This window comes from Gymnoscopelus microlampas (genome assembly GCF_963454915.1).
Source record: "Gymnoscopelus microlampas genome assembly, chromosome: 3".
In the NCBI taxonomy this organism is placed as follows: Eukaryota; Metazoa; Chordata; class Actinopteri; order Myctophiformes; family Myctophidae; genus Gymnoscopelus; species Gymnoscopelus microlampas.
This window is the reverse complement of record NC_139940.1, coordinates 34,380,741-34,500,662: the sequence shown is the minus strand read 5'-3', so window position 1 is coordinate 34,500,662 and position 119,922 is coordinate 34,380,741. Positions and strand designations below refer to the sequence as shown.

General features: G+C 41.8%; 2 protein-coding genes and 1 long non-coding RNA gene across 3 annotated transcripts; 2 read left to right on the top strand and 1 right to left on the bottom strand.

Annotated features, from left to right (window-relative positions):
* The first annotated feature begins 6,994 nt into the window (after window positions 1–6,994).
* LOC311039981 (double-strand-break repair protein rad21 homolog A-like) lies at window positions 6,995–18,748 on the top strand. Its single transcript, XM_084050026.1, has 14 exons — window positions 6,995–7,101; window positions 8,553–8,738; window positions 9,157–9,286; window positions 9,935–10,034; window positions 10,292–10,398; window positions 10,886–11,083; window positions 11,538–11,663; window positions 13,026–13,151; window positions 13,975–14,198; window positions 14,672–14,825; window positions 15,640–15,785; window positions 17,047–17,238; window positions 17,349–17,429; window positions 17,698–18,748. The coding sequence occupies exons 2-14, from the start codon at window positions 8,595–8,597 to the stop codon at window positions 17,887–17,889; spliced, it is 1,920 nt and encodes a 639-aa protein (XP_083906152.1). The 5' UTR covers window positions 6,995–7,101; window positions 8,553–8,594; the 3' UTR covers window positions 17,890–18,748.
* Window positions 18,749–19,425: 677 nt separating this feature from the next.
* Window positions 19,426–78,894, top strand: LOC311042768 (eukaryotic translation initiation factor 3 subunit H). Its single transcript, XM_084053757.1, has 8 exons — window positions 19,426–19,574; window positions 27,447–27,603; window positions 55,751–55,918; window positions 60,458–60,557; window positions 62,797–62,946; window positions 74,577–74,697; window positions 77,984–78,116; window positions 78,632–78,894. Exons 1-8 carry the CDS (start codon window positions 19,470–19,472, stop codon window positions 78,727–78,729), a joined length of 1,032 nt encoding a protein of 343 aa, XP_083909883.1. The 5' UTR covers window positions 19,426–19,469; the 3' UTR covers window positions 78,730–78,894.
* On the bottom strand, window positions 35,802–37,190 carry LOC311041683. The gene is made up of 2 exons (XR_014600438.1): window positions 36,861–37,190; window positions 35,802–35,900 (listed from the first exon to the last, which is right to left on the bottom strand). It is a non-coding gene; the product is annotated as an uncharacterized lncRNA (long non-coding RNA).
* Window positions 78,895–119,922: the final 41,028 nt, after the last annotated feature.

Below are 119,922 nucleotides of genomic sequence, written 5' to 3'. Positions count from 1 at the left end.
AGGAAAAATCTCCATTTAAGAAACAAACAAAACAAAATTTTATAAAAAGAGAAATAAAAGATTTGTTATAAATTGGCTGTCTTTTTGTGTTTTTGTTCTTATGGGTTGGAGAATTTTGTATACATTTTTTTAGAACCTTGAGTTAAAGGTATTTTTTGTGCAACAAATTAGTAAGTTGAATCAGAATCCATAAGCAACATTCTTGTAATAACTGTCCTTACATATGATTTGAACTTGACTGAAAATAATTTAAATTATATGCAGCAAAAGGCATACTAATTTCCATAGATTTCAACAAAGCAGCACCTTCATTTCCTCTCTCGTGGTATCATTCAGTCGTGTCTTCTGGGGGTCCCTGGCACAAAACATTTTCAGATGGGTGGTCCGCGGCCAAATACATATCTTCTCGGGGGTCCTTGGCACGAAAACGTTTGAGAACTACTGATTTAGAAGGCATTTGTAGAATCGGCCTCAGGTCGTAATGGGTTAAACTAAATAAGTAATATGATGGTGGTGACACATTGTGAGCTTGTACTGTAGATTGGCTATTTTTTGGCGAATGTCATAAATTAAGCATTTGACTTCTCAAACCTACTTAACGTGTAAAGTCAGATTTATACTTATTTGCACGTTGTATGCCGTAAATGGCAGATATACAAGCTCACAACACGTCAAATTCGTGGACGCGTTGTGAGCTTGTAGATCTGCTATTTACTGAGCACGACGGCTTAAGGGTTCAGTACTGCACACTACAGTGGGAGAGCCAAACTAGATGATACCTTTAGCATCCACTTTGTGTGTCAACTGTGTCCCTGTCAAATAGCTGCTGTGTTGACATAAATCTGTGTCAGACTCAGAGTGATTGGTTTAGACACGCTTCATAAATAACAGCATCCATCAGGGATGATCCCATGGAGGCTGAGAGCTGTCATCTCAGCATGAGTGGTACAGTACTACTGTAGAAACCCCCTACGCAAAGGTCACACTCAATGGGCAACAAATATGCTGTCACTCTCATGAAGTAAAAGATGGTTATGTCCTTTGAACGTGAAGCATTTTTTTTTATTTGAAAATCACTTTGTTTTGATGTGCCAATCTTGTTTTTAGCAAATGGGCTATGTATTGGGAAGGATTCAAAATTGTGAACATTTATTATATATACTTATATTAATTTGATTGTTATTAGCTACGTAGGTTCCAATCTGGGAATGCATCATGCAAATTGCTTTTTTTTTTTTTTTAAGCAAATTGAAATGGACATTAAGAAGAGAGATACTGTAGCTACAGGTACGGTAGGTGTAGCTGGTGTAGTGGTAATGTGTCTCTGCTGAGAGTGTACAAAATTTCCATTTTATTTAATGTGTACACTCTAGAGTATCAAATGGATAAATTAACACTGCGGACAACAATTAAGATAAGCAGATAAGGTAACATATTGCATAGAGAGAAGCTAAAGATGACGACTTTAAACAAACTCTGCAATGTGTTAGAGCACAAAGCATGACGCATGGGTTTACCCACATACAGTGATTTGAGTTAATCAGTTGAAAAATAAATGTTCCCTTGAGGTCCATATTCAAGTAAGAAAAGAAAAATCAGGGCCTGGGCCGCAGCGTGGCGGTCCAGGCACCCTAGGCTGCAATGCCAGCCTGACGGCGTGTCGCGGGTTCGACTCCCGATTCCGACGACCTTTGCTGCGTGTCACCCCCCCATCTCTCTCCCCATTTCCTGTCAGTCTACTGTCATCTATCAATAAAGGCAAAAAGCTCAAAAAATATCTTTAAAAAAATCAGTAATTTGTGTTAATAAAATATGTGTTTTCATAATCATAAACTTATTTGCATGATTTATTTGTGGATGAATCTGAGCGTCTCTATTCTGCAGGGCTCTACAAGCAGGGTGCCAATGCTCTTCTGTACTGTTGTGTTGGATTAAGCACTCTGGCTGTGGGCCAAATGTCCTTCTCTCCTTATCAACCTTCACATCAGACATGATCTTATCATAGCATGCTAACTGAGTCGTGATGAAAGACCCAGTCAGCCAGAAGACCGGCAAAGAGAAATGGGGTTTTCCAGGACTTGGCAGAGTCAGACTCAACTGATTTCTTAAAATGATTCATGTTCTGAATTTATTACACAAGCTAGATATATGCAGTAAATGGCTTTTGATCTCCACCCTGCTGTGTTTGTTATGTTTGCATGAATTCTCAAGTAAGTCTTGTTTGTGTGAACTGAGTGATGGGATGGCAAGATCAGAATGAATTCATAAATGATTTATCATAACACGTCAGTGATTAGAGAAACGTATACCGCAGGCCACTTAACATTTGTGGGGTTTTATGCATACTACTTGAGCAAATACTGTGTATCACTGATGACACGTCCACTGAGGCACATACCCAGTGGGCTTGTGCCTCTGTGAAATTGCAACTGTAATAGATTTTGCTGACTGTGCCTTTAATAAGGATACTGTTGATGTTTTGGAGAGAAATCCAGGAAAGCTTGTATTTTATAGGAGAGAGAGATAAACCCTGTGGTATCATAATTGAATACATTAAGATTAAAAACATTATAGTGATATTAGCCAGAGACCAAATTAATTTCACAGGATTAGGGGAAGCTATAATTCATCTCACTTTATTTGCATAGATAAAAATCTCTCCTCTCCTGTGTGTCTGCCTGTGTGTGCATATGTTTATGAGTGTGTCTTTGCTAAACCCTAAAGACCAGAATACTCAGTGTAGTTGATTAATTTCACCCATCTGTTGCGAAATATGAATATACATCCAATTTGGCACAGAGATGATCAGATGCTAATTTTCGGAGACTGAAACCTCATTTATATTTAGTTGGGAGCCATGTGTCTCACACAGAAAAGAGTAGGCTAGATCTACAAGCTCACAACATGTCACAGCACAACGCGTTGTGAGCTTGTAGATCTGTTATTTCCAGTACGAGACATGCAACCAAGTTTAAATCAGGCTCTACCTTATGTACATTTAAAAAATAGCTAATAATATCTTTTATATATAATATTTTTATTTACTTTTTACAACAATTCATTTACATACAGTTACAAAATTCGGCACAAGAATATATAAACGAGTTTACAAAGTTCATTATCTTCATTTCATGTCAAAACCCCAACCCCACCCAGTACAAAGACTAACAATGCATGATTCTCTTCTCACAACTATCAGCATTTGCATAACAAGCATGAACAAAATAATAATAATAATAATAATAATTTAGAAATAATAATAATAATAATAATCCACAACACTCCAATACATTCTATTTTTATATGAGAGTGCAAGTACTGATATCAATTAGTCCATTGCCTGACCCCAAATCTTTTGGAAATATAATGGTTTTCATTTCACATAATACATATTGTTTTTCTGGGGTGCAATAAGATAGGAGCTCTGCCCACATTATTTAGTCAGGGGAGAAGTTTCAGATTTCCAATGACGACACAGTATACACTTTTTTGCAGCAGACAATAGAATACATTTATTTTCAAAGGCATCAAAATTACTTAGCATTGTGACATCTCCCAAGATAGCTATGCAGGCATCAGTGTTTTTCAAGAACTTTGGATAGTTGGTCAAACATAACTTTCCAGTCGTAATTTAGCTCCTGGCAATTCCAAAACGTGTGGATTAGGTCCCCCTTTCCATGCTGGCATCTAAGACACAAATTAGCCTATCTAAACCTAAACCTATGCTGGAAAGTGTAACATTCTGGCATGGAATGGGTTTGTATTAGGGAAAATTCTCTGAGGGCATAAACGTCTTCCTGTTATATAGCAGCAGACAGCAATCAGCAATCTGGACCAAATTATCTTTCAAACAGATGGATGCCTGAAACTTCAGCACTGTATTGGTTGGTTTAGACTCTAAACCAACTGTGCAGAACTGTATCAAAATGTGCCATGCGCATACATCAGTAGCTCTGTTTGCTGCAGAAAATCTATCAATGCATTATGCTGCATACCGTATACAATATAGAATCTTAACACAACTAAGTATGCAAATAACACAAGTATTTGCATGCTTGCATGTGTATGGGAATACATGTGATGAGAGGGAAAATTAAGGTTATAGCCTACTGTTGAAATCTGTGGAAATGTGTGTCCTTTAAGCTGTAATACACTTTTTTGTTACACACTTGATTTACAGTATTCATTCTAAATCTCCTTACCCTAACCTTAACCAATCTAACCCAAAACCAGGCCTTACTTACTCTATCCTGAACCCTAACAGATGAAAGTAAAATCTAATTGGCACACCAATCTTGTCCCAAATTTGCCATGCCCAATCAACTCGTTTAATGTCCAACATTTGTCCCCAAATGTCAGGCACCGATGCACATGCACACACACACACACACACACACACACACACACACACACACACACACACACACACACACACACACACACACACACACACACACACACACACACACACACACACCCCCACACCCCCACACACACACACACACACACACACACACACACACACACACACACACACACACACACACTGTTGCACATTTTTCACTGGCTCCACAGAGTGAATCCCCTGATAGACCATATTTCACTGGCTACAGTTCTACTGCAACAGATGTTGTTGCCTGTGAGACAAATCCAGTTTAGTGCGTGCCAATTTGCAATTTGCTTCCAGATGATTCAGTCTTTATCATGTTCCTCCTCATCTCTGTTTCTAATTTGTTGTTGGGGGTTGGCTCTTGGTGCATACGTGTACGAATTTCTGCAGATTTCCCTCCTCTTCAGATTCATGTTCTATAATGATGTGCCCGTGTTCAGCAAGCATCTGGATTAATGTACAGTATACTATTATATAGGTACTATATATTTGCTTCCATATTCCTCACATTGAATGATTTACATAGGACGTTTTTGTTGGCCTTTTCTGTTTGGTAGCCTGGATGAGACGGGTTTGGTTTGAATAGAGAGACATGAAGACAAGAGTACAGACTGACAAAGAAAGATAGATAGATAGATAGATAGATAGATAGATAGATAGATAGATAGATACTATAGTTAGATAGAAAGGAGGTGTCATTCACTGACGTCATTTTCCCTTTTCTCCTTTGTACATGTAGTGTTTTGTATTTGTTGATGATATGTATTATTGTGTTATTTCTTATGCTATGTTGATGAATTGAATACATGGGACCACAATGTAAACAAGTCCCCATGGGACTTTTTGGTGTTATCCTTTTAGCCTTAATGTCTGGCTGTACCTCGTGCTGTTTACATTTCTGACTAATAAAGTATTCAATCATCAATCAATAGACAGACAGACAGACAGACAGACAGACAGACAGACAGACAGACAGACAGACAAGCCTAGATCAGGGGTCAGCAACCTTTTTGACATGAAGTGCCATGTTTTTATTATCTTGATAGTCCTGCCATATCAACATTAAGTTTAATTATGACACCACATTTTCCCCCAACAGATAGATAGATAGATAGATAGATAGATAGATAGATAGATAGATAGATAGATAGATAGATAGATAGATAGATAGATAGATAGATGATTGATAGTTGATTAATTCATGTTGTATCATTGTTATTGTTGATGTTATCATTTAGGAAGGCCTGCTGCTGAGCACGCACGCTTTGAAAATCACATTCACAGATAGACTTACACAGTGGGGTAAAGTAACTACATGTACTCAAGTACTTTACTTAAGTAAACCTTTTAGGTATTTACAATTTTCGATACTTTCACTTCTACCCCACTACATCTCAGAGGAAAATATTGTACTTTATACTCCACTACAATTATATGAAAACTTTAGTCACTATAGTTACTTTGAAGATTTAGATTATTATTACAAAAGACATTAACCACTTCAGCCGTATATTTCGGCCATTTGAAAATAGCCGATCTACAAGCTCACAATGCATGGTGATGCCATGCATTGTGAGCTTATAGATCGGCTATTTTCAAAAGATTGTATAAGCATTTTGAACTTGTGAAATGGGGACATTCTGCACAATGACTACTTTTACTTTTGGTACTTTAAGCCCGATACGATACTTTTGTACTTTTACTCAAGTGGATTTTGAATACGGGACTTCCACTTGTTGTAACAGAGTATAATCGAAATCCACACTGCAGTATTGATACTTTTAAGTAAAACATGTGAGTACTTCTTCCATCAGTCACTGGACTTACATAAGAGACTAAAAGAGAGTAATGATTTATTTATTAACGATGAAGATCTGTGCGATGTCGCCCCCTATCTATCTCCGCCTGTAATCCTACACCGGCCCGAGCGTGTGTACACTTCGTTTACACGACGGTGTCGCACGCGTCCGAAAATGGCCGATCTACAAGATCGCAGCTTGTAGATCGGCAGGTTGTAGATGAGCTTGTAGATCGGCCATTTTCGGACGCGCGACACCGCCACCTACGGACGGAGCATAAACCAAGCAGATATGGCTCCTCCTTCCAGCGTTGCCATGTCCGCTTATTATAAGCGACTTTGGGCTTGTTTTTATGTAAAGTTGCTTGTAAATAAATATTGGTAGTTGCGTTTTATGGGGCTTGTTCCTAAAGTGTACTTGCTTATTTAGGCTGGCTTCCAATGTTTATTTAAACCAGTGGTTTTCAAATATTTTCATGAAAATGTTTTGTGCCACAGGGAGCATTTAAATATTGCAAATATGCCACATTTTATTGCATGAGTTTTTGAAAATGGAAATTTTCAAATAGCTTAAGTTTAAATAGGGCTGAAGAGTGGTTAATGTATGTTTTGAAATAATAATTCAAATAGTATTAGGTTTAAAGTTCTCATAGTTGCTTATTTTGGGCTTGTTTTCCTTAACCTCGCATCTTTCCACCTCGGAGGAAAATGTTTTCCTAGACCCCGGTTGCTCGTTTCTCTCGCAAAACCTGGCAACGCGCGTTTTTTGACTGTAAACATCCTGCTGATTTAAAAGGCCTCCAGTGAGCGGGAGGAAGACGACTGGCGCCATCTTGGCAGTTTTAATGAGTACAACAACTGGGGAGAAATAACACAAACCATTCACATTTCACTGGAACGGGGGGTCAAATCAGTGAGTTTATCTGCAGCGATATTATTTTGCGCGCCGTCGTGGCATGGATTTTTTTAAAACGAGGCATAAAATAAAAGCAACGCATGGTTTGGGATTTGTTATTTTTTTCCCTACTCTTCGAGGCCTTCTAACTGCTAGCGGCCATTAGCCACCAATGCTAACGATACAGTAAAGTAGTAGCACAGGTTCTGACGCGCGCCTTGTTCCTGTTAGCGTCGTTTTATGTATTGTTTTATATATAATTATATATTTATTTTAAATGTATAGATTTTCGTGCTCCTTGAAATCCCTTGGGGGGAAAAGTCTTAAAATTTGTCCCGCTTATTATTATTATTATGTGCTAATATCACCCGTCTTCCGCATTTTTTATTATTTAGGAGTTGAGTTTCACACTTGTAGCAACGGGTCCAAGCATCGGATGGCGCCGACTATTTTCTGGGTTTAACCCACAAACGTTCAATACAGGGGTGCCTTTTTCATATTTAAATTAACAAACAAAACGAATATGTGATTATTTAAAAACAGCTTGTGTTGGTGTAATACGCCAGCTGTACTATACGTTTTGTGTGATTTATAGGTTTGGAATGTTTACTTTCACAACTTGGCAGTGTGTGTGTGACTGACTGGCGCTTGTTTTGAAATGATGGCCATTCAATAAGTGTGTGTGTGTGTTGCAGAACAATGCATGTTGGCACACAATGCATGTATAACTTATTATGCATTGCATCATGTGCAATAGAACAGTGGTTCTTTTAAATGTCAAGGTCTCCCCTTAACTATGACCGTATACTAATGGAACCAAAATACCAAATGGACCCGTTAGGGTCCAACGGGTCCATTTGGTTCCATTTGTATACTGTCAGAGTTACAGGAACCATGAGAGTCCCTGGAATCCACTTTGAGAACCACTGCAATAGAAGATGCCGATTGTGCACTTAATATGTTAATATTACTTATTTATGTATTTATAATTATAAATATGGGATTACATTACTAGCTCAAGGTGCTCATACTGCATTTACTCTACTTTGTGAATGCACAGGACCACAATGAAAACTAGCCATTAAGGCTTTTTGTTTTATCCTTTTAGCACCATGGTGTAATCGTACCACTGTACTATTTTCAAACTGTTCAATCAATCAATGTTTTTTTTAGGGAAACATGTGACATGGAGAAGAAGCCTAGTTCAATCTTTCCCCAAAACAATGACGTTTCAGTCACACTTTTCAGCTGATCTCTACCTAAAAACAAACTAAACTCTGCGTTAAATCGGATTCTTCTTGATTTAGAAGGGAGGTAGGAGGGGTGTTTTCCCCATTTGACAAGCGTTATTTATAAGCTAATACACAGTGGTCTTTGAAGGGTGCTCATGGGCAAGAGAATATTTTCCTAATCATAATTGGTTCCGAAGGGTCACCTCGTTGTACTGATAACCTTATTCTATCTTCTAGGTGGGCTTTCCCTATTGTGAGTGAGACAGAGGAGCCGGGGCAATGTTCTACGCCCACTTTGTCCTGAGTAAACGTGGGCCGCTAGCCAAAATTTGGCTGGCGGCCCACTGGGACAAGAAGCTGACCAAGGCCCATGTATTCGAGTGTAACCTGGAGAGCAGTGTGGAGAGCATCATCTGTCCTAAGGTAACTAATGTAGCTCCAGGCTGGAGCTCTCAGGCTTGAGGCATGTGCTGTGTGGGAGCAGTTTGGGTCATTGCCTGGCTCATGACTTGTCATTATGTCACTAACGTAACTCTCGCATCTTTACGATCACTCCTCAATGCATATCTTATACATGACCTAGCCTGTAAGCTAGGGATGGGCGATAAATCAACATCATATCGATATCGTGATATGAGGCTAGATTTGGGGATTTTGGATATCATAATATGATATGGCATAAGTCTTTTCCTGTTTTTCATAAACTCAAATAATTGATATCGTCCCAATAAAATATTACCTTCACAATATCAATATTGAGGTATTTGGTCAAATACATGTTTCCATATCACCCAGCTCTACTAAGCAGTAATTCAATGTTTCTGTTTTCTCCACTCTTCAGGTGAAGATGGCACTGCGAACTTCAGGCCACTTGCTACTGGGAGTGGTGAGGATTTACCACAGGAAGGCCAAGTACCTCCTGGCTGACTGTAATGAGGCCTTCATCAAGATAAAAATGGCCTTCAGACCAGGTAGGGGAATTAACTATTTCACAAGAGTAGAATCAAGCTGAGTCTGTATGCATTCAGCCATAGCAGGCTCATGAATAATCATGCAACAGCAAATAATCATTGCATAATGCATATTGCTCTCACCATCATTGTTGTGAAAGTGGATGAAGATGGTTATACTGGCTTGGAAAATAATTTGTATTTTACTACCACATTCGCATTGTGTTTTTATATGCATCGTTTTATGCCTTTGTGTGAGGAATGTGAACTTTTGCCTTTCGGTGACATGCTGTCCCTTTGTTACAAGCTACATACAAGGAGCTTACTGACCACACACAGTACTAATGAAGCAGACTAAATACCACCAGTCTGCTTTGTTTACATTTTTTCTTGTAAAAGTTAAATGATCGACAGTAAGACATGGCTCATATTCACACAGTGGGCATTTTGCCCTTCCGTTGTATGCAAAAGCAAAATTGCTGCTGTGTGAAGGAGACGCATGCAAGAAGGCATTGGTGAATGTAGCTTTCAGGGTTAACCATGGGTTTGTAAGTGATCCTTGTACAGTGTGGTTCTAATGGATTTCTGGATTCTACAACCTGGTTGCATCATAATCTGTTTCCTGGTTGAGCGTAAGATTGCAGTATCAAAACAATGATTAATTTCCAGGTGTGGTGGATCTACCCGAGGAGAACAGAGAAGCAGCTTACAATGCCATCACCTTACCTGAGGAGTTCCATGACTTTGACCAACCTCTACCTGACCTGGAGTAAGTCTACTAGATCCTCTGTTTTGCAGTTTAGTCTCCTATTTCTGGTTCTCCCCTTAAAAGAAGCATGATTCTCTCATTTCTCTGCATGATTTTGTGACAGTGCTGAAGCACCATTAGAGATGAACATGGTTCTCTGGTGGAAGTTGAATGATTTCCAAAGCTAACAAGCTGGTACAATTCCACTGCTAGTTCACTTAGGTTAACTCATTGCTACTGTCATACAATGTAATACTCCATGTCTGTGCTCCCTGCAGTGACATAGATGTGGCCCAGCAGTTCACTCTGAACCAGAGCAGAGTGGAGGAGATCACCATGCGGGAGGATGTAGGCAACCTCAGTCTCATGCAGGACAATGACTTTGGTAGGACACTAACCCATTAAGACCTGAGGCCTATTCTACAAATGCCTTCTAAATCAGTAGTTCTCACACTTTAAAGGTTTTTCAAAAGTAGCAGATGTACAGCGTGGGACGAAGTGTCACGCTGTGAGCTTGTATATCTAAAAATGAAAAATATCTACAAATCTAAAATGACACGGATGCTTTCCCAGTTTTAATGGGTTAAAGGCAATGCTGACCTCATGCATGAGACAGGCTGAACGGTACAATGATGTGCAGATCATTGTATTTGCACATGTGTAACTTTATGCTTTTACATGAGTAATGTCAAACGAGAAACCTTTGCCACAACACAATCGCCATCCTCAAACAAAGCAGTTAAAAGCTTTTTTTTAACTGCTTTTATTATTGAGTAATGATTATTACTCAATAATAATCATTTCGATTTCATAGTATTGCAGTTAAAAAAAACTCTCCATTTTTAATAATTACAACCTGTTGTATCTTCCAGCTGACTTTGGCATGGATGACCGTGAAATGATGCGTGATGCCACTGCGTTTGAGGAGGACCTCATGCACGGTGCCACAGCCTCTAACCTGCTGCTGGAGGCTGAGCCCGGCCCAGCCCATCTCCCCGACAAGTCCAATCACATGGAGTATGATGATTTTGGGGACAATACCATGGGCAACAGTGACGGTGGAATGCTAGGTGAGTGATTGTGGGGTATAAGCAGAATGCTAAAAATGTCACGGGACTGTAATTGTATTATGAAACCCAGAGTTTGTTTAGTTGCTGAATGCTTTTTCTAAATTGTTTTACTTAAGACCTAGATCTTTCCGTCTGGTACTGTTAAACTGATCAGGTTCATCCTTGATGTATGTGGGAGATGTGCTTTGATTCACTCCCCTCAGGTCATGGAAGTGTGGGAGTCACATTTCTAGTGTAAGTGTGATTGATCTTTGTGGTGGGTGGAATGATGGCTTTCATCGTACCTCAGGGGTCTTTACATGATGGTCCCTTCTTTTTAGCTGAAAATGGCAGATCTATATGCTCACAGCGTGTTGTGCCGAGTATTCGCCTATTATGAGATGAATAGAATGGGTTGTTAAAGTGAAGTTGAAAGGTGCTTGTCTGAATATTTCCTCCCACTATTCTCTCTCAGTGGACAAGCTGCTGAGTAATGAGGACGGAGGTGGTATCTTTGATGACCCTCCAGCCATCACAGAGAGTGTCATGATGCCTCCAGACCACGGAGATGATGAAGACGACTTTGACAACCTCCAGTCCCGTAAGTAAAGCATTTTTCATTTGGACATTTCCCCCCCTCTGGTTATCATACACACTTGTCAACGTGTGCGAACGTGTGCTAGGTTGCTTTATGTTTGACGAACGTGTGCTATGTGAACGTGTGCTATGTTGCTTTATATTTGACTTCACACAACAAAGGCAAATCTGTCAGATGTGTGACTGTAGGACAATTTTGGTGTTTATTCTGTGCATAATATCTTGCAGCAATAATAAAAAGGTAGAGCTAAACTGTGATATATTGGCACCGGGGTGCTGCTGTTCAAAAACAGCACACCTAATAGCATGACCTCAAGTGTATTATTATATTTTCATTGTTAATATTTATGATCATGAAACGAGAAAACAGCCAGCACTCAGTATTAATGTCCTGACATTTCATTAATTTATTAGCCTCAGCCAGGACACACGTTTCGACCTGGTCGGTCTTTCCCAGTGTTGTGTGAAAACAGCAGGAAGTGATGTTAACGTACAACAGTAACAAAATTTGGAAAACCATCTGTTTATATGAAATAGATATTTCTCAACAATTATCTTAGTTATACAACATTGTTCTTGTGAAGCAGTTTGTTAATTAATGCTATTTATTAAGATTATAAAAATCGCTAGTGTCCTTTTGCTGCTGTTCTGGCCAGGCAAAGAGCTCTAAAGAGCGGACAGACAGCCCTGGACTAGCACACACCGCTGGGTGTGGGCTAGTCTCACACGACATTATTTGAAATGGACGGAAACAAACTGCAGTGTGGACATGGCAAATATTTAAGTTTTAAACTAGCAGTTGTAAATACACAGACAATTAAAAACATACGTAAACAATCTATTCCCAGTCTTGTGGGAGCAGCCACTGACTTGCGGTACTCCTTCGTCACGCAGCTGGCTGCTCTGCCGACAGGAGAGCTGACACAGGTGGCGGAGGAGAAATGGAGAATCCGTTGAGGGTCTCTTGCAGCTTGTTTGCGAACATCCTTTTCATTTGATCTGATAAATGGGTCATGTAGTTGCTCACTTATGATTAATTTATTGCAGCTACAGCTGCTAGTTTAAATCCTTGTTTTAAAAATGTGCTACTTCATACAGTCTGTTACTTCACCTCGATAGAATTCGAAACGTTGACACCAGTTGACAGGCTGTCACGCATAACCTGTAACCTCGTCCCGTTGGCTACTGTGTACACCAATCAATATCCAGGACTAGATTAGTTTTCGCAGGCATCACGTAATCGTATAAAGTCTTGACTACAAAGAGCTCCGGGAGACCCTGTAAAATTCCCAACATACCAGAAAGTTGAGAAGAAGATGGATACTTTGCATCTAATAATGTAACTTCTCTTGTTGCATGTGTCCAGCCGGTCCAGAGAGCCCGGACTCGGGTCCAGCTGAGCCCCTGCCTGCTATGGCTGACCAGACCGAACAGACCACCCTGGTTCATAATGAGGAGGAGGCTTTCGCCCTGGAACCCATAGATATCACTGGTGAGACCTGCGTCTGATGTTTGAAGAGGTGGTAATGGGTTGCTTTTATGGACAGAATACTGCTATTAACTTCAATTGGCCATTTCCCATTAGTAATTACTAGGGCTGTGAATCTTCTGCTATCTCATGATTCCGATTCTTGTGGTCACGATTCGATTAAAGATCTCATTTAAAAATGATTCCCAATCAGTTTTAACTAAATCATTTAAATTCACAACAGTCAAATTGTTTTTATCTGTTGTATTGTTCAAACAAAAATGATATAATACCGAGAGGGTTGTTTGTAAAAATGATTGGCTTTGATGGAATCTAGATTAGGTGTAGTTCTATATGATGCAGAAACACAATAATCATAAAAACAGATAATTTCCTTGATGCAAGTAAGTTAGTAACATTAACGAGTGTCAGCTGGACAGTGACATACACGTGCACTGCACACACACACACACCTCAGCTGAGCTGAAGTGACTGGAGTTGGTTTAATTTTGACATGATAATGTTTACTGTGATGTGACTATTCACCAACAAAAAAAAAAGAAATTAGAAATTGTGGTCGTTGATAATAAGAATCGTGTTTTTTTTTTTAATATTTTTTTTTACATGAATCGATTATTTTTCCCAACACCCCTAGTAATTACCAGTATTTTTGGGGTGGCCTGATTTCTGCAAAAGTAGACCGCAGTGCAAAGAACACTATTTGGTTCTAGTCAGTTAATTAATGGTGTTTTGACATGTAGTCACACCTTCCCTCTTCTATCACCCGAGGGAAAAAGGCAAATGGCGCAACTGAATTTATCAATGCTCATGTGTGTAACTCTTCCAGTGAAAGAGACCAAGGCGAAGCGCAAGAGGAAGCTGATTGTGGACAGTGTGAAGGAGCTGGACAGTAAGACCATCAGAGCCCAGCTGTCTGACTACTCTGACATCGTCACCACCCTAGACTTGGCTCCTCCTACCAAGAAGCTGATGATGTGGAAGGAGACTGGAGGAGTCGAGAAGCTTTTCTCTCTCCCTGCACAGCCACTCTGGAACCCTAGGCTGCTCAAAGTGAGAAGAGAGTGTGTGTGTGTGAGAGACGGAGAGAGATATTAGACCACCATACAACCATGTGGGCTTTCATGAGCTTGCAAGCTGGCAGTCAGTCACTTGTCGCCTGAAAATCTATTGCGAATGTGTAATAGAGAAAATGACATCAAAGATCTGTTAGTGCATGCAGGGCGTGAACTGGTTCAGCACAGGAGAAGGGGGAATTACAATTCTCATATTTTTTTTTTTACTGAAGTTCTGTTCTGTCTGGGGGGTTTAAAACGACAGATTTCTTTTAAAAAGAAGTTGAAACTACACAATAGCTTGTTCAGTCTTTCTTGTCATGCCCACGCCCAGCTGTCAAGAATTAAAAAAAACGATTTATTGATGCATAATTCAGCAGGCCGCTCTTCCCCTAAGGGGAATTCATCGCTGAAGTTTTGAGGGTTTCCATTATTAATTTCTTTCAATTCTAATTTCTTAACGTCTGTCAGATGTTCACCCGCTGCCTGACACCTCTGGTGCCAGACGAGATGAGGAAGAGGAGGAAGGGAGGTGAAGCTGACAGTCTGGATGAGTTCCTCAAAGAGCTGGAGAACCCCGACGTGCCCCGCGACGACGTCATGGGTCAGCACAGAGATGTTATCGGTAAGAGTGTGCATGTGGTTGGGGGTGTATGTGTGTGTGTGTGTGTGTGTGTGTGACATTGAGAAAAAGGAAAGAAAATAGAAAGTTACATCTGACTCGGTGTGCATGCAAGAAAGAAAGAAAGAAAGAGACAAACGGATAGGCCCATAGAGGGAAACTACACCCAAACAGCACAGGAAAGCTGTGTCAAGGGAGAGAGACTAGATTAATTGATGCCTCAGCAGTCCCTAGAGAAGGGACTGAGGCATCACCATTAGTAAGAGGTGTGAACACAGTGGCTCCCATTGAGAATGCCTTCCATATCTCCGTTTGAAGATGTTTTTTTTGTCATTCATTGTCATTCTTAATTTGGACTCTTTGCTTGATCCTCGTTCATCTATGTGGCTGCTTGTTAATCCACCTGTTCTTTCATATTTAGAGGTTGATTCTTGTAACAGGACAGATGACAGCCAAGGTTTTGGGTCAAAAGTACGGTTTATTCCCATGCGACCACACACTGCTTGCCATGCCTTGGTGTGATAAAATGGTAAATAGACAAATGGAAACAAATAATACTAGATAAAAGGCAGATATCCACCTTTTCATGACAGTCTGTGTCCCGAAATGTTGATGTGGATGACATTTATCTATAAAGGTATGTAGTCACACCTTGCTCAGAGTCCAGATACTGTAGTTTGACTCAGGCCAGAAGTGACTTCTTAAATCAGCCATCCCTCCCTGTGTTCAGTTAACTCTTCTTCCTATCATTAACAAAATTATCACGGAGAATTTATCAATGTCCTTTCTTTTTCTCCTCTGTTCTTTCTCCACTCAGACCAGACTATCATGGAGGAGCCCAGTATGCTGGGGGCCTCTGCAATGGAGGGTAGTAGGACGACCCTGGATGAGACCGCCATGCCCCCTCCCGCAACCCCCCGTGGCACTAAACGCAAGGCCCTAGAAAAAGAAGCTGCCCTGCCTGTGAGTACAGTATCTCCTGCTTTCATATTATGCTAGGAATCTATGAAGGCATCTTGTAATGAGCTTGTTGGTATAACACAAAAAAACATCCAGCAGTCTTAATCTTCAGCTGAAAAGCCATAATTTGTAATGTATCATTAAGCAGATTTTTATGACGATACAGTTGATGTATTGAATTTAATTTCTGTGTAGCAAAATTATTGTGGCTGTGGGGATTTGAAAGTACACTTAAGATAAATGTTTGTTTTGTTGTTTTTTCTTTTGTTCTCTAATGTGCAATTAGGATATGTCCTTTTTTTTATTCTCCAGCAATGGCAGTCCACTGCTTAGACACTAGTGTATTATGAATCACTTAACACATCGGATGCCAGCGTTTTATTAAAGCAGATTACTTTGAGTGCCAGAGATCTCACCGTTTGTAATGCTGTGCTGTTTATAGCTGTGGAGTGGACTCCACGGCGAGCACCCACAAGTAAACAATGGATGTGTGCACAACGATCGATGGTCCTGGCTAACGCCTGGAACAAAAACATCTCTCACGCGAGTCGCCATTACGGAGTAATCGCCCATCGAAAATGACTCGTTTTCCCCAATGTAAAAAGTTTCGGAGCTGCAGAGGTTTTCATCAAGGAGATGAGACATGTTTTTTGGCACGGTGATCCATCTGTCCCTTCCTTCTCAGAATCACCGTGGGTGATTCCAGAGCTGCGCTAGCCCCCCCCTTGTGGAAAAAAACAAAAAGACTGAAAACACGGTTTTAACCTATGCGCTACTCTCTGATAACACATTTTTTACCGTGTTTGGCACCCGATGTGTTAAGTAATGTAATTTCCCATCTCCTTTGTACATTTAGGGCCCTATTTTCGCCAGTGCCTTACCCATTATCCCTAAACTACTTTGCCATTTTTTACTATTTTTAAAAACATTTTCAAATAGTTCAAATAGCCAATCTACAAGCTCACAATGTGTCGATGTAGATCGGCTAGTTGAACTGTTTGAAAGAAGTTTAGGGATAATGTGTAAGTCACCGGCGAAAATATGGCCCATAGTGTTCGTATTTGTTGATGACATATATCATTGTGTTATGTTGATGAATTGAATACATAGGACCACAATGGAAACAAGTCTCCAGGACTTTTTCGTGCTATCCTTTTAGCCTTAATGTCTACATTTTGGAATAATAAAGTACCAAATCAATCAAAAGTGTAAGAAAAGGAGCAACTGCTTGTCCTAACTGAAATGTCCTCTGCCTCGGTTTCAGATGACTCCCTTGGAGCCGCAGCTGCCAGCTGACAGCTCTGTTCTCTCCCAGAGGATAGACATGCCTCAGGTGGACATGCCTCCAGAGGAGACCACCCTCAACCTCACCCAGCTCGTCCCCGAACTCGACCTGCTGACCGAACCCGAGAAAGGCAAAGACGGAAAGAAGGATGGTGACAGCGACGAGGAGGATGTAAGGAAACATGACTTAAAATGTTAAAGAATATATCTGGGTGTGCTGATCATCTCACAACTTTGTATCTGCCGTCTTGTGCTGAAGAGTGGGTTCTTTGTTGTTCTCAGGACGAGGAGCAGACAGGAGACCAGGACCAGGAGGAGAAGAGATGGAACAAGAGAACCCAACAGATGCTCCATGGTCTCCAGGTACACACACAGCTGTTTTATTTTGCACATTCACTGCTTGAGAGTGAAAGGGATAGCTTATCAGACTATGAATGTCAAATTAGATTTTCATTTTCATAGTGTCATGATGGATTCAAGTCCCATGTATTTCTAGTAAAGAAAAATGCCTGCCTTCAATTGCCCTTACTTTAGATTATATTGCTATGACAACCGACACCCAACCTGCTCCTTTTGAACAAGGTATAGTAGCAGTATTCTAATTTTGCTCCCTGTGCTTGTCTCTCAACAGCGTGTCATGGCTAAGACCGGACAAGACTCAGTCAGCCTACTGGAATTGTGCCGGAACAACAACAGGAAGCAGGCAGCTGCCAAGTTCTACAGTTTCCTGGTCCTCAAGAAGCAGCAAGCCATCGAGGTGGCCCAGACGGAGCCCTACAGTGACATCATCGCCAGAGCCGGACCAAGATTCCACCTTGTTTAGATGCCCGAAGAACAGACAAACATTTGGCTTGCTACAGAAATACTTTTTTTATTACTGAACTTTTTTGGTCTTTATTTTATGTTCTCTTGTCAACCCAATTTTACTTTTGGAGTTAGGGGTGGGAATGATGGAGGGAGGGTTTCAGAAACTGTAAAAAAAAAAAGAAAAGAAGAAAAAAAGGATTTTTGCTGTACTACAACTACTACGACAAATTGTATCATGCAGTATTCATTTGGTTTCTTAAAGATGAAGAAGAATGTCTATCAAGAATATTTATAACTCAACCGGAAGATTATTTTTCTTTTTAAGGTTTCTTTTCCCTCCAGACATCCATTTTATAAGCTTTGCATCCATGCATAGGTTTTGTTTCATCTGTTCTTTTGTAAATTAAAGTTCCACTTTCTGCTTGTTCCAGACATTTACCTAACTTGTGTACCAACCCCACCTTCAAAATAGCCCACATTTTAACCCCTTATTTTCAGAACACTTAGATTCACAGTGTACATCCTGCAGAAAGGTACTGTTGTATGGTCAAAACAACCATGTAAGCTCTCCAACCTGTTCTTGTTGCACTTGTTCATTAGGTTTTCATGATAATCCATAAAGATAAAGGTTCGTCTGTTAAGGTTTGCCTGAAGTTTATCTGGCACTATATAAGTTTCACATGATTCTGGCCACTTATCACAGCGTATCATGTAATTTTTGTACCTCTACCTTATGCTTATTCACCTTTTGCGTTATCTAACTTGGTAATGTACTTGTTACAGTTGATTGAGTTCGTTATCCAACATTTTTAGTCTCCGGGTAACTTGTAGTTGTGATACTTCTGTAAAGATTTGAAATAAAAGTGTTTTAAGTATTTGGTATTTTGGATTTATTCACTGGTCTGGTCCTCAATGGTCTGTCAAGACTGACAAATATTTTATTTTTGAGGTCGAAGTTACTTTTATTTAATTGCACATCTGATTTAGCCTAGTAAACCATCCCGGTCGTGGAACATTTCCATGTGGCTAAAGAAATGAATGTTGTGGGAAATTCAGCAACATGAACATCATGGGAAAATAAGTGCAGAGTTATGTTTTTGTTAATGTAAAGCGTCCTTGGGTTTTTGAAAGGCGCTATATAAATTCAAGTTATATTAAGTTATTATTAGAGTGCAAACTGGCCGACTCCAAAAACGTAATCATCTACCTATATGTGTTTGTATTTAACCACTTGAACCCCAGCATCGGTATTGTGGGGAAAACCTTCGCTGAAAATAGCCGATGACAAGCTCACAATTGTTGAACTGCTATTTTCAGCTAAAGCTTTTCCCACAATAACAAACAGAAAACACGCTAGTAGTGAGCCCTGAGGGACTCCGGTTAGCCATATGGGGTTTAAATGGTTAATGTAATTATTTTAGAACTGCAATAAAAACGAATCACTTGTTCCCATGCTTGTTCCGTCCACTGGGGATGGAACTAGTAGTTCGTGGCTCACGTTCCCACACGGAGCGGAAGCTATAATCGCCGGAAACGTCCGTCGCAGTCTTTCTTCCCTCTTCTCTTCTCGTGTGTGGCGGCATCTAGAACAACAGAATGGCGACCAGAAAAGAGTCTACATCAGGATCAACCCCGAGCCCTGGGGTCTCTGCTGGGGGAACCCTGGACTCTCCGGTCAAGCAGATCCAAATCGAAGGACTGGTTAGTGTGACATTTATCACATTTAATAGTATTAACAGAGATGAGGGAGACAGAGGCTAGGATGCTAATGGTAGCATCATCCATCATGGCGGCGGACACGAAACAACGAGGACCCAGTCTTCAGTGTTTCCAGTAGAGCAGTGTGGTTCAGAAACCTTTTGTGCCAAGGACCCCCAAGATTATATGTATTTGGCCCAGGATCCCCCCATCCAAAAATGTTTTGTGGCAGGGATTTTTCAAAATGAGCAGATCTGTAAGCTCCGAGCTTGTAGATCTGCTATTTTTGAATAGCCTAAGGATAACATATGGTTAAAATGATTGTGACGCTATATTTACACATTTTGCTGGGGACCCCCTGGAACCCCCTCAAGGACCCTTAGGGGTCCCCGGACCCCCACTGAGAACCACTGCATTAGATTAGCCTAGACCATACTGTCTTTATTCTTCATGCTTTATGTTTCACCATCATCTATTTAAAACGTCTTTGTAAGATGACGGTCATACTGACATATGACATACAGACAGTGACTTTCATAATAACTATCTGATAGGCTAGGAATGATTGACTTCCAGCTGTTGCCGAGCAGTGGTGTAAAAAGTACTCTATTTTTTTACAAGTAAAAGTGCAGAAGTATTGGTATCAAAATGTACTTAAAGTACCAAAAGTAGAAAGTGCTCATTATGCAGATTGTCCCATTTCACAAGTTTTCAAATATATAAAAATCTTCTGAAAATAGCCGATCTACAAGCTCACAATGCCATTGTGAGCGTGTAGATTGGTTATTTTCAAATGGCAGAAATGTATGTACTATATAGTGTTTACTGTAATAATAATCAAAATCTACAAAGTAACTAAAAATGTTCAAATAATTACAGTGGAGTAAAAGTACAATATTTGCCTTTGAGATGTACAGAACCGTAACGGGTCTTTACCTGAAATTGACCTCTAAGGGAGGGTCCATTTGTTTCCAATTGTTGTAGACTTTGAGTTTATATGGGGGTCCTTGAACTAAAACGTTTAGAGAACCACTGATGCATACGTTAGGCACTTGGACTCAGGTAGCCAGTTGGGTAAAAAAAATAAAATTTTCAAGCTTGCAGCATGTTGTGATATTATAGATTGGCTAGGCTATTGTTATTTTTTTGTATAGGGCTTAATTGGTTAAGTGACACCTTATTATTTGGAATTACCTGCTTTGTTATCAGTAGATGATATCTAGTTGTTTAATTTCAGGAGTTTGTCACACGTTTCATGCTTAACATCCTGTACTATTTCTCCTTTGAGTCTCATGATTCTCAGGGTTTAATTCATGCTGTAGTGAATCATACTGTGTCCATCCAGGTGGACTTGCTCTTATTTTCTTTCAAGCCAACATTGTGTACATAGTCCAGTGTTTTGACCAAGAGATCTTTGCTCACAGGACGGTGGATAATTTAGGTTGGGTTCTCATACTTTAACATTGAAAATGTGAGAACACAACTGATATTTTGTGTTAAAATAAGTGTTAAATAGCTCATATTCTGATAATCATTCTGGTAATCATTTGATATAGAGAGTGTTTGTTCAGTAACATGGATCTCCCCGTCTCTCCAACTTAAGTAATCAGAAAATATATTTCAGGTGGGAATACCAATTTCATCCAATCAGGAGAGATAACTGATACGGGATAAAACAAAGTGGAAGTGATGAAATATAAAAGAAGCTGACAAAATTGGAATTCGAACACTGTTAAATTGAAGCTGATAAATGGAATCTCTCATGATCTGACTGGATGAAATTGGAGACTCACCTGAAAATGAATTTTCTGTTCTGTTCTAAAGAGATGGAGATACAGGGTGACCACAGTTACTGAACAAACACTGACTATCAGAATATAAATGAAGTAAGTAAAGCCCATAGGTCAGGAGCCCATCTCCTGTGTCTGTAGCGTGAGGCGGTTTGATTTATGTCGCCGGGACGACCCCCAATCTAAACCTTGATGCTGTGAGTGTCAAGCTGTGAGTGTCAAGAAGGGAGGCATTGGGTCCTCATTTTTATAGTCTATTGTTTGACTCGGCCGGGAATTGAACCCTTTAATGTGTGTCCAATCTCAGGGTGGACACTCTAACCTCAGCTCAAGGCCACTGAGCTGGTATTAGAATATAGAGCTGTAACAAAAATCTTTTCGTTTTATCCCAAAAAAGCACCGTCCTATAAAGTTCAAGCTGTTGTGATATTCTGTACTATACTACTGTACATTTATTTTATGATGGCAATTAATCATTTCTTAGATTTAGAAAGGGTGTGCCAAAGCAATGTAAACTAGGCATTGCAAAATGCAAATACCTTGACTTTATATCTGTGGGGCTGACAATCACATTTTATGCCAGTACAGATGTGACAGGTCCTGGCGCCATGGGACTGTCCCACCCCTCAGTCACGATGAATGTGAATGTTTATTTTATTTGAATTAAATTAATAATTATAGCCTTTATAAATATTACACATCTAAAGATGCTTCACCTTCATTCACTTTTGGTGAATGTAGCATTGGCCATAAGGATCTGGTGGCGGTATCCATCGATAATCGGGTGAACCGAAACACCCTCCCGTGGCCAAATCACTGCCCATCTCCTCCTCCTGGTTTCCAGCTTAGCTCCCCTCTCCTGCTCCATAACCAGCACGAGGCTCTTTCTGCTCCTGCAAGCTGCTGTCTTTCTCTCCCTCCCTGTCATCCCGACATCAAAGTGTGTCAGATTGGTTTTCTAGTGATCATAATAATACAGCTGGATATTATTACATATATAATACAGCCGTAAAACACTCAATGCAATTTTGTGGAGGGCTTCATCTCGGCAGCATTCTAATTTCAACTTGTAGCGTGTGATCTCGTGCAACGCCCTACACTCCTGTTATACCAATGAACTGTATTCAATTACTTGTAGTACAGATCCAAACTGAATGCTACACTGGCACCAGCGCAGGAGTTTCATGGGGGCCATGCAGGCCGTGGTCACCGCGTTGCCCCTCAGCCTCCCACAACTAACTTTGTCACACAGGGGGACTGGGCTTTTTCGGCCCGGGCACCGTCGCTCTGGAATGCCCTACCCTTGGATCTTACTTTAGCAGAGTCAGTGTCCTCTTTTAAATCGCCTTTGAAAACACATCTGTATATAAAGTGTTTTTCCTAAGGATTGTTTTATGGACTGACTTTAAATGCTGTTTTTATGTTTTCTTATTTTATTCTTTCTCTTGCTGATGTTTGAGGTTTTTAACATGTATGTAAAGCACTTTGTAACTTAGTTTGGAAAAGCGCTATACACATTTCATTCATTCATTCATTATGCCCTTCAAAACATTATCTACCCCGTCCAATGCCCCGACCGCAACACCAGTGTCTTGTTGAGATTCTGAAATAAAAAGCTATACAGCTGCTCTGTCATTTAGCCTTTGTACCCTCAAAAATGGAATACACCAAAGGCCAAGTGGTCTTGTCCCTCAAACAACAGGCCTGACTGGCACAATAGTCATATTTTCAGTTGTAGAACCTATGCATGACCAACAGAGGGCAAACCTGCGTCACTGTCAGATTGTGACAATCCCTCATTCCAAACACCACAGTTGGACACACAGCAGCTGATTTGCAGCCCAGTGTGTTCCAACACAGTAGCAGGACCTTGCCCTGAGCTGCTGCCTTCCTTTTATCTTGCTCATTAAGGCTGGTCTACAGAGCCTCAGCTCCTAATCTCTAGTTTAAATATTTTGCCTGAATGTTTATTATATTCACAAGATATTTTATTCATTTTCTCAACCTTATCAAACAACATTTTAATAACAATTTAAATTATGCACATTTAAAAGACCCAATTTCTTGTGCCTGTCCTTGTTATGGATTTTAATCTACAAAGTACAAGTTTCTTATCCAGGTATGTAATATGTATGCACTGGAGCACAGTAGTTGCTGTTGTGTTGCGTCATGACAGCTGTTTGAGATGTGGCTGGAGGTTTGCCAGCAAACATCTTGCCACCACCGCTGTGCTCCCGAGTCAGGGTCTCTACGATGGGTCATGGGTGCTGCACAGCGGTGGGGCATGCAGCACTCACTGAAGGTTACACAACTGCCTAAAGGGTTGGAAATGAGGCATTTGTAATCCACACTGAAGCCAAGTCATACACATAACTGGCACTCATCCACATGTGCTAATATTAGGGGGAAAAACATCAATTCTATTTTCATTTTCATTTCACTGACTTTATTTTAAGGTAAAGACTCAGGGAGTGGTTCCCGCTTTGTCTTACTTTCCATGTTTCAGTAATGGAGGGTTAATGCCTTTCTATGTGGTGCCCTGTCCATTAAAATGAAATGCAGGTTAAATGCAGCATCTTCCACACTACAGGGGAATAATTCAGATGGTGCTCCAGAATCCAACCTGACAGAAGTAATTCTGGACTGAAATGCAAAAGAAGGCCACAAAATAATTCCACATTTGTGGCGCACCAGTAGCTGACCGGTTAATGCGTCAGCCACATAAATGGAACAATACCTGGGCGGCGGGGACCATCACCCCCCCCCCACTGTCAGTGTCCACTCCCTTTCCGGTCTCTCTTTCTTTTGTATTTCAGCTTTATTTAGTATAAAATAGCCTAATTTAAAGTAAATTAATAAAAAAATTGCATTTTGGGCTTAAGATTTGTAAACTCAGGGGAACGCGTGGCGAGGTTGTGATGTTATATTCAGAAGCTTACGTTGATTTCAATGTTTATTTTAGTTGTTATTCTTTAGTTGTGTTATTCTCTTTCCAGTCCACTGTCACTTTCCACAGGGACATAACACATCCTAGCAGGTGCTCTAGTCCCCACAGAGTTGTCGCCTACTCTCCTCTCCTCTGTCTTTCAACACCCCCTCCCCTACCTCACCAAAAATGAGGCAGGTTGCCACCTCTTTGACATCTGCATATGAAACAGGAATGCAACCTAGCAAGGTTTACTGTGCCTGCAGATAAAGCGAACACTCTAGCTAGTTTTATCTGTTTGTCCCTTCTTCCTGTCCCTTCAATCCTTCCTTGCGCCGATCCTCATGGATTTACTCCAGTAAAGGAATCGTTCCACTACAATGTCTTTCTCAGTGGAGTAGATTACTGCCAACATGGAGTATAGATTTTTGTCTACACTTTGACGGTGTAAACGAAAACTCATTTTGGCATCGTCGGTCTTGCTGTACTTTCTCATAACTTGTGCCCTTGCCGCCCTGTTGTGGTGGGCATACAAGCCTCCTTGTGGGCGAGAGAAGATTTATGATTAGAATTAAATGCAGCCAGTGGGGGATTTGGTGCTGCAATTGATTTTGCGCAATTCAATTTTAAGCCCGTTGATTTACAATTTGCTGTCCACATATCAATCTCAGGGTTCTCCACATGAGGTGAGCTCTCTAGGCTAGCTGCCTGCTGTTGAGCAAGATCAATAACGGGGTGTGTGTGAAAATGTGTAGAGAAAGTGTGTGTGTGTGTGTGTGTGTGTGTGTGTGTGCGCGTGCGTGTGTGCATGCATGCATGCCTGGATGTACGAACCCGTGGCTCTCACAGGGGCTTTGCTTCCAATTCCTGATGGTATTTACTCGGCATAGGACATCAAGCCCAACAAATCCACTGAAACCTCTCCGCGAATTTTCATTTGCTCCTCCAACTATCCTCCACAAAAGGAGGTTTCAAAGACCAGCAGCCATAAGCAGAGCCCTATATTTATTTCACCTGTTTGTGTGACCTTCCAGCAGTCCGTTTCCTCTTCTTTTTCCCCCCATTTAGCCATCTTTCGTCTTGGTCTCATACAGACCATCAGTATTTAAGTGCAAGATGAACAGATTGCCAGGATCTAGATTGCTAAGAGCATTGTGTACCCTAGCTATCTGACCTCACTGATGGAGGGAGAATGGAAAAGCCATTTGCTGGCAGTGAAGGCAGCCGAGGCGCGAGGGCTTTGAAAAGTGCCCGGCACACCGCTGATCCTGATGACTTTCATCCCGACCCTCCCCCTTCCCTCCGTGTCTGAGCACATCTATCCATCTCTCGCTCGCTCACCTTGCCATCCTTCTCAACCGTCCCACTGTCTTGCACCATTTTATGTCCCCTTTCTCTGCCACTCTGTCCTTTCCATTCTGTCCTTCTCGACATTACATTTCTGGCTCTCACTGTCCTCTCTCCCTCTCGTCCATTTAAATGTTTTACTCATTCCTACATTCTTCCATTAACACAAGACTCTCCGTCCAATTGGAATGCACTCTTGCATCTCTTTTTTTTCCTCCTTTCTCCTCCGTGCTCCATCCATCCTTCCCACTGACCCGTCATTCAGACCTCCACCGCTCCGAGTCAGAGGAGGTGAAGCAGGCAGGGAATGAGATTTGTTTTGCCCCACAGTTCTTCCCATACCATCTCTCTCTCTCCCCCTAGCTTTACTTGTTGCATGACAGGGCCAGCACTCTATTGAAATAAATCATCTACTCCCTGGACAGCTTTCTACACATGCACTGTGTGTGTGTGTGTGTGTGTGTGTGTGTGTGTGTGTGTGTGTGTGTGTGTGTGTGTGTCACACACACACAGCTTATGTTGATGAACAGAGGCATCATGCACGCGTGTGCGCATGCAGGGCTACGGAGATGATGGGTGTTTTGTTGTTGTGCATGGCTCCAGGAGCGCCACCCTGGTGCCATCAGCGCGCGTGTGTGTGTGTGTGTGCGCACGCATTTGCGCGTATATATGTGTGTGTGTGTACCTCTGTGTTATTATTAATGCCTGTGGCTGTGACCTGCCCACACTCTTATCAGGTTGATTTATGCGCTCTCCCTCCACACTCCGCTTTCAGCTCCATTCCTATTCTTGTTCTTTCGGATGCTTGGCTTTTTTCTTCCCTGCATGGCTTACCTATTTTATCCACAGCGTGCTGGTCAGACATGTGTTTTTGTCACTAAGTATATCTGTGTGTTTTATTTGTGATAGGCCGAGCCAAGCTGTCTGTAGTGTCAGTGATGCAGCATTAGTACCTAAACTAGCTCTTCCATCATGTGGTGGCTCGTTCTACAGGTCAATTTACACCGGGCATTGCAATCTCAACAACAGCACAAAAGATCTGACTATTGTGTCTGTTTGAAACCCTGAGATATGGCGTGTGAGAGCAGACATCTGGATTCACCTCATTAAGGCCTCACTGAGGAGTCTGTTTGACTTAACTGCCGTGATTGGTGGTCTAGGAAGCTCCCGCTGTGTGTATTTGTGTTTCACACTGTTCTTAACCCATTTAGGGCGGGAAACCCTATTTGTAACTAGATCTTTCAAGACGGGAACCCCTTTTGGGGTTGTTGTTGCTATGTACAGTATATAGCAACATATTATTTTTGTAATTTTTGAATAAATATTTGAATTTTTTCAGAAAACTTAGGTCAGGATTTAGAAGCCGTTTTTAGAACCGGCCTCAGGTCTAAATGGGTTAAATGTTGCTTTGTGTCTTATCGAGGCACACACTTTCTGAGTTCATCTTCTTAACTGGACGCCATGCTGCAAAGCCTCTAGCCTATTCATACACCGTTGAGTTTCAGACATGCTGTGAAAAGATTTAGTAAATTACAGATTGGTGACCAGAGAGGGTTGAATGGTTCTACTCTGCTGCTAACGTTTTGTGGTAATCAATTACGGGAACTGTAGAATTTAAGAGAGAAATAAAATTAACATAAACCCGAGGCAGAAAATGAAATAATCGTTTGAAGATTACAGGTCCATGACCCTAAATTGGATCAGGTGGGCACAGGATATGGATGAATGAGTTTAAAGATTGCTGAAGACGGCACATATTCTTTTGTGTTAAAACAATGGAACAGTTTGCCATGATGCTGTCTGTTTCCCCAGGTGGTGCTGAAGATCATCAAACACTACCAGGAGGAGGGCCAGGGCAGTGAGGTGGTCCAGGGTGTCCTGCTGGGGCTGGTGGTGGAGGACCGCCTGGAGATCACCAACTGTTTCCCTTTCCCTCAACACACGGAGGATGATGCAGACTTCGATGAAGGTAGCCTTAACCACTTAAAACCCTCTAGTCCATTGGTTCTCAAAGTGGGGTCCGGGGACCCCCAGGGGTCCTTTGGGGGGGGTGGGGGTTCCAGTGGGTCCCCAGCAAAATGTGTTAATAGAGCTTCACAATCATTTTAACCACTTTAACCTTTTATACTTTGGCTATTTTCGAAAAATCGTGACAATTTGTGCAAATCTTTGAATATATATATATATATATATTTAAAGCGAACATTTGTAACTCAAATCTTTGCTTCTGGGGGTCCCTGGAACAAAATATTTTGAGATGGGGGTCCGTGGACAAATATCATTTTGGGGGTCCTTGACATAAAAAAGTCTTTGTGAAACTGACTTGAGTTACAACTGCACTTGGACCGCCTTTTTCCATCTAACCAAATCTCTATTTTGTGTGAATGTTCCCCTCAGAATAGGGATGCTGGGGTTCAAGTGGCTAACTCAGCTATAATGTGTGCTCGCCTCGAGTACATTTTTCTCCTTGAACGTCTAAAAGCCCAATTAGCGGGTCCGCTTACCCTTTGGTCAATCGCTAGCGTTTTCTGTTAAATAAGTTGATGAATTGCCTTAACTGTCCAATGAGGAAAAGGGGTGGGGCAAAGCTACACTAATAGATTTTAGCACCCACTGCTCCTAATAATTAGGATGGGTAAATTCATAGGACAAATTTCATGTATGTGCTAATGTACAGTGACAAACACCTTAAATATTAATACGGGATTAATAATCCCTTGTTTGAACAGCCAATGCAAAAATCTATTCCCTTATTAATCTAATCATTAGATTAATAAGGGAATAGATTTTTGCGTTGGCTGTTAAAAAATAGCAGATATACAAGCTCGCAGCGCATCACTTCATGCCACGCTGCGAGCTTGTACATCTGCTATTTTTTAACATTTAGCGTTAGTGTGGGAGCACTACTGATTTAGAAGGCATTTGTAGAATCGGCCTCAGGTCTTACTGGGTTAATAATATTAAATGCCCCACATAAGGGATCAGACTAAGGGACACCAATGGATGCCCACCTAAGCTGGCTCTTTTCCAAGTGAAGGAGCAGCGGTTCTACTCAGTCTCTACGGATGACTGAACTTCTCACCTCTAAGGGAGAGGCCGGCCACCCGTCTGAGAGAACTCATTTTGTCCGCTTGTATCCGCCATCTTATTCTTAACCAGTCTCTGCAATATACAGTATGCATTATCTCCAATCCCTGCAATGTTACTGTATATTGTAAATAAAATATTTTAAGGGGGCTGTTAGGCATTATGATGATGTTGTTGGATGGAAGACATTTTGCATGTATAGTTCCAGTGGTAAACCAATACACTCCCTATAAACATGCATGTGTCTGTATAATATGCAGCTGTTGAAGGAGGTAAAGGACAAACTATGTGAAGAATGAGACCAGTTTTGAGATAATTTAAATCTTTAATCCGGGTGTGTAACCTTACCTGGGAGGCACACGACAGGTGTAGTGTAAGTACAGACAATTACAGTATATTTCCCACTGCATAATAGACCTCGAAGTAGGTTAAGGTCAGGGCTTTAGCTTGTTATTCCATGGCCATTCCATGGTGTAAAGAATAACAACTGTTCTCCGAAGTATAGCTGTGTGTGTGTGTGATTCTGATGTCCCCTGCACACAGAGGAGCAACTTAACTGCTAACTAGGTACTAGGTACCACATTACTGATATATTGCACTTTTACCTTAGCGCTAGGTATACTCTTGGTTGCTTGTTTTTACAGGAAATGCACTTAAGACCTCTGGTGATTAGTAGTTTCGTTCCCTACCTACTGTATGTTGAATGCACTTATTGTAAGTCGCTTTGGATAAAAGCGTCTGCTAAATGACTGTAATGTAATGTAAAATTACCTACACCGTCAGCGCTGAGGTTGAGGATTGGTCAAATTGCTCTAGTATGCGTGGGCGGTAGGTGTGTGACACACACACACACACACACACACACACACACACACACACACACACACACACACACACACACACACACACACACACACACATGCATTTGTGCATCTCCACTTTGACCTCACTTTCACTATATTTTTTTACTGCACCTTGTTAGTGCTCAGACAAATGACAAATCCTCTAGCGAGATAGATTGAAGGATCTGAGTAAAGGGGAGGGCATTTTCTACCAGCAGACCACCACTGCTAACAAGCAACTGTCTGAAAATGTGCAGGATGTGCAGGCTTCAAAGGTGGCTATTTTGGCTAAAGGTCATTACTGTTGGGAAATGCACCTATGTGTAGGTGACTCTTGTTGCGTTTGATTTGGCTTGCCACCTGTCACTCCCTTTAAGTTAATAAGGGCTCCCCCATGAAGCCCCTTTCCTTACCCCTCGGAAACCCTGTGTGTAATGGAAAAATTCTCTTCTTGGCCTTGGATCCAGCTGTGATGAAAGGCAATATCTAGCTGTCAAAGCCATCTATCTAGATGGGACTAACTTACGGCAACCTGCATTGTAGAATGTGAAGGAAAAAATGCTGGTGGTGCTCCTGCTGCGTGTGCATGGTTGGTTTGTCGAAATCAATTTTAAATCAGATATAAAATGGTGGAAATGGAATTGATGATGATTCATCAAAATTAACTGAGCTCAGTCAGGTACAGAATGTCTTGTTATTGTGCCCATAAGGTACATATTCTGGTGATTGCTCTGGCAAAGATTATCACTTGAAGAGAGGCACAGTTTATATGGCCTAAATAAATTAATTAAAGCATCTATAAAAAGGGATTATTTTAAAGTGCACCTGTACACTTGTTGGATATTTGTTCTGCAGGGCTTTCATACTGCCCAGTGCCCACACAAACAGCAAACCAATTAGACTAGTTTGTCCTCCCTTTAAAAATCCTCTAGCAATTACCGTACTGTTGTGCATGGGTCGTTGACAACAGTCCCTGCACATGTTGGAAAGTGTGTACACTGACACTGCACAGCGAACTGCAGCGTTTCAAGTGAAGCACAGGAAGAGTTCAGATGTAAAAAAAATCCTGTGGGGTTTAGCCTACTGTCACAGATACTGCAGGCTGCAGTTCACATAGGGCCTCGCTCCAACCACTCATTGGCAATGAGAGTGTGTATTCAGCGACAGCACTGCACTGCCTCTGCATAATCTGCAGATTGATATTCCTCAAAAGTTCCAGAGGCGAACGGTGAGATGAATGAGATGAGGTTTCAGATTGGGTCCTGGGAGAAGGACCCCGCGGATCGGCACGTAGCGACTGCATGACCAATAAGTCCTCCCTGCATGACCAATAAGTCCTCCCTGGCCTGAAACGGTGCAGCATTCAAGCTGGAGCTGTGTGTATGTGTGTGAGAGACCGCATGCGTGCCTGTGTATATGATTATTATGTTTGAGTGGGTGTGAGAATGCATGCGTGCCTGTGTATGTGAGTATATGTTTGGTGATGTGTGTGTACGCATCTTGGTGTTGTGTGTTTATCTGTGTCTGTCGATGTGCACAAGCCTCGTGCGGGTCTGCCTGTGTGTATCTGAAATGTCAGACTTTGACTTGTTGCTACCCCGTGGCCCTACTTCTCAGAATTACTCCTCCGGTCCATCTTGGGACAGGTGAGATTTGGATACGTTTGAGAATCCCCCTGTGTGTGCGGCGTGTGTGCTATGCTGCTTTTCCATCAACAGGTGCCAGTGTGGAGCTATCATTGCCGAACAGGAGGCCATTGCAATTGCAATAGCTGTCCAACTAGAGGGAGAGAAAGATGGAGAGAGAGCAGCAGAAGCAGCCCTTGACAAACAACCTTGGCTGAACCCCAATCCCCCCTCCCTATCCTTGCAAACTTTGTCCTTGTATATTTAGCAAAAATATACAGAGATTAGAACAATGTATAGGCATGCGGGCCTCTATTCTCTGGGGCTCATTTGACGCTAGACGCGTGTGAGTGGCATGTTAATTACGTCTGCTATTGCCCTCCATCTGTCCTGATGTAAGGGATAATTGGGGACTGATACACATAAAAAATGGGCCAGTTAGGGATGGCTAGTTCTAGTCCCTGTATATTGGTAAAAAATACAGTAGAGATCGACCAATGGTGGATTTTAAAGACTGATATAATAATGATAGTTTGGAGCAGGAAAGAGCTGATAGTCGACAAAATCTGTTGTCGGAAATTATTGTTTTTTTACTTTATTAGAAACTGGATAGCTGTTGAACTGAAATGGTGCATTTATTTATACAATTCTGTATTCAAGATTTGAACATTTTAATTTAAAGTGTGTTTAAAGTCTGTCGCATATTTATAGCCAGGAAAAAAGAGCCAACATTATCCGGACTTAATCACATGCACACAGAGTTATTCAGCAAAAGTGGGCATCAAATGATCAGATATGGCCATTGGCCCATAGTTGTGCTAGGCTTGCACATACGGCGAGGCAAATTCCAAGGACCATCATGTTTGCTGGTAAAACAGAAATGGCATGCTTTCGGCAGAGCTGCAGTCATGTTCATTCTAATGCATGAATAATGCCGAATAATAAATTGGGAATAAAGCTGTCTTAACTTTCATTTGAATATAAATGATCTTCGGTACCCAATGACATTACCTTGACTTTGTGTATACAGCCTCCATGCAAAGCGGTGATGTATGTCCCTGTGTGACTTTTTCATTGCCCACTATCGGAGCCAAGTTCCACGATAATGATAGTTTATAAAATAACCAAAATTATTATTCTGTCAACTATTTCAATACACGGAACCCCGTTTGATTTCACAGATACAAGAGGCACGTCGAGTTGTTTTATGGACTCAATTGTTTATGTAATTGCTCTATATTTTTGACATATGAGGACACCATGGGCGCTTGATGTGCTTATATTTTGAGTGTTGCTCTAAACGGCCATAACGCCACAGATGGTTCACTACCAACGTGATGCAGTTTCTTCTGCAAAGTACCTATAATCACAACATATGATTGCGATGATGCACATTTTATATCATAGGATTAAAAAGCAAGAGAAAGACTGAGCCCTCATAAGTCATCACCAGTTAAACAGCTGATAATATCATAATGTGCACTTTGATTAGCTCCACATGCTTACAAAGCCCAGTGTTATTGTCCACTCCTGTGGTTTTCTGTTGTGTAATGCCACTCACCAGGATGTTCAGGCTTTAGTCACCCCCTTGTCATTGAAATTCAAAAGGACATGTCATGTAAATAGTACAAAATTGGCTTCCTTCTATCTCTCTCCCCAACTTGGTAGCAAGTATTAGAGAAATATTTCCAGCTTTCCTATCTCTCCTTTGCATCCAACTTTCTTTTTTTCAGTCTCCCTCATCCCTCTCTCTTTCTGTACCACAATCTCCTCCCCTTCTGTTCTCCCTCCCGTGTCCTCAGTTTCTTTGGTCCTCTAACAACTATAGGAAGATTAATTGAGCCATATACACAGATACACATATTTGTGAAACTTAAGCCCTAAAAGTGCTTTAAATAGTTTTTTTTCTCCAGTGGATGCGGAGTGGGAGGGGAATGATCCTACTGCAGCGATGTCATGCCAAGAAAAATAGGATATTTGAGGTGTAATTATTACTGTGTCGCCTGGTGAGGGGAATGTCTGTGCTGCTGGAGGGAAGCTAGCCACACTGACAAAAAGGTAGCTCCGTTCCAAAACCAGAAAGTCGTTTTGGAACGAAGCTACGTTTCCAGCTAAACTGGAATCGCCAGTGGCGGGCTCATCTGAGGACGACGTAGAGAGAGTGAGTTTACAAACACATCTTATGAAGAATACAAATCGGACTGGGGGGTTCACTTTTTTTATCTTGTTGTCTTGCCTTTGGCGTGGACTGGCACGCGGTGCCAATCAGCCGACTCTTTGGCCAACACAGGTGGTACCCAGTGCCAGCTCCTTGGGCACATGCTTGAGATTGGCCTGAAGAAGGAAATGGTTGATGTGTCCTAATCCAGTAATTGGAAGTGTGTTTTTTCACAGGCAGGCGTTGTATAAACACGAGGGCCATTAACAGATAGGCTCGTCCTGGCCAAGAAATGTGCATTTTGGACACGTGTCAACATACCAGAGCATAAGCACCATTTAATTGATAGCCTGAGATCTTTTTAGATTTAGCTGACTAAGTTGATTTTGTTCAATGGAGCACTATCCTGCTGGTACAGCTTTTTCCCCCTCTTTTACTCATTGAGTGGATAAGACCTCAAGTGCCTCTGTCTGGATTCAAATGACAGTACAACCAATAAGTACACAGGCCTCAAAAAATCCTTCTAATATTGTCATAACTTTCCCCAGGGTTTTATTGGCTCACCACTCTATAACTAATCACTGACCTTTGAGTGCCTCGAGAACGTTCCAACATAAATAGCTTTTCTTTTTCTTTCTCTAATTTACCAGTTGGCACCATGTGGAAGACCGGTGTGTTCTGATCACTGTTGAGTGTATATATCTAGCATTTCTTTCTATACATTCTTCATAATAGGAAAGACCATTCTGTGGGGACAAAATCCCAGTGGAACAAGGACCATTGCCAAATCCCTATTGTTACAGATGTAGTTGTCATACATACCCACTTTTGACATACTTTCTGTGCTTTCTGCAGCTGAAGTATTGCACCGCACTACTAGGGTTTGTTTGAAAAGTCGAATGGGGGGTCAATTGCGACAGCAAATGTATATCTGGGTCTTGGAAACAAGTCATATCTAGAACTTCTACATGGGAGAAAAGGTAACATGGGGCTAGTAATTAAAGGAGCACTTCACCCCTGGAAGAACTTTTGTAGTATAATATTTGTAGTAGATAACAGTAGCAAATTTTGACATTTGCACCCTATGGCCAGAACAATATAGAAGTATGTGTTTTTGACTGGGGTTTGACTGGACTGCAGTATTACTACAATGACCATAATGCTTTGGGGCACTGCCCTTCCTTGATGGGAGGGGAGAATGCGTGGGGGTGTGGTCTACATTGTAACTTTCCCCTCCCAGTTCTCACTACAACATCAACACATGTTGATGTTGTCATCAACCAGTGTTGCCATGTCTGCTTATTATAAGCGACTCTGGGACTTTGTAAATATTGGTAGTTGAGGGTTACTTTTTTTGGGCTTGTTTTTAAATACATAGATAAAATAATTGTGTACTTGTCCACGGACCCTCATCTGAAATTATAATTTCTGCCAAGGACCCCTGTACCAGATTTGTGTTGTTAAAATGTTTCAAAAATATTCCATACATTTAGTGCTTTTTTTACTCAAGATTTCTTAGAAAATAGCAGATCTACAACCTCACAATGCGTCACATCGCTACGCGTTGTGAGCTTGTAGATCGGCAATTTTCAAATAGCCTATGTCTAGGTTTCAAGTGCTCTTGGCCTATAGGTATTTTCTTTTGGGCTTGTTTTCATAGATCTGGTTGCTTATTTCTCTCACAAGATCTGGCAACACTCAATCTTCGCTGCTGTTGTATTGTATTCTGTATCGATTGCATCTTTTAGCAAACTAAATATCATGTGTAAATTAGCAGAGTAGCACAAAGTGTGTGTGTGTGTGTGTGTGTGTGTGTGTGTGTGTGTTCAACATTCCTTCCCAGTTCCCACCATGAAGACAGTCCGGTGCTGGTGATGTCCATCTAGTCGGGACATCGTTGAGGCATAGTCAACAATATAATAAAACAAAACGTTTCATACTCATGTCATGCATTTTTCCTTATTTCTGAGAACATAATGTTTCACTGTCATTTACAGTTATATTCTTTGGACTAAACTTGGCCATTACTTTAGAATAGATGACATGCTAATGTTCAAATACTCTTGTCATACACAGCCGAATCGTTTTCTTTTTATTTTCAACTGAGACAGTTTCATGCTTTCAATTGGTGTATATGGATAATGTTAGGTTTTACTATAGCCTATTGTATCTAAGACCAGTAAAGTTGAATCCAACGTGCTGGGGTCCCCAGAAAAATAATGATTGCATGTCGAAGTAAATACTAAGAGAATGAACAAGAGTTTTTCACTATTATATCTGTAATGCTTACAAGTCATGTAATTATGTACCATATTCTTCCAAATGAAAGACCATCTCCTATCCTATATCATGAAACAGTTCAAAAGAACCCTTATAGATTTGGGTGTTCATACATTTTGTCATTATAAATGCTTACACAATGTAGAATATACCAATGAGTAGAGCAAGCAGTGTGTAAATGTAACCGTTTTATTTAGAAAAATAATATATATGGCTGTAGTCCCAGGTCTTCAACAGCAGTTCCATTTTTGCAGGCTGATGACGACTTTCTGTCCTGTCATTGGAAAGAACACATTAGATTAGACTTGTAGTTTACATGGATATCATCCGACGTGATACATAATTTGTTCTTAGTTGCATGCGCACCGAAAATAGCAGACCTACAAGCTCACAAAGTGTTGAGTCCGCGACGCGTTGTGAGCTTGTAGATCTGCTATAAGGCGGGGACAAACGACGCACCCTTTTCTTTTTCCCTCCCTGCACAGAGATTAATTAATTTCATGTAACCATACTTTTTTTGTGAACAAGAGACACTTGTCTTCTCCCATTACCCGCAGTCCGTTTTAATTTTAGTGAAACGAGTCGAACGCAATCAGTAAGTAAAGTGACGTTGTGCTACTCTACGCACACGGCCGTCAGTCGGGACGAAACATGTCAGTCATGGCGGAGCTTCAACCTGGTGTTTGCACTTTCTACATGTACAGACCGTACATCTACATAAACGTTCAAATTTCAAATATAAAGTGCTGACCTCATGCCACGGATGTTACAATTTGAATCGGGTGGGTCTAAGTACCAGTATCTTCCGTATTGTTTAATAAAAAGCATTTTAATCCAATCGGTGGCCATTTTCTCCTTATGCTTTCAATTACGCGACCCTATCGGTTGGGATGTGTATTGCACTCTGATACATTAAACATCTATGAGAAAATGGCCACCGTTCGGATTTAAATGTTTTTTTATTGAACAATATGGAAGATACATGTACTTAGACCCATCCGATTCCAATTGTAACATCTGTGGCCACGGGGTAAGAATTTTATATTTGAAATATGAACGTTTATGTAGATGAAAGGGCTGTGAATGGAAAAAGTGCCAACACCGAGGCTACATCAAAGTCAACAATGACAAACGTTCCGTTCACGCCAGGCTCCACAAGCTAGTTTAGTCTACCCAAGGGATATACAACATGAGATTATAGTGATAGTGGCAACTTTACAGCATGTTTACTTACTCGAGAGACAAGCGTCCACCGTCCACGGTCCGTGTACATTGTCAGTTCCACTAAGAAACATCCCCGACGGGTTGTTGCTCCTCACTGCCCGCCTTAGCTGCGTGTGGGTCCGGGTACTAAAGTATAACTCTGATATGTTTACACACGCCATGACAGTACATGTGTGAGGTAGCTAATGGGAGTTGCCGAGTGGGGAAATGTTTGGGAGACACCCTCAGGGGCCGGTCCTTTGAACCATGGGCGTTGGTTTGGGTTTGAACTACACCTGTAGTCACCTGCAGTATGTAGTTCGGACATAAGGTGAGACACGGCTGAAAACGTCATTTTCCGCGTCATTTGACGCTTTCAGCCGTGTCTCACGGATCAAACGGATCAAAAATCTAAAAACACAGATACAACACAAAAAAAACACCAGGATCATGTTTATGGGGTCCTAGACTTCATGAAAAAAGGTTTTGGGTGAAGTGTCCCTTTAAGTGGCACACACTAAGGGAAATGGATAGGCTAATTGCAATATGCTCCCCTGACTGAGAGGCATTTTTCTGTCCTAGACCTGACTTTAAAATCATCGGGGAAGCAATGCAGGCCTGAATGTTAATTCATGGTGGCACACCTGGACTAGAGACACTTGAGGTGCCTGAACCTCAGCTTGATCTAATTACTCTGGCCCCAGTTGGCACATCAGACAGGCTAAATCAAGAACACCTGGGTGTGAATTTCATCTCCCCTCAGCCTGTAGGACTGACCCAGGTCTGTGGCAGGTGATTAGTTTTGACGGTGGTCATATTTGAGGAAACCGTTTAATCATCGGAAAATATGTTTTCCAACTGAAGCCTAGTTGTGGAGATTGTTAGTGTGTTGAAAAGAGTGAGAAATTGGGGCTGTATGTTTATGACAAAAATTATTATCCTGATTATTTTAGCTAAATATTGTATTCCCAATTATTAATCAGTGTTGTTGATTACACTTACTTGATAATGCCACTGTTGGTCGTTATGTTTCTCTGTGTCACATCTTCGGTGAAATAGCTTGCAGTGGTCTCTGTGACTTAATTGTACTTGTGTGAGCCTGGTAGAATGGGAAATGGTTGGATTGTACAATGTTCTGCTTACTGATCCTGGTGTGATCATAAGGAGACATGAGGAGACAAGACGAGGAGACATGGTGAGGGCAAGGTGCATCTGCTGATCAAATAATGTTTGAATTAATTGCCAAGTTTCATGATAACTATATCCTCCATTTTCGATTACTTTCAATTAATTGTACAGCTCTAGGAGAGATGGTTAACGTGAGAGAGAAATGCAGGTAGACCGTAGCATCAGCCACATACTCCACTGGCCTTTCTCCTTTTGCTCACTTAAACTGATTTATTAATGACGCTTGACACCTCCACTGAATATTCCCTTGCCTGAGTTTTTAGTGGATTGCACTCTCCCTCCTTTTCCCTACTCTCTGCCCCCCCCCCCCTCCCCTTTGTGACATCCTTAACTCTTTCACTTCCAGACTTATTTCTGGCTCCGTGCACCCACTGCCAGCGATTTTTCGATTTTCTTACCTTTTGAAGTAGTCACAGAATATTTATCTCCAGTATGATTGATCCCCTGGTGGTTGCTAATCACAGAGGGTTTCACTGAGGAGCCGAGATACAAGATTTTCACTATTTTTATACACCACCATTGTACAACGAAGTATAATAGGGATAAGTGGTTAATCAGAGTAATCGATTTAGTTGATTATTAAAAATCTATTAGAATCTTTTCTTGTCGATTTGTTGATATGTAAGAAAACTTATACATTAAAAAACCTTGCTTCTCAATTATTCGGTTATTAGTTGGTTATTGGTTCTAGATATCTGTTTCGATATATTTTCGATACATTTCCGAGTTTACTTCGGACTGTGCTTGGATCAGAGCTAATGCTCACCTGTACTCAGCAGTTAAAATCCTACTCAGACTACTGTAGGTCGTGAGACTGAAAGATTACATATGACCGTAAGACTTGAAACATTGAATGTTATTTAATCTTTGAGAGCTATTTAATGAATCAAGAAGCAGGAGCCTTGTCTTTTCCAAGATGGCATGCACATACGTGAGACACAATCGCATGCACATACGAGAGACACGCTCACACACAATCACTTCAATGGCCATGCAGCCCTCTCACAGACAAAGTAACTTAGTCATGACATGCAATGCAACTTGTGCTTAGCCAGGGGACAAAAGTAGAGAACAGACAGGGCTGATTACATCAGCGTGTGCCTCCTGTGGGGTCTCCGAGGTTAGCTTTTGATTTTTTGGGGAGGCTTTAATTGTTGACTGTGGCAGGCATCTCCATGTCGGGTTAATTGAAGTCAGGGGGATTAAAAACACTCTGCCATGATCTCTCTCCTTCTAGCTGTAAAGACACTAACCATTGAGTATGCGTCTCGTGTGAGGTCACTTTGTACCTCTGGGCACACTCGTACACACGTGTGGATACCAGGCGTATTTATTAATTACATTTTTTTTTATTCACCTCGCTACCTTTTGTGATAATGGCATCCCCGGGGTTAGCTCTTAAATAGATCACTGTACCTGTCCCAAAGAGGGAAATTGATTGCCTCCCTGTTTTTCCTCAGCCTCCCTCAGTGAGGCTAATTAGAAATCACTTGGCAGCTCAGCTCAAAGGGATACATAGGAACATAAAAAGATATCGCTATTTATTTTGGTGGCGTGGGATGGCGGAGAAAAACATCCCTCTTTTCAAAACATGGCATTTCCTGCTCCCAATGTCTCTTTCCTCTCTCTTCATGTCTTTTCTCTCTGTCTCTCTCAGCCTCCTTCTCGCTCTCTCTCTCCCTCTCTCGTTCTCTCTCATCTCTTTCTGTCTGTGGTTGGGATCTGAAGCTGGCTGACTGTGAGCAGTGGGCTGGGAGCAGGCCGAGCGCTGCTTTTGAACGCTGGCTTGGCATCATAAATCAGAGTGCGGGTCCCCTGGGTGCCGCCACCACTGCCATCAGCTCCACTGTTTTATTCATCTGCTCCTTTGTCTCATCACCGACTGTAGCCCACACTAAAGCAGGACGGGGTTCAGGGGCGATCAGAATACGTTAACGTAGTCCACTACTAATCCAGGTAAGCCAGAAGGGAAGGGGGGCTGTGGGGTGGGCGTGGGGGGGTTGAAAAGAAAGCTGTGGGTCAGGAAAGTGGAAGTGGGTCGTAACGTAAGTGAAAAGGTAGATTCCTCTTTGAGGTCTGAGGCAGAGAGATATGTAGGAGTTAGAGATGCGGTTAAAAAGATTGAGAGAGCGGCTGAGAGAGGGCAGAAAGCTGAACCTTGAGAGAGGGAGAGAGGCGGGGGTTGATGTAGAGGAGTAAAAGGAAGCAGGGAGACGCAGACTGAGGGACCCCCCCCCCCCACACAAAAAAAAGAAGCAGAAACTGGAGTGAGATAGCAAGAAAGGGGAACGATGTAAAGGCTGAGGGAAGACAAGTGACAGGGAGAGAGCGTGTCAGAGAGAAGAGAGATCACTGAGGCCATTTCATGCCCAGTTATGTCCTTAACGCAGTATGCTGCCTCTCACAGTCTTTCAAACATGTCACGTCGCGTGCATGCTGGTTTTTAATTCGATTGTTATGGCTGCTTTTATGAAATGGGGAATTGGGGAAACAGCCTGCCTACTGCCTTTATTTTTTTTTATTGCGGAGTGAATGTGACAGCTCTCATAGCCTAATGGCACCGCAGAAATACTGTAGTTGCAACACCATGTGTATTGCCTAATAAGTGCCCCAAGTCATATCTATACCCCTAGCTAGCAATGTATGAAGCATGTGCTCTGCACATGAGGAATGACTGAGAAGAAGGGTTTTTTCCCCTTCTATTTCCTCCCTTGAGAACAAGAAATGACACACTCATGGCTGTTATGGCTGTGTGTGTGTGTGTGTGTGTGTGTGTGTGTGTGTGTGTGAGCGTGCCAGCTCAGTACTGCAGATTTTAGCTGTCATTCTAACATTGTGGGTGTGAGTACAGTAGTCTCAATCCCTTAACCCATTCAATCCGGGAACGCATATGTCATTTTAGTTTATTTGGCTTTTCAAAATAGCAGATATACAAGCTCATAGCGCGGCACCAAGTGCCACACTACGACACTACGAGCTTGTAGATCTGCTATTTTTGGGGGGAAAAAGGACATTTTTGCAAATCTATGAATATATATTCTACAAATGTCTTCTAAATCTTACAGTTTTTTGAAAAAAATTATGTTGCTATATCAGTGGTTGCCAAACAAAAATATGTCAAGGACCCCCAAAATGATATGTATTTCACCGCGGACCCCCATCTTAAACTATTTTGGTCCAGGACCCAGAAACCCAGAAGCAAAGATTTGAGTTAAAGACTTTCGCTTAAAAGAAAAAAAATATATATATATCAAAAATAGCAGTGCACTCGGTGCCGTGCTATGAACTTGTATATCTGCTATTTTTGAAAAATGTTGAACATTTGTGCAAATCTTTGAATAGATATTTTTTAAAGCGAACATTTAACTTGTATATCTGCTATTTTTTATATCTGCTATTTTTTAATAGCCAAAGTATATAAAGTGTTTATACAGATGCGTTCCCGGTTTGAATGGGTTAACCACATGAACCATAGTGTCCCCATTCTGGGGCAAACATTCGGTGAAAATTGATTTCTACAAGATATAGATATCTACAAGCTTTTGTTGCGAAGTGCCATGAGCTTGAGGATCAGTTATTTTGGGCAAAGATGTATTTGGTGCAGAGGAAAGAGGGGACCTAGTCTAGATCCCCTGGGGGACACTGGTCAACAAAGTTTATAGAAGTTAAGTGGTTAAAGGTAGGGTAAGTGTCGTGATATTTCTTTGTTAAAATAAGTGTTAAATATCTCTATATTCTGATAATACTCATTGCTATAGAGTGTTTCTTCAGTAACAGTAGTCTCCTTGTCTCTCCAGCTCTTTGGTAAAAAAATCTTCAGGACGGGATGCCAATTTTATCCAATCAGGAGCGAGAACTCACTCAGGATACAGGATGAATGAGTGAATTTGGAAGTGATGACTCAAAGAAATAAGCAGACACAATTGGAACTGTAACACTATAAAATTTAAGCTGATGAATGCGTACTCTCTCCTGATGGCCTGAATATTTGCAACCCACCTGAAAATGTATGTTCTGTTTATTAAAGACATGGAGACCCCTATTACTGAACAAACACTCGATAGCAATTATTACTGTCAGAAATATAGTGCGTTAACCATTACAAAACGTCTGCTAAATGACTGTAATGTAATGTAATGTAAAAAAACAACAACAACACAAAATATCACTTACTCTATCTTTTAAGCTCTCTGAAGAGAAATGAGGACACGGTTGTCATATTGCTCAAGGTCAGCTGGTAGAGGTATGGTTGGATGTCTGGTCCTCCGGTCATGGCACTCTGTCTGTCCGTCCGCTCGTCTGCCGGAAGGAGGCAGCAGTGATAAATGTGCGCGTTGTGGGGAAATAAATGGTGGTATCGGTCTGGTCCTGGGTGTCTGGAGAGACGCAGGGGCTAATTTTCTGCAGGAACACTATAATGGGAAGTGTGAGTTTGAGTGTGTGAGAACGCGATTGTTGTGTGCGAGTGTGCACGTTCCGTGGACCATGTTCCACCTGGCAATGTGGATTAGGTGCAATTAATCTTAGTTAGGCGAGCCCTGCGGAGAGCTGCCTGACATGTGCGCGAGCACGCACAGTCGCACACACAGGCTTGCATGCCATGCACACACTTGTACACAGCTCTTCCATACCTTACACAAACACACAGGTAGATGGCTGAGAAATAGTCTAGCTATAAGCGGCTGGATTGTGTACATAACACACTGTGACGAGTTCACCATATGCACATCTGACGAGCCTGCTTGTCACAGACTTTGCTATCGTAATGGAAATGGGGAGTTTGTGGATGGGAAATGGGAACGTGTATATGTGTGTGTGCACACGCCTGTGCATGCACGTGCAGGTGCATGATGAGGTAGAGCGCCCGTGCTCGAATGAATTACACGGAATGAAGTGTGGGATTGTGTTGGTGTTGTGGTATGCATTTCTCAGCAGTTTCTCGCCTCTTTACACACACATACATATGGATACTCTTAGATCTCATCTGTAGCATAGCCACTAGGGATGTGCATGACTGATTGATTATTCTACTGCGATTATTAAAGATTATTCGATTATTTGACCACGCACCATCAAATGATTTTCATAAATAAAGACGGTAGCATGTGCATATTTTACATTATTGTAACCAAACCATTAAGAAAACAAAAGCTTCAACAGTGAATTTATTCTGGTATTCTCATGAAATTTAGCCTAATGTAGCTTAGGCTACATTAGGCTAACATGCATGACAATGCTAATGCAGAACAGAAAAATGATTACACCCATACTAGACATACTCTAAAATGTGTGTACTATGGGCACGTTTGGGATGACAGTATAGCCTTTGCTAATAAATAAATAAATACAAAATAAATTAATCATATTTTTAATAATAGTTTTATCCTCAAAAATGATTATTCGAATTCTAGATTATTCTGACCCATCCCTAATAGCCACTTAGCAGATCATTTTCATTGATGCAAGACGTGGACGCTTCTCGCCATCTACCTCCGTCGGTCCCTCACTCTCTCTTTTCCATCTGCTTGCTTTCCAGTGCTCTTTCCACCCTCTTATAGATAATGCACCCCGGCCTCTTTCTCAGGGAGGTGATTTCCTTTAGTCTTACTCCAGACAGTCTTTTGTAAGACACTCATTTCCAAGGCATGCAGAGGAGTTTTTTGACCTGAACTACCTGACCTCTGTTCGAGTAGGCAACATGAATCCTCCAGCCCGATAAAAGTCTATTTTACAGCGGCGAGACTAATGCACCGTCTCTCGGTTTTCACCAGCGTTATATATATTTTTTGTCTCTACCCCTTTCTTTCTGCCTCGGTTGTTTTTCTAACATTCTCTCTTTGCCCTCGCGTCTCCTCAGTCATCCTTTCTCTTTCAAACCAGCTCTTTTCCCTCCCTCCCTCCCTCCGTCTCGTCATGCTCTCCCATTCTTGATCTGGTGCTTGTCGTTTTCTCTCACCGTTTAAGTGAGTGATGAAGAAGGCTGAAGGTACTATATGTATGCCAGCTTTTCTCTCTCTTTCTCTCTCTCTCTCCCCCCTCATCTCACTCTCTTATGAATCTAATGATGATGAGTGGCACTATTCCATGGCTCTGGTGAGTGCTGTGCTAATATCTGTGCACTAATTGACACTGTCTGTTTTGTGTGTGTGTGTGTGTGTGTGTGTGTGTGTGCGTGTGCGTGTGCGTGCAAAGGGGGTTAGATGGGGTTTGTGTGTTTGCTTAATTTTAATCTGACTTTAGTCTTCCCTCCCTCCTTCACCGCACACTCTGAATTTGGACTTAATGACGTACACACAAATGCATGCACGTGCACAACCTTTTGCATGCTTCACAGACAGCCACGCGAGTTCTTCAAGGGCGCAGAAAAGTGTGGTTCTCCCTTGAGAAAAGTATTGCTCAGGGGACCCAGACCCCCATCTTACTGTGCAACAATAGCTGCACCGAATCAGCACTTTTACAGTGCGTGTATTCGTTGTGTGCCGGTCTGTCTTTTTGTGTGTCCGTCTGTCCATTGTCTGAGTGAGCTTCTTCTGCTCACTCAAAAACAGTGTCTTCCGGGGGCCTAATGGACATGTTGTATTGTAGTCAATAAAACATTGACGGATGCACTTGGACACATCATCAGTGTTGTTACCTGGAGTCACTGGGTGTTTCGGGTCTTGCAACAGACACCCTCCTCCAGGCGACCTGGCCGAGGCTGATCAGACCCTGGCCTGTGTCCAAGTGGCATGCTACTGCCCCTACTGTCTCTTTAGGGGAGGTAAGAGACGGTGCTAATTTGGGGTTAGGGTTAGCCTGACGCTAGCCAGACCGACTACGCAGATCCATGCATGCTGCATTTACAACCTGCAACATGCATGGATCCACACCATCGGTCCAACCAATGCCAGGCCAGGAAAGTTGAGATGTTGCAGTTGTTGGCGACATGAGGAGTATAGCATCAGTGGGACAAATGTTTTTTTTTTTTTTCAAGTCATGATCTTCTACAACCGTTTAATATTTTCTGTACCGGTTTAGCACCGTTATTGGATAAAATCCAAATGATACTCAGTAGTAGTAAGTAGTAGCTTGTAATCTTAAAGCAGGTTCCAGCTGTGTAATATGTCAGCTGCCTCCTTTCATTGCTTTACGGGGAAAAAGTAACATTTAAATGATAGTATTAATTGGCCAAAATTCGTAGTGCCGGTTAATGGTTAATTATTAATATTACTACTATAACACATTTAAGAATGAATTTACTGTTTTTTTATTATTCATATGAATAAGGCTTTTAGAGAAAGTTTTGTTGTTGAAGTTATTGCTCCTCTCCTTGAGAAAATAAACCTTTGCCTTTTGTCCTTTCCATAATATTGAATGCATTGTCGCAGACTCGCAACTGTTTACCCAGATCCATTTATGCCAAAAGGACAACAATTATTGAAAATGATGTCTTAAAAATATAATGCCATCAAAGGCAAAAGCAGCCCCTTTTCATAATGCATGAATGAACAAGCTGGCTTTTTTGGAGACAAATGTGCTTTCCAGGGAGCCAGTGACCTGTAATGTGCTGAGAGGACTCAATTGAGAGCACACATGCTATTATTCCCTTTTATTGCTCTTTCCTATTCATCAAACACAAGAAGAGAGGGAGAGGCCAAAGGAAGATGTGCTAAATAGAAACGTGGAGATGGAGAGGAGTGATATTATCCGCTGTTGTGTCAGTGGAACAAAAGAGTCCAGGTGAGATTAGAAGTTGGCCAGCTATCTTCTTGAATATGGGAAGTAGGACCGCCAATGCTTCTCAACGTTGGATATTATATTTAGCTACCCAACAGAACAGAAGTTTTCTTGATGGGATATCAGATGCCTGCAACACCTGGACTCGAAATGGCCCTTAACTTGAAGATGCAAAATGTTTCTCCTTGTAACATTTTCTTAAGTGTATCTCCTCCCCCCTTAGACATTTATATGGCCTTTATTGTGTACTTTATTCTTTATTTCTACAAAGTGGTCACAATAGTCTTCCTGCCGTCTACGTACTGCTTTGAGTGAGACCGGGTTACATGGCCATGGGATTGTCTGAATTTCCTATGCGATTGACATATTTGTGCTTCGAGATTCCCTTTCAGTTTCATCTCAGCACATACAGAAAAACACATCGGTATTGTCGTTGTTTCTTTTTTTTGCGGCCTCTTTTTTAGTTTTCTTAGTTTTTTTTCTTTTCTTTTAGTTTCTGATGCATTCCAGGTGCCAAGCCAGGTGTTTGTGGTGCTGTTTTCTAGACATTCTTTTTATCTTAACAGCGTGGCTCTGCAAGAGGCTAACCATCTATGAGAGGGTGGTTCTGTGTTTCTGGATCTAATCTCGCAAACCGCTGGACCGGTCAGCACCAAACCTTGTATGCACACTTAAGTCAATGTGACTGTGTGATCATGCTGAAACCTTGCCCACATTTGGAGTCATACGTCACAGACTGTCGTCCCAGGCTGGCCACATGAAGTCTGAGATCAACATTGGAGTTATGCTGTTCCTCTGTAGATCCTGAGATCCACATTAATTGGATTTTTGGATTTCATGTCATTTCTGCGTAATGGTTTTACAGTAACGGTGCGAGAGAAACGGAGATGACTTGCAAGTATAGAGCCTTGGGTCTGATTCGAACCTGGGAAAACTGCGGGAAGGATTGAGAGCCTTATTTATGTTCTTCCAGACCTTTATAAATGTTAAGTTCTACTTGGCCCCCCTCCCTTAAAGACCCCCATAAAGTTCCCACTGTGAACTGAAGATGTACTTTTCTGTGGGAGTTTCTTTGTCTGGTTCACAGTCACACAACTCTGTGGGGAATAAAACCCTCTGACAGCTGGGTAGGCTATATTCTCTGTGCCAGCTCATAGACAACCAGCTAAACTGTGTGGATAGGACAAGGAGAAGGTGCCTTTTGATTGATTGCAGATCTAAATATTGATTACCGTCACTGTTTTTCTCAGCTTGTAAGTATTTTTGAAATGTCAAGATAAGGAGACTTTGCTGTCGTCATAGAGAACAGGCTATATATACCGTATATAAATGTGCGTGTGCAGACACAATACACACACGTGTGCAGACGCACTACACACACGTGTGCAGACACACACACAAAGTACACGTATATGTGTGTATAGTATGTGGCATATTGATAAACTGTTTTGATATTTTTGTTCCCCCATGTTTTCCCCCTACTGTTGTTCAGGGGAGGGTGTACGTTACTTTACCCCTGATTTAGCCGGACATCCCAGAACGGGTGTTTTTCATAATGGTGGTGTTTTGAAGCCAAATATCAATATTTCAGAGATGTAATCAGCTCTGTGAAGACATGAAACTGCAGCTTATTTAGATGTGCTAGGTAAAAAGTTATGTTTGCAGCTAAAACAAAAACATCTGCCTTCCTATAATGCATAGCGGAGGAGGAGAGGAAACAAGGAGCATGACTCAAAATGTCGACATAATGTAGTCTGTTAGTTTTTGCAAAAGGAGTGAGAGGCCTTCTGACCTCATTTAAAAGTATTCATATTTGCTATTCCGAACCCAGGGATGTCCAGACTCCAGAGCTTACCAGAGGGCAGTTGGAATAAAGAAAACAAAGATTTTGAGGTGCTTGCCTTGTGGCTCAGCCATTTAGTGGCATTTATGCTTTTTTGAGTCGCGAGGACTCAAGTTAAAATCAAACTAATTAGGTAATGGTGCATTTGGTTCCATTTGTACACTCAGAGTTAGACCTGTAAGGGTCCATAAGTAAACCAGAGGGTCCCTGGACCTCACTTTGAGAAACACTACAATGATATGTATGTAGATGATTGAATTTGTGTTTATGAAAAATTTGAATGAAGGCCAAAATTATAAATAATATATTTTAAAAGATATAGGAATCATTAAGGAATCAGACAGTTAAAAGAGAATTGTTAAGGAACCGGAATGGTTAAAATCCTAAAGGATCCTAAACCTAGACGTTTATGACTTCTGAGTAGGAAAAATCGGCAATGATCAGCAACTCAGGACTTTAGCATAAACACACGAAGCAACACAGGGATATGAAAGCTTATAGGGGACTATATTAAGAAATGATTATGGAACCTTGAAAATGTAATTCCACAATAGCATTATAATTGTCCACATATGTACTGTAGGCGTTATTTGAATAAAGAATTGAATGAAAATGCAATAACGACATTTCCATTTTCATATACTCATGTGGGCGTTGGAAAAGCTGCTTGACATTTATAATATATAGTAGTGACACAATTGTGGGTATTGTAGGTAGTTATTATACTCAACTTTATTTTAATGTATTTATTCACACAGTAATTTGAATGGATTCACAACAGCGATAATCACCAGGTGATCATCACCTGAACACATTTAGAGAAACTGCCCGGTCAAATGATATGTATGACACCCCCATCGCTCTAGGTAGCGGCTGTTGAACCAAGGGGCCATTACCACTTTGTTGCTCCATTGCTTCTTCTCTCCTCTTGTATTGTCCTCTCCCTCTCTCACCTGCTCTCTTTCTATCATTCAATATACTCTCTCTCTCTCTAAGACACACTCTTGCTTTGTCTTTCTTTCGCTCACAGACACGTGCGTGCCGTGCGTGTGTGCGTGCACGCACACAATCAAGTGGCACCGACGGAATGGGCAGACTCATTCCCTGTCTGGCCCTGGGGCTCAGATTGATTGATAGGAAAGGCAGCAGGTTCGGCAGAAATGACTGAGGAATAGCAAGCGGCGGCGGCGGCGGCCGCTCCCTCCACCAGGCCTTGATGATATTGTTGAATTGGCTATTCTCTGGCTAATGCCGCTGTTCTGTCCGCAGAGTATTACTGGCTGTGTTGCTGGCCCTTTGAACGGGTGCGTTGTTATTTATTCCATTAAGACCGGGAACGCATTTGTGTCATTAAGATTTCTTTGGCTATTTCGAAAATAGCAGATGTACAATCAGTGGTTCTCAAACCTTTTCATGTCAAGGACCCCCAAAATTATATGTATTGCTTGCTCAGGGTGGGACTGTCGGGTCTCTTCTCTACATGTAAAGTGTCTTGAGACAACTTGTTGTGATTTGACTTTAATAAAAGCTGCCGGCCCCATCAAAAATATGTTGTTCCAGGGATCCCCAGAAGCAAAGATTTGAGTTAAAAATGTTTTTTTTTAAATTAATATATTCAGAGATGTGCACAAATGTTCAAGATTTAAAAAAAATCTCATAGCTTAGATCTGCTATTTTTGATTAGCCAAAGTATAAAATAATGGTTATAGCGCAAATCTAAAACGACACAGATGCTTTCCCGGATTGAATGGGTTAAGGGAAAAAGAAACTATTTATTTTTTTAAAGAAATGTTGCATAAGCCCTCCACACCACTCTGGACCCAGAGGGACGGTAGCAGCATGGTAGAACATATGTAAGTAGGGGACCCATCACTAAATGGTACCGGTATTATGGGTGCTGCCAACCGGTAATGTAGAAAAGCAAATCAGAGGTAACTTACCCTGTCATGCTGTTAGCTCTGTGCTGGCTTTGATTTGCTAGCTAGTGCATCATCATCTGCCCTTGTACTTAAAATATTCACTGGTACTGTGCTGGCATGCACTCATACTGTCTCACTTGCTCTTCATCTCTCTTTCTCTCCCTCTTGTTTGCTCTCGAACATACACACACATATACAAGGTTTAAACCCCTTTCATCCGGTACAACAGCTTTGAGCAGCTTCCCAGGAGCTGTTGGGCGTCTAAATGCTGAACAGCCTCATGTTGTAGCTATTGATGTGAAGTGGAGCATCGCTCATTCTGTTACAGGGTTGGAAAGTAACAGCGTTAAATTACACAGTAAATGCAACTGTAATTAATTGATATATACAGTCACAAAGAAAAATGTGGTCATTACAAAGGGTTACTCAAATATCTTCCAAGACCATTATAGTGAAATAAAAAACAATACTTCCATGCACCAGGCCTATAACGACATGCCGGCAAAAGCCAGGGAAACGTATATGTGGGCAGCAAAGACTTCAAGCAGGTAGCTGTAACATAGAACTTTGAGTAATAGATACTTGACAGTAATCAACTTCTTTTTTTATGTAATTTATTTAATTTGAACTTATCTTTACCCTAATTGTATTCCACACTAGAAGTTAGAAGTTCGGGCCGCTACGAGGCCCGAACGTCTAGCGTGACGCGTCGTTCACTTTGCAGTGCCACCTTACAGGCACCTCACAGTGTGAGAGAGAGTTTTGTGCTCTCCTAAATCCACGGCAGGCTTGGCGTTGTGTCCATATGTCCATATTCGGGACGACCGTCTCATCGTGATGTCAGATTACGTCACACTGGCGTGATGTCAGATTACGTCACACTGGCTACATACAACGTTACAACGTACATACTGACAACCGACATGGCGCAGGATTCAAATTGTATATATATAGATGTGGCTCCTTTTAGTAATTATGTATTACGTTGCTGTGTTTCACAAGCTGCTCAAACCTCATTGCCCCTATCCTATATTAAAATTGACTTAAGTGTAGACGGACAGACCTCGTCGTCACGTTCATGTCACCATGACTCAGTCATAACCATATAAGGAGTTCCCACAAATCAGTCAGCTCCATATATGGGCACAAAAGGTGGCATGCCCGTGTAATATTGTTGTACAGCTTCATTCGACCAAACCCCGCCCTGCCGCCCTGCGATTGGCTGAATACAAAAACGAGAAAACGAGGACTCCGCCCCCAGAGGGGACGGTGGGGGCATTTACAGTCTAATACAGAGCAAAACCTTGGTATTTCGTGTGGTCTCGTGGCGTGCCTCACTAGGCGTAAGACTGCCGACCCTGTGGCTCGAGTTCGAATCCCGCTGGGGGCACTCTTTTTTCCAACAACCGCAGACAACTTTTTTTGGCTAATTTTGGACCATGACGGAGGCGCGCCGACTCAGCAGACCTTGAGGCCAAGGAGTCGCGCCCGAGCGCCTCCAGGCGCGAGTGCCCGCGACGACCGGCCGATGGTCTGCTAGTCCACTAAGCGCCGTCCGATTTATGTACAACTGTCACTCAAAGTGACCACTGGCCAATCACAGCACGACTTTTCCGGGTCTGGGGCGGGTCTTGGCAGAATGAAGCTGTATATCACTATCACGTGGCATGCCCAAACCTCTAGTTGTTATGAAGTTAATACTAGGGCATTTTCATGGGTTGTGTATATCTATACTAGTTTAAAACCTTAATTTAGAAAGTAACCAGAAAATAATTAAATTTAATCAGCTTTAATCATTTAGTTGGGGAAATTCACATTGGGCCCTTCTAGTCACCATCTCTAGTTTCAAGGCTTCCACCACTTTCACCATCTCCATTTTGTCCACATACTTTATGTATGTATGAGTCATTGAGTCAAAAGCAGTTTTTTTTTTTTACATTTTGGCATACTGCTTTGTTTACTCTGACAATATTCTATCACACACCATCATTGGAGAGCCACATGCACGGAATCACGGATACAAGCAGACGGCAGATGCGCACATACCCTAGTCACTGTCATCTAGCCACCCACCCACATGTACAGAGTTGTTTTTCAGGTGATTTGGCTCTGCAAGAATCTCTGGTGTCATTAGATCAATGTCTGACTGGCTGGCCCACCACTATCTTCTTAACCCATTAAGACCGGGAAAGAATGTGCCGTGCTATGAGCTTGTATATCTGCTCATTTTTGGAAAAATTTTGAACATTTTGTGCAAATCTTTGAATATATATAAATTTTTAAAGCAAACATTAACACTCAAATCTTTGCCTCTGGGGATTCTACAAATGTCTTCTAAATCAGTTTTTTGAAAAAAACTTATGTTGCTATAATATCAGTGGTGCTCAAACTTTTCATGTCAAGGACCCCCAAAATTATGTATTTGGCCGCCAACCCCATCTCAAAATATTGTGTTCCAGGGACCCCCAGAAGTTGTAACATGAAAAAAATATATATATATTTGCACACATTTTCACGATAAAAAAAAAATAGCCAACGAAATCTTAAAATGACACCGATGCGTTCACGGTCTTAATGGGTTAACCGACTAAGTCACATGCACACCAAACACGATAACGATAACTATGAATGTGTTATAAAGTCTACACTACAACTATAACGATAGTCGTAAACTATATCGTTTGGATGACTTTCAGAGTGATTTTACGAATGATGACAAGTTAAAATCCACTAGAAGGACATCTGGGATGCAAGTGGTCTCACTCACCCTCGAAAGGTTGCGCAGTGCGTCTTTGGTGCCACTGTTACAGAACTTTGTCGTTCATCATTGTTGACGCTCACATAATTATCGTTATAGTTATTGTGCTTGGTGTGAATAGCCCTTTAGCCTGACTGAATGCCTGCAGGTCTGTCTGGTGTGTCTGAACAGTCAATATCATTTCAGTTCGAAAGACTGGTGGAAAGTCATTTTGCATAGCTAATCATGTAGAAAGACAGAGAATTGGACGAGGTGGCAGGCTCCACGGGACGTAAAGTTGTATTTGGTTTGGTATCGAGTCAGTGAGAAAGGTGAGTGGATCGGAAGGCACCCACTCATTTTGTTGAGATGGACCTGAGCCTCTGTCCACCTCCAACGTGGCCTGGAGTCTGCTCGCAGCCTGCCTCTCTGCCTCCCTCCACCACATGTCCCCCGCCTTCTCTCTCTCTCTCTCTTCTTTCTTCCATCGTTCTTTCCATCTCCTCCGCTCGTCCTCCTCTTCGTTCCCTCTCCGCTTCCTTCTTTTGTGTCACTAAGCGTGTCTGTCACTAAATAAAAGGCAAGATCGAAGGCCCAGATGAGCTGACAGGAGGGAAGGGGACCGTGAATGGAGCCCTTCAGTTTGACTTCAAGTCTACCTCCCATCCCTGTCTATGTCTACACTCGTCCAGGCACCGTTAAAACGCAACAAGATTTTATCTGTTAGTGTGTGTGTGTGTGTGGGGGGGGGGGGGGGTCTGGGCTCTTCTCCATCTACCCTCCATCCGTCTGCGGACTCGCTCACGCTCGGCAGCCGCACAGCCATTTCTTCTCTGGGGCTACGGAGAAACTCAAGGTGTGGGGGACGTGATAGTGAGAGAGAGGAAAGTTTGTTTGTATAACGCATTTTTAACAACAAGGCAATTAAATGCTTTACACAAAACATTTATGGTATTAAGAAAGTGCAAAAGAAACATTATGAAAGGGCAATTAAATACAATTAAAATTGGTTATTAAAGACTAAAGATAATAGAAAATAAGAATAAGCTGAAATAAAACGCAAATTTATCAAAAGCCTCAATAGAAGGCACCGACACCCCGAAAAGTCTTCAGCTTTGATTTAAAAGAACTGTGAGATGTAGCAGACCTGCAATTTATAAAAGTATGTTCAAGATATGTGATAGTGGTAAATAAAAACTGAATGATGTTTCTCTTAATTTGGACCCTGGTGACAAAGCTGACCCGTCCCAGACAACGTGATGCATCTGGATGGATCATAACGTAGCATAAGATCAGAAATGTAATTTGACCCTGAACCCTGAAATGCTTTATAATTTGATATAAATTATTTGACAGACAGGATTCATTTATTGGTCTTAGTGAGGACTCGAGCAGCAGCATTCATCAACTGCAGCTGTCAGATGGATTTTATTAGGGAGATCTGTGAAGACAGAAACATTGTTACAATATTTACAAATCCTGCTGATATCCTGCATAAGTCCTTTAATCCTTGATAAACTCTCAAGAGGATAGAAAGCTGAGTTTGTAATTGTCTTAATGTAGCTGTTGAAAGTCAGGTCATTAAGTCTATAACTACACCAAGATTTGGTTTGGTTTGGTTTGTGGTGAGGGGACGATTGAAATCTCATGTAAAATACATCTAACCTAGGTTTTATACTAATCCTGTGTTACTTATTACTGTAAAGGCCCTGACATACCATGCTGATATTGAGATGTCGAAATAGCATCCAAAAATGGGGCCGAAAATCAGTTGTAGAATGTGCGATGTGTACACTGCGTCAGTGGTAGTGAGTTGTCTTTATGGTCCAGCCAACCGATTTTAAATGTTGAATCGGCGGCGGAATGTGTCGATAAGACAGGGGACTAGAGGGGTAGAGAGCTCTCAGTCGCATTTGCCCAGTGCGAACCGTAAAAATTATTTGGACAGCACACAGAGCAGGATTGAGGCAGAGGGTGAGATAGTGTGAGTGTGTGTGTGTGTACGTGCGAGAGTGAGAGTGAGAGATGCACAGACTTCCCAGACACACTTCTGGAAAAAGGATGTCACGATTGATCAGATCATGACAGAAATAATTGTATTTATAATGGTTGATAGCTCCTTTAGAGATCATTTTGTGCCCATATATCATCTGGGTCAAACATGCATTTTCACCACGCGTTTGCCATAGTGCAGACTGCACAGAACAAACGGGGAGAAAGGACGAACAGCATGTTAAAGGTCAACGTCGCAGACAAACAAGTAAAACCCTGCTCACTGCAGGGGTGTGTTCAACAATTCAGTAGGAGATGTATTTTCTCTCAGGCAGTTGCAGAAAAGCCCCATGAAATGATTGTCAGCTCAGCTGTAGTCTGTCTGTGCGGTGTGTGTGAAGGAGTAACCTTTAACACCTGACGTCTCCCAATCTGATCTCCCGACAATGCGACATAGTCTGTAATAGTGTGGAAAAGTCAACTTGTTGTGTCAGGGCCTCAAGAAGAGTATAGTAATGCACCCGTGGGTCAATTTAACATTGTACAAAGGAGTTTGCATCACTACTCTAGCCAAAAGAAAAACAAATAAGCCATGCATGACTGCACCAATGACATACAGAAATTGTATCTGAAGTCAGTTCCTACTGAGCAACATCAGCACTAGGGCTGAGAAATATGCTAGTCTGAGTTAAGTGTTCTTGTTCCCTTGTTTCCTCTCTTAATTTGACTCTCAGTTAAATTAACACTCAGGATTTTGCTGTGTTCCTCTGTTCCTTCCTCACCTCACCTGCCTTTTTTTTTTACCTTAACTGTGTTTCTCTCCTGTTTTTCCCCAGCTCTCTCCTCCTCCTCTTCAGTTTACTCTTGTTAACGGCCCTAGCAGGAGAGGGATGTGCTCTACAGACTGGGGTCTGGGGGCCACAGCTGCCCAATAACACTCTGATTTATCAACCTCTTCGTGCCAGCCTACATGGGGGTGCTGCTTCTCTCCCGCGCGTTCGCCTCGGTCGTTACTTACCGCCAGGCAGCCAGGGCTGTTTGTATTTCTGGCTGTGCGTCCTCGGGATGTGTCTGTCGTAATGAAATGGTTCTGTGCATAATGAATCCCGCCTCCTCTCCGGTAGCTCGAGCCTGTCGATGTATCCATCCAGCCTTTTTGTCTCTCTGGGACTGTGTTTAATGTCCGCCTGGAATGGAATGGATGTGCGATCCGTGATTTTTGGTGGTGTAGGTTTATTTACAAACCTCCCACAGGCTGCGGATGGAGAGATGGCAATAAAGCTTGTTTTTTCCCCTCAGTTCCTCTTTATTTCTTTTTCGCCCTTATATAATCTTTGTTTATGTTGACACCTCTTCACGTCAGCCCCCCCTCACACATTGTGTCCAGTTCCAGATGGAGATGAGATATTAATGGGAAAAAAGGGAGGATTTGTTTTTCAATTATTACAATTAAGAAAATACTGAATTTAATGTTGTCTTTCCTCTGTTCCATCCCCTCCTCTTTTCCTCTCTCTCTGGCTGTCCAGTACAATACCAGATGGAGATGATGCGTTCTCTGCGCCACGTCAACATAGACCATCTGCACGTGGGCTGGTACCAGTCCACCTACTACGGCTCCTTCGTCAGCCGGGCACTGCTCGACTCTCAGTTCAGCTACCAACACGCCATTGAGGAGTCAGTAGTCCTCATCTATGGTAAGCAGGCATAGACAGGAAAGGACAATGTCTGAGCAATGACAATTGGTGATAAGCTGTATTCCCTCGTACCTTTTTGTATTCCCAGACGGGGGGAAAATGGGCACAAGTTGGACCTGTAATAAAACAAGAAAGAAGGTTTGCAGACTTAGGCTCCCTTAAGTGCAATTTATTGGCACATCCACCAGTGATGTTTCGACTCGAGCTAATGCTGTTCATCAGACTCGTAGTGGGACCTGTCATGTGAAATGGAAATGCAACTATGGCCCCAAAATTCTAGCCTCATTCAAATGACCTAGATGAGCTTGCACCTTTGGTTACTACATGTGTGTTACTGTTAACAAGCTGAAAAAAAACGACCAACCTCTAGAGTAGTCAGGCCCATGTAAAAATGCTTGGCCATGACTCCACAAGGAAATGTAACCTTCACGTTGTGCTAAAGATGAATCGGTAATGAGATCTGGTAAAAGTAGAACTTTAATATTTTACAAGTAGTAATTGGAGAGGAGCAAAAAACAGAATGCCTAATTGGGCATCATGCCAGTGATTCTGGGCCGGTCTAGTTAAAGCTTTGCCTGCAGAGATCTATCCTGATTTATTGCTTCCGCAGTGTCAAGCTAATTAAATACGTTTTCATGGCCGTCAGTAATGAGGGGCAGTGTTCTAAACTGAATAGACCTATCGCTGTCCTCAACATGAGGGTTTGATGCCATCCAAAGTGCCTCCATGCAGCTTGTCATCTGGTGTAAACACAAATATTCCTAGGCTGATCTGACATGGTGATAAAAATGACTGAATTGTGTTATTTTTGTGAAGGCAATTTGAGAATAAAAAGGCACATTGACACATGGAGTGAGCCGTTTTTGGCACAGAGAAAAGTTTCCTAACGGCCTCGACACCACATGGATAATGGCGCCCCAAAATGACATGCCACAAGGGGCTGCATTTCCAGCCTGCACCCCTCCAGGCAAGTTTAAGCTCAGCTATGATGACAAAGTAGGAATGGACAAAATGTAGGGATTATATTCATAAAGTACCTTGAGAATAAGACTTAGCAGAGAGGGGTTTATGACTAGGCATTAAGCTGTAGAGAAGTTTATGTGGTGCATTCTGATAAAACTGTCAGCTGGTTTCCTCCAGTTGGGCCCATATTCAAAAAGTATCTTTCTATGGCCACATATCAGCTGACCATCTGGCAGTAATGGGACCTGCCAGACGGGCAGGTCTAGTTGTGGGCCAGTCTGGGCATCATTATATGAAACTGTTTTATTGACATCTACTTGTATGAGGATATGACGACAGTGGGCTGCACAACTGAAGCTTTATTGTCATCTGTCAGAGCAAATCATTCCGTCATTCAGTGATGAGCACTGATGATGACCACCGGTCCATGCAAAGTGGAAGGGGGCTTCAAGGCCCTGGATGCAATCAGTACTTTAGTTCCCCTAATTGAAAAATGATTCTCATCTAGGATATTGTTGTTCTCTTCCATTGTGATTTGTATCATATTAGTACATGGACCGTTTTTATCTTCTATGCAGTAGTGGACTCCTGAGATAAAATAATACTACATCCAAAACGCTTTGTTTTTTCCCTTGTTAAGCTACAGAAAATAGGGCAGAATACAGGACAGCGATTGAGGGGTCAGTCATGGCTTATGCATACGATATTAAAGTTTTTGCTATGATTAAGCAAATCCAAATATAATTCAAGTCCTATATTCTTATGCTTTCTATAAATAGGACCCCCGTTGACAAGTCCTGTCATCTTTGTCCCTGGTTCATACCTGCAAAGTCTCAGCAGTGAGTCAGCGATGTGACAGATCTAGGGAAATAGTAGTGTATATTTCAGGTATTCTAAAGAAAAAACAAAGGCTCCTTTATTTAGCTTAATCTTTCAAGATATGTATCTTGCAAGTGTCTCCTTTGATGCTCATCAATGGACAAAAGGAAGCTCATGTCACATTAATGCATGTTTGACATGCATAGCACTGCTGTGAAATGTACCTCCTTGTTGTTCATCAAGCCAGTTAGTCCAAAAATATACACGTACTGTAGGTCTTACAGCTTAGGGCCCACAAATAGAACTTACTGACCTAAAAAGATCGTATTATTTAAGTTGACAATGTTGATCTGCTTGATCCAATTTCCAAACCAAGAGTATCAGCAACTGGAGTTAACTCTTTAACCACATAAGCCCCATTAAAAAATTGCAATATTACAGATCGGCTATTTCATTTCTGGCCAAAATAGGGATGTCTGGGTTAAAGACTAATAAAAACTGCTCTTGATTGGTGCCAAATGTCCGCACGTTTTGATCTATGCATACCTTCATCAGAGCACACATGATTCAATAATGTAAAGGCAGGTAGAAAATAGCCAATCCCGTTCTAATCAGCGGCAGTATGCAATACAACGGAGCACACCCTGGTGCTAGAAGCTCCACCTCTTGGGAATTGTAGTAATTAATGGAGCACTGTGAGGCATACAAATGAAAGCCATACTTGGAAGATTTTTTTTTCACACTCCTTGAGCATATCCTTGGTCACAATGGAGATATATACAGTAATTAACGATTGATGCCCCGAAATAAATGAGGTATATTTTCATCCCAAGTCCCCAAAAGTCCAATCCCTATCACTTCCCATCAAACAAAAACGTAATGCGTGATTACATCAGCAAGCCCCTAATATGACTAAAAATGAATCATTATTTCATTCATCATTGTGATTCCCATTCCTCTACACACAGCTATTTCTCATTATGGAGTCACTATGGGACTGCTACTCTGTCCCTGTTTTACACGTAAACAGTACACTAAAATATGTATTTACACCAAATATTATTTTCAAAATGTTTATTTTTTATTTTTTTTATGGACATGCCTATATATGGTATGGGAATATACTGACGACATCAGGGATCTCCAGATATGGGCATAAAAGGGACATGGACAGACTGATAAAGATATCCATTTATGGGCTTAAAGGGGACACACAGACGTTATTGCATAACCGGGTGGGGCAAGCATTCCCAACTTGCATTGTCCCCGGCATGCATCGTTTCGGAGTAAGCCAGTGCCCAACGGGCACCACATACTAGTAGATGGGGCTTTGAGAGGGATCAGGCATAAGCTATCGTAAATCATGCATCCCCTAAGCTAATCTAAATTCCTGGTTGGTTATGAAAGAATTTACCCTGGACTGTTGCCCCTCCCCCCAAAAAAACACCTCATAGTTGTCATGTCATGTGCTTTAATATTACACTTCCATGATGGGCCAAGATTAATGTATGTTACCCAGCTGAGTTATGAACTTGTGTGATCTGTTCTCACCACCCAGGCAGCCATCCGCTCTGACCATCATTCATCCAGTCAGCTAGGGAGGCAGTCGTCTCTCATTTTTAACGAGAGCCTCTGTTAATGTCAATCAATAATGAAACGCTTAATGGATCAAAGCGCTTCAAAGGCATTGACATTATCTGTCCCCCCCATCCCCCACCCCTTAACGTTCGATGCTTGCTGGTCATTTGATACATATGAATGAATCAATCAGCTCGTCTACCAGCAAGCTAATAATTTCTTCTCTCTGACAGCTGTGAATTAGCCGGGTAGCTTGTTAAACTAATTGGTTAAGTAGGTTTAGCATGATAGCAGCTTTTTCTTATGAGGGGTGAACAGTTCAAGACGTTCCACTTGAAGGCTATATAGTGCTGCTAACATGTAATATCCATTAGCTACCCCTGAGCGTTCATCACAGTGGCTTTTCGTCCTACAGTTAACTGTCTTGTTAAATGAGTTCTTTTTCATTGCTTTCGCATGTTTTAATTATGAAATTAGTTCAGTTTGGAAATTAAACATAGTCCTTGAAATTATACAAGTGCGTTGTTCCACGGCTTCATCTGAATAGGTTTTGACTGTGTCCCATATGAGGAAACTGCAAGAACCCTACGTATACATGTGGCTTACCTTTTGCTATTTGGAAAACGGCAGAAAATAAACCGGTACATGAAAAAGAAAAGCGAAAAAAAAATAACCTTGCCTGCCAAATACAAATTCTACACCAGCAATGAGATACAGAGCTAGCCGACTGAAGTAGAGACGGAAAACCAAGGTCTCCTCTCTATTCTTATTGTGTATTGATCAACAGAGCGGCAGTGCTGCTGGAGCATATATAATTTGTGGGAGGTGACATAACATGAAAGAGACTAATGTTTCCTTGGAAAGACACAATAAAGCAGGAAGGTCTTCATATTTATCAGGGACCTTTTAGAATAGTATACTACTGGTGTACAACCAATGGCTAAAATATTCTAGCCATATAAACTGAAATAATCTTCATAACAGGGGAAAAAAATAAAAAGGTATATATTATTTTACTTTTCATGACGAAAATATGGTCTCCAGTGTAGTACGGTACTAACGTAAAGCAACCTTAACTACTATTGTAAGATCAACGTGGTGAAAGAAATTAATTAAAAAGCACAGAAGTTAGTAGGTAGTTTTTGTTAACCACTTTGTCTTTCTCTGTGTCCATCCTAGACCCAATCAAAACTGCCCAAGGCTCCCTGTCCCTCAAGGCCTACAGGCTGACCCCTAAACTTATGGAAATCTGCAAGGAGAAGGACTTTACACCTGAGGGGTGAGTTGCTAAAGAACAGAGTCATGCATTAGCTACATGCTAAGGAACTTTATGTTAAGTGACAAAGGTGTGTGTGTGTGTGTGTGTGTGTGTGTGTGTGTTAATGTGGGGAGCCAGTTAGTAGCTGTTGGGAGATGGATGATGATGATTTATCAGATCACCTTTGCCCGTCTAATAAACAAATGTACCATGTTTATGCTCTTTCTGACCCCAAGGCGTAGCCTAATTGCTTTTAAATTGCAGCTAAAAATGAGTGTAATGAGGGCCATTTTCCAAATGGTTCCGAGTAGTCCAAGTGCACAAACACAGACACACACACACACACACACACACACACACACACACACACACACACACACACACACACACACACTTGCATACATATAACCTGAATTATTTTTGACAAATGTAAAGAAAAGAAAAAAGTTGAACCAAAAAATGTTAAGTTTAAATTTAACCACCCAGTGGTATTAAAACAAAAAGGGTTACCCTCTTGGTATCTACTTTCTCTCTCTCTTTTACCTGTATCTCCATGGCCTACCGCTCAATTATTGACCCAGTGTGTTTGGCCTGTAGTCAATCCTACTAATTTCTGCAGCGTTTCATTAGTGCCTTGTGTGTGTGAGTTATTATAGGGCCAGTATGTAGCTGTCAGTGTTCCCAATAAGCCTGTGATATAGAGGGGGCAGTTAAGGGCAGGTAGAGACAATATCGCTATGCAACACCGAACTAGTCTCCATTCCATTATTTCCAGGGCGAACAGGAAATCTGAATATGAATTATCCCCAAGTCATAAAACTTCAAAAGCGCCTCAGGTTTTTCTTTTCTTTTTCATTTTTTTAACATAACTACGTCAGGGAAGGTGGCCTCTTTCATTTGAGTGTATTTGATGTTACATAAGCCCACAGATACGTTTTTTTTCTTTTTTTATGAAAGGGAGAGAGATGAGCGGTTAATGGAACCATTGCTTTGAGCTCCCCTCCACATGTACAGGTCTATGGAAGCAGCATTGAATAGCCTCCACATGCACAGGTCTATGGAAGCAGCATTGAATAGCCTCCACTCCAACAGACAATCTGCAGTGTCAAATTAGCCATCCTGAGGAGTCCACTTCACCTATGGCTTTATCCAGCAGGGCCCACCTAGAAAAGATCATGACATACATTACCTATCCCCACAGTTCCCACTAGGGTAGGGTTGAGGGATTCTTCAGTCTAGGCCATACTGTCCTCATACTGCCTTCTCCCTGACCTGTCGACTACAGATCGAGTCCTTGGGCACTTTGAAGGTCATAATTCATGGGCACAATTTGAAAGAAAGGTATATAGACATTTTTTCTAGTGAGTATGACCAACGGTGTTTTTATCATTATAGATGATCTTTATAGCACACTATGTTATCCATATTGATTTGGTCCTATAAGCCAATCCCCGCCCCCACTGAAGGCAATATTTCCATTTCTGCAGAAGCTACCTGTCATCTTAAAGTTTGCTTCAGCAGACAGTTTATTTGGAATTCAAAACAACATCCTGCAAAATGACCAACAAGGAGCAACATATACGACGGTCATAAACTTGTTCTATTCTGGCGCAGTGCACCTAACAGATGAATGCAATGAGCCTATTGATCCCATAACAAGCACAACGTATCTAACAAGCCAACATTGGAGCTATACAAAATTTAATTTGCACTTCATGCACTGTGAACTGCAGTACAAACCTCAAGTGGTGGGGTAAATAAGGCAGTCATTCAGTGTTATTGGATTTACATGAGACATTGTTAAACTTGGAGATCTATTCTGTGTTAACAGCACCATGTCAGATAGAGCCAGCTCAAATAGCGAGAGAGTTGGAGGGAACGTGACCGAGTGCTGATTTGCACGCTTAACAGGAGTAAATGAATACATTTGGCTATTTAAGCAGACTTGTTCACCAAGGCAATTAAGTTCATTCTTGGTTGGTCCGTCCTTTGTGGATTGAATGCAAATGTTGTATTTTGTATTTATGTAATCCTTGCTCCCAGTGTAAATCTTGTTTTCTTTGCTATTGTAACTATGTTGTGCTTTATATATATATTGATATGTTTCTGAACATGGTACAGGTCCTAACCTTTTGTTTCTTCTTCTTTTCTCTACTCATTATCCTCTTGTATCTCTCTTTCCCTTCCTTTTCTTAATTATTCACACCCAAATCTCCCCCTCTTGTGCCTTGTTATCCCTTCTTTTCTCTCCCTCCATAAGCCTTAAGAAGGCCAACATTGGATTTGAGCACATGTTCGAGGAGGTGCCCATCGTGATCAAGAACTCCCATCTCATCAACGTGCTCATGTGGGAGCTGGAGGAGAAGTCGACGGTCGCTGACAAGCACGAGCTGCTCAACCTCTCCAGCAGGTCAGACAGCAGCTCATGCAACAGTGGGTGTAGAGTAGACGCTACCGTATAGCTAGTCTCGCGTAGCCAGACAATTGGAGATCTCCGCCTACAGACCGCACAGGTCCAAGACCTGTGGGGTAGTGAAGTCACAACCCACTGCCAGCTATTGTCAGTGGGTTGTAAAACCAACCAACCAACCAAACTTAAACTTTTTGTTTTGTATTGTTCTAGGGTCTTAACTTAAAGACCCTAGAACTAGGGTTGTCCGATATTGGCTTTTTTACCGATTACCGATATACCGATATTGTCCAACTCTTAATTACCGATACCGATATCAACCGATACCGATATATGCGGGGATTATTGTGATTAGGGTAAGCTCAAATTTCATATCACACACACCATATACAGTAAGAACTCCTGTAACTTATTTATAAAGCAAAAAAAAAAAAAAAAAAAAAAAATTTTTTTTTCAAAAACCGATACCGATATTTTCCCGATATCAATTTTTATGGTAATATCGGCCGATAATATCGGGAGGCCGATAATATCGGACATCCCTACCTAGAACAATACTTGTATTTAGGTGTTCTGACAGGACAGTGAAGAGAGACAGGCTTGAACCTGGGACATTGTGGTCAATACATGAACTGGTTGAGCCACTGGTGTCTGGGGTCCCATGTCTTCAGAAACTGTAGGGGACCCTTTTGAATCATCCCATGTCACCTTTGCTTTGACACCTGTGCTCAGCCCGGACTCTCCCAGTCAACAGTCAAAATCAAACTCATTTGTTATACCCATTTGTTTAATCAATGCCATCATACATTCAATATAAATAACAACAACATCCAACAACACCCAACAATTGACAAATGCCTCATGAAAGGAACGTTTTTAAATGTCACAGTATCACTAAAGGCTGGTTTCATTGCATTGATTGATCACAGGCCTAAATTAAAATTGATTCAATTTTGGGGAACTCCCTGCTCCTTAATCTATGTCAGCTAAGCAGTTTAGCCACCATACCAGGGCCATAACAGTGTTTATGGTAAATCATTATTTTGTAGTACTTATTGTAATGTGCACAACATTATTTTAGTTTGTAAGTTATGAGTCATAGTACATAGTATTATTAAGTACACTTAATAATTATTTTTTTCATGCTCACAAAATATTCACAAAATATTTTGGTTCTTGTTGCCAGCTACACCTAAATAGGATATATGTAAATTAATTGTAATTTTGCCTGTGATTAATCCTCATCCTTGTGACTAATCGTCTGAATCAAGATCGTGTCACATGAAAATATCAAGGCATGTTAAACAGAAATAAAGAAATGTATGCTGCACTCCTTTATGCCTGGGGGTGGGAGGTAGAATGTGGGAAACGTGTCATTACTGATCTCTGTGTGGTTGAGCTGCCACGGTATGAAAAACATGGCCTCCTGCACTCAAGTGTGGGTTTTATAGTTGTTTACAAGCACCAGCAACAAATGTATTGTTCTTTTTTTAGATTTATTTTTGGCATTTTATTCTTTATACCAGACAGATACAGCGAGCAGAGAGACGGGAACGGTGAGAGAGAGGGGGGATGAGGGGGTTTGATTCGAACCCATGTCAGTTGCAGGAATAACTAGCTTTTTATGAGACATGCACTGCATTGCACTCCCACACAACTACTTTCTTTACATTTATAGGTTGAACTATAGTGTTAATGTATCAGTATGTTGATTGATCTAGAAACATGCCACGCAAAAAATCATACTAAACAATACAATTTGTAAAAGTTCAATTGTTTACTGTTGATGGTGGCGTGCGCAGCTTTGTTGATATTAGGTCAATTCATTCTGAGTCACGGACTGGGGTTTGAGAAAACATGCCTGAGCTCCTGACTAGGAACTGCAATCTTAAAGGCTGTTATACTAAAATGTTCCTAGTAGGAATCCTGAGTTTTAAACTCGGCATCAATGTGCTTATGTCATTTTTTTAACATGGTGGTTTTACATGGTTTTACACCTCAATTATCGGGAGTTCCGTATCATTCTATCATTAAAACCGGGAAAGCATCTGTGTCACTTTAGATTTTTTTGTTTTGTTGGCTAAAATAGCAGACGTACAAGCTCACATCACACGCTCCAAGCTTGTACATCTGCTATTTTTGTACATTTTAGAAAAATCTTGAAAGTTTGAGAACTACTGATTTAGAAGGCATTTGTAGAATCGTCCTCATGGGGTTTAATGGGTTAATATGCATATTCAGGACTCGCAGGTTCTCACCATCAGGAGAATTGATCTGCAGTCATTTATCACGATATAGCTTGCAGCTACTGCTGTGAATGGAGCAACAGATGTGAAGCTGCTAATCTAAAGCCTTCCAGTGGGTGGGTATGGGAACCTGGCACTGTATCAACTCCATGTGTCATACATACAGTATGTGCTGCCTGCTATGGTGCAAAACGCACCATGCTTCCTTGTGCACTGTGGTGCAGCACAGCGGGGGTTGTTGTGTTTTTGCACTGTTTGTCACTGTCACATTAAACAAGCAAGCCGTGAACTAAATGAGGTATCCAGCGTGTAAAGGTATCTAGGATCAGGGCCAGCCCAATCATTTGTTGCAAATTGTCAAATTGACTTAACCCATTGAGACCTGAAGCCGATTCTACAGTCTCCTAAATCTCAACAGCTTTCTGAAAAACGTATATTTCAATATCAGTGGTGCTCAATCTTTTTCATGTCAAGGACCCCCAGAATTATATGTATTTGGCCGCGGGTGCGGACCCCCATCAAAAAAATTTGTTCCAGGGACCCCCAGAAACAAAGATTTGAGTTAAAAATGTTTGCTTTAAAAATATATATATATTCAAAGATTTGCACACATTTTCACGATTTTTCAAAAATAGCAGATCTACAAGCTCATAGCGCGGCACTCGCGCTATGAGCTTGTAGATCTGCTATTTTTGAATAGCCCAAAGTGTAAAATAATGCTTTTTTGCTCAAATCTAAAAATGAGACAGTTCCAGGTCTTATGGGTTAAGGCCAATACCTCACTCAGCCCTATAACATTTTTGTTTCATTTTACAAATGACTACAGCGCTTCCAAGTTGAAGCTAAGGCGTCATTTTTGATGTGACTTGAAAAGGGGGCATAACTGCCAATGAGATGTCTGGCGAGATGAAATTGTTTCTCAAAGTTGTCACATTGCTGCATAGCGCTGCCCTTGGATAGCAGTGTCCATCTCTCTACACCCCCCCCACCCCCTGTCTCCAGCCCCTCAAAGAAAGCAAAGATAATGGGTTTTATTTAATGTTTTTCCCTTTTGTCTCATTTTCCAATCTGCAGCCACATTTGTCAATGTCATTCTCGTAGTGAATGCAGTTCCACTCCAGAAAATGGCATTGTTCTGACCGGAGATGATAATGTTGATGTTGGTGATGGATTGCATGTATGAAAATGTATTTATGTAGCTCTTTTCCAAAGAACAGTTAAAGTGGCTTCACTTTTATAATATTATACTATATTCATATTGTTATGTGGTGTGGTCTATACTTTCCAAGCCTCAAGGTATATTTGTATTTGGCCAACTTAAATGTTATTCAGTAAAAACAAATGTATCCATCCTTTCGGTGCATGGCACTTAATTTTTTCAGGTTCAAATCTGCTGCTGAGCCAATCAAACAAAGCTATGGGAAAACAAACAGGAACAGGAAACTGCTATGCCACCTTCTGGAAACACAGATTATACCGTTATGCTCAGAGCCTGTTGGCAGTGTTCATGGGTGGGAAGCCAGCAGGGGGTTGTATCCTTGTTGCTGCACTGGTTACTTCTACTGGTTGGTCATGGCGCCTGGTCAGTGTCCGTTATGCTCTCCTGGTGAAATTCTTTGCGGTCGGGTGAAAAGAAGCAGCTGGCGACTCTGTATCAGGGGAGGCATGTGGTTATCTACACCCTCCCCAGGCCAACACTGGGGGTTGGCAGCAACAGGGACCGTAGTACAGAATGGGAATTGACAAAGAAATTGGGTTATTCAAAATAAAATAAAAAACTGACATCCGTAGAGCCTCGCGCTCTTTAGTGGGGCAAAAATGAAAATTTTTTTGCATATTCACTGAATTGACACAAAATTGTATTATGTAATATTGCAAACGACTGCATACTTTTTAGTGAAATCAGTTTGGTTCATCCTGCAATGAACCTGTTGAGATATCTTTATGAGATATCTTTCTGGGCAGTGGGTGGAACTAGAGGAAAGGTCATGGGGTCACTCATCCTCCTCCATAATGAAGGAGGACAAAGTCCTATTCAAATGTATGCATTCAAATGTATGCAGTTAGTGCAAGTATGATAAGCATACTGTACTAGTCCACACCCCAGCGACCCCTGCGCGCTATGGGAATTGTTTTCCCCCTAACGGAAAGACCACTAGCATTATTGACATTGATACAAGAATGTATTAACATATTCAAAATAAACATGACTAAACTAAAACTAGAATGCTTCCTCAAACCCGTAATTTAAAATAGCAGAGTTCGTTACACTCACTTTTGTAATTGGATAGCCATTAATTAGGGCCGTGACTTCAGCAATGTTTCTAACTAACTAACAAGATGACTAACAAAGAGGGCAGTGGTTAAGACTGCTGGGAGAGATATTTAAACTAAAGCAGTAAAGTAGGGGTTGTGAAACATTTTTAGCCTGAGATCCAAATGAAATATTGTTTCACACCCAGAGACCCAGGCTTATGAAAACATACTGTATTATTCCCAGCAGAAACGGGCCAGTGACCCATTTTGAGTCTGTGCCCATCTTTTTAAGAAAGGCTGCATTATGCTAAAACAGTAACCGTAAGCTTGGCAGTCAACTTAACATAATTTCCTTGGCAGCTGGGTAAAACAATATTTGATGCCCTCTATACTAATTTCCTTCTACTAATTATCGACCCTCTCCTGGCCACTGATCAATACAGTCGAAGCCATTTCCTCTATTGTCCTGTGTGGCAGAGGAACGCCTAGACCCTGCCACGACATGCGTGTGCATGCTGCTGTTGAACCTGGCCTTAAAACAGAATCACTGATGATAGGAAATCCCTTGATGCACTTTGATTTCTAATTCACGATTGATCGGGTGGCTGGCTGACCTTTCTGAATAATTTAACCTTTTCATTGTAAGATTTGATGCATTATTCAGCTTGCAGTTCCTTTCACGCCACATCTAAACGGAAATCTCTTCCTTTTTTATTACAGCAAATGGCATTAAGAGCCATGGTTGCAGAAGGACCATAGGAATGGTGATAGGAAATGACTGCAAATCAATGCCAGACACTGTGCTTGGACGTGTTGTGTGCTCTCTGAAAATACATGTAGGGCTTGTGTTTCATAACCGTCTCTGGTTCACACTCCCATCCAAAGGTGTCTGTGCTCTTTCCCGTTTCCACATCTGAGTCACTACAGTGGTATATGTATAGGCGTTATATTTTAGGAAATAGTTTTTCTGGCAACGCATCTCTCCCCATCCATGCTCTTGGCTCATTTTCAAAAATCTGAAGCACTCATGGTTCTCTTTAGACCGTACACTACCCTCACTGTTGTTTACACCCAGTCAGTTCCTTCTGATCTGGAGAGTGTGCACACACACACACACACACACACACACACACACACACACACACACACACACACACACACACACACACACACACACACACACACACCTACCTAAGTATGGTGAGCATTTACACAAGCTTGGTGTTGGAGGCTGTGTGACCCTTTGCACCTTGAGGGTGAAAATCATCACATGCCGGTATCACTGTTCACACAGTATTTGATTGATTGTGTTCGGTACTCTGGCTCTTTGTTGAGCATCAGCCCATAGTATCGTTGGTAACACAGAGCAGCAGTGTGTGAACACAGTGTGATTCATCACACTCGAGTCTCATTTATCTGTATTGCCGTCTGTGTAAAACAATGGAAGATGCCCAAATTAGGCTTCCGTAATTAATCAAAATAGCACACAATTCACAATGTGCAATATCAACAGTGCAAAATGATGCAGTATTTGATCAAAGGGAAATAAATTCCACAATGTGGTATGACAGGGTGTTGATCCCTCATGATAAATTGAATCTCGTGGTTGAAGAGCATATTCATATTAATTCTCAGTCTACACCAATCATAAATACTGATACCAGTTATTGGAATTGCAATTTGCGGGGGGGGGGGGGGCAGGGGGGTGGGAGATTTGTTTTCACCCTTATGAGTCCCTTGTTGAAAATACTTGTTAACCCATTAAGACCTGAGGCCGTTTCTGAAAATTTATGAAAAACGTAGGTTGCTATATGTCAGTGGTTCTCAAACGTTTTCATGTCAAGGACCATGTATTTGGCCACGGACCCCCATCTCTAAATATTTAGTTCCAGGGACCCTCAGAAGCAAAGATTTGATTTTTAGGAGTGTTCGTAATTATGTTTTTTTTTGGTTACGGCATTTTATTTAACACTGGGTGTATATTAAAAAAAAGAAAACAATTGCAGGAAGATATAATATTCGTAATGCAAATATAAAATGTAATATGAACAACTTGCAATAAAAGTATAAAAAAAGATTGTTCGCTTAAAAAAAAATAATAATAATAAAAATGCTATTTTTTAATTGCCAAAGAAATATAAAATGACACAGAGATGCTTTCCCGGTTTTAATGGGTTAAATGAAACATATGTGCCAGATGTTTTCAAAGATTCGGTGCGGTCTAATCTGCAGATGAAATGTTTTCCTTTGCATATATTAATGTGTTTTCAATGCAGTAAATGTCAAGGAAGCATTTTAATGAATGAGACCCAAAGTTTTAAATCGGCATCTTTCCAGTGTGAGAAGCACAGTGTGCGTTAAATGTGTGGGTGGACACAGGAGGAAAGTATTCTGGTAGGATTTGGTCCTTGGCCAAAATGCAATGTTGCAGAAGAAGGGGCCTTAAACCCCTGGAATATCATGAGAAGAAGCAGGGTTTTACCATAGCTTTCGGAGTGGCTTAGGGGGTTAACTTGTCAAGGGTTGTATTGTATGTGCTGATATGACTAGTCACAGCACACTATTCAAGGCCAGAGTGAAATGCTACTGAAAACTGCTGTTTGAGTTTATCTAACTGCCAAAATTTGAGAAAATATGTGAAATATTTTACGGTCACATAATCAGTCTTCGAGTGGCCTTGGTACAATGGGAAGTGCAACTGTGCACTGATGTGATTTAGGTGGTAACAGTAATGTTGGAGCATAGTTGATGGTGACAAGGAACCAGAGCTGAATGTCAGTGTTCTTCAGGGCTGGGGGCTGTGCGCCTGCAACCCACACAAAAAAAAGCAGTGAGCACTGGAATCTGAACATTTGTAGGAATATTTCATCAATCACATTCAGGACACACACACATAATGCTGTGCGTGTGCCAGATGAGAATGTGGGTGAGGATGTTTATCGGGGAGCAAGCACTGCAATGTGAAAATGTTGTGGTGATTAACAGAGATGCTCATAGGCCTGCGTCCTGCGTCTCTGACGCACCATATTGAAAAAGGACGCATTCACGGCACCCTCGTTGCGTCCATGGGACGCACTACAATTTAGCGGAAATTACCGCGGATTTGAAGGCCATCCGTGGATTTCAAAGCCGTCCGCGGATTACAAGGCATAGTGCAGGAAACAAGAAAAATCTCGGTAAAACACCGCCGTATGGAGAAGTATTCTCTCTCTGTCTCAGGGCATTGCGAGCTGCTGCTAGAGGGAGAGAGTGAAAGTGCTGCGCAACTTACAGCCCAACTTCAAAGCAAGTTAACGATGGCTCGTTGACCCCAATTTGACCACTAGGCAATCAACACTGAACAGCACTAATTAATGGCAGCTGTGATTCTTGTGTCTTTCCGTGCAGCCAGATATCAAATAGTTCCCTGTAGAGCAGGGGTCTTCAGTGTTTTCAGGCCAAGGACCCCCTAGTTGAGAGAGAGATGAAGCAGGGACCCCCTCTATATTGTATAAAATTGTGTTTCAGATAAACTTTTGCTGCTCTTTTTTCCCTTTACACACCTATAACTCCAAAAATAGCAGATCTGATCTGCTATTTTTGGCTAAAGTTCTCCTCAGAAAAGGGATACTAGGATTCAAGTGGTTAATGTAAAAAAAAAAATCAAGTACTACAAGTACTACAAGTACTAGTTGTCGGATTTGGAATTGTGTACTTTTCTTTCAGATACATGTTCTACATGAATATAACCATATAAGATGAAACACGAGTTAAACGCTGTGCATTTTTGTGGGACCCATAAAATGTCCCTGGGACCCATCTAAAAGACCACCCTTGCATCCCAGGACCCATTGCATTGAAAACCTAGCAACATCACTGGGTGAAATGTCAGGATGAGTTCATCAGTAATTGCCTGAGCCAGACACAAAGTTACGATGCGTTCATGTACGTAGTCGTATCGGCTTTCTCTGCGTGTGCACGCCTGCAAGCACTTGGTGGGCCTGTTTGTAGAGTGTCTTCTTTATGTGTATTAAATGCGATGAGAATGTTAATGGTTGAAAGTGTCAGCTGGCAACACAGCTGTGATGATGATGCCAAATGTGTATTGGTGCATTTGCAGATGTATGCATGCTTCGTTCTCTCTGTGTGTGTCTGTATGAATGTGCTTATATGCTGTTTCTATGTGGGTGCCTGACTGTCTGTGCACTGTGCCTGTGTGCATTGTGGAAGTTTCCTGTGTTCTCATTGTACATGTTGGCCATTTAGCCAACCACTACTTTCCACAACTAAACATTCTGGAAATATTAATGTCGTTAAATTCATATCCATTATTAATGTTTCAAGGAAGTGGTAGAAAATAACTGCAAAGTTCAAAGTCACAGTTCCAAGGAACGTTGGGCGTTTAGCCAACCACATTATTTTCCACAACTATAAATGTAGGAAATATTACAGTGTTGTTAAATTCACATCCATTATTAATGTTTCAAGCAAGTGCTCGAAAACATCTGCTAAGTTCAAAGTCACAGTACCTAGTAAACACATGCATGCACATGGGTCAGTAGTACAGGATTGTATGGATCAGCCTATATGGCCTGTAGGCCATAACAGGGGCTTCTCTCTCATCAGTTGTGTGTTAATAGTAGTGAATAGCATGAAGCAAGAAATACCATAATAGAGGCAGCGTGTGATATTGTGTGTGCATTAACAGAATAATCGAGGAGCGAGGAGCCTGACGTCGACTGGCATTCCTTGAGTCGAGTCATCAATGTCATTGGCTAAAAAAAAAATGTTGTTTTTATTTTTTATAATCAAATCGATTAATCAAATATTCAAATACTTATAGGTTGAATAAGTCGAATGCTAAAAATCACTAGTGTGCATGTGCCTGAGAGTATGTCTGCATGCGCGCTGCATGCTACTGGGATTTTCACGCTCGACCATCTCTAGGTTTTGCAGAGAATGGTGAGAGAGAGAGAAAATATCTAGTGAGCACCAGTTCTGTGGGCAAAAATGCCTTGTTGATGCCAGAGGTCAGGTGACGATGGCCAGGCTGGTTCGAGCTGATAGAAAGGCAACAGTAACTGAAATAACCACTCGAAAAGCATATTCTGAGCACATAATAAATATACAGTATGTGTATGGGTGTATATACAGTATGTATATGTGTCTGTCTATATATATATATAATTATTATATATAAATAATAATTATTATTTTATTTTTATTCTTAATTACACACGCATACAGAGTGCCCTCTCATTGAACATTATGGGCTCGAGTGCTGGTCCTGGACCCCAGGGAGGAGGTTTGAGTTGCAGACCCCTTACAGATCTAAGATGCCAGTATCAGTGATTTTTAATTTGAAACCACTATCGAAAGGGAGCCAGTGGATAGAGCACAGGAGAGGGGATTTAGGGAATTTGAAGACAACCTAGGCTGTATTGTTCAGGTGATTGAAAGAGGCTGAAGAGGGTACTTAGGGAGTCCACACGGTAAGAAATTACAGCAGTCCACATGGTTGATAGCTAAACCTTGAACAAGGAGCTTGGCAGAATCCCTGTTGCGGGAGGGATTACACGGACGATAGAATAGAAAAGCACAGCAAGCATCAGGTTGTGGATGCAATATTGGCCTCACATGATGGTTGATTGTTTAGGATCACACTGATACTCTTGTCAGTCTGGGGGCAGGAGTCTGTGTGGTAGTTGTCAGCAGTGATGGAGAGATCCTTTCGGAGGGCAAGATTTGCAAAGAAAGAGCCGCTCAGCCTTGACAAGGTTGACAACAATTTTAGTCGGTGGGCACAGACAATCTAACCCGAGATGTCAGCGGCTGGGCAAAGTGGAAATACACACATCAACTTGTGTGTCAGAGGAAGGAGAGGAAGATGTCAGAAAAGCAGTAGGTGGGAAGGATGTGGCATGTGATGACAGAACCAAGAGATTGAGTGTGGAGAGATAAGAGGAAGGAACCCAGGACCAAGCTCTGGGGAACCCCAGAGGCGAGGGCATTACGGATACACAGGGTATCTGATAATCTGAATGTTAATGTCAGGTTGGAGGGAAACGCAGAGTGTGCAGGCCAGTACTCTACAGTCAGGACCACAAGGCTAGTGAGCAACATCTTATGGTTCACAGTGACAGTAGGGAGTACTGTATGTGAGAGAATCGGTGTCTGTAGTGCAGTGGAGTGTCAGCATGGCTAAGAATGTGTGAGGTAAATACTATGCTGTATAGGGAAAACATTTTAACACAAACTAGTGAAAATAGCAGATCTACAAGCTCACACCGCGTTGTTCTGCAACGCGTTGTGAGCTTGTAGATCGGCTATTTTCACTTCCACTTAAAAGTTACATTTGTGGAACTTTTGGCATTTCTTTTGTTTTAATGTTATTCTTTTGAAAACACTTGATTAAATACGGGGGGAGGGGGGGGGGGTATTGACTGACTCGTGTGACTCACAAAAAAACAATATTTTTTTATCGTTGGATAAGATCACAATTCCATGCTGTATTGATGTGGTACCATAGGAGAGATAACAGGCAAACGTTGATCAAAATAACAATTCTTTAATTAAGTAATGCAGATGTTTAACAATTATTTAACTCTTGAGAGCGTAAAATGAAACCAAAAGGACCCATAAGGGTCCATCAAATGGACCCGTGCGGGTCCAGAGGGAGAGATTTGGTTTCATTTTACACTCAAGAGTTAAAGATCTATAAGGGTCCATTTGGTTACCATCATTTAGCTGGGGACCACCTGGAACCCCCTCAAGGACCACTGGTGGTCCCCGGACCACCGTTTGAGAACCACCACTGGTATAGGGCACCTTGAAACCAGACTGGTGTGTTCCAACGGGCTGTTCTGTGTGCAGTATTCAGAAAGTTTTGTCTTCAAATGGATCAAGGGTTGGTTGCCTGGAAAGAGGAATAACTCTATGCGACTTGAAGGCAGATGATATGCAGCCAAATGTCAGGGAGGAATTGATGTTGCCAGTCAGGGCCTGTGAATCACATCGGCTGCCACAAATTTTGTGCTGTGATGATGACATTTTGTCGGCCTTCACTTTAAAAAGGCGATTTAAAGAAATCTGTCCCTGAAAGGAGCCATTGACATAAATGTGTGAATGACATGCTTGTGTTTTCCACAGCAACCACCTGGAGAAGAGCCTGCAGCTGCTGATGGACAGGGTGGATGACATGAGCCAGGACATTGTCAAATACAACACCTACAGCCGCAACTGCAGCAAGCAGCAACAGCAGAAACACCAGGTAACGAACACACGCACGCGCGCGTACACACACACATACACAGCTATCACACCATTTCATCGACTAAAACAATGACGAAAAATGATGGTCGACTACCTTTTTTCACTGACGAAAACAACATAAAAACAAAATAAAAACTAAGCTACAATGACTAAAACTAAGACTAAATATTTTGACAATTTCGTCAACAAATAAAAACTAGACTAAAATGTTAGGGAGGGCCTAGTGGAGAAGAGATCCAATAGAACTAAAAGACAAGTCATTTTATGTTTGGTTGCGCTCAGGTCTTGCCCTCTGAAAATAGCAGATCTACAAGCTCACAACGCGTCTCACTGCGACACGTTGAGCTTGTAGATCAGCTATTTTCAGCATGCAACCAAGTGTAAAATCAGCCATTGCATTTTAGTCGACTAAATGAACTGTAGATTTTGTCGAATATATAATCTTATGATTATCTTATTTAGTCGACTAAAACTAGACAGAAGCTAAAACATTTCAGATGACTAAAATATTACTAAAACTAAATAGAATTTTATTCAAAAGACTATGACTAAAACTAAATCAAATGTTGCTGTGAAAATCAACACTGTATCACACTGTTGATATGCAAATTATTATAGTCTTCAGAAACCACAGTTTTTTGCATCATGTATTTGTATGAGTTGTGAGCTCATAGACCAGCTATTATTTAAATATTGTGAACATTTCTGTCTATAATGACAGGCCCACAATAGGGACATGAAAATGGTTAATGCAAAGATCAACACACATAAGTCACAGTGAAGAACTCGGCAACAATCACAGAAACACTACGTAACACGCAAATATATACAGTACATAAGATATTCTGTATACACATTCACATGAAATGCGTCTCTCTCGCTCTCACACACATACATACTGTACACACACTGCCTACATCTTCACCTTCAGCCAACAATGAAGAACATGAGGAAGCGCAGACCCTGGCCTTTCAAAACTCCTCTTTGACTACATTCATGCTGTTAACAGTGAGATAAACATCAACCATGATCATATCAGCCTGAACTGTTCCCTCACCTGAGTGGGATCGCTGACGTCTGCCTTCCTCAGACCTGCATGGGTCCACACGTGGGCGTACCTTTTCTTTTCAACTGCACCTGTTTATTTTCCCTATCAAAGCACATGTCACTTTCCCTTTCATTCTGAGAATATGTTCATTTAATACACTATTGTCAAAGGAATCATTAGTTGAATATGTTCATTTAATACACTATTGCTAAAGGAATCATTAGTTGAATGGACTAAATTCAAGTTCAACACTGTGCAGTTGTTCAGGACATCTACCACTGCTGCTTAGATACAGCCACGGGCATAAAAACGGATCATGAATGCAAGTTTTTCAATAAGCAGTTTTTCTTTTTTATCGTTTCAATTGAGGAGGAAAATTCCACCGGTCCACTCGTTTCTAGATCCAGTGAGAGATACACCACCTGCAGCTAAAAGCAGTCAACAGGAGTAAAGTACCTTGTACCTGTGTTCACACTTACATAAAAGTCACACAATTGTAGACTGTTGTACAGACAAAAGAAACAGAGATTGCAGAGTCACATTGTGATGCATCATATACATAGACCTCCACCTACACAGTACATATTTTGACATTTGACATGCCTCGAGATATGTGAACTAAAGTCACGCACGCAGTGATTTCATGCATTTATAATTGGATTTACAGGTGACTAGTGCAGTGTGTGTTTGGGGTGTTGCAATTTAGAGCGTGTGCTGTTTGAAATGGGCCGATCTTTTGGTTCCTAGTATTGCTGCTTGCAGTGTTGCTGGGGGCATGCCTGTTCGGAGCGCATTGTCATTCAGAACCTGTGCCCATTCGGAATGGCCTGATTTGGCCCCCTCATTTGCTGTTAGAAGCGTTATCGAGAACCAGTGTGGCTGCTTGCAATGATCCCGAGAATTGTTCTTCTGATTGACTTCAAACTCGACACTGCAGTCCCCTGGGCCCTCAGCAATACACCTGCCACGTGTGAAATATATCAGATGAACTATTCCCAAGATGGTAAGGACAGACAGAAATACAGTACATTGAACTCTTGAATTTATAGATGGACAAGTGCAGTGCCTAATCAGGGCAAGGCCGGTTCTGGAGAACCACTCGACCGCACTTCTTTGCGTCCTCAGCAATACGCCCAAGTGTGAAGTTGATCGTATGAGTGATAGATGATGTCTGTTTTTTGTGCCAAACCAATTATTACTTTTTGGAGTGCAAATATCTCTTTCCCCCCCCCCCCCTCCCCCCTCCTTTTCATTGTTGTTTTTGTTCAGTTGGTCGGTTGGTTTGTTTGCTTCTAAAATTTGCATACAATTAAGTATTTTCGTTCCAATTATGCGTGGTCATGCTTTTCTGCACCGGCAGGCAAAACTCAAGAGGAGGGGAGAAAAAAAAAGTCATCTGTGCAAAGTCTGCTTTGTGCTTTTTGTTGTGTAGTGTTCCCTTCTGCAATTTTTTGTGAGCTTCAGTCAGCCATACAGGTGCGTCGTGGGAGACGTAGTTGAAAGCATTAAAGCAACTCATCTGCTTTTCTCCTCGCCTGCCACCGCCTCCCCTTTACGCCAGGCGGTGTCTGTCTGTCCTCCACCTTTTCAAATTAACAAGGCTTTTAGTTCCTCCAGGGACCTGGCACCTCACTGATTTACCCACTGTCAGCCCTCCACAAATCACTCCATCTCTGTCAGCATTTATAACTCTCTCTCTCTCTCTCTCTCTCTCTCCCTCCCTCCCTCTCTCTCTCTCTCTCTCTCCCCCTCCCTCTCCCCATTTCTCCCTTGCCATTTTCCTTCACATCTTTCTCTTCTATTTCCAACTTCTACACGTCTGCTGGTCCTCACCCTTTCCCTCCACCCTCGCTACACTGCTTATTTTTCTGTTTCTCCTTCCCACTCTTCCTCTCGTTTCTGTCCATCTCGCTCCCGCATTTTCCATTATCTCTTTCCCCACAACTATATTTATCTCCGCCTGCCTCCTTTCCTGTTCTTCTCTTTTAACCCTCACCGCTACACTTTCACTCCACCGCTTCCCTTTTTCTCTCTTCCTCTCTTCTCTTCCCCTCTCCTCCCTCCTCTCCGTCAATTTTGTTTGCTTCTCATAATCTCTCTCGTCCCCGTCCTGCGTCATTCCTCGTCTCCCGTGAATTTTGCCTTGTCATTGTTCCTCCTCCTTTCACCCTACACCCCGCCCTCGTCACTTTATATTCATCTGCCCCCCCACACCTGCATCTGTTCCCTGTTACAGTACCTCCAGAGGAGACAGCAGGAGAATACCCAGAGGCAGACCAGAGGAGAGCCCCCGCTGCCCGAAGAGGACATCAACAAGATGTTCAAGCCTGCTCAGCCCCCACCTCGCATGGACACCCTGCTTATTGCAGGTACACAAACACACACACACACACACACACACACACACACACACACACACACACACACACACACACACAGGCCCTTCACACTTCGTGATGTGCCCATCAGTTACTCCCACAGCGCTTATCTGCCGCATCCTATATGTCCTATACACACACACACACACACACACACACACACACACACACACACACACACACACCCCTACATCGCAGGTAGCCAGCTTCCCACCCTCCAAACTCCATCAGCTGCCTCTGCTCCCCACGCAGGAGCTCGGGTTTTGTTCTGTAATTATCTCAGCCATTATCTTGAAATTACATTAATCTAGAGTTTATTGACTCAATCTCCAAGTCAGCCCCCTGCTGTCTCTCAGCGCATGGCTTTCTGCTACATGTTGACATTCTTCTCTTTCTCTTTACCCAGTTTCCCACTAATTTGATATGTTGTCGTTCTGTTTCTCCTCCCACGTGTGTGTGTGTGTGTGTGTGTGTGTCTGTGCGTGCGCGCATGCACCCTCCAACAGGGCAAATTAACAATTACTGCCAGAATGTCAAGGAATTCACCTCCCAGAACCTTGGGAAGTTGTTCATGGCAGAGGCTCTTCAAGGCCACAACAGCTAGAGGACCTCGGCCCCGGTGACTGGTGGAGTGCTGCTCTGGGAATTTGTTTTCTAAATAGATATTTGTTATTTCAACTCTTGAGTTCCATTCCAAATTCTAAAGAAGATTTGTGTGCATCATTTGATTTTTATTTAAAATAAATAAAACATTTGCACCTCCACATTTCCACTGGCTCCTTGTGTTTTTCTTTAGCATGATTATAATCAATGTCTGCATCAACACAGTCAGTGATGGATATTAAATGCCTACTTCCACTTCATATTTGACCTTACTGGAACAAAATGATTAACTAGACGCGTCGCAATTCTGGGAAATTGCAAAGTGTGATTACCAACGCCGTTCGCGAGTCGCGGCCGCCGGGACTCGAGGAATACCGTCGGATGCCACGCTACGTGCGATTCGAATTCGGTGCTGATCGGATCCCGCGTTCGTGACACGTGCCGTTTTGATTTGAGGAAATAGGCCCCTTCCACTAAAGAAACAGGCCCCTCCCAAAAATATAGCAGGCCAAGGACATCGTCATGGCACTCCTAAGATCACTTGTGTTTCATTTTGAGAGAATTGATCCCCCCAAAAATGGTGTTTTTGCATCAAACGGTTACATTTTGCGCATTTGTGACGCCCCCTATGGATCAAAGTGGAAATGCTTTTGGGGATTCGTTGAGTGAACCACCCTTGACATGTGATTGAAATTTGGGATTGACCGGACGTTTCGTTCGTGATTTTTTACCTTTTTTGTAAACAAGGCCCCTCCCACTAACTTTGGAAGCCATTTACGGACGAACGGTAAGGACTATCAAAATGCCGTTTGGATAAGTTCATCGCATGGGCCCAGAGATCATGTGTACTGATTTTTGTGAAATATGTGGGAGGGGAGGAGCTAAAAGTGTGTTTTGAAGAAAATTCAAAATGGCGGAAAATCTATCCTGACGCAAATGGGGGGAGTTGCGTCTTGACCCAAGGAATCTAGGGAAAAAAAGATTTTTATTTTACGACCTACGGTTCAAGAGTTATATGCCAAAACGTAAAGGGGGCTTTTATAGCGCCATCATGAGGCCGAATGGTTTAATTATTTTTTTAATAATTTCTGACTAAATCATGAACCACCCCTCCAAGTCTTGTAACTCTAGCCCTTACATTTTTTGAGAAAAAAATACTTGAAATCGAGTTTTTTCATTTTCCCATTAAAGTGGATGGGGAAATGTAATGCACTAATAAATTAATATCAATTAAACTATGCAACCAATCTCTTAGCAAAATACAAGCGCACGATTCCCGGTCAAGCCGGTCATTTTGACATATGGCACAACATTGGGGGATAAAAACTGTGAGGAGTAGCGTGCAAAAATAAAGTTTATCTAGAACATGAAATAAAGTGTATAGAGTACTATAGTCTGGTTTCCCTGTTAGGGCAACCACACTAACTAGTGCATGAACATAATAGATAATAAAAGAAATCCACAATATTGACAATATGACAATATCAACACAACTAAATAAAATAAACTCAATTTCTATGTTGATTCTCATTATCTTGTGTGTGTGGAAATCATTTTTTTATTGCCATGTAATTTAGCCTTTTGTTTTTTAAATTATTTTTTGTTTCATACATTTATCTTTGCAGGGTTCAAACATCAAGGAGTAAACACCAATTATAATTCATTTGTTGAACTGCAACATTGCCTCTAATTTGAATGAAATATTGAAATTACTTTATGCACCTGAATGTGAAATTATTTAAATGTATTCCTGCTGATGTACAGTATTAATAAAATGCTGCACTTGGAAGAGATTTGAAAGAAATGACAAACCAAACGTTGAAAGGGACCACAGAGGTGTCAAGACTGGCTGAAAGAAAACACTTTGTCCTAACATTGTAATTGGCTTTGTGTGCCTTTTCATTGTCTGTGTATGTCTACTGTTCTTTAACCTGCAGTCATTTGTTCCCTTGTGTGACAAAGGGAGCAAGGCAAACCTTTAAAACTAGAAGCTAATAAATGCTTCATGCCTTCCAAATTGGCTGAGATGTGAAATTGAATTTCCCCTCACAAAACTAGCAGTAACAACAATAATATGAACTAATGACCCATTGGATGTATACATTTATACATGTAGAAAAAACTAATAGCCCAGTCGGTTGAATTAATGGTCATTGTTAATGTTTATGGGATGTAATCATAATATATGGGTAGCTCAGTTGGTACAGCACTCTCCTTTGCACCAAAAGGTTCTGGGTTCAATCCCAGGCACCAGCAACTCGGCATATAAGTGTATGAGTAGCACGGCTTTGGTAACTAAGTTGTCCTCTAGGTACTGGGAAGTGGGAACTGTTGGTAGTGGGCATGGCACTCCACTTCAGCAATCCGTCTTCCAGGGTTCTGGCACGTTGTAAAGGGAATAGATGCCCTCGTTGCTCTGCTAATACCGACAATAAGCCCCTCTGACCTCACATATGTCCACTGGTTAAGGTCCCCGTGACCTCCTGTCTGTCACATCCTTGTGAACACAATATCTCAGTAATCCCTTGAGGAAATTCATGACATTTGGCACAAATGTCTGCTTGGACTCGAGGATGAACCGATTAGAAGTAGGTTGTCAAAGGTCAAGGTCACTGACCACATGCACAAAATAAATCCAATTATGCGTCTGACGGCCACAGCCTTGGCCAGAGGTATTGTGTTTATGGATCGTACGTACGTCTGTGCCAACCTTGTCAACGTGATATCTCACAAATGCTTTGCGGCGATTTCATAACGTTTGGAACAATTGTCCACTTGGGCTCAAGGATAAACTGATTAGAAGTGGGGTTAAAGGTCACTTGAGGTGACTGTCCTTGCATAGTATCAGAAGATCATGCATTGCATTGAAATATATTATTATTTGAAGGTTTCTTTATTGTTAAATCTTCTGTACATAAGCTACTGCATACATTAGCTACGATCTGGTGGACTGTCATCAGTTGCACAGATTTGTGTACTCTACTTTGACAACCTAACTGCTTCCTGTTTGCTACCTGAGCAACCCAGAACTACTGAACTTTCCAGCTGCCGGCCCTATAGGGGTTCTCAAACTTTTTTGGCCCAGGGCACCCCTATAAATATTTTTTTAATCCGAGGCACCCCTACTTTATATTAATAATTTTCACTCCCATGCATATTATATTTATGCCATATTTTACTATTACATTTAGCATAACAGTATGATCTAGCATTTTTTTAATCCAAATTATTAAAGTTTTTGTTATTGTTAATTATTATAAGATGATGACCAGTGGTGGAAGAAGTACTCAGATATTTTACTTAAGTAAAAGTAGCAATACCACAATATAAAAATACTTGTTACTTGAGTAAAAGTACAAAAGTATTGGCATCAAAATATACTTAAAGTAAAAGTACAAAAATGTTTGAAAATAGCAGATCTACAAGCTCACAACATGTCACGATGCAGTAATAAAATGAAGTAATAAAAACATGTTCTCCTCCAAGCAACTCCATATAAGGGGAAACATAATATAAGCGCATTTGCCATTTATTCTCCCAGAGATATGTAGTGAGGAAAACTTGAGATAATAGCCGTTTTGGTTAGAACTGACTGAAAATAACTTTGAACTGCACATTTTAAAATGATATTAATAATTTGTATGAAATAATTATATAAATGTCCAAATAAATATTATAAAATGTTTGCGGCACCCCTGGACTGCCGTGACGGCACCCACTTTGAGAACCCCTCTGTATAGATACTATAGGCAGTAAAGCTGCCTATATACAGTAGCATAGTTTTACTGAGGTTAAGGTTGGCTTTAGGCATGGTTTTACTGAGATTAGGTTTAGGCATGGTTTTACTGAGGTTAGGTTTAGGCATGGTTTTACTGAAGTTAGGTTTAGGCATAGTTTAACTGAGAGCCACCGGCAGCTACTGGTACCTCCTAAACCTAACCCTAACCTCAGTAAAACTATGCTATTTTAGGCAATCTGCCTATATAGGCAACGAAGCTTCGCTGTCTATAGGGCCGCCAGCTGCCGTGGCTTAGGAAACAGTGCCGTGGCAGCTACCGCTGCCAGAAAATACACACAGTGTAGGACATAATATGTTTTGAGACATGTATTGATGGTTGTTTATTGTACTGGAAGGAACCAAAAAAAAGCACCAACATCTCTTGTTGTACATCTCCCTACCAGAGATATGACTGATTATGTAATTTAATTTAACTGAAATGTATTCTGATCTTCATTGTGACCTTGACACCCTCTCTTTGGTGCAGCCTAGTGATGATAAATCCCACCAAGTTTCATGAAAATCCAGCTACCCGTTCTCTATTTATTTTGCTCATACCACCCGTACTGGACCGATTATAATACCCTGCCATGCATGCATGTGGGCAGGATAAAAAGTGGATTGGAACTTTGGAAGGAAGAGTCAAATGGGTATTCACAGTAAGGACAGCGCTAGTGGATGTCTCTACCACACCAGGTTGCTCAATTGACCATGAGATGACTGAGTCTGTGAAAATGACTCATGCCCTCAAATTCCAAAGTCAGAATCTTTCATCCCTTGACAGTGTACGGAAGTAGTCTGCAGCGTGCTGCGCAACACTCAGTTAAACTTTCAACTTCTCCCTGGAAAGTGATTCCTACCACTCCCAATTATCTTTTATCACTTTCTCCTCAGCATTGCAAAGATGATCCTAAACTGTGTGTTTGAACAGAGCATGGGAGCTGAACGGGGGCTCAGCTGTGTAAACAACTGGGCATTTTCTACGCTGCAATAGGAGGCCATACTTAATTAGGATTATGGGATTTGTTTCTGCACCTTCTGATTCCTGGGGAGGCAGGGAGATATCAGAAGGATATGAGTTTGGTCTCATTGAATCTGTGAGTGCAGCTCGCATAGCCATGACCTCACATGTAATTTATCACCGCTCAACACAAACACAAGCTCTTTGACTGTATCCACCCGATCGGCCTGTCGCCGCTGATAGAAAGAATCAGCTGGTGGAATAAACTGAAAACAGCTATTTGCCTGTCAACTCAGGATACTATGCCTACTACCCACCCCACCCCCACCCCCTTATTTTTGCTGCCACAGTTATTGCCATAGCAACTGTGGGTCCTGCATGAATTAGCCGTTGAGGATGTAAAGTAGCTCTCATGCCCATGGAAAAATTAATCTAGCAAAATCCCCAAACAAGTCTACAATAGGATACAGATACTGTTGTAGAATGGAGTTTGAGCACTCATATGTAATATACTGTAGCTTTCATGGGATTATTATATACTAGAGGCCAAGATAAACTAGTTTTAAAGTAGATGTGTTCAAATGACGATGCTCTACTATCATTCACAGCTCTTAAAGCAAGCCTATATATGTCTTTTCTCTCAGCAGTTTCTTTTCTTTTTTTACATGGTCAATAGATTCCCACAGTGATTGGCGACTGTATAGATTGAGTGCTGTGTTCTAGGTGCAATTCTTTTCTGCCTGCCACCCAATTCGACGGCTGTCACCCGGCAGCCGCACAAATCCCCCAGGCCATTATAAGCCTGGTTTAATCCCCACAACAGCATCAGCAGTAGCCATTCAAGGGGTATTTCACATCATGATGCCCCTCCTGTCACAAGCATCTGTGGGTTTCAGGCAAGGATACAATGTATTGTGGTGGTCGTACTCCATCACTAATGTCGTGTCTTATCCTCCAGCTGTGAACCACAAAGACAAATGTACTGGATGTCCTCTTGTCGGAGATCAATCACACCTTGCATGTAATCTTATCTTCCACTGGGCTTTGTCGCTAGTATTGATACACAGATTTGGCCTTGGCGGCGGTTAGTTGCAAATGATAAATTGAGTTTTTATTGATGTATTGATGTGCTTTGGCATTCAACAGTGAATGAACACTTTTGAATGATCAGTATCAAGGACTGCTCATCTTTTTTTGCAATATTTATTTCGGGGCATTTTATGCTTTATTCAAATATGAAAGTGAAAAGAGAGACAGGAGATGGGAGGGGACAACATGCAGTAAAGCACCTTGGGTAAGATTCGAACCGTTCCTGCCGGGGTCAACTGCATGAACGACTATATACTGCAGCATTATTTATGTGGGCTTTCACTCAGAGAGGTACTGGGGTGCCTCTTCTTTTGGCTTTTTCTATTTTGTTCCAAGGATATTTCCTAATATAGGTGTAGTTGAGCTCAAGGAGAGGAGGTTGATTTATGACTAGATTAATCTCCGTCCCCTTGCTTATTTGTATTTGTTTGAAAGTGTCTAAACCAGCCTGCCACAATTAAATTACAGTGACTGGCCTTGTGTTACCCACCACCCACCGATGCTGGGTAATAGGTCAGAGTGGTGGTGGTGGCTGTGTGTCTATAAATGATACCACCATGGGGTGCCTAGTGGCTCAGCCAGTTAATGTAAAGGCAATATGCTCCTAGTGAGCCGAGTATGAGGACCCGGGTTTGATCATTTCTGTTCTATTTAATTGTATTTGAACCATAGCTCTTTGACGGCAGCTGTCAATCCAACAGCTGACCTCCCCATGGACTGGGCTCCTACACTCTGTCAGTAGAATCTGTTTTAGTATATACAGTATACTGTACTTTTGTGTCCTTCACTTAACCAGTCTGATTGATTGATATTCTTGAATATCTTATTAAACAGCTCGAGTACAGTCATACAGTCAGCATGATTATTGTGCTGTCACTTAGTATAGCCTGTCCATATTTATCACCATTTAGGGAGAGCATCTCTGTGTATGTAAGAGATTTACACCTCAGGAGGCTTCTGCCCGAAGGGGCCAGGCATCCTGGTTCTAGTTTTAAATGCTGTTTTTCTGCCTGAATCTTCATAATAATATTGTCAACCTGACTGGATATTCATATTTTCCATAATAAACTTGCATGTCTCTCCCCTCTCTCTGCCCTTGGTCTCTCTATGCTGACTTACAGTATCTTTAAAAAAAAACCTATAAAATGCAGAAGATCTAAAAGGGGAAAAAAACAAATTATACCACCAAAATGTAAAATGGAGAGAATGGTTGTTTTATGTTTCTCTTTCTGCCAATAGCGAACCAGTCAATCGGAGGTCTCTGCCTAGTAGTGCCTGCCAATTCTTGGTGACATTTAAATTCAATATAGGTACTAGAACTGGGTGGAAACAATTTGGAGATTTAAACCGTTACCGCATTGCAGAACCCATGCAAGGCAGTATAGGGCAGTTCTTCATATATAATTATAATTACAGGTAGCCACATCCCAGCTGCGAGACCGTAAGATAATGTATTATTGGACATCCTCTTGCGGAAGGAAACACTTTTTGTAAACTCTCCATTTCTGACTCGCATAATGTGGCCCCTCACCAGCCTACTTCTGCAGAGACTTGAAAATGTCTAATTTTGCCTTCAAACAGATACCTACTGTAGGTTAGTAACCCAGGTTTCTGTGTTGCTGTGTACACGTGTCACTGCTGTCTGTAAATTCCTGTGGGCGGGGATTCCAGTCACAGCAATCAGCAGCAGTCACAGACTAGTCACAGCATTCAGCAATCACAACTAGACAGCAATCAACAATCACTGACCAGTAACCATGGTATAAAAGCAGTGTCAGCCTGCAGTAGTACGTGAGAAGAAAAATGGTCTTCACACCACACAGGAGCTACTATAGGTCTGTACAGACAAACAATTACATTACATTCTTAACTTACCAACTTTGATGCATTATCGTATGCTCAACTAAAACTTGTTGTAATGCTGACTTTTTACATTTCCACCACCTACACTGATTGCTGGTTGAAATTCATAACACTGTGACTCAGAACAGATTGCTTGGTTGGTGAACATGAGGTTGAAATGTTTGTTTTGTTTGAAATGTTTATTTTGATTATAATGTTTATTTTGGTTGAAAGGCAAAAGATTTATTATTTTACTATATGTTCAGTGGTTTTGTTTTTAAGCTGTTTTGAGTGTGGTTGCCATTTTGCATGTTATTTTGCAAGGTATTCAAATTGGCCTTTGGTGTATACAGTATGAGAAGTTTCATGAGAGGCTGGACACCAAGGAGCGATTGGCTAGACAGAGGGACCGAGATGGGAAGGATATACCTCTATTGTAGTTCTTTCACTATTCATCATGGTTGAAAAGTATACAAAGCAGCTACTATATGTCATGTAGACACGTCAAAATTGGTTGGATTTAGCACGCCCAGACGGTGATAGACAGACGGTCCCATCCAATCACCTGCCAAGTAGCTTGAAAAAAGGGACCGCCCTCTTCAGCGGTTGGGCTACCGAGATACCAGATGGAAGTAGGTTGTGAAACAAGTGTCTGAAGCAAGCTTCTTCCATCTGAGTCAGGTTAGAGGATGGGTGGGTAGTGACTAGTGAACCAGAAAGTGAGGGAGATTGGGAAGGAGGAAGTTGGTCCAGACGATATGCCGGTAGAGGTGTGGAAATGTCTAGGAGAGACTGCAGTTGAGTTACTCACTAAATGTTCAACACAATCCTGGAAGGTGAGAAAATGCCGGAACAGTGGAGAAGTAGTATACTGGTACTAATTTTCAAGAACAAGGGCGATGTACAGAGTTGTAGTAACTACAGCGGTATAACGCTGATGAGCCACATCATGAAGCTATGTGGCTAGGCTAAGAAGAGAGGTGACAATTAGCGACCAGCAGTATGGGTTTATGCCAAGGAAGAGCACTACAGATGCACTGTTCATACTGAGAGTGTTGATGGAGATCCACTGTCTTTGTGGAACTAGAAAAAGCATATGATATGGGGAAGGGTATGGGGAAGTATGTCAAAATGATGCAGGACATGTATGAGGATAGCGTGACAGTGGTGAGGAGTGCGGTGGGAGTGACAGATGTTTTCAAGGTGGGGGTGGGCCTACACCAAGGATCGGCTCCGAGCCCTTTCTCGTTTGCATTGATAATGTACAGGTTGACAGATGAAGTCAGGCGGGAGGCACCGTGTACTATGATGTTCGCGGACGACATTGTGATATGTAGTGAGAGGAGGGAACAGGTTGAGGAGAGTCTGGAAAGGTGGAGGCATGCATTAGAGAAAAGAGGAATGACAGTAAGCAGGAGTAAGACAGAATATGTGTGTCTGAACGAGAGAGAAGACAGTGAGGATGCAAGGAGTAGAGGTGGCGAAGGTGAAGGAGTTTAAATACCTATATCCAAAGGAATGGGGAGTGCGGAAAAGAGGTGAAGAAGAGAGCGCAGGCAGGGTGGAATGGATGGAGGAAAGTGTGGTGATTTGTGACAGAAGGGTACCAGCAAGAGTGAGAGGGAAGATGTATAAGACAGTAGTGAGAGCAGCCATGCTGTACGGCTTGGTAACGGTGGCACTGATGAAGACACAGGAGACGGAGCTGGAAAGCCTTGCCGAGCCATGTGGCTTATAGGGCTGGAACCTATCTCCTGCTTTTGTAGCGTGAGGCAGCTTGATGTATAAGTACACCCCCTGGACATTACGCTAGTATGTTCGCAGGGGGTGACAACCCTTGATGCTAAGTACCAAGCAGGAAGGCATTGGGTTCCGCTTATATAGTCTTTGGTATGACCCGGCCAGGGATCGAACCCCGACCTCCCAATCTCAGGGCAGACATTAACCACAAGGACACTGAGCTGGCAAAAATGAGGATGCTACGATTCTCAATAGGAGTGACAAGGATTGACAGGATCAGAAATTAATACATATGAATCTAATGTATTAATTTCTTATGCTGTCAATCCTTGTCACTCCTAATGAGAATCGTAGCATCCTCAATTCTTCGTCTAATGATTAGACGATCAGCCCGGGTTAGAAGGGCTAGGGATAAAACAAGAGAGGCGAGGAGATGGTTTGGCCATGTGCAGAGGAGGGATGGGGGGTACATGCTGTGGGAGAAGGATGCTGAAGATGGAGTTGCCAGGCAAGAGGAGAAGAGGAATTCCTAAAAGGAGGTTTATTGATTCAGTGAGAGAGGACATGCAGGTGGCTGGAGTGACCGAGGCAGTACAGAACAGAAATGGATGGAAATGAATGATCCGCTGTGGCGACCCCGATGGATAGAAGAAGATGATGTAAATCCTCATACAGTGTGTATTAATATAATGATAATAATAATAATAATAATAATAATGAATTGCATTTTGATGGCTTTTCTAAGTACTCAAACTTACTCAAAGCGCTTTACAGTGGTTCATTCATTCATACAGGGGGATATGACACATAGATGTGGCCCCCAGTGTCACAGTGTTTATGCAGAGACTTACATTTTCTCATTTTGCTTTCCCCCATACTTGATATTGACAACTTAAATATAGTCTCCTATGTAGAAAATGAAACACTGATTAAAAACCTTGCAGGGGAGGGATTAAAAAACAAGAATAGCATTTTGTTCACTAAATAGCCGATTTCCTTTGGGAACATTTAACCATGTCTGCCCCAGGTCCAGTGATTGACTGACTGTTTGTGACCTACAAAGAGACCTGTAATTAAAATGTGCTTTATCTTCTACAGTTGCAGTGAACGTTTTAGATGAATGCTCGGGGCATTATTTTCTAATTAAGCTCAGTCCATGCGCTGGCTCCTGGTTCTGTCCCTATAGAATGATGGATGTACTTGTGAATGTACATAAAGACATAAATTATTGACATTCCTTCCTCATTCGCTCACTCACACCTCCCACTGTAGGTTCTTCTCTTCCCTCTTTGTCATACACACTGTATGCATGAATACCTAATTAAAGTCTGCTCATTAAGTACCACTAAGACAAATGTAGTTAACTTCCTCACTTGCTTGCATAAGAAGTGGACAATTCATAAAGGAGGTCTCTCAACTCTTGTTGAATGCTCTGAATATACTCATTATTATACAACGTACGTAAGTAGTGGACACACCATTGGAACAAGAAATCGCAGGCCTATTAACTAAAAGTGATTCATTAAATTATGCCCCGCACAACTGTGTGTGAGATTAAGAGTCATTATCTTGCAGAAGCTCATCAAAATGCATAGTAGCCTATCTACTACCCCTCACCGTTCACTTACAGCACTGACTTTGAGCAAACTAAATGACTCTTTTCTTCCATTTATGTACTTTTTCTGTGACTTATTCCAGCATGGTGAGTTCTGTACGTACATTTTACACTTGCACAGAATGTGTCCTCTGTGTTTGTTCCATCCTAACTTTTAGGAGCAGTGAGAAGCTATTCTCTGATGCCCAGGTACAGTACAAGCTCCAGGTCTATGGCCTCAGTCAAGGGCACTGGCAGGTATATGTCCCTAACACCATGTTTCTCTCTCTCTTTTATTTTTTTTCCCCTTTCTTGCTGAAACGCACATGAACACGGTGAGAACACGCAACCTCCACACACCCTGGTTATTCTTACTGTGAGGCAGCAGTGCTTACCACTGGGCATTTGTTCCACTCCAGCTCATGCTGTTATGTTGACTTACTGATCCATTGCAAGATCAGTCTGCAGAAAAATATTATTGTAAATGCACACTACAACACTAGGTCTCCCTATACAGTCCAACACTGACCATGTAACGCCACAAACAACCTAATTATAAGGTGATTTACATTCCAGTTGTAAACAAGCATGCGTGCACTGGTTATCAATTTGTAGGGGCTATAACAAGTTTGTATATTAACAGCTTGCCGGGCGTTGCTGGGGTTATTGTATGGGTTAAATAGGCTCTGTTGCTCCCTATCTCCCTCCCAGCTTCCCTTCCCCTCTCTCTCTCTTTGTGACATGTGATGTCAGACCAAATGTAGACCTAACTAGTCCCACCGGGGAAATTCAGTTTCAGTTTGGCCCAGCTGATGGCTGCTCAGCGGTCATATTGAGTGTTCAGGGGGAGCAGCACTTAGAAACATTCCAATTACTAAACTACCTCTCAACTACAAGCTATGGCCGCCCCAAGACCAGAGCTCGATCAGTGAGAGATGGAAAGAGAGAGACCGATAGGTGAGGGAGAGAGGGGATATAGAGAGGGGGAGGAAGAATCTATTACACCCACGCAATAACCCAACCAATGCTTTATATACATATAGTATATGCACATACATTACATACATACATACACACACACACACACACACACACACACACACACACATGCATACCAGATAATGTTGCCATTTTCCCCTTACAGCAGTAATTGGTCTTTCCGGAGAATTTGACAATAGCAAGTATTGATGAATGACCTTGTTCTCTGGTGTCTTATTTCTTTCATTTTAGTGTAGCAGAAAACTGACATTATGACACATTATTTTGGCACAATGATTCGCTGCCTCCACCTGTGACCTACATCTCTTTCTCTCTCTCACACACACACACACACACACACACACACACACACACACACACACACACACACACACACACACACACACACACACACACACACACACACACACACACACACACACAGTGTAAATCAAACCACTAGGACACTTATGTAGGAATGCCTAATTAAATATCATGGCAGCAAAACCCCCAAGAACAGCAAGGATGATTGCATGTGCATCTGCAAACAAAGCAAACAGTGCTTGACATCTAGTTCTCCCCTCCCCTCCATCTCCTATAGTATTTTAATTAAATTTCTCCCATGCTACCCACAGGGTGATTCCACTCCAGTTTGGATGCAATTGCTGACCTGTTATTGGAGGAGTGTGAGTGTGAGTAAGCTTATAGCAACCGTAACAGGCTTTTGTGAAGGCATGATGGCCTGCAGGTAAGTGATTTTGAAAAAATCAGGATAATGCTCTCAAAACCCACTGGCCCAGGTGAAGGCCAGATGGTTGAACATTTTCCCAAAGTGTCAGCATTTTCCACATGGCCTACCTTACACTTGCAAGAATAAACTCTCACCATTTTCAGAATTGAAATTGGTCATTGCCTGTGCGTCCTTCACTCCAGGACCTCTGAAATTGTGCGTGAGGTTGCTGTTTGTAGGCTAGTGTCAATGAATTTAAGCCTGATTTATACTCGCAGACCGAAAACAGCAGGTCTACAAGCTCACAAAGCATCGCAACACCGTGATGGAGCATAAATTAGGCATTCCCCTGGCATTTCCAGAGATCCATATATTCAGTAGAGGAGCATTTCTGAATCTTTCACCATATTTGTCAGGAATTGGTTACACTACACAAAGCTGATTTGTCATGGTCTCTACACAAAAAGGGAGCATATCTGGCATGCTCACTGTAATTGGACACCTACAGTAGGTTTTCCTATAATCAGGGTAAAGCTGTGCCTTCGTAAGCAATGCTCAAACACCATATACCATCTTCTATAAAGGAAAGTACAGAGGATTATCTCTTTTGAGTTTGTTTTCCCTTTTCCCTATTGGGCAACCTTTTGTTGTCTGTGGGCCATTGCACAGCTTTGTTGTTTGTTAGACTTATAGTAATGCTCATTTGATCAAAGTTTCTACATGGTCTGGTTAGTTGGTAAGTGTTTTTCAAATGAGAAACATTGCCAAACATTTATAGCTGTCATTTATAGCTGTCAGATCTAAAATTTTCTAGCTGAATATGAAACCACTAATGCCATTCATCTACACCGTAGAGTTGACATTGATTGATGATAGATTTCATATTAAGGTTAGGGTTATTGATATTCATATTAAGTGAGTATGAGATAAAGCAGTTTTTGTTAATATTAAGAAAACAACAGAAAATAAGACTGAATAACATCTGTGGCAGAAATAAAGAAAAGAATAAAACTGAAAAACTAAATAGTACCAGCATTTTCCCTTAAGAATAACAATTACTTGCCCCTCTGGTATTTCACATTATTTCCTTTTACAATAAGTGAAAGCAGACAGGCCTATATAAAACAAAAGGACTATATAACTGTAGAAATAATGCAGAAAGTGTCTTTTGTGTCTTACTATAGACCTTGATATGGGAAACAACTGTCTTGTGGATGTGGGTGTTGCTCTAAGCATGACATGTGACATTGGACAATTACACTTCCCAAGGGCTCTATACCAGGCCCCTCCTGTTTTCACTTGACACTAAATATCTCAGCCGAAAATAAAATGTAAGCTTGCTTTTGCCAAATGTTAGCCCCAGAATAGGCATGCTGCAGTTCAGATGGTTTTAAAGCTGCAATCACTCGAATGATTGCTTGACCAGGGGAGATATTGCACTCATCAGCTTCAGGCATAGGCTACTGCTTTGCAACCAGTACTGTAAGTGTCCTACTAGACACCAGGGTGTACTACTGTAGTTCTATTTTATTACTGTACCATACCGATTGGTTAAAATAGCATTTTATTCATTAAAAGATGTTCCGGATTTCAGCTTTAAAGACCACTCAAAATGAATGAGAGTATAAAAGATAACTATCTTAGAATTGATGTCACATCCTGGGTTGTTCACTTAGACTGTCAGAGTGCAAAGGACTATTAAGACAAGATTTCTAAATATAATGGTCACAGCTATCACTTATCATGCAGCACCATAGCCTCACCCACCGTCTTACGTTATCAATTCTATGACGGAGGGTCAAAACAGAATGCCTGGGTTTTGCTAGAGGAAAACTGAGGTACATGTAAGACTTTGATTGGTTGAGCTGTAACAGCAGGATGTTTGGTCTAAGGAGATTCTTGGTTGATGAATTCATGTCTGTCATGCATGCTGTTACAAAATCTGTCCACAGATGGTAGGCTATATCAGTTCTATCAGACATTAGTTTTCATCAGTCTTCACCTAGTGCGAGGTAACAGAGCATTTCTTTGTCAGATCTCAGGTACTGTATGATGACCCCTCGCCATCATGGTTGGTTTCATGGGTGAACCCTCCATGCATTTGATGGTTCACCCATGAGAACCCTCCCCTTCCCTCACAGACGACATGTATTCTCATATCATGTGTTCGATATGCACAGAATTGGCATAGCGGCTGGTGTGATCCCTATGAAACATGCTATCTACTGTTTGTCCCTACTTTTCAATAGTTGTTTCCCAGACAACTGTCTGGCTACTGTGAGACTATGTGGCACCATGCAGATGGTGATTACTATCTTGGCATTCATCTTTTTAAAAAAATAAATAAATAAAATGTAAGAAAGGACATCAGCCTCTTTATACAGATACTGCGCTTACTGCCTGCAGTGCGATCTTCTGTGCTTAGATAGAGAGACAGACAGACAGACAGACAGACAGACAGACCTTTATTGATTCCGTGCAGGAAATGTATTTGTCATGGCCAAAATGATGATTTGTTGAGTATATAACTTTCCATTTAGCAAACAAATGTGGGAAGGCAAAGGCACATCAATACCTAAAATAGCAAATATATCTGTCCGATAACTCCATATAGATATGGACAGAGTTGTTTTTTCTAATGTGACATATGATGGTGTTACATCAATCAAGGGCCAAGCTGTTATTTCAAGCCCAGTCTTTTAATAAAAAATACAGCAGCTTGGGTGGCGCAGTGGTAAAGTGCCTGCCCCCACCGTGGAGGTTGTGGGTTCGAATCCATCGCGGCTTTGTCGCACGTCTACACGAACACAATTGGGCTGTGTTCGGCGGAGGGAAGCCGGGCGGAGAGGGGGATATTTGTCACACTCACTCCACGTATTCCTACGGGTTGGGGCGGCACCTGTCAGCAGGGAATGTTGGGCGGGAGGAGTAGAACGAAGGCTCTACGTCATCCCGTTGGGGGCTCCTCACTGGCAGGTGAGTCAGTAGGATACAACAGCAGTGACAACACACAGCAACACATTTGTACAAACATCATGCAAATCGGTACACATTATCTCTATAGTCAAGTGATCAAGACTGATGCTACCCTCGCCCTTGCAAGGAAAGCCCGTAGACATGACTGGCATATCCTGCACAACACCACCACAACAGTGTTGCCTCTAGATAGGCTCAAGTCCCGCCACCCGTACAGCAAGGCGGTACAAGAGCTGCTCAGGTCCATCCCTGAGGACCTGTCTACAGAGGCATGGCTGGCGGCAGCCTGGAAGCAGGAGTGGGAGTCTGCCGGGCCCACACGCATCCACTGTTACATCCAGGACCTGGGAGGCGGCATTAAAGGAGAGGAACTGCCACGCCGGCAATGGACCCTGCTGAACCGCCTTTGATCTGAACGTCAAAGGTCAAGATTGACAAGCTGAGCAGTGAGCTCATTTGCAAGCTGAACGATCATGTATTTTCTTTGTTATTCTCAGATACTGGTTGTGGGCTACTGTGAGCCATGTTTGCTACTTGGATACCGCAGCAGGTCATTCACCCTTCTATAACGGTGCATGAGCATTTTGCACAACAGAAGGCTTGTCGAATGCCATGCAAATATGTAGGTGAGTACAAGACTACTTTTTATTCTTCCCAATAACAGCTACAGTGTAGTTATGTAAACTTTCCTATAGGCCTTTGATTAATTGAGTTGTTGATTTGATTGACCAAGTGCCTGTTTATATTACCACTTGCCATAGCGCTATCCACTGTACTGAATTCTGATGGCTTTCTCCCTCGGTACATTGCCAATCATAATTTGTGCCTGCGTGCGTGCGTGCACTAGTAAGAAGCATGCACTGGGTTGGCAGGAGCGGAGCCCGTCATAATAGCCTGCACTGGGGCCCTCTAAGTTAATCCACTGTGTTCCCTTGATCACAATTTTGATGCCAGGGCGTGATTCAACTCATCCGGAGAGCATTAGGGCGTAGAGCTCTCCAGTTGATAGTCTAGGCCTTTGATTCTCAAAGTGGGATCCAGGGGGTCCCCAGCAAAAGTAGTTAAAACAGAATCACAATAATTTTAACCACTTTATCCATTTATATGTTGGCTATTCAAAAACAGCAGATCTACAAGCTCACAGCACGTTTTCTTTTAAATATATAAATATAAAAAGATATAAAAAGAAATTGAACAATTTTGTGGTCCCTGGCACAAAACTATTTTCGGATGGGGGTCCGTGGCCAAATATATCAATTTAGGGGTCCTTGGCATAAAAAAGTTTGAGAACCACTGGTCTAGGCTACCACAGCAGCCAATGTGACATGACTCACATTAGCCTTCCAGATGGTGTAAACATTGATTAGTAATTCAGTTCAACCACTTTCTTAAAAACTATGTAGCAATCATAGAAAGCCTAATCTTGCTGATTTGATTCTCCAGTTGTCTACTTGTTTTACATGCAAAATTATGTTGAATTAATTTAGTTTAGCTGCAGGAGACTTCTGTAACAGTCTATTAGTGTCCGTGCAAATGTGTTTGTGTACTTTGCTTGTAGATTCTCTGCTGCTGTGGTGACACAAGGCATAGAACGGCACGTTAGCAAACTGTCACTCATACTGGGTGGTAGTTTATAATCTGTTTTGCCCTGGGTTAGCTGCTCGCCAACAGTAAAAAGATACATAAATAAAAATAACACCATCTTGAGCCAAGCAGCTTAAACACCCTGTTTTGGGGGGGGGGGGGGGGGCAGCTGAACATTTTGGTGGCAACGGCGCAGGTGAAAATCCATAGTCTGTATCGACTGATATGACTGATACTAATCTGAAGCAGTTATTTCCCCTCCACCGGGCTGTCAGATTTGGCCAGCTTGAGTGAATATGACCAGAGCTCCAACCTATTCTTTTACTGCCAGACGGGTGGGTGATTAGTGTTGCTGCAGTCTGCGGCCGGCAGCTCTAGGGCTGCTTTCTGATAATGTGGTTTAGGATTATAGACTGAGGATGAGTCATGTCTTCACACAAGCACTCGAAAATGGGTGCACTGGTACACAGGGAATGAAATGGACAGTTAATGCAGTGGTTCTCAACCTGTGTGTCGATTTTGGGGGGTCCCCAGATGACACTAGATTGACAATTTTAAAGAACAGTAGAGGACTTTTAATACCTTTTTAGTACCAAACCCCCCCCCCCATATACTATAAAAACTAGTGAAACATTGGCCAAATTGACAAATAATGTAAGAAACGGGTAGACATTGTGAAAATAGCCGATCTACAAGCTCACAACGTCAAACTAAATGTAATGCCTCAACTCCTACAATTCCAACGTGCTTATCAGGGTGGGGGGTCCCCAGTGATGATTATTTTGGGGGATCGCGGGGGAACCTGAGAAGGTTGAGAGTTAACTAGAAAAAGTGCTCCTCGAAGCACAGGTCTCCGCCAGGTCAGGTAGGTTAGTGTGGGCCAGCAATGTTCGGAATTCGCCAATCAGGCTGGAATGGGAAAAATCGGACGGATCACTCGACTTAAGAGATAATATGTACAGATTTGCGTGATGTTTGGACTACGTTTGTCGGAGTAATATGAAAACAAAAGTTAAGATAATCGGCCTCCTGGTGGCGCTATAATAGGGCAATGTAGAAAGGGTGGCATTTATTCCTCAAAGTAGTGCGAATGAGCGTGGAAATTTTCACCGCAATCGGATGCTGCGTTCATGATTTGCGGCATTTTGCTCTAAAAATGCCACTCCTGCAAATTTAAGATGTCAATCTTAGCAAATCAGGATGGAATATGAAAACAGATCCGTCTTGATCACATGACTATAGAGATCATGATAAAATCTGAAGGAGTAATATCCAAAAATATGTTTTACATAAGTCGGCCTCCTGGTGGCGCTATAAAAGGCAGATGTGAAAAAATGCAAGGCAAAGGTTTTTCCTTGGCCTCTAGGAAGTGCACATACAAAGTTTTACACAGATCAGTGCAGTTATAGGTAAAAACACAAATCGGGCTGTTATAGCGCCACCATGAGGCTGATTTGATATTTTTCAAGTGGCATTTCTTCCTCGGCCTAGAGAGAATGTGCGTGCAAAATTTCACGGAAATTGCATGCTGTGTTCATGATTTGAGCCATTTTGTGCAAAACGGAGCACTCGTGCAAACTTTGGAAGCCATTCATAGCCAATCAGGATGGAATATGAAAAATCTGATAGACCCGTTTGGTTTAATGACTATAGAGATACTGTGTACCGATTTGCGTGATGTTTGGATAAAATCTGTAGGACTATCAAAAAATGTGTCTTGCAAAAAGCGGCCTCCTGGTGGTGCTATAACAGGTCCATGTGAAAAATGTGGGGCAGAATTTCTGAATTGGCATCCAGGTGTGTGTGGCTGTGCACAGTTTCGCTGCGATCAAGCCAACGGTGGCGGAGATTAGCTGATCACAGACGGACGGACACACACGCAGACACGGACGGATGGACGGACGGACGGACGGAGGGACGGGCGGACGGACGGACAGACAGACAGGGTGCAAAACATACTCTCTCGCCATGGCTTTCGGCCTGGCGGAGACAATGAACGTAACAAAATTAACATTTAGCAGTGAATGGTCTTTATTAGCGTACATAAAATCAGCAAGGTATTCAACAGTGTTGTTTCAGCATAGCCAACACATCTGGTTGTCTCTAGATGGCCATGAAAGGACAGAAATCTGATCTCACATTAAGTTTGGGTATTGGGGCTTAATTAATTTAATTTGGTTAAGTTCAGGCACTGTTAGAATGGTTAAGTTTAGGCTTGTATTTAGTGTGGTTAATGATAGAGTAAGGATCATCATCTAGGGAGGGCACTCCGGCATGACTTCCTTTTGGGTGGCCATCTAATGACCACCATAGATCCTTTATTTTTTAATTAAAAGTTGTATTTTTGTTAAAATAAGTGTTAAATAGCTTTATATTCTGATAGTAATCATTGCTAGTGTACAGTAACAGGGCTCTCCACGTCTGTCCAGCTCTTTAGTAAACAGAAAATGCATTTTCAGGTCATGATACTAATTTTATCCAATCAGAATTGAGAACTCATACAGGATAAAGGATAAACAATTGAAATGGGGAAGTGATGATGCAAAGAAGTGAGCATTGAAGCTGATAAATGGGTATTCTTTCCTGATTCGACGAAATTGACAACCTACCTGAAAATGTATTTTCAGAGAGACGGGGAGACCCCTGCTACTGAACAAACACATTGTATCAAATGATTAATCAGAATTTAGCGCTTTAACCTGTTAACAAAACCCTTTTCTTTTAACCAAATAATATCACTTACTCTTTACCTTTAAATATTTCTGTATCCCGGGTAGCTTTGCAGAACACGAATGCACTTTTTCAGCAATGCCGTGCTTCATATTCACACAGCCTACACACAGTGGGAGCTGCCCAGTGCAACCATACGCTCACACCAACGAGGTGCCATCAAGCCACTATCGCTGTCACCCAACGCCTGAATTCCCTGTCGCTGCAGCCAGCTTGTAACATCCACAAGTCTATGTAGTTTTGAGGAATTGGAGTGCTAAAGAACAATGGCTTGTCTAGAAACAATCTACAGAATATTTCACCTATATAAACAACAAAAAATATAGTTTCTCATAACATTTTAGGCAAGAAATAAGGCATGCAGTTGCTCAATATTTATTCATTTCACATTTACAACAGCTCGGGAGCTTCCATGCAGTATAGGGCAGTCTGTTATTTTACTAGTACTCGCTGTCAAAGACAGTATTATTATGTTGGCTCCTATGTATACATTCTGTTCTATTGCAATTCACCTACAGTATGAATAAACAAAACAAACTTTTCATGCTGACGAAACATTTTGTGGATTAAGTGACTTTTCCTGTCATATTTTCACCACTGTGTGCATTTGACATACAGTACTGTACTCTACTCTAACCTCTATATTATAGCCTATATTTATTTATATATTTATTCTATTTACATTGCCATATTTGTTGTGGAGTTGTATTGTTTCTATTTGCTTAAAGGTAGGCCTATTAATACAGTATGGACAGCAACTGCAGTGCCCAGCAGGAGAACTCACAGATGGTTAGGAAAAAGGTGTCTGTCTTTGATGGTTCTAATAGGTCAACACACATCTGCCCTCTGATTGACCATTGCTTGACTCTGTCTCTGTTCGTTTGCATAAAGATTGTTGAACTTTTCTCAATTATCAAGCTTCCATTGGAAGTTTGTCTTCATTACAAACTTTATGTATATTTGATATAGATATATTTCCTGATATTATTTAAATGTAATTGCAATTCATGTGTAGCTTGCACTAAAGCATTTCAACCACTCTTTGGGTTGAGTTGAAGTTGAAATGAATGACTGCAGGCCACTGCTGGTACGTGCAAGGGTTGTATTGATGGCCACTGAGCAGCTCTACTGGTAGTTGGGGCTTAAGTGCCTTGCTCAAGGGCACTTCAACGGCAGGTATTTTGGGTTGTGCAAGTGTTGTCCAAAGGACTGCCATGCTCAACTCACTAGACATGGAGTAATAATGGCTGCAGATTCTTAAACATGCATAACCAAAAAATTAAACATCCACAATCAATAAAATATATTTTATAAAAAAGTATTTTAATACATGGCAGCAGTTAGATAAACTAGCAGGTTTCTGTATGTCTGTTACGGTACCATTACTTTTCAGGAAATGGAAAACAAAAACTGTGATCCAATGTAGTTTTTTAAAACACTTGTCATTGGTTGCCACCTTCAATCTGGCGTCCATATTTTGGCCATGTCAGTATAGGCTTACATTTGATAACAAATTAATACAATTTCAAATATTAGCGCAATATGACATCTCAGTAGTACGTAATCCTCATATTATAGCTATACAACATAAAACAAAAACGGTAGGTTAGAAAGTAAATTGTAAGGCTCAAAATATCACAGGAGCTGGGTGGGATCCATGGTGTTTTTACATTACAAGAAGCAATTCAACACCAATTCCTCATTTAATCCTTTAGGGAATTCAGTCTGTAGAGTGTGAATCCAATATGTCTGTCTCTGTAAGAATAAGCGTTCCCTGTCCCTTGCTCTTTTCAGGGGATTCACCACCCCAATGCCTTGAAATCTCAGCCTACAGACGACCTCATGCCCTGTGGCATTGAAATGCCTGGCTACAGACACATTTTCATGATTTCTAATGTTACTCTAATGTTCAGAGACTCCAATCCTCTATTCTCTCTTGGTTTTGCCAACGTAGCAGAATCCTCACAGACATTTCAAAAGATAAACGACACACTTGGTCCTACATGAGATCCTCCCCCTTACCTTTATCTTTTTTTATCTTTTACCCTCAGTGTGAGGGTGTAGGAAAGAGTCACCCTGAATCATGGCATTACAGTTGTGTGTGTGTGTGTGTGTGTGTGTGTGTATATATATATATATATATATATATATCATTTCTTATCTTATCTCTCAGATTGTTAGCACGTTTGTTAGCAAAAACAGGAGTTGGAAAAAGCTTTTCCCACCAAAGGCTCACTTGAAAGTACAGTAAATGATGACTTTGAGGTACGCTGACTGGTCCTATACACCTCTTGGACTGTGGACATGCTATTGAACAGTTTTTTTCATCATAACCCCTTGACCTAAAACGGCCACGTTGCTCCATTTCTCGTCTTTCATATTCAGGGGGCACTATTAAGTAACCTTCTTTTTGAGATGGATGAAAGCTGGTGTAGTGTCTTCCAGGATAATGTCTGGGTTTCATCCCATTCTTCTTTTATGGTCATAGAGCAGGGTCAAGCTCCACCACAGCCCTACCTGTTGCCGGCCAGCACCACCTCATCTACCCCCCCCCTGCTTCATTCCTGCCTGCTTTTACCACCACCAGCAGCAGCAGCCTGACTCCATACTTCTTCCATTGCCTGCTACTAATACATTCTTCTTCTGCCCCTGCCGCTGGTCACAATCACATCTCTACATCAGTACAAGCAAATCCTCAAATTCATCTTCTACAGCTTGCGATCCAGCCAGCCAGCAAGGCAGCTAGGCAGAAGACAGTCCTTCATCAGTTTTATCATTTAGACCGGCTCAAACCACATCTTTCTCACATGATTGTTATTTGTATCTTTATCAGGGTTATTTGGAATCCTGGTGCTGCAGGTGAGGAATAACTGCTCATACTGATGATTTGATTTGATTTCTGTTTGAGTGGATGTAAGTTTTAGTTGCTGGCACTTGAGTCATACTATTCAACATTGTAAACAGCATTGGTTTTATTTTAACATATGCTCTTTATTGTGCTGCATTGTCTATTGTTTTTTGTTGGATTTAGTAGACAGATGGAGCTGTTTGTTTGTACAAAACAAACAAGTTTTTGAATGTGATTCACAGCCATCACCAATTCCTTGGGGATACGTCATGTTACCTGTTACCTATCCACTTTGTGCCTTGTGGCACATAAGGGGATATGTCATGAATTGTCTGCTAATGCCCCTGAGTTTGGAAGTGACAATGACAGCTTCACTTATTTTCTGGAGGGAATCTTGTAGAAACCTGTGGGCCCACACATGTCCCAGACACAGCCAACACACGGTTCACAATTTAATTAGCTCTGCTAGGTCTGTGTTTGTCTGTCAGTCCGCAGCTGATCTTGCAAACTAGTGTCATATTTATTGTGCATGCTGCCAGCAGGCCAAGGAGCTAAATTCCTAAGTATTGTATGTCAACGACAACTATGTTTTCTCCTCATGAGATGAGCTAAGCCTGGGAACGATGTTGGGCACAAGCCAAGCCGAGGTAGGGCATGCCTCCTGGCGGAGATTTGCACTCTTCTGAGGGCACCTTAGTTTAATTCTATTATCTATGGCTGCCTAATGATGTTATTTGATGTTGCCGTCATTTCTCCTGTAGCCACTAATTCATTATTGAATAAACGAAAGACGCTAATTATCATGTCTAGGGCCTAAAATAGTCAGGGAACACATGGAGAATGCATGCTCAAAGTTATGATAATGAATTCCCTTAAAGGTTAAGACCACTCACATCTGTACTGGTGTAGGTGGATTGGAGGGTTTTCATGTCATAACAAAAGCCTAAAATAGCCTAATCATGGCTTGTGTAACAATTCATCTTCATCCTATAATAAAATACAAAGGTATTTGTACTGAATGCTCCTGAACCCTCATTCTGAATTATGGTAATAGCTAAGTATTGACTGTGTCCACAGGTAGAGGGCATGTCTTTCAGGTTATCTCTTGTCTGTCCATCAGTCCGTCTGTCGTACGTACGTATGTTTGTCCGTCAGTCCCATTCTCGTGAATGCGATATCTCAGGAATGCCTGGAGGGAATTTCATTACATCTGGCACAATCGTCCTCTTGGACTCCATGGAGTTGGTGGTCAAAGGTCAAACTTCACTACATTTGAGTCTGGACAGACATGGGTGTAAACTTCAACTGGTTTGCGGAGGCATACAACCGTGATGCAATATTTATAGTTTTTTAGCGGCGCTAGCCGCTCTATACCTTTAGGTATAGAGCGGATATTAGCCCTCTATGCCTGGCTTTTGCGTCAACGTTCTGATTGGTCAGGTGCGCCAACGTTCTGATTGGTCAGGTGCGTCAACGTTCTGATTGGTCAGGTGCGCCAAAGTTGTGATTGGTCACTATTCATGACATCACTATGTCGTCATGAATATAGAATTCGATGTCTATATAAACGATGACAATGACTTCATCTTATTATTCATTTGGCTAAAGTCTCCGTCTAGGTAAGTTATTTAAAGTTAATATGACGAATAGAAAGAGAAAGATACAAGAACAGATGAAGGGTGAATGTATAGAAAGTCTGAGTTCGGGACCCAGTCATCCGTTATGACAGAATGGTTTGATAGAGACGATCGAGAATCCAAGAGTCCGTTAAGGTTCTGATTGGTCAGGCCCGTCAAGGTTCTGATTGGTCAGGCCCGTCAAGGTTCTGATTGGTCAGGCCCGTCAAGGTTGTGATTTGTCAGGCAAGGGGACTATTCATGACATCACTATGATGTCAAGGTTTATTTTTTATTTCCTCATGTTTTTTTTGTATATATTTTTATTTGGCTAAAGTCTCCTTCTAGGTAAGTTATTTAAAGTTAGATCCTCAATTTAACTTTATCTGTCGTCGACGCTCTGATTGGTCAGACCCGTCAACAAAGTGATTGGTCAAGCTTCACATGACACATGGCTATAAACACATTATAAACACATATCGATGACATAATGTATTCAAAGGCGCCGCTACCTTCACACAGGGTGTGATTTTTTCTGTTACTCTGAACATTTAATTATGCTCCCATAAACTATTACTGCAACCAGCATGGGCTTTGTCAGGAAAACTGAATCGTTTTGCTGACGAAGACTGTGCTCTATAAATGCAAGACCATTTACCAAGACCATTTAACTCAATTTGTGGACATTTTTTTCTAGTTGTAAGTTGCTGATTTTGTCCTGCACCTGTTCCCAATTTGGGCTGGATGTGCAAACTATAATACCTCTTTTACTCTGAACATTTCTAAACTAGGATGTCCAAAAATGACCACGGCACTGTAGCTAGACTGACATGCATGACCTTGTTTGAATGCATTATTCTGTAACATCCACAAATGATGCAATAAAATGTCACAATCAACATGGGCCTTATACTACAGGCAAAGTTTCACCTAGGGAATAGAGAGACACTCTCTGATAACAGAAAACAAAAAGACAGACATTTATGAAATGAACAAGAAATGAACAACCTCATTGATGGACCTGAATGGAGTCCCCATGGATGAAGAGATGTAACACCTCAACAAAGGGATAATAATACAGCTCCCTTCATTACTTTCAGCAGAACAGCAGGCTCCTCTCTCCCCCAAAAAAGTTCACAATGGATTTGTTGGCAGCGGGTGAATAATAATTGGAGAAAATTATATTCTTCCAATGTATCAGCGTTCCATCCAGACGGGTGGAAACAAAAGCCCCACATCACTATGTCTGAGGGATAAATCCACTATCAGCATTCTTCTACAGGCAGAATCCCAAATGACCCCCTTATAGAGCATTGATGAACTGTCACGTTTCTAGCTGTGATATTAGAACAAGTGATGGCATCAAAATTCTTCTGTCGTGTGGCTTAAGCCTGATTTATACTTGCGTACGGTGTCGCACATCAAGAATAGCATCTACTGTACAAACTAAGTGTGTCACAGTGCAACATGGTGAGCTTGCAGATCTGCTATTTCTGTGTGCTACAGAAAGTACAAGTAGAAATCAGGCGCAAGACTTTAGTTAGCTTTCTGATGCAACAGTCTTTTGTGATCAAATCAAAACCAAAGTTAAGTTTTTGAAACCAAAGTTAGGTTTTTGCAAACATATTGAGCATTGATCACCTAAAAGGCCCATGGTAATGAGGCATTGAGTGCATTTCCTCATTACACTGGTGCGGTTCCTTGAATGTAATGACTACAGGCACTTGAAAATGCATGCAATATTTGATGGTATTAAGTCAAGATAACGTGAGTTTAATTATCGCAGAGCAAAGATAAGTATCTCTATAAAGAAATCAAGCAAAAGTGATTACATTGCTGTTCTTCCTACAGTATAGTGATCACATACTGAACAGCTCCCTAGGATAATGAATTAATGATTGAGATGAATGAAGATAGAGTGAGTCATGTATTCACATACTAATTGTGTAGGATATCATTTAAATAATAAAGAGAGCATGTGTTCTTGAGTCATGTTCCAATTATTAAGGAGGAGCTTTAAACCTTTGATAGCAAGCCAAGAAAGGACAAGGTTTAGGCCTTTGATCCAATCCAATATTTACATGACTTACATGAATATTTTATCATAATAATTAAGTGCAAGTGATAAGGAGGCAGAAATGCAAGAAGGCTGTTTTGTATTTTCAATGGGTCCACAAGGGTCAAATTCCCCACTGTATTAACGTGACTTTGAGATGAAGCAGACACACACGCATACTGTACACTCATATGCACAGTTGCACACATATGCACACACATGCACACCCACACATGCACACGCACACACAGCAGGGTTGCATTGCTCATGGGGCGGCCTAACACTCTGTGCAACAACCTTTTTGAACAGGAGCACGTGCAGACACATGCATAGATTTAAAACAACTTTAAATTCACACCTCAACAAAGTTTACAAAGGCTCCCGACTCACACCAGGTGAATTAACATAGGAATTAGCCTAGATGCATATCAATTGTCCATTATGTGACCTGTAGTGTAGGTGTTAAGCGACGTGCGCGTCGTCATTAAAATAGAGTGCAACCACGTTCCAATTCAGCAATGCAACACTGGCACACACACACACACACACACCCACACATGCACGCACGTGCGCACACACACACACACACACACACACACGCACACGCACACGCACACGCACACGCACACACACACACACACACACACACACACACACACACACACACACACACACACACACACACACACACACGCTTGTCTTACTACTTTGTGGGGACGTCAAAAGCTATTTTCTAATTACAAATGACATTTTACTTAATCTGCTGGCATAGCTTTATGCATTTTTTTGCACTAGGGATCCTTCAAATGGGCTGAAGTTGGTAAGGGAACAGAGAGTACCCTACTGCTTCCAGCTTTGGGTGCGAGTGTCTGACATGCTGTCAGCCACTCTGTTGATCCAGTGCTGGACCGATGATTCCCCCACAGCCAGTTTCCGCTGCATATGAACTGGGTCAGACCAGCACCACAAGTCTAGACCCGGAGGCAGTTAGTTCTCATCTTAAATGAGAAAGTATTAGTGGTTTGTCTTGTGTATAGTATAGTCTTGTTTATATTTTTGTTCTGTCTGTATGTTCGTTATGTATAGTAGGATTTAAAATGAACAGCCAGATCTGTGGGAGTAGAAAGGTTAGCTGTTCAGATGAGAGAAACGTGCTCATGTAGCCAAGGGAAGAGTGAAATCTTTGCGGGTGGGGCCTATTTAAAGGAAATGCTCAAATCTAAGCCTCTAAGCTAGTGTTTCTCAAACGTTTTCATGTCAAGGACCCCCAAATTAATATGTATTTTGCCGCAGTCCCCCTTCAGAAAATATTTTGTGCCAGGGTCCGCCATACAATATCTGTGTTGTTAAAAATATCAAAAGTGTTCCTCAAAGGTACAAATGATCTCAGGAGTCATGTGACAATGAGCGTCAAACAGGGTTTTGAAACTCCATACTGTTTTCCTGCAATTGGCTTCCACAATTAGTGGGAGGTGCCTATTTCTTACAAAAAAAATACTGTTTCATGAACGCAACATCCATTCAGTTGGAATTGCATGTTGAAGGCAAGGGCCTCTATAGAGTGCACCTTCAAAAGCACTTTCACTTCTGCCCATAGGGGGCACCACAAATGCACCACAATTGCAAAACAATGTTTGTCATAGAAATGCTATTTCCCCTATAGCAGCTTCCTTGGGTCCTGATTACTGCAGCCGATGACTTACACAGTCCTCGCTAGGTAACCAACCCAGCCTGGCAGAGATATGCACTCTGTGGAGTGTCCCTTTCTAGTTGTCAGTTACCTACCTGTTAGGCGACTTGGTGTGTGCTGTAAAAGGTGAGTGAGACTTTCTGCCTTGCTGGCGGCACAGACATCACAGACTTGTTTTGATTATTGAATGATTTGGCTAACCTTTGGTTTTGTGCTCCAATGGGACCTGTGCTGGGGTTGTTTATCTCATTCAAATAAAGTGTAATATATTTGTGTATGTAGTTGGGTGTGGTATTCTCAGTAGGATACTCCTTACCAGATCAGTAAAAAGGTGCTGGCAGCATAAACATCTTAGTCATTGCTATACATAATCAAGGTTTATAACACCTTAATCACAACCACCTAGCCCTATCCATAATCATTTAACCCTGACTGTAACCTCAGAATACCTATCTATAAACCTAAAATTAAACCTAACCTTAACCCCTCGCCTTAACCCTAAACATGCCCCTAAATGCTTACTCCCAATCCTAATCCCAGTTTAATAGTTTTGTAACCCTAACTCCAACCTTAATTTTGTTTACATTTTCTTTTTTTTAGGGGGCAGCGATTCAGGAGTCCCGAGTTGGTGTTGGCTAGTCCATGGATGTGTATGCAAGCATTTTCTACCATAAAAATGTCCTATTCCTCATGGGTTCCTCGAGGTTCAAGGTTTCTGCACCCGGTTTGATCCATGGCTTCTCCTTGCAAGTGTCCCTGAGCAAAACATTGAACCCCTAACTGCACCCGAGAAGGTTGGTACCTTGCATGCTTTGCCTCCTGTCTGTGTTAATGGCTGAATGGAATGCACTTCTTAAAGCGGTTCGGATAAAGGTGCTAGAAATGCAGACCATTTTGTCATTTATGAGGACCACAAGGTTTGTCTAGTATTTTACTATCCATGTGGTCCCCACAACGATTGTAAAAGAAAAGACACAAACACACAATATTCTTTCTGATTTATGTGGGTTTACAAGCTCGATATTATTTTTTTGATTTGCCATCCAGCATGTGACTGTGACATACAATGTAATGTTCCTGGACGTTTTTCCTCTATTGCAGAGTCACCAATAGATCCTACCAAAGTCCTGTGGAGCTATCTAAGCCCATGTGGTGTGGCCATCTGACAATGGTTGGAGCAGCTAGATATAGTTTGATTGGCAAGACTTTTATGTTGCCATTTAAAAACAACAGAGTCAGCTTAATCAATTCAACTCTAAGTGATGTGAGCATGTTATCATGGTACATAAATAGGCCATTTATCACTGTCTGACAGTGTAAAAAGCGGTGTTAGTTAAGTGACCATGGTTAGGGTTAGCCGTAGGTCCATTTTTACACTCTCAGTTAAATCAACACATAGATTTGATCACAAAACAAATTATCATAATAATAAACTATTCACAATGGGTAAAAACACTGGGGCAGACATATGTGATATTTGCATTCCTGTGAGCCTCCTGAGCCTAACAAAATAAGTATGAGAATCTGATGAGTGCTTATATTCTCTGCCAAGGGAGCCGGATCACATTTCAGAATCTTGTGTTTACGGGGGGAAGATAGAGACAGCAAGGAAGCGGAGTACCTCTGTGGTCCCAGACCCCAGACCAAGCTGAGAGTGGAAGAAAAGCATATCTGAGACTTAGCATTCAGAGTGGATAGTGTCTAATGTATGCTCTTGTAAGGCGGTGTCGTGCGGTGACAACACGTTGCCGACACGTTGTGAGCTTGTAGATTGCCCATTTTCAGCAGGTGTCACCGTCGTACATTGAAGTATAAATCGGGGATAAGACTGGGAATCAGTGAGCCCAGTTCTGCAATGATGGCAATGGTTATCCGCTACTCATCCAGACATTTAGTACCCTCTCTCTCACCCAGACCCCCTCTGGGGTTGGACTTGAAGAGAACAGTTGCATAAGATTAAAGGCACTTTACCCTTCCAAGATCAAAAGTTTCCAAAAAAACATCCAATATAGAAATAATGGCAAGATGAAAAGTACAACAATGCCCCAAGCCACTAATAAAATGGGATATGAAAATGACTCGCAACCAATCAAAAAGATATGAAAGTGGTAATTAAATCAAGTTAATTCAGGAGCACATCTCCTCCATCTGTTTCGGTAGGTGTTGTGGCTGGATGTTGCCTAATTTATACTCGGTTGTGTGAAGGAGTACAAATTGAGTTTATTTGACCAATTTTCACACCTTAGAGTTTAGACTGAGGCATAAAAACATCAGACAAATATTCATGTATTGGAGTAGACTATTCAATTGAGGTTTAACGTTATGAATATTTGTTATTAATACTGTTCCTAAAACTAAAGTTATAAATGCAGACGAGAAATGTCATGTTTGTGCAAATGTACAGTGACACTGACTCAATTATTAGGCTATCATAAGGATTGTAATCATGGCCTCATTCTGTATGTACTATATGGCTTTGGTTAAGCCTCAAAAGTCTCTTTCAGAATGATATCTGTTACTCCATGTACAGTAAATGTGTGGTGAATTGAATCTATAATTATTTTATGGCCATAATGACTATGATATCCACTCTGACACCACTGGGAGTGTCAAGTGGCTTCTTAGTCCAACTATTAGCATTCCTACATACTGTACTTTGTGCTGGATGAGTGCATCCGCTAAATGCCTATTTTTGTATTTTATCTTTTAAAGGTCAAACTACATCTATGGTGCTTCTCACTCCCCTGAGAAAATGAAATAAAGCATACTCTGACTGAACTTGGGGATGTACAGCAGAAAGCCTCGTAATCTTCCACCAAGACAGAGAGTGGTGTAGGAAAGAAAGCACACAATACTAGCATCATCCACTTCTGATCCATTTTGTGCAGTGGAGAAGAATGGGAAAAGAAAATGAACACCTTGCCGCAACCCCAGCCTCAGTAATTCCGGGAAATAGAAAAAGAAGCTGAGAAATAACTCAGCAGTGAAGTCTTTAACAGGCCCCCATGCTGCGGCTGTGCTGTACATCTGCCCATGCACCTCTGTGTGTGTGTGTGTGTGTGTGTGTGTGTGTGTGTGTGTGTGTGTGTGTGTGTGTGTGTGTGTGTGTGTGTGTGTGTGTGTGTGTGTGTGTGTGTGTGTGTGTGTGTGTGTGTGTGTGTGTGTGTAGATGTGTATGCACGCATTTGTCACTGCATGTGCTACTGTATACACAAGATGCCGCTGAATACATTATAATCTACTACTTTACATTCTAAGCACGGGCAGTAAATAAGTAGCCGAGGGGACGCTGAGAAGCACAGCGACTTGACGACTAATTAAGTTTTATGTAAATACTAAATGCAAGAGAATGGGCGTTTCACAGAGTGCACTTTCTTTTCATCAGCGGACGTGTGCACGTGAATACACACACTCTCACCACACGCCAGCAGTATATCACAAAGAAAGTAATCAACAAGGACGAGAGAGCGAGAGAGAAAGGATAGCCTATAACCATACGGCTTCCCGCCTCCACCTCATCCATCTTCTTCTCCTTTCCTTCTCTCCATATAGTAGAGTTTTCTATACGAGACTTTCTCAGGTAGACGACACAAAACAGTAAGTAACCCAGCAGAGCTGAGCTGGTTTCCAAGGTAACGGAGAATGCCCCCCACCCCCTCCTCACCCCCACCCCTTTAGATCTAATGGCTAATCACCCCTTTAGCAAGATTTGAAGATCGGGCTTTGCTCTTACTTTCTCATTGTCATCACTGTCACCTCTCTCATCTCTACATGTTTTGTAATCCCTCTCGGTCTTGTTCTCTGTCCCTTTCATAAATCTCTTGTCTTTTTTTCTCTCTCGATCACCATCTCATTTTCGAGATAATGTCTTGCTCGTTCTCTTTCTATCTGACTCAGCTTGTACTGAGGTAACCCTGTCTCTTCACATAGCCGTCCAGGGGTGTAGGAGTGAGTTAGTCATTGGGGGGACACACATACTGCCCGGCCCCTGCTGCTGCACATAGCCGTCCAGGGGTGTAGGAGTGAGTTAGTCATTGGGGGGGACACACATCTACTGCCCGGCCCCTGCTGCTGCCGCCCGCCCACCCCCAAAATAATAGCAGAAATGTTCATTGATCACCAGAGCCAGCTATGGTTATTATTAGACATGCTAGCCTCATTAAATGTGTGAATTAAATACACCTCTTCCCTCCATGGGATGATAGGAAGCATCACCACAATGATGCTGGTGTCTGCGACTGATGATGTCAAGTTCGTGAAGGTCAGTGAAGACCCTAAACAAAGTAATACTTTCACCCTTTTCTGTTTGTCTGTCTCTCTCCCTCCCTCTCTGCCTGTCTGTGTTTTTGTGACCATTACCTCCTTGCTACTGCATGGAGTCGACACATTAATAACCACGTCACACACAGTACATGTTCAATATAATTTGTCATACATCTTATTTCCTGTGTGTGTGTAGTACACATTGGTACGGACATTTATTTCCTTGTTAAACGTACAATCAATTTGACAAACATGCTTGCATGACTGCACGCACCAAGACCCTTCCACCTTTATGTGTTCAAAGCAGAACAGAACACATCATTACTAAACCATTGTAAGACCTCACCTGAGACCCTCTCCTGTCTTCATTCTGCTGCTGTCTTCCTGCTCCTAAAAAGAATAATACTGTCCGTTGCTGTATGATGCAGCTAATACCCCTGAACGTCAATATAGCCCATTTTAAAACTAAAACATGGACTCATTAATACAATATAAGGCCTCACCTTACGCAACCGATTCTTTTCCCCAGCTTGTCAAATAGGGCTGCTTGGTCAAGTGCCTCAGGCGTCAACACCGCCCGGGCGCCTGGGGCACTCGCTCCTGTTCGCACTTGCACCTCGCAAGGGTGCGCCTCATGGGGCTCGAGCCCGCTTCAGTCGGCATGCCTGCCTTGTCTTCAAGTGATGTATTTGTTTTAAAAACATTCTTTATTTCAATAAATTCAAAGTTGAAAGTAAAAAAATGTTGATTATCTTTTAATACAACATTAGACGGATAACGTAACGGATAATAGCTAATACTAATAGCTAATAGTCTAATTATTGATGACATGGGATTTTTATAGAAGTGCATTAGACTACCACGTATTAAGTCAGTGGTCCTCAAACCTTTTCATGTCAAGGACCCCCATTTTAAGCATTTGGACGCAGATGCCCATCTGAAAATATTTTGTGCCAGGAAACCCCATACAAGATTTGTGTTAAAATGTTTCAAAAATGTTCAACATTTTCCAAATTTCTTTCAAGATTTTTGCATGGCGTTGTGAGCTTGTAGATTGATTATTTTAAAATACCCAACGTATATAGGGTTAAAGTGATTAAACTGAAATAAGTTTTGATGCTATGTTAACAAATTTTGCTGGGGCCCTCTGGAACCCCCCTCAAGGACCCGCACCCCACTTTGAGAACCACTGGTCCAAGTATGACACTAGAGGGCATTTTTGATGTCAACCAGAGACGCCCGGGGCACTTGACCAAGCTGCCGTTTTTTTACGAGTTGGGAATGAGAATGTGTTGCTCTCACCCTGCAGCTCCAACTGCCTCTGCTTTGCTGCTCACCTGCATTCTCCCGATGAAATGACATTCAGAGCAAAACTATTTTAATTTACTTTGAGTTTGTGTTCTGTGGACTGCTTAGTGAAAATGTTCTGAAATTCACACAGTCACACACTCTAGTTTAGGCAGAGACAACCATTGATATACTGAGTAACATTTAAGCACAAAAGCATTTTGGATCTGTACCAAATGGTAGCATTGCCCTGCATATTGTTGACTGGTGAGATAAGCTTTTTTCCAACTCAAACTTATGAAAGAGCTAGTATCGCAGCACCATCTGAATGGACTACTCGAAACTGCAGTCGAGTACCACATTTATCGCTGATTGAATTACTCCAAGAAAAGAGTTTACTATAGCCACATCAAGACAAGTCAGAGTGAGTCAACCTATTATCTGAGTATGCAAGGGCCTGTGTGTGTGTGTGTGTGTGTGTGTGTGTGTGTGTGTGTGTGTGTGTGTGTGTGTGTGTGTGTGTGTGTGTGTGTGTCTGTGTCTGTGTCTGTGTGTGTGTGTGTGTGTGTGTGTGTGTGTGTGTGTGTGTGTGTGTGTGTGTCTGTGTGTGTGTGTCTGTGTCTGTGTCTGTGTGTGTGTGTGTGTGTGTGTGTGTGTGTGTGTGTGTGTGTGTGTGTGAGAAAGAGAGAGTGGTTGTGTGTTCTGCTCATAGACTGTATAAATGAGAGGTTCTGCTACAGAGTTTACTCATAGAGGTATAATATAACTAGAGGGCGGATTGCCCCGCCCCAGCTATCATTTCTTTGAATGTGCTCACTGGCGTTTTGAAGCACCCGGAAGCCTGCCGGAAGTAGAATTATTGGTTCGATTTTGACCACACATAGAGTTATGAGCATGCGCACTAGTGTCCTTTTTGCGTTCTACGGCAGCCCGTGTGTCAAGGATTGAACGCGAGATATTTATTAAATGCTCTCGAGATGCCTATGTATATGTAAATGCATATGTATTTATGTATAATATGTTTACATATTTATATCTATATATATAAATATCTCTCAGTAGCCTATGTTTTGCTCGCGCATGTATTTCTCCCCGCCTGCAGTTCCAGCTTTGACCACTGGGGTGGCAGCTTCAATGTTTCTCAGCAACTCTGGGGGCTTGAGTTTACTACAACCACATCAAGACAATACAAGTCAGAGTGAGTCAACCTATTATTCGATTATGCAAGGGCCTGTGACCCTGTGTGTGACCCTGTGTGTGTGTGTGTGTGTGTGTGTGTGTGTGTGTGTGTGTGTGTGTGTGTGTGTGTGTGTGTGTGTGTGTGTGTGTGTGTGTGTGTGTGTGTGTGTGTGTGTGTGTGTGTGAGAGAGAGAGAGAGAGATAGAGAGAGAGAGGTTGTGTCACTGTGTTCTGCTACATTATTTCAATGATGACAAAATGAATATGAAATGTTGTTGAAAAGATACAAGAGACAAATAATATGAAATAATAATCAGGCTCAGCAATGCTCTAAAAGGATGTGTTACGTGCATTCACACCAGAGATGTGTTAAAAATAACCAGGTCTCTTGAATCACAGGAAACATGTCACTTTGTTGAATTGACACCGAAGTTTGTTTCAACTTTTGTTTTGGGTGAAACACACCTTTACCACTCTTAGTGGTCATTATAAAGGTTTTATTTTGAAATGCAAAAAAAAATAAAGAAAGCTGCAGTGTTTACTTTTATTTAATTAATTTAATTTAAGGCAGGTTTTAAGAATCACGGGATTACATAAATGTTGTATTTCCAAGATGGAAATGTGTTATTTCAGAGTATCTGCCACCCACATTCAACCAGTGCACAGTTCCTCGTTCATTCTAGAGCCTCTATCTATTCCATAATACTGTATTGTACTGTAAGACCCTTGCACACAGTACCTACCAAAGGCACCTCATAGTGTGCTATTGTTTAACAAAGTCAACAATTTATAAAAGCAATATAATAAAAATACCCAACAAAACACAGGCAACAACAAACAATACTATAATTCTACATGTTCGAAAAGGAGTAGGATGAAGTATAACTCGTATCTAATCCTACCCCTTCATTCATCATACCTCAGCGTCATCGCTTGACGTCCAGCAGATGTTAAAGTTAGTTATCGTAGGCTACTATTTATAATTGTACTATATTTTATTATTGTATTTCTATTTACTATTATTACTATTGTTTATTATGTCTATATGTCCTGCTGCAACAATGTTGAGGAACTGAAACCTAAATGTTGTAACTGTTGTTACCAATATTGGGAGGACATGTAGCCCCTGTCCCCCCTGCTTCCTACTTCACTGGCCAGCCTTTATTTGCCCTGCATGGGTGAGGGGAATGATAAACGGACTGAGAGGGTGCAAAGGCATATCAGTCCTAGAGCTGATGAAAATTATCATCCCAGTAGTCTGGGAGGCATTGCGTTGGAGCTTGGACAGCAGGGGCGCGGCCACTGTGTTGTGATTCAAATCAACAGCCAATGAAGAAAAGGGGGCGGGATCCATATGCAGTGGGTGTTGCATCTAAATAGGATCGACGGGAAGCAATTTCCCCTTGAGAAATTGCGGCCGCCATTGTTGTGTACTGCTGTTTGCCTCTCGTCTGACTTTTTAGACGAGTTGCACAGCTCTCAGACCGGTAAGAGGCGTGTCCGCTCAGATTCGGAGCGTAAGTTACATCCCGCCCACAAATACCATGGCTCTGGCCTAGAAGTTCCTCGCCGAGAGCTGGCGAAAACTTCTGGGAACTCAGATTATCATCCCAGGGGTTGATAGCTGACCAATAGGTGCAAGCTAAAGTGCTGTATTGTCACCGCCAGTGACCTCGCTGCAGAAGGAACTCAACATGTCAAGCTCAGCCGCTAAACATGGTTAGACTACTGCAGTTGATTTGGTACTGTATAGAATTCGAAGTTCATTTTAAGTGCAAAAAGGCTACTACAATGCTTTCAATTCTTTGCATTCTTGTTTAGGCTGCTTTGTTACTTGTACAGAGGTCCTTTCTTTCTAAAGGCAGCAAGCAGTAAGCCTAATGGCATCTCAGGCTTCTAATTTGTGTGCATCCTAATGAGTGTGGCCATGTGCTGCTTGCAGAGGTTCCCGGCAAGCCAACTGAAGGTCACCACAGCACCCCAGCAGATGTTAATGGCAAATTCAATTGCCATGATAGTTGATCACGCACGCACGCACGCACGCACGCACGCACACACACACACACACACACACACACACACACACACACACACACACACACACACACACACACACACACACACACACACACACACACACACACACACAGAGAGAGACATATTGTACAACTTGTAGATACTGAAACTTTTGGATATATTAATCCAAATCGACAGTGGCTTTGGTGTGGTTTCTTTTGTATGAAAAACAAAACAATCTTTTGGCACAACAATACGTTAAATGTAGGCTACTGGCATTCAAAATGCATTTTCACAGACTTTTATGATTGGATTCCACTTCCTTAACCATGTGCAGAATATTTTTGTGCTGATCTAGTTAGCTTGATTTACTATGTCTCATGAAAAGCTTTCATCACTGAGAATGAGCGAGTGTCAGTCAAGCAGTGTAAAAGGCGCCTGAGTTCAGATAAATCACTCTACTGTGCCTGTCTGGCCTGGAACATGAGCATTTACCACAGATGAAAATAAAACAGCATGAATGTTGTCTTCAGAGCAACTCCACTTTAGATTTCACATGTATTTCTGATTTCTAGATTTTTTTTAGCTGCTTATGTTATTATCATTATTATTAACTATTTATAGCCACACCTTAAATTGACAATGAGCTTTAAATTAAATAACTGTTGTACCTTTATTCTCCCGCGGGGGAAATTCAGTCGCCATGGGGCGGCACAGCAGTTAAGGTTACAGAGTTACAGGTAAAGAATAAGGAAAATAAAAAATACTGTTGTTTACAGCAATACAAGGCAAAAAGAAAAACAAGAAGCATTAAGGTTATAAGGTCATAAGGTTCGACAAGCTGGACTTTTATCTTTATAGTTGAAATAGCCTACTTTGGTCGAACAAGCTTTGCCAACTTGTAGCACAGTTAAAACCTTGCCTCAAATAATTACAAGGCAATAGAAACATTATTATTAGGTTGCATCAAACATTTTTGAGCAGGAAACTGTCCCTGACATTTGGAGGCTCAGTCTTGCTTTGCTACTGTAGTCTTTATGAAATAGCTCTACCTCTGACTGCGCCACAGATTATTTCAAAGCACGGCGCAGCATTTTAAAAAGTGTCACTTCTGACAACAGCCAAGCACTCAAATCTTGATCAGGAGGACCTTTCTCAAAATAGTTTGTGTTTAATGTGCCTTTTCCAATAACCTGCAGTATATATGTCAGGCAGCAGCTGGTTTTACATCAAAAATGCAGAGCTGTCAGAAATGATTAAACCATGTAAAACAGTGCCTTCTTAAAGGGGTGTACTTCGTTTGTTAATCAGAAAGTGCCGTTACCAGGTGCATTTACTTATGCAGAGGATGGTAATTGGTTGGGTCTGGGAAAGAGTCTTGAGAGCATAGCAATATAAGCAGGTGAATGGACAGGTTTGTTGCTGCTGTGCTGAGGAGACTGCTAAATAAGGTTTGTGTTGTCCATAGAGAATGCCCTGGGAGCATGGCAGGAGGCGTGAGAGCATGGCGACGAGAAAGAGGGGGAGAGGTATGGAGAATTAAGCTTAGGCTACAGTACTGACAGTGAGAAAGAGCAAAAACAACAGAGAGGTGGAGAGAAAGGGAGAGAAAGACAGAGGTGAGGACAGACACGTAGCAAGAAGTGAGGACAATGGAAAATGTGAGAGAGTGAGTGAGAGAGAGAGAGAGAGAGAGAGAGAGAGAGAGAGAGAGAGAGAGAGAGAGAGAGAGAGAGAGAGAGAGAGAGAGAGAGAGAGAGAGAGAGTGTAAGTGAGAAGAAAGCCCTTAGAAAATCAAGCAGCCATTCCCCAGGGAGGCAGCGGGGCCGGCTGTGGCCGGCTGATCCAGCGTCGTGCTGCACACTGGGTGAAAGGGGCCAATAACAGTCTGAGTAATGGGATTGTGCCACTGCAGATTGTGTGTGAGCGGGTTGGGTCCTTGGGTGTTCCCGCACGTCAGGTATAAGGCGGTAAGCCCTGGCCTGAATACGACCAGACTGCACAAGAGCCACAACTTGTTGTGCTCAAAACCTATAAGCGTACAATACCATTTGGGATTTAAGGAGAATGGGGTTACAAAGTGTATGTAAGGCACCTCTGTACCATATGTGAGTGTGCATACATTAATATGAAGATATAGAAAAACAACAAAAACAAACTCTAATATGTGTGAGTGTCTGGGTTTTGCATTTGTAACCAAGAATAGGATCATCAGTGAATCTATGAGGTCCATATTGATGTGTGTTTTAGTTAGTTCACACAGTGTCAGTCTACATTAGGGACCCCAGTGTTCAACCTAACGTCCCGTCCTTGTCTAAAGCCTCCCTGCTCTGTGGCCTGCCAGCGCTTTAGCTCACATTTAGCATGTCCCATTGCATTAGTCTCACACTGTCCCTCACCTTCTGGCTCACCTCCAGCCACCATGACCAAACCACATAACGATTTTCCATTTCCTTGCCACTTTGATGTTTCTTAACTGAATCCTGTCTGTGCACATGTGTGTGTGTACAGTATGCATATGTTCAACAGGTGTTCTGTATTATCTTGCTACCATAATTGGCGGCCACACTCATGGAGTGTACACGAGTGTATGTGCTCAATGGCCAAGCAGACACATGGCCCAACTAACTCCACATTTTCCCCCAAAATTCCTCAATATTCTGCCTGTAAAACCAGCTGCTTCGCATCCCATCACTGTACTTGCAGGATGTACAATTAATAGCAAACGCATTATGCTCCAATACTTATGCAAATCACTTCGCCGATTCCAAATTCACGTCCGGGTGTTTCTTTTCACCAGCCAATCACCTTTCACGTTGCCACGTCCGTTGCCACGTCGCGCTGACGTACGCTAAACAAGCGCTGCCGTGCGCACAATGCAAACGAGCCCAAAGGCGCGCAAAAATAAGCCGACCATTGCTTAGACACAAAGTCAGACCTGGCAACGCAGCCTACGCCAATCATGTGTGAGAGATCTACAAGCTATGGGGCAGAGACGCCAATGTATCTTAGCAACAACTACAGCGCTCACTCTCATTGGTCGTGTCACGCTAAGAGCAGTCTCCAGACAATGGCATCGCAGACAGCTTGCTGTTACTGCTGTAGCCATCACAGGCAGTTGCAGCACGACGGACAGGGCGCTGTGATAGCTGCCATGTCGCTAACGCTAACGTGGTTGTCATGCCTGCAGCGGCTGTGCAATCACTTTGTCAACAATGCACGTTCGTGTGGTGAATGTCAATATTGCTGCTCAGTTCGTCCATTGTAGATGGTGTATGTTTGTGTGTGTCTTCTGGAGAACTATGTAGCTCCACAGCAACTACAGTAACTAACGTAATGGCAGGACCGCCCCGTGCAACGCATGTTAGGCTGCATTATGGTCATGTAGTAATTTCAGATAAATTCGCTCCGATTAGAGCAGTGCTTATCAACCCTTTCACGCCGCCCCCCCCCCCCCCCCCCCCCCCCCCCCAAATACACGTACTTGATCTGGGACCCCCCCATTCTGTTTTAGTCCGGGAGTCATGGGGCTGAACGTGGTTTCGTCGGTAAAAGTTTTTTTCTCAACTGATTCTTGCTGCTGGGGGTCCCCTCTTAAGGATTCAAGAGGGTGCCCGGTGAAATCCCTTGAGCATTTTTTATTATTAACCCCTTAATGCCCAAAACACTAAAAATTCACCCAAAATAGACTTCTATAGTATTTCATGCAAAATACTTGATCTAATTGCTTAAAAGTTGCTTTCTACAGTGTGTATCCATGTAAGTGGATGTGTACAGTGCATTAGATTTAATATTTGTAAACTTTTAAATATTAACCCCTTCCTGCCCAGAACAACTTAATCTTTAAACTGTGATATTGTGAAATAGAACATGCACATCAGATCTGCTTTCTACTAAGTCTAATAGTGGAACTGATCATGTTTCCTTTTGGATGAATGCATATTAACCCTTTGAGACCAACCATCTTTTAGTCATTAACCCTTAAATGCCCAAAACAAAAACGTTTTTATGGCATTTTATGCAAAAATATTGATTTAGTGCATCAAATTTGATTTTTACAGTGTTTATCAATGAACGTGGATGTGTAAAATTTAATTTTTTGATTTCACATTAGAACATTTCATAGATATTAACTCCTTCACACCCGAAGCACCAAAATCCATTAAACATGTTGATTTATGACATCTTATGCACAGTAAATCAATTCAAATGATTCAAATTAGCTGTATAAGAAATG

Coding starts and splice junctions, on each gene's coding strand:
- LOC311039981 (XM_084050026.1), top strand. CDS start 8,595: ATGTTCTACGCCCACTTTGTCCTGAGTAAACGTGGGCCGCTAGCCAAA. Junction 10,035..10,291: donor CAACCTCTACCTGACCTGGA/GTAAGTCTACTA, acceptor TGCTCCCTGCAG/TGACATAGATGTGGCCCAGC. Junction 11,084..11,537: donor CAGTGACGGTGGAATGCTAG/GTGAGTGATTGT, acceptor ATTCTCTCTCAG/TGGACAAGCTGCTGAGTAAT.
- LOC311042768 (XM_084053757.1), top strand. CDS start 19,470: ATGGCGACCAGAAAAGAGTCTACATCAGGATCAACCCCGAGCCCTGGG. Junction 27,604..55,750: donor TGATGCAGACTTCGATGAAG/GTAGCCTTAACC, acceptor CTGGCTGTCCAG/TACAATACCAGATGGAGATG. Junction 62,947..74,576: donor CTGCTCAACCTCTCCAGCAG/GTCAGACAGCAG, acceptor TGTTTTCCACAG/CAACCACCTGGAGAAGAGCC.